Here is a 144,179-nt window from a genome sequence, read left to right as displayed (position 1 = left end):
CTCGTGTGCCTACACCACCAGGGCCCTGGGTTTCAAGCTCAAAACTAGGTGGCTGTTTGGGCAGACACCAACCTAGCTGCAGGTTTTTTTTTGTACCCTGGCAGTGCCCGGAACCCCAGCGAGACAGAACTGTTCACTCCCCTGGAAAGGGGGCTGAAGCCAGGGAGCCAAGTGGTCTCACTCAACAGGTCCCACTCCCATGGAACCCAGCAAGCTAAAAACCACTGGCTTGAAATTCTTGCGGCCAGCACAGCAGTCTGAAGTCCACCTGGGACGTTCAAGCTTGGTTGGGGGAGGGATGTCCACCATTACTGAGGCTTGGGTAGGTGGCTTTCCCCTGACAGTGCTAAGGATGCCAGGAAGTTTGGACTGGGTGGAACTCACCACAGCACTGCAAAGCGGCTGTGGCCAGACTGCCTCTCTAGAGTCCTCCTCACTGGGCAGGGCATCTCTGAAAGAAAGGGAGCAACCCAGTCAGGGTCTTACAGATAAAACTCCCATCTACCTGGGACAGAGCACCTGGGGGAAGGGGCAGCTGTGGGCGCAGCTTCAGCAGACTTAAACGTTCCTGCCTGCCGGCTCTGAAGAGAGCACAGATTTCCCAGCATAGAGCTCGAGCTCTGCTAAGGGACAGACTGCCTCAAGTGGGTCCCTGACCTCGGTGCCTCCTGACTGGGAGAGACCACCCAACAGGGGTCGACAGACACCTCATACAGGAGAGCTCTGGTTGGCATCAGGCTAGTGCCCCTCTGGGATGAAGCTTCCAGAGGAAGGGCCAGGCAGCAATCTTTCTGTTCTGCAGCCTCCGCTGGTGATACCCAGGCAAACAGGGCCTGGAGTGGACCTCCAGCAAGCTGCAGCAGACCTGCAGAAGACAGTCCTGTTAGAAGAGAAACTGACAAAAAGCAGTAACATCAACATCAACAAAAAGGATCCCCACACAAAAACCCCATCCAAAGGTCACCAGCCTCAAAGATTGAGGGTAGATAAATCCACAAAGATGAGGAAAAAGCAGCGCAAAAATGCTGAAACTTCCAAAAACCAGAATGCCTCTTCTCCTCCAAATGATTGCAACTCCTCTCCAGCAAGGGCACAAAACTGGATGGAGAGTGAGTTTGACCAATTAACAGAAGTAGGTTACAGAAGGTGGGTAATCAACTCCTCTGAGCTAAAGGATCATGTTCTAACCAAATGCAAAGAAGCTAAGAACCTTGATAAAATGTTACAGAGACTGCTAACTAGAATAACCAGTTTAGAAAAGAACATAAATGACCTGATGGAGCTGAGAAACATAGCACAAGAACTTCGTGAAGTGTACACAAGTATCAATAGCCAAATCAATCAAGTGGAAAAAAGGATCAGAGATTGAAGATCAACTTACCGAAATACGTTATGAAGACAAGATTAGAGAAGAAAGAATGAAAAGGAACGAACAAAGCCTCCAAGATATATGGGACTATGTGAAAAGACCTACAACTGATTGGTGTACCCGAAAGTGAAAGGGAGAAAGGAATCAAGTTGGAAAACACATTTCAGGATATTATCCAGGAGAACTTCCACAACCTAGTAAGACAGGCCAACATTCAAATTCAGGAAATACAGAGAATACCACTAAGATACTCAAGAAGAGCAACCCCAAGACACATAATTCTCAGATTCTTCAAGGTTGAAACGAAGGAAAAAATGTTAAGGGCAGCCAGAGAGAAAGGTCAGGTTACCCACAAAGGGAAGCCCATCAGTCTAACAGCAGATCTCTCTACAGAAACCCTACAAGTCAGAAGAGAGTGGGGGCCAATATTCAACATTCTTAAAGAATTTTCAACCCAGAATTTCGTATCCAGCCAAACTAAGCTTCATAAGCAAAAGAGAATTAAAATCCTTTACATACAAGCAAATGCTGAGGGATTCTGTCACCACCAGGCCTGCCTTACAAGAGCTCCTGAAGGAAGCACTAAATATGGAAGAGAAAAACTGGTACCATCCACTGCAAAAACACATCAAAATGTAAAGACCAATGACACTATGAAGAAATTGCATCAATTAATGTGCAAAATAACCAGCTAGCATCATGATGACAGGATCAAATTCACATATAACAATATTAACCTTAAATGTAGATGGCCTAAATGCCCCAGTTAAAAGACACAGACTGGCAAATTGGATAAAGAGACCCATCGGTGTGCTGTATTCAGGAGCTAAGACCCATTGGTGTGCTGTATTCAGGAGACACATCACACGTGCAAAGACGCACATAGGCTCAAAATAAAGGGATGGAGGAATATTTACCAAGCAAATGAAAAGCAAAAAAAAAAAGCAGAGGTTGCAATCCTAGTCTCTGACAAGACAGACTTTAAACCAACAAAGCTCAAAAAAGACAAAGAAGGGCACTACATAACGGTAAAGGGATCAATGCAAGAAGAGCTAACTACCCTAAATACATATGCACCCAATACAGGAGCATCCAGATTCATAAAGCAAGTTCTTAGAGACCTACAAAGAGACTTAGACTCCCACACAATAATAGTGGGAGACTTTAATACCCCACTGTCAATATTAGATCAACGAGACAGAAAATTAACAAGGATATTCAGGACTTGAACTCAGCTCTGGAACAAGTAGACCTAATAGAATCCTACAGAACTCTCCACCCCAAATCAACAGAATATACATTCTTCTCAGTACCACATCTCACTTTTTCTAAAATTGACCACATAACTGGAAGTAAGACACTCCTCAGCAAATGCAAAAGAACGGAAATCATAACAAACAGTCTCTCAGTCCACGGTGCAATCAAATTAGAACTCAGGATTAAGAAACTCACTAAAAACCACACAACTACATGGAAATTGAACAACTTGCTCCTGAATGACTACTGGGCAAATAACAAAATTAAGGCAGAAATAAGTTCTTTGAAATCAATGAAAACAAAGACACAATGTGCCAGAATCTCTGGGACACAGCTAAAGCAGTGTTATGAGGGAAATTTATAGCACTAAATGCCCACATCAGAAAGCGGCAAAGATCTGAAATTGACACCCTAACATTACAATTAAAAGAACTAGAGAAGCAAGAGCAAACAAATTCAAAAGCTAGCAGAAGACAAGAAATAACTAAGATCAGATTAGAACTGAATGAGCAAGACATGAAAAACCCTTTGAAAAAAATCAATGAATCCAGGAGCTGTTTTTATGAAAAGATTAACAAAATAGATAAACCGCTAGCCAGACTAATACAGAAGAAAATAGAGAAGAATCAAATAGACACAATAAAAAATGATAAAGGGAATATCACCACTAATCCCACAGAAATACAAACTACTATCAGAGAATACTATAAACACCTCTACACAAATAAACTAGAAAATCTAGAAGAAATGGACAAATTCCCAGGCACATACACCCAAGACTAAACCAAGAAGTTTAATCCCTGAATAGACCAATAACAAGTTCTGAAATTGAGGCAGTAATTAATAGCCTACCAACCATAAAAAGCCCAAGAACAGATGGATTCACAGCCAAATTCTACCAGAGGTACAAAGATAAGCTGGTACATTCCTTCTGAAACTACTCCAAACAATAGAAAAAAAGGGACTCCTCCCTAACTCATTTTATGAGGCCAGCATCATCCTGATACCAAAACCTGGCAGAGACACAACAAAAAAAGAAAATTTCAGGCCAATAGCCCTGATGAACATCAATGCAAAAATCCTCAAAATACTGGCAAACCAAATCCAGCAGAACATCAAAAAGCTTATCTACCACGATCAAGTTGGCTTCATCCCCGGGATGCAAGGCTGGTTCAACATATGCAAATCAATAAACATAATCCATCACATAAACAGAACCAATGACAAAAACCACAATTATCTCAATAGACACAGAAAATGCCTTCGATAAAATTGAACACTGCTTCATGCTACAAACTCAAACTAGGTATTGATGGAACATCTCAAAATAATAAGAGCTATTAATGAAAAATCCATAGCCAATATCATACTGAATGGCCAAAAGCAGGAAGCATTCCCTTTGAAAACCAGCACAAGACAGGGATGTCCTCTCTCACCACTCCTATTCAGCGTAGTATTGGAAGTTCTGGCCAGGACAATCAGGCAAGAGAAAGAGATATAGAGTGTTCAAATAGGAAGCCAAATTGTCTCTGTTTGTAGATGACATGATTGTATATTTAGAAACCCCATTGTCTCAGCCCCAAAACTCCTTAAGCTGATAAGGAACTTCACCAAAATCTCAGGATACAAAAATCAATGTGCAAAAATCACAAGCATTTCTATACACCAATAATAGACAAACAGAGAGCCAAATCATGAGTGAACTCCCATTCACAATTGCTATACAGAGAATAAAATACCTAGGAATACAACTTACAAGGGATGTGAATGACCTCTTCAAGAACTACAAACCACTGCTCAAGGAAATAAGAGAGGACACAAACAAATGGAAAAAAAATTCCATGCTCACGAATAGGAAGAATCAATATCGTGAAAAATGGCCATACTGCCCAAAGTAATTTATAGATTCAATGCTATCCCCATCAAGCTACCATTGACTTTCTTCACAGAATTAGAAAAAACTACTTTAAATTTCATATGGAACAAAAAAAAGAGTCCATATAGCCAAGACAATCCTAAGCAAAAAGAACAAAGCTGGAGGCATCATGCTGCCTGACTTCAAACTATACTACAAGGCTGCAGTAACCAAAACAGCACAGTACTGGTACCAAAACAGACATACAGACCAATGGAACAGAACAGAGTCCTCAGAAATAACACCACACATCTACAACCATCTGATCTTTGAGAAACCTGACAAGAACAAGCAATGGGAAAAGGATTCCCTATTTAATAAATGGTGCTGGGAAAACTGGCTAGCCATACACAGAAAACTGAAACTGGACCCTTCTTTACACCTTATACAAAAATTAACTCAAGATGGATTAAAGACTTAAACCTAAAACCTAAAACCATAAAAACCCTAGAAGAAAACCAAGACAATACCATTCAGGACATAGGCATGCACAAAGATTTCATAACTAAAACACCAAAAGCAATTGCAACAAAAGCCAAAATTGTCAAATGGTATCTAATTAAGCTAAAGAGCTTCTGCACAGCAAAACAAACTATCAGAGTGAACAAGCAACCTACAGAATGGGAGAAAATTTTTGCAATCTATGCATCTGACAAAGGTCTAATATCCAGAATCTACAAGGAACTTAAATTTGCAAGAAAGAAACAACCCCATCAAAAAGTGGGTGAAGGATATGAACAGATACTTCTCAAAAGAAGACATGTATGCAGCCAACAAACATGAAAAAAAGCCCATCATGACTGGTCATTAGAGAAATGCAAATCAAAACCACAATGAGATACCATCTCACGCCAGTTAGAATGGCGATCATTAAAATGTCAGGAAACAACAGATGCTAGAGAGGATGTGAAGAAATAGGAATGCTTTTACACTGTTGGTGGGAGTGTAAATTAGTTCAACCATTGTGGAAGACAGTGTGGCGATTCCTCAAGGATCTAGAACCAGAAATACCATTTGACCCAGCAATCCCATTACTGGGTATATATCTAAAGGATTACAAATCATTCTACTATAAAAAACACATGCACACATGTTTATTGCAGCACTATTTACAATAGCAAAGGCTTCAAACCAACCCAAATGCCCATCAATGATAGACTGGATAAAGAAAATGTGGCACATATACACCATGGAACACTATGCAGCCATAAAAATGAATGAGTTCATATCCTTTGCAGAGACATGGATGAAACTGGAAACCATCATTCTCAGCAAACTAACATAGGAACACAAAACCAACCACCACATGTTCTCACTCATAAGTGGGAGTTGAACAATGAGAACACATGGACACAGGGAGGGGAACATCACACACTGGGGCCTGTCAGGGGGTGGGGGGCAAGGGTGGGGAGAACATTAGGATAAATACCTAATGCATGCAGGGCTTAAAACCTAGATGAGTCGATGGGTGCAGCAAACCACCATGGCACATGTATACCTATGTAACAAACCTGCATGTTCTGCACATGTATCCCAGAATTCAAAGTAAAATGAAATAAAAAAGAAAAGCTGAGGATTAAGAATGCCCCTATCTATAGACTCTAGATATTGAACTTCTAGAAAGCCAAATAGTACAGATTGATTTTTTTCATCCATCTGCCTCTGAAGAGTCAACTGGTGCAAGTATCATTTTTATCCCTATCTTAAATATAAGAAAATTAGGCCGGGTGCAGTGGCTCACACCTGTAATCCCAGCACTTTGGGAGGCCGAGGCAGGTGGATCACCTGAGGTCAGGAGTTCAAGACCAGCCTGGCCAACATGGCAAAACTCTGTTTCTACTAAAAATATAAAAAACTAGCTGGGTGTGGTGGCATGTGCCTGTAATCCCAGCTGCTCGGGAGGCTGAGGCATGAGAATTGCTTGAACCCAGGAGGCAGAGGTTGCAGTGAGCCGCGACTGCGCTCCAGCCTAGGCGACAGAGTGAAACTCTATCTCAAAAAAAAAAAAAAAAAAAAAAAAGAAAGAAAAGAAAAGAAAATTAATGCCCGGAGAAGTGAACCCAGGTCCTCCACATTCTAATTTAGGTCTCCATCCATGACAGCCTCCAGAGAAAACATTTGGATTTCTAGTGACAACCCCATAAAGGCTTGATGAGAGGCATCGCCTTCTAGACATGACCCCCATTGCCAACAGTGTTTTTAATCTTTTTTTTTTTTTTTTTTTTTTTTTTTTAAGATGGAGTCTCACTCTGTCGCCCAAGCTGGAGTGCAGTGGCATGATCTCGGCTCACTGCAACCTCCGCCTCCCAGGTTCAAGCAATTCTCTCTCAGCCTCCGTAGTAGCTGGAACTACAGGAGCCCACCACCATGCCCGGCTTTTTTTGTTTGTTTTGTTCTTTTTTTTAAGTAGAGACAGGGTTTCACCATGTTGGTCAGGCTGGTCTCGAACTCTTGACCTCAGGTGGTCCACCCACCTCAACCTCCCTAAGTGCTGAGATTATTTTAATCTTTGACAAGCCTCCACCTATTTGAGGTAAGGATTCAAAAGAAAAAAAAAGAAAGCCTGTAATCCCAGCACTTTGGGAGGCTGAGGCGGGAAAATCACTTGAAGTCAGAAGTTCGAGACCAGCCTTCCCCATCTCTACTAAAAATACAAAATTAGCCGGGCATAGTGGCGTGCACCTGAAATCCCAGCTACTTGTGAGAATGAGGCAGGAGAACCACTTGAACCCAGGAGGCAGACGCTGCAGTGAACTGAGATCGCACCATTGCACTCCAGCCTGGGCAAGAAGAGCAAAACTCCATCTCAAAAAAAAAAAAAAAAAAAAAATTCGATCTTTCCTATTAGCTTTATTAAATACACTTTAACTTTAGAAGCACAATAATTAGAACTGTGCATAACTTTTAACAAATTTTTCACAAAGAAATTAGTACCTTGCAGTGTTATTTATAATCATTTTTCTGTTGATTTTTAAAGTTTTAAAACTTTAATACAACATTTTATTTATTTTTTGAGACGGAGTCTTGCTCTTGTCACCCAGGTTGGAGTGCAGTGGTACAGTTTTGGCTCACTGCAACCTCAGCCTCCCAGGTTCAAGTGATTCTCGTGCCTCAGCCTCCCGAGTAGCTGGGATTATAGGCGCTGGCCACCATCCTCATCTAGCTTTTTTTTTTTTTTTTTGAGACCAAATCTTGCTCTGTCATCCCAGCTGGAGTACGGTGGCACAACCTCAGCTCACTGCAACCTCCGCCTCCCAGGTTCAAGCCATTCTCCAGCCTCAGCCTTCTGAGTAGCTAGGATTACAGGTGCATGCCACCACGCCCCACTAATTTTTATATTTTTAGTACAGACAGAGTTTCACCATTTTGACCAGGCTGGTCTCGAACTCCTGACCTCAGGTGATCCACCCACCTCAGCCTCCCAAAGTGCTGAGATTACAGGCATGAGCCACTGAATCTGGCCCAATATTTTAAAAATAGCACATTATTACAGAAGCTAGATATGCACTTTAAATAATTAGAAAATTGGCACAGTGCAGTGGCTTATGCCTGTAATCCCAACACTTCGGGAGGCCAAGGCGGGTGGATCACCTGAGGTTGGAGTCCGTGACCATCCTGACCAACATGGAGAAACCCTGTCTCTACTAAAAATACAAAATTAGTCAGGCATGGTGATGCATGCCTGTAATCCCGGCTACTCAGGAGGTTGAAGCAGGAGAATCGCTTGAACCTGGGAGGCAGAGGTTGCAGTGAGCCAAGATCGCACCACTGAACTCCAGCCTGGCAACAAGAGCAAAACTCCATCTCAAAAAAATATATATATATATACACATATATATATATATACACACACACATATATATACACATATATATATACATATATATACACATATATATACACATATATATATACATATATATATATATATATACACATAATCAGAAAATTAGTGTGGCAGACAGATTTAATGGTTGTCCCATCATCTGGGCCTGTGACATTCACACCTATGTGATGTGCATCTCCAACTGTGGGTGGGACGTGGGACTTGCTTCAATCAAAACAATATGGCAAAGGGTGATAGAATGTCACTTGTGATATTACATAGCAGCCTTTTTTTTTTTTTTTTAAATGAGACAGTCTTGCTCTGTTGCTCAGGCTAGCAACGCTACCATTGCAGTGATGCATTCTCAGCTCACTGCCTCCTAGGTTCAAGTGATTCTCGTGCCTCAACCTCCCGAGTAGTTGGGATTACAGGCATGCACCACCACACCCGGCTAAGTTTTGTATTTTTAGTAGAGATGAGGTTTTGCCATGTTGATCAGGCTGGTCTTCAGCTCCTGGCCTCAAGTGATCTGCCCACGTTGGCCTCCCAAAGTGCCGAGACTAGAGGAGTAAGCCACCGCGCCTGGCCCATATTATGTAGCTTCTAATGCCTGTCTTGTGAAAAACATTCTTCCATGTTGGCTTTGAGGAAGACCAAAAAAAAAACTGTATTTTGACTAGAGTGATGGAGAAAGAATGCTGGAAAGTACCAGTGGAGTGGTGAAATCCCTGCAGGGCACAGAAGCTCAGGATGGCACCACAGAGAGGGAAGTGAGGCATCCTGCCTCTGACACACTGTCTCCCCAACTGGATTCAGCTCAGAGCCAGAGGAGACCTCTTCTTACGGGGAAAAAGGTAAGCTGGAGACCCTCACAGGTCCCCACCACTGCCACAAACACCAGAAATCATTGCTATAGGAGGGTCTCCCAGTCCTCACAGTCCTTAAATCCAGGAGAAACTGTTGCCAGGAGTCCACACCACTACCTTGCCCCGGAACAGGAACACTCTTGGCACTCCCAACCTCCATGATCTAAGCTGGTAGGGCACAACACCATCTTGAAACCAGACCCACAGCTGGAGTACATCCTGTCCTAGGGGCCAGTAGCCACTAACCCCCCTCCATTCCTGAGGCCCTGCCATCATCCCACTACGTTCACATGGTACTTACAGCACCAATACTTCAACTGCTCAGAGCCTAGGCCTGGAGGAATGACCAAAACCCCAATATCTGAACCCATGAGAAACCCTATTCCCCAGGGAAACAGGAGGACCTGCATAGTGGGGAAGCCGTGACAGCAGCCTGGCCTGCATGTGCCTGCCCCTGGCATGACAGCCAGCCTAGAGATGCCCCCTACTTGCCAAAGAGCTACTCATAGCTACCCAGCTCTCATGTACCTACCCTCAGCCAAACATGCAGCCAAGAGGATGCAACCCTGTTCCTCCAGAGAGAGCCCCACGCAGCTCCCTGGCATGCATGCCCGCACCCAGCCTAGTGGTGTCCCTGCCCTTCTGCAGAGCTCACTGCACAGCTTGCCAGCTCATCACACACACACACACACACACACACACACACACACACACACACCCCTCCTCTGACCTGACAACCAACCCAGTGCCCCCAGCCCCAGCAAAACTGCAACACCACTGTCACGAACCCCCATGGCCTAGGTCACTGAGACAATTGCAGACATCACAATCAAGAATTACAGTGGAAGAATCTGTACAAAGACCATGTTACTGAGTTCATCCAGAACCGAAAGCAATGCACCATTCCCAATCAACATCCTAGGACCCAATTACAGGGAAAAAACCTCTTCCTATAAAAGCCACTCCATAAAATTGGAAAAAGTGCCGGTTCCACTAGATGCATAGATCTCAATGTAGGGATATAAGAAACATGAGAAAAATCAAGGAAACATGACACCCCCAATGGAACACAATACATCTCCATAATAGATCCCAAAGAAAAGGTTATTTATGAAATGGCTGAAAAGAAAAAGAAATTCCAAGTAATGATCTTAAGGAATCACAGCAAGATACAAGAGAATACAAACAATGTAGTGAAACCAGGAAGAATTTATAATCTGAATGAGAAATTCAACAGAGATAGATACCATAAAAAGGAATCAAAAAAGAAATCTTGGAGCTGGAGAGTTCAATGAATGAAATAAAAAAAATACAACTGAGAGCTTCAACAGCAGACCAGATTAAGCAAATGAATTTCTGAACTTTAAGACAGGTGTTGACTGGGCATGGTGGCTCTTGCCTGTAATCCCAGCACTTTGGGAGGCAGAGATGGGCAGATTGTTTGAGCTCAGGAGTTCAAGATCAGCCTGGGCAACACGGCAAAACCTCGTGTCTACAAAAGACACAAAAATTAGCCAGCCATGATGGCAAGTGCCTGTGGTCCTAGCTACTCAGGAGGCTAAGGCAGGAAGATTGCTTGAGCCTCGGAGGTTGAAGTTGCAATAAGCCATGTTCACACCACTGCATTCCAGCCTGGGTGACAAAAAATAAAAATAAAAAAAATGAAAATTTAATACTTGTTTAAGCAAACAAGTATTTATAGTATAGAAATGTCAAAAGGAGAGGAAGTGGAGAAAGGAATATAAAACCTATTTAATGAAATAATAGCTGAAGACTTCCTAAATCTTGAGAGAGATGTATATCCAAATCCAGGAAGCTTAAAAGTCCCCAATGAGACCAGGCATGGTGGCTCATGTCTGCAATCTTAGCACTTTGAGAGGCTGAGGCGGGAGGATCACTTGAGTCCGGGAGTTTGAGACCAGCCTGGGCAACACAGTGATACCCTGTCTCTACAAAAACAAACAAACAAACTAATACTAACACTAACCACTAGCTACTTGGGAGGCTAAGGCAGGAGGATCACTTGAGTCCAGGAATTTGAGGTTGCAATGAGCTACAATCACACTACTACACTCAAGTCTGGACAACAGAGAGCAAGATCCTGCCTCAAAAAAAAAGTCCCCAATAAGATTCAACCCCTAGAAACCCTTTCAAGGTACATTATATCAAACTGTCAAAAGGCAAAGGCAAAGTAAGGATTCTAACAGCTGTAAGAGAAAACATCAAGTCATATACAAGGGAATCTCCATTAGACTATCAGCAGGTTTATCAGCAGAAACTTTACAGGTCAGGAGACAATGGGATTATAAACTTCAAAGTGTTGAAAGAAAAAAAAAAATTTTCCACCAAGAATAAACTATTTGGCAAAGCTATCCTTCAGAAATGAAGGCAAAATGAAGACCCTCCCAGACAAGCAAAAGCTAAGAAATCTCAGTAGGCCACAAAACAAGTTTTAACAAACTGAAATAATAAATATCTTTTTGGAATGCAATGGTATAAAACTAGAAATCAATAGGAAAACTTTAGAAACTCTATAAATAAATGGAGCATGCTTCTAAATAACCAGTGGGTCAATGAAGACAATAAGGGGGGGGAATTTAAAAATTCCTTAAGACAAATGAGACTGGAAGCACACTCCAAAACCTATGGGTCACAGCAAAACAATTCTAAGAGAGAGAAGTTCATAGCAACAAATGCCTACATCAACAAAGGAGAAAGATTTATAATAAACAAGCTAACCATGCACCTCAAGGAACTACAAGAACAAACTAAGCCCAACATTGGTAGAAGGGAGAAAAGAATAAAACTCAGAGCAGAAATAAAATACAGACTAAACATTTCAGAAGATCAACAAAATGAAGAGTTGGTTTTTTGAAAAGATAAGCAAAAATCAATAAGCCTTTAGCTAGACTAAGAAAAAAAGACCCGAATAAATGAAATCAGAGATGAAAAAGTAGACATTACAACTTATATCGTAGAAATATGAAGGATCATAAGACACCATTATGAGTAACTATATGCCAACAAATGTGAGAACACTCAAGAAATGGATAAATTCCTAGACACATACAACCTACCAAAATTGAATTATGAATAAATAGAAAATCTGAACAGACTAGTAGCAACTCAGAAAAGTTGAAGTCTTCCAAAAAAAAAAAAAAAAAAAAAAAAAAGCCCAGAACCTGATGACTTCACTGCTGAATTCTACTACACATTTAGAGAAGAACTAACACCATTCTCCTCAAACTATTTCAGAAACTTGAGAGGATGGAATACTTTCAAATTCATTTTATGAGGCCAATATTACCCTGATTCCAAAACCAGACAAGGACACAACAAAAAAGAAAACTACAGGCCAGTATCTTTGATAAACATAGATGCAAAAATTCTTAACAAGATACCAGTAAAGGAAATTCAATAGCACACTAAAAAGATAATTCATTATGATCAAATAGGATTCATCCAAGAGATACAAGGATGGTTCAATATACTCAAATCAATAAATGTGATATATCACGTTAACAAAAAGAAACAAAAATAATCATTATTTCAATCGATACAGAAAAAGTACTTGACAAAATTCATCGCTTCATGAAAAAACTCTCAACAAGTTACGTAGAGAAAGAATGTACCTCAACACAATAAAGGCCATATATGACAAACCCATAGCTAACATACTGAATGGGGTATGATCAGGAACAAGGTAAGGATGCCCACTTTTACCAATCCTATTCAACCTAGTACTGGAAGTCCTAGTCACAGCAATTAGACAATAAAAAAAGGTATCCAAATTGCAAAGAGGGGAGTCGAATGTTGCAGGAAGTCAGGGACCCCAAACGGAGGGACTGGCTGAAGCCATGACAGAAGAACATGGATTGTGAAGATTTTATGGACATTTATTAGTTCCCCAAATTAACACTTTTGTAATTTCTTATGCCTATCTTTACTGTAATCTTTAAGCATAAATTGTAAAGATTTCATGGACACTTAACCACTTCCCCAATCAACACCCTTGCAATTTCCTATGCCTGTCTTTACTTTAATCTCTTAATCCTGTCAGCCGAGAAGGATGTATATCGTTCCAGGACCCTGTAATAATTGCGTTAACTACAAAAATTGTACAGCATGTGTGTTTGAGCAATATGAAATGTGGGCACCCTGAAAAAAGAACAGGATAACAGCAATTGTTCAGGGAATAAGAGAGAGAACCTTAAACTCTGACCGCCGGTGAGCCGGGCAGAACAGAGCCATATTTCTCTTCTTTCAAAAGCAAATGGGAGAAATATTGCTGAATTCTTTTTCTCAGCATGGGATATCCCTGAGAAAGAGAATGCACACCTAGGGGTAGGTCTCTGAACTGGCCCCACTGGGGCGTACCTGTGGTTGAGACTGCAGGAGTGAAATAAACTCCAGTCTCCCATAGCACTTCCAGGCTAATTAGGAAAAGGAAATTCCCACCTAATAAATTTTGGTCAGAGCAGTTGATCTCAAAACCCTGTCTCCTGATAAGATGTTATCAATGACAATGGTGCCCAAAACTTCATTATCAATTTTAATTTCGCTTCTGTCCTGTGGTCCTGTGATCTCACCCTGCCTCCACTTGCCTTGTGATATTCTGTTACCCTGTTAAGTACTTGATGTCTGTCACCCACACCTATTCGTATACTCCCTCCCCTTTTGAAACTCCCTAATAAAAACTTGCTGGTTTTTGTGGCTTGTGGGGCATCACTGATCCTACCTATGTGTGATGTCTCCCCCGGACGCCTAGCTTTAAAATTTCTCTCTTTTGTACTCTGTCCTTTTATTTCTCAAGCCAGCCGACGCTTAGGAAAATAGAAAAGAACCTACGTGATTATCGGGGCCGGTCCCCCGATGGTCGAATTGTCCCTGTTTTCAGACTACATGATCTTACATATAGAAAACCCTAAAGACTCCACCAAAATACTGTTAGAACTAAAAAATGAATTTAAAGTCACAGGAAACAAAATCAACATACGAAAATCAAGTGTTTCTATTTGTTAATAGTTAACTATCTGAAAAAGAAATTAACAAAACAATTCTATTTACAATAGCTACAAAACCAATAAGATACCTAGGGATAAGCTTTACCAAGACAGTGAAAGATCTCTACAATTAAAACTATAAAACACTGATGAAAGATGACACAAATAAATGGAAAGCTATCCTATGTTAATGGATTAGAATAATTTTGTTAAGATGGCCATACTATCCAAAGTGATCTACAGATTCAATGCAATCCCTATCAAAATGCCAATGACATTCTTCACAGAAACAGAAAAAATACTAAAACTCATATGGAACCACAAAAGACCTCACAATAGCCAAAACAGTCCTGAGCAAAAAGAACAAATCTAGAGGTATCATACTACTTTATTTCAAATTATACTGTAGTAAACAAAACAACATGATTAAAGTTGGCATAAATACAGACACACAGAGCAATGCAACAGTATAGAGGGCCCAAAAATAAGTTCATGCACCCACAGCCAACTTTTTTTTTTTTTTTTTTTGAGACAGAGTCTCACTCTGTCACCCAAGCTGGAGTGCAATGGCACTATGTCGGCTCACTGCAGCCTCCACCTCCCAGGTTCAAGTGATTCTCCCACCTCAGCCTCCTGAATAGCTGGGACTACAGGTACGGATCACCACACCTGGCTAACATTTTTGTATTTTTAGTAGAGAGACGGTTTCACCATGTTGGCCAGGCTGGTCTCAAACTCCTGATCTCAAGTGATCCACCCACCTTGGCCTCCCAAAATGCTGGGATTATAGGCGTGAGCCACCATGTCCCACCTGATTTTCAATAAACGTATCAAGAACATACATTAGGGAAAAGGTAGTCTCTTCAATAAATGGTGTTGGGAAAATTGGATATCCACATACAGAAAAATGAAACTAGACCCCTACCTCTCACCTTATACAAAAATCAATTCAAAATGGATTAAGGACTTAAACGTAAAACCCAACAGTATAAAACTACTAGAAGAAAACATAGGGGAAATGCTTTACAACATTGGGCTCCACAAGGGTTTTTTAAAGAAGACCTCAAAAGCACAGGTAACAAAAGCAAAACTAGACAAATTGGATTACATCAAACTGAAAAGCTCTTGCATAACAAAGGAAACAACAGAGTGAAGAGAAAATCTACAGAATGGGAGAAAATATTTACAAACTCTACATCTGACAAGGGATTAATATCCAGAATATATAAGGAACTTTTTTCCCCCACCCAAGACAGAGTCTTGCTGTGCTGCCCAGGCTGGAGTGGAGTGGCCCAATCTCGACTCACTGCAACCTCTGCCTCCCAGGTTCAAGCAATTCTCCTACCTCAGCCTCCCGAGTAGCTGGGATTACAGGCATGTGCCACCACACCTGGCTAATTTTTGTATTTTTAGTAGAGACAAGGTTTCACCATGTTGGCCAGGCTGGTCTCGAACTCCTGACCCTCAGGTGATCCACCTGCCTCGCTCTCCCAAAGTGCTGGGATTATAGGCATAAGCCACCACCCCTGGCCCAGAATATATAAGAAACTTAACAGCAAATAATAACAACCTGATTTTAAAATGGGCAAAATGCCTTAAGAGACATTTCTTAAAAGAAGACATATAAATGGCTAGAGGGTACAAGAAAAAATTTTCAACATCACTAATTGTCAGGGAAATGCAAATCATAGCCACAATGAGATACCACCTCACTCCAATTACAATGACTATAATAAAAAACAAAGAAAACAAGATTTATCAAGGATGTGGAGAAAAGGGAACATACAGTGTTGATGGGACTGTATTTTAGAATAGTGGAAAATAGTACAGAGGTTCCACAAAAATTAAAAATAGAACTACCACATAATCTAGCAGTCTCACTACCAGATAGCTAAAGGAAATCCAGTATGTCGGAGAGATAGCTGTACATCCATGTTTACTGCAGGACTAGTCACAATAGCCAAACTATGGAATCAACCTAAGGGACCAGCAAGTGACAAATGGATAAAGAAAATGTAGTTATCATACACAATACTATTCCACCATAAAAAAGAATGAAGTCCTGTCATTTGTGACAATATGCATGAACCTGTAGGACATTATGTTAAGTGAAAATAAGGACTGGGGAGGGGAGAAGGAAAGGGGAAAACGGGGAGAAGCTGGACAACAGGTACCAGGTTTCAGTTAGACAGAAGTAAGTTCTGGTGTTGTGCTAGTCAGGTGACAACGATTAACGGGAAGGTACTGTATATTCTAAAACAGCTAAAATAGAGGCTTTTGCCATGTTCTCACCACAAAGAAATAAGTGCATGAGGTGACACATTAAATACCCTGGTTTGATCATTATACAATATATAATACCAAAACATCAAACTGTATTTCATAAATATCTATAATTACAAGATGTCAATTAAAAAAAAAGCACCTGAAAATGTTCTGTGCTAAGCAGGTCTATGTAAACCTACCCTCAAAGTCTGAGTAAGCTGAGGGGCTAGAGGAGGAGGCAACAAATCCAGTTTCTCAGGGGGGAAAAAAACAAAAAACAAAACAAAAATGTAATAGGCCCTTAAAAACACAAGCCATGCCTCAGGCTGCAGGCGAAGAGATGGTGTATCCCCTCTCTGTTACCCCCATCCCAGACCCAGGGCTTATATATTAGAGGGAATTTGCCTCAGGGCAGTATTTATGGTAAGTATGTGTTTACATTAACATCAAGGTAAACAATCTAATGGCAGGATTTGTGGTACATGAAAGTAGAAATCTTACAGGCATTCCCGGGACTAGCGTTGAAGAAGTCAACGTGGCAGATTAGCATCAAAGATGGAGCTGCTTTAGTCTCAGCACTGACTAGACTAAAATAGTCAAGAAGTTAACCGTGTTTTTAAAGGAATCACTAGCCTAGCCTAAAAATGTTTGTGACTGCTGGAGATTTTAAATGATCCTTGTAATGACATCTTGTAATTATAGATATTTATGGGATACAATTTGATGTTTTGATATTATATACTGTATAACGATCAAATCAGGGTTTTTAATGTGTCACCTCAGGCACTTATTTCTTTGCAGCGAGAATATCCAAAAGCCTCTATTTTAGCTGTTTTATAATATTCAGTACCTTACCATTAATCATCGTCACCTGACTAAAAGAACACCAGAATTTACTTCTATCTAATTGAAACCTGGTACCTGTTGGCCAGCTTCTCCCCATTTTCCCCTTTCCTTCTCCCCTCCCCAGTCCTTAGTTCACTTATTCCTCCCCTCCCCGCCGCCCACCATCACTGTGGAGCAGCAACCAGTCAGAGAATGCTGTTCATCCCCCAAGGAGGTTGTGAGGTCAAATCACAAACTGTCTTTCCTCTATGCTCATTCCACAATAATCAACACTGAGGGCTTCTGTGGCCAGATGTGTAGGGGTTTTTCCCTACGTGCCAAGCAAGTAAATCAACATGCAGTGACATCATCTGGGTATCCTCCAATCCAGTTCAACTCCAACACTCTCTACCTGGAGACAGTGTCAGACACCACATGCTGAGGGCTCAGTCCCACAAGACTGTCCCCAATTCTGATGCCAGTTGAAAGCCTAAGGTTGTGTTACATGCTTCTGACCAACTAGCTGTAAATTGGGGATCCCACAACCTCCTCTTTGAGTCTGATTTGCTAGGATGGCTTACAGAACTCAGGGAAACACTTAGGTTTACTGGTTTATTAGAAAGAATATTACAGGCCAGGCGCAGTGGCTCACGCCTGTAATCCCAGCACTTTGGGAGGCCAAGGTGGGTGGATCACCTGAGGTCAGGAGTTCGAGATCAACCTGGCCAACATGGTGAAACCCCGTCTCTACTAAAAATACAAAAACATTAGCCAGGCATAGCAGTGCTCCCCTGTAACCCCAGCTACTCAGGAGGCTGAGGCAGGAGAACCACTTGAGCCCAGGAGGTGGAGGTTGCAGTGAGCTGAGATCACACCACTGTACTCCAGCCTGGGTGACACAGCAAGATGCCATCTCAAAAAAAAAAAAAAAAGAATATTACAAAGGATACAGATAAAAAGATACATAGATATGTATAGAAGGGGTATGGAGATTCCATGCCCTCCCTAAGGACACTGCATTCCAGGAACCTCCACGTATTGAGCTATCCAGAAGTTCTCCATACTTTTAGAGAGGTATGGAGAATCCACCCCCTTGGGCCTTTTACAGAGACTTCGTTTGATAGGCATGACTGAAAGATGGATAGCCATGTGGAAATGGCTGAACAAAAAAGGTATGATCTAATAAATACTAATAGACTGAGTGGGGAAACCCAGCAAGGCCTGTCTGTTCAGATTCTTCTTGGCCTCTCTGTGCAGCATTCCTTCCTCCTGGGTATGGGGCAGGACCCTTTCTTGACATCTTATGGCCTATAATCAGACAAGATAGATCAGAGAATTTCTTTATAGTCAGCTCCAAGACCGAAAGGCTAGGGGACATTCCTGCCTTGGAAAGAAAACAAGCAAGTGAATGGAGGGCAAGAGAAAGAGAGATTCTGTTTTCTAAGGCCTAAAGGGCCCTAACATTATAACAAGGGCTAGGGGAGTTATGAGCCAGGAAATGTGGATGAAAACCTGTGTGTATTCTTTCAAATATGTCATATATATCATAATATATAACAGATCATCTCATTTATGCCCTCTTCAGATGATACCCAAGAAAGTAAAGAAAAAACAAAGCAGAACCAAAGGCCATGGAGAACACAGACAGGGAACAACTCGTGGGAGCTGACCCAGGGCTGCCGATTCAAGAAACATACCGTCTCTGCAAGAGTGGAGGTCTCGGAACGTCCGCCCACCCTTAGTCTACTTCAGGATTGCTATGGACCAGCAAATGCTGTATATCTCCCACTTCTCCCATTTCCACTGGGAGCATTTAATGCTGTTATCCCAGCCTTATTCAACGATTGCATTTTTAGAGAGAGAACACGAATAGCTCATTTTCCTAGTTCGCTGGTTTCACAATCAAGAGGAGCCGTACTCCACATCAGTGAGACTGTGCCTCATTCACTAAAGTAGACACCATCGTGACATCCTAAACTTTGAGCTGAATACTGAAACTGGATGGGATGCTGGGGCTCCCTGGGAAATGGGAGGGGGATGGGTATATTGCGTGGGAAGGAGGGCTGAATTGAATATTTGGTTACCAGATGGGTCAACTGTTACAGTTATCAGTGATGTTCACCAAGTATTCTAGTTCTCTCTTATTCTGGGGACAGGGTAGGGCTGCACTTCCTGTCCCCCTTGTAGTTGGTAGAGACTGAATGACTAGTTCTGACCAATGAATCATGAGCAGAAGTGACATGTGTCACCTCTGAGCCTGAGTATGTAATTGTCAGTGTGAAACCCTCGAGAGCTCCCTTTCCCTTTACAATGACTGGGAATGTTCTAGAGACTGGCTGCTCCTTTAGCCTGGGGCCTGCAGGAAGGATGCAAAGCAGAGCAAGCCAACAGTGCACTGATGGACAAGTTGGATGAGCAAAAACCCCACAGGCCAGGCTCAGTGGCTCACCCTATAATCCCGGCACTGCGGGAGGCTGAGGGGGGTGGATTGTTTGAGCTCAGAAGTTCAAGACTAGCTTGAGCAACAAAGTAAAACCTGTCTCTATGAAAACAAAACAAACATTAACCGGCTATGCACCTAGAGTCCCAGCTATTTGGGAGGCTGAGAGGGGAGGATCACTTGAACCTCAGAAGCAGACGTTGCAGTGAGCTGAGATCATGCCACTTCTCTCCAGCCTGAGCAACAGAGCAAAGCTGTCTCAAAAACAAAAAAGCAAAAATATCTTTGTCATTTTAAGCCACTGAAATTTTTAGCTTGTAGGTTTCTACAGCATAACCTAGCCCATCCTAATACTAGCGCAGAAAGGACTAAAAATCAAGCATCTTCCTAACAGCTACTCCAAAACTCTTTCTACAGTGATTTAATCCATAATAAGGGAGAGTCTGCTCAGTTTTTAGGGAATTTCAATAAAGTTGATTCCACAATACCCTTTGGGAGCTAAAAGTTTTATAAATCTTAGCGTCTTCACTGATTGTCTCACACTGTAGTTCAGGCCTTTTTGTGTGGATATCTCTAAAGACTGATTAAACCACAAAATCTCCCCACCTCCCCCAACCTTCTGGAGCCTAAAGAGTTTCCTGTTCATGTGCAAGCCACTGTATTCGGTTTCTAGGGCTGCAGGAACAAAGCGCCACAGACTGGGCGGCCTCACAACAGTGTATGCCTCACAGTTCTGCAGGATGGGTCTCAGAGCAAGGTTTCTGGAGGGTCGGTTCCTTCCAAGACCACACAAAAAAATGATCTGTTCGAGCCTCTTTAGGTTGTACATGGCCATCTTTCTCAGGTGTATTCACATCTTTCCATGTATGTTTGTATCCAAATTTTTTTTTTTTTTTTGAGACAGAGTTTCACTCATCACCCAGTGTGGAGTGCAATGGCCTCATTTCAGCTCACTGCAACCTCCTCCTCCTGGGTTCAAGCAATTCTCCTGCCTCAGCTGCCCAAGTAGCTAGGATTACAGGTGCCTACCATCACGCCTGGCTAATTTTTGTATTTTTAGTAGAGACAGGGTTTCACCATGTTGGCCAGGCTGGTCACGAACTCCTCAGGTGATCCACCCACCTTGGCCTCCCAAAGGTCTGGGATTACAGGCGTGAGCCACCGTGCCCGGCCAAATTTCCTCTTCTTAGAGGGCCACCAGTCATACTGGATCAGGGCCCACCCTATTTATCTCATGTTAATGGAAGTACTTCTTTAAAGACCCTATCTCCAAATATAGTCACATTCTAAGGTCCTGCAAGGTTAGGACTTCAACATAGGAATTTTGCTGGGGAGCACACAATTCAGCCCATAATAGCCACCCTCCAAAAGGTACTGTTTGGAGTCTTCAAGAGCTTGTGAAGATATCTGTATATAGTCAGTTGGTTTGCAGGATGCATTTGGTCGAAGAAAGATGAAAAGGATTGAGAAAATCTTAGCTCTCTTCTCATCTATGTGGTCTTATCCTATCACAAGCTTCTGTAGCAGGGGAGGCCGCCCTTTTGAGGCCCCTTTTGCCAAGTATGTAGCAGAGAGCAGGACAGAAAGGGGTGTCATGACCTTGAACCCACAAAACTGAGCTGAACGCACCTGATTCCATGACAATAAATGCACATTTGGCATCAATTAATATAAATTGTTGTCACTTCCATTCAACAGACACCTTGGAGCGCTCGGCTTATCACTCTTAAGCATCACTTTACTTACTCAGCAGTTCTAAGAAGCTGAGAGTATTAGAGTTCATATTTTATAGATGAAAAAACGAAAGCTGAGGTCTTCTGGCCAGGATCAAAGCTTTTAGGAAAAGGTGCTGGCAAGTTTCCAGATGGGCTCCTTGGAGGGTGGGATTGTATCTTACTCTAAGAGACACACAGGCCTCAGTGGTAAAGAACGTAGGCCTTGAGCTGGTCTAGCTCTTTGAACAAGTCACCTGCCAACACTGTGCCTGTTTCTTCATCTGTAAAATAGAAAATTTTCTATTATCTATTTAGTGGGGTTGTGAAGATTGGAAGGGATAATATATGCAAATCTTTCAGCACAGTGCCCAACAGAGTGCTAAGTATCTGTTATTCCCAGCTTGTCCAGCGTCCAGCACATAAATGAGCTCCATCTATCTATGCTGAATAAGGAAATGGACACTTGAATGGGGAAATGTGGTTGGCTAAATGGCAGTAACTAGGGCTGCAAGATGGAGGAAAAGATTTTTGTTGTCGCTTCAATTGATTTTGCTTAGTTTAGGAGAGATATAGATGTGTAGTAAGCAAATAAATGAACAAGATGCTGTGCGGGGCTGGAGTCCAGCTAGGATGCTATGGTAGGGTGCGGCTGCTTCTTGGGCCACTGCACATACCCTGCAGGCCAGGGCACAGGGTCTAATGAGGGAAGGCTGGTGTGGCTGGCACCTCTGCACCACACTGAGTGGTGCTGGTTTCTCACTTGTTTTCTGTTGATGAGCACTTTGCACTGTAAAATACCCTAACTGCACAGTGCTACACGGACTCTTAAAAGTCACAGGGGGCCGGGCACAGTGGCTCATACCTGTAATCCCAACACTTTGGGAGGCCAAGGTGGGCAGATCATGAGGTCAGGAGACTGAGACCATCCTGGCCAACATGGTGAAACCTCATCTCCACTAAAACTACGAAAATTAGCTGGGCATGGTGGCACACACCTGTAGTCCCAGCTACTCAGGAGGCTGAGGCATGAGAATCGCTTGAACCTGGGAGGTGGAGGTTGCAATGAGCAAGATCACGCCACTGCACTCCAGCCTAGCAACAGAGTGAGACTCCAACAAAAAAAAAGTCACAGAGACTGGGTGTGGTGGCTTACACCTGTAATCCCAGCTCCTTGGGAGGCCAAGACAGGAGGATTGCTTGATTCCAGGAGTTTGACACCAGCCTGGGCAACATAGTATGACTTCATCTCTACAAAAAATTTTAAAATTAGCCAGGCATGGTGGCACATGCCTGTAGTCCCAGCTATTTGGATGGCTGAAGTGGAACGATTGCCTGAGCCCTGGTTGAGACTGCAGTGAGCCGTGATGGTGCCACCGCACTTCAGCCTGGGCAACAGAGTGAGACCTTGGCCAAAAAAAAAAAAAAAAAAAGTCACAGGGAAAGCCTGTCAGTGCTGCTGCTGCTGCAGCAACATTTCTGAGTTCAGTAATTAATTAATGTTCTAAGTAATTAATGCATGTTCTAAGATCCTCCTCAATCTGTTCACATGCCTGACAATCTAATGAAGTATCAGCTATAGCCCATTTGTCAAAACCCTAAAGTCTTGTTCTCTTAATCTCCTTCATGCTAAAATTTCCCACTAAAGAAAGCAAGAGGCTTTAGCTGAAAGCAGGGCATAAGGCCCGCTCAATGCAGTGTGGTCTCTGCTAAATGACTATTGGTTTGCAAGGACTACTATAACAAAATTACTACAAACTGGGTGACTTAAAACAATATAAATTGTCTCACAGTTCTGGAGGCTGGAAGTCCAAAATCAAGGTGCTGGCAGCACTAAGCTCTCTTTGAAGAATATAAGAGAGCCCTTGTCTCCACTCACTTCCAGTGGTGGCTAGCAACCCTGGCGTTCCTTGGTGTGTAGATACATCACTGCAAACTCTACCTGTCTTCATCCGGTCCTCTTCCCTCTGTGTCTGGGTCTTCACATGGTGTTGTCCCCTGTGTGTCTGTGTCCACATTCTCCCTCTTCATATAAGGATACCAGGAATTGAATTAGCCCCCTCTAATCCAGTATGACATCAATTTGTTTTTTTGTTGGCTTTTTTGGACAGGGTCTCTGTCACCCAGGCTAGAGTGCAGTGGATCATGGCTCACTGCAGCCTTGACCTCCAGGGCTCAAGCAATCCTCCCACCTCAGCCCCTTGAATAGCTGAGTCTACAGGTGCACGCCACCACATCAGGATAATTTTTGTATTTTTGGTAGGGAGGAGTTTTGCCATGTTGCCCAGGCTGGTCTCCAACTCCTAGGCTCAAGCAATCTGCCCGCCTCAGCCTCCCAAAGTGCTGGGATTATAGGCATGAGCCACTGTGCCCAGCCTGACCTCACTTTAAATTGACTAATTACATCTACAAAGACCCTATTTCCAAATGAGATCACATTCTGAGGTTCCAGGTGAACATGAATTTGGGGGTGGGGGTGATATGACAATTGTCAACCCAGGACAGTGACTAAATCTTCCTGTGTGAGAGCTGGGGGCATGCTCCAAAGTGGCTGATTAGCTTACTCTCCTGAGGATACCCTTACCTTAGCCCCTGGTCTGCTCCCAGGTAATGATAGTTGAGCACTTACTCTGGGCCAGGCCGTATCTAATTTTACACGCAGTAGCTCATTATATTACCACAAAAATCTTAAGAGGCTCTCACCATACTCATTTTAAAAAAGAGGAGACTAAAGGCTCTGAGATGTTAAATGAACTACAGAGGCCCCCATAGGTGAACCAAACTACCTCTGTGCCCATGTTCTTAACCCACATGTTCTGCTGCGTATGGTGGGAAACTACGGTATCAGAGCACTTAGGTCTGAACAAAGTGTGCTTCTTTTCTGCTTATTTTGCTTTTTGTAGTTTTAGGAAATGTAAAACTAAAATATGTGGGGGAAATACTACATAAATGTTCACATTTTTATATTTATTTTTTGAGACGGAGTCTCACTCCGTCGCCCAGGCTGGAGTGCAACGGCGTGATCTTGGCTCACTGCAACCTCTGCCTCCCAGGTTCGGTTTCAAGCTATTCTCCTGCCTCAGCCTCCCAAGTAGCTGGGACTACAGGTGCACACCTCCACGCCCAGCTAGTTTTTGTATTTTTAGTAGACAGGGGTCTCACCACATTGGCCAGGCTAGTCTTGAACTCCTGACATCAAATGATCCACCCGCCTCGGCCTCCCAAAGTGCTGGGATTACAGGTGTGAGCCACTGCGCCCGGCCAATGTTCACATTTTTAAAATAAAACAAAAATATCTGAAAGGAAATTACCCAGGATAATTACAACTGTGTGGCAATGAGAAAGGAAAAGCCTACCTATGAGAAACAGTACAAATCTCTTTAAATTAGTCACACACAGCAAGTTTAAACCAAAGACCCCAGGTAAGATACCTTCATGTCTTGATGTGGGTTTCTTCCCTGAAGCCATGAGCACCACGTAAGGAAGGTGCCGCCTCTACTTTCTTTCTCCTTGATTGAGAGAGCAGCTGCTGGTTTCCAGGTTCAGGAGTAGGCTGGAGGAAACAATCCTTCTGGCACAAACACGATCCTTCCCGAGGCCGTGCCTGAGATGCCTCTTCCACGGGGTGCCTCCCTCCTGGCCGTACCCTGTGAGCCCGCTCTACCCGTCTCTAGAGGAAAGAACAAGCAGAATTTTTTTGAGACAGGGTCTCACTCTGCCGCCAGGCTGGAGTGCAGTGGCGCAATCTCAGCTCACAGCAACCCCCGCCTCCCAGGTTCAAGTGATTCTCCTGCTTCAGCCTCCTGAGTAGCTGGGATGACAGGTGTGTGCCACCATGCCTGGCTAATTTTTGTATTTTTAGTAGAGACGGGGTTTCACCACGTTGGCCAGGATGGTCTCCATCTCCTGACCTCATGATCCACCCACCTCGGCTTCCGAAAGTGCTGGGATGACAGGTGTGTGCCACCATGCCTGGCTAATTTTTGTATTTTTAGTAGAGACGGGGTTTCACCACGTTGGCCAGGATGGTCTCCATCTCCTGACCTCATGATCCACCCACCTCGGCTTCCCAAAGTGCTGGGATGACAGGTGTGAGCCACCGCACCGGCCGAGCTGAACAGGCGGATATTTTAAAGGAGCCACATCCCCCAACATCACCTCTCCCACCTGCGAGGTGAGTGATAGCTTCCCACCGCACTCTAGTGACATCAGCACCGCAGCCCTGGGGCCACCCAAACTCACTTGTTCATTCCACAATAGTCACTGCATCGTGAGCCTGTTAGACACTGGAGAAGGAAGGCATGGAGCCGCCACGGTGAACAAGATGGACCAGTCCCTCCCCCATGGAGCTTCTGTTCCGCCAGGGAAATAAACATAAACATGAGCTCATTTCAGAGTGCTAAGTACTGAGAAGCTGCCAATGCAGGGCACTGTGACCCACGGCGACCTCTGGGTGGACAACGTGAGCTGTGTGCTCAAGCAGACCCTCTTTAAGGAGATGATGTTTGAGCAGAATCACAAGGAGGTACAGCGTTGTTACGTTGAAGCGGGGCCTCAAGAGACACAATGCTGGATTTATTCAGTCTTCCTGGCCTGCCTCCACCTGGGGCAGGCAGCCCCTACCAAGTAAATGAACTTCGGCTGTTGGTAATGAGCTTTGATATACCTTCCAGTCAGTACTGTTAAAGCAATACTGCTTAAGAGGGCAAATGTAAATAAAAAAACGTATTGACAAAGATTTTGCTCTGATTATGAAATAAATGTGTGCACACAGTTGGATGTAAGCTTGTTAACTGTTCAGTATGGGAAACAATCCACTTCATCAAGGCAGGGAAGGGATGTTCCCTTGGGAACAACTTCTACCTAAATTTACTATTTTAAAAGGGAGCTAGGAAGGACGTTATTTTCTTTAAACCACAGGCCACTTCTGCCATTCTTCTGTCACGGTTACGGTAACTCATACACAGTCTGAGTTAAGGCTCCCTGAAATCTGGGAGAAGTCTTTGGATTCCACGCAGTGGCTGGGGTTCCTATGGGGTGTTGTCTGTCCTGTGTGTGGAGCCAGGACTGGGTGGCCAGTCTCAATAGCTTTCATTTTCTGTGCCCACCCTGCTGTAAAAGGCTGCCTTACATGTAGTCATGGACATCCACAAGAGGAAGGGGATATGGAGTCAATGGCTTGATGTTAGCTCTCTCAATGTCCATTCCGGTTGCTTTCTAGCTAAATTCTGAGCTGAAGATTATGGAAAGCTAAATTCCTTTTTTTTTTTTTTTTTTGAAACAGGGTCTCACTGTTGTCCAGGCTGGAATGCAGTGACACAATCTTGGCTCACTGTGGCCTTGACCTCCTGGGTTCAAGGCATCCTCCCACCTCAGCCTCCCAAGTAGCTGGGACTACAGGCACATGCCACCCTGCCTAGCTAATTTTTGTATTTTTTATAGAGATGGGGTTTTGCCATTTTGCCCAGGCTGGTCTCAAACTCCCTTTCTGCTTAAACTAGCTTAAGTGAATACTGTTGTCTGCTACTAAGAACACTGATCCACATAAGATCCTTGGTTTTATTTACTGATGCTCTAGTCACTTGCCATTTTCTACTGAATTCTCCTTTTCTCCTCATTAGGATCCCTATGTCAATGCTCTGTCCCTGCCTCTAGCAATCCACCTACCTCAGCCTCTCAAGATGCTGGGGATACAGGAATGAGCCACTGTGCCCGGCCTAAACGTGATTTCTTGTGTCCTCTGCAGCTAGGGTGCAGATACGTAACATGGTTCTGGTTCTCCCCAGAGGATGACTTCCAGGAGTCTCAGAGCTAGAAGTAACCGGTGTGATACAGCAGCCATATATAGGCAGGGGGGAATGAGTTCTTTTGGCAAACACACGGGCAGACACAGCTGATTCTTCTGCGTTAACTCTGGCAGAATCTCCAGCATCCAGTCCCTAATTTCGCAGGTGCCAAAGAGTGGGAAGCAGCAGCATTAGTGCTTGCACTAGAATCATCAGGCAGTGGTTTGCAAACTTCACTGTACATCAGAATCACCTGGAAAGCTTATTAAAACACAGATTGCTGGGCCTCAACTCCATAGTTTCTCCTTCAGGAGGTCTGAGGAGTGGCCGGAGAATTCCCACTTCTATGAAGTTCGCAGGTGATGCTGATGCTACTGGTTGGGGGACACACTTTGGAAACCACTCTTTAAAAGTGTGGTTCATTTCTTGTGGCTGCTGTATCTGTGGCTGCATTGTTCCTATGTATAACTTCCAAGGTTGTGTGGCTTTCCTGGGGATTCTGTGAATCCAGTAATACCCATTGGTAAACCCCTTTCTGCTTAAACTAGCTTGAGTGAATTCTGTTGTCTGCAACTAAGAACACTGATCCACATAAGATCCTTGGTTTTATTTATGATGCTCTAGTCACTTGCCATTTTCTACTGAATCCTCCTCTTCTCCTCATTAGGATCCCTATGTCAATGCTCTGTCCCTGCCTCTTGTTCTTAGAGGAGTCACATGACTCATGCTGACACAAGCCCTGTCCTACCAGAAGTCGTTCTACTTCCCAGTCATATCTAAGTAACTCCCTCTCATTCTGCAACATTTCCAATCTCCCCACCTTCTTCAAAAAATAATCCATGAATCCTCACTGAACAACAGGGCTGGGGTCTATTGCCGTAAAGGCAAAAATATTCTGATTTTAGCACTGAAGTAGCACCACAGAAGAAGAAGTGAAAAAAGTATTTTTATCTACTAAAGGTAAAAAAAAAGTCAGGTGCCAGATGCTTGCTTCAAAGCCATTTTTAAAGATTTGATCCTTTCTTTTTCCTTTTTTGTAAAATATCTTACTGTGAAATTTACTATTTTTTATTTGTATTTATTTATTTTTTTGAGACAGAGTTTCACTCTTGTCGCCCAGGCTGGAATGCAATGGCACAATCTCGGCCCACTGCAACCTCTGCCTCCCGGGTTCAAGCAATTCTCCTGCCACAGCCTCCCAAGTGTCTGGGATTGCAGGTGCCCACCACCACGCCTGGCTACTTTTTTTTTGTATTTTTAGTAGAGATGGGGTTTCCCCATGTGGGCCAGGCTGGTCTTGAACTCCTGACCTCAGGTGATCCACCCACCTCAGCCTCCCAAAGTGCTGGGATTACAGGCGTGAGCCACCGCACCTGGCCTTAATGTGAAATTTAAAACTAAAATGACCTAAAGGAGCCCTCTCTGAAGGGTATGAGAGATTGTAAGGGTATGTAAGATTGATAAAATGGCATCTTGCTAGACACATCTATTTAAAAATTGGTTAAAAGATATTATTTACCCAATGAAACATGAGAGCTCAAAAAAAAAAAAAAAAACCAAACACAATAACAGTCCCTCAGGTAAATGCTCCTTCAGACAGTTTTTTAAATGTGTATCATTTATTTGATAAAGCATAGCAGCCTATCAAGAGAGGAGTTATGGTCTGCTGCATAAATAGGCATTTGGACAGCTTTAAAAATGCATACTCTTTACATCCAAATGCCGAGTGAAAACCCCAGTGGAAAGTGGTTGTTATAGGCAAAGAGCAACCACTTTTTTTTTTTTTTTTGAGACAGAGTCTGACTCTGTCACCCAGGCTGGAGTGCAGTGGCACAATCTCGGCTCACTGCAACCTCCACCTCCTGGGTCAAGCAATTCTCCTGCCTCAATCTCCCGAGTAGCTGGGATTGCAGGTGTGTGCCGCCATGCCTGGCTAATTTTTGTATTTTTACTAGAGACGGGGTTTCACCATGTTGGCCAGACCGCCCCCCTTGGCCTCCCAAAGTGTTGGGATTACAGGCGTGGGCCACCGCGCACAGTCAGGAGCAACCACTTTTCAAAACTGATGGGCGATCTGGCCACATTGTGTCTTTAAAGCTCTTCTTCTTCAAGATCTGCACAAACATCTACTTATTTACTTATTTAAATGATCACTCTGGGCCTGGGCGGAGGGTGAGCCCCTCCCAGAGCTCAGGCTGGCTCAGTGTTCCCAGCCTTGTCTGCTCATCAGAATCACCTGCTGAGCCTTCCCAGGCCCCCACCTCAGAGGGGCTGGAACACTGATTGCTTTAAAGCCCCTGAGGTGATTCTGATGTGTAGTTACGTTTGAGGACCCCCAGGCTAGATGCAGAATCTGAAGCCCAGAAAGGTAGAGTGACTTGTCCCAGATCACACAGTTTAAGCCTCGGGGAGAAGCCAGGTGTCTGGATCCTGATTTTCCACTCCTACGGCTGCTCCACGTTATCTCCTTTCCTTTCAGAGTTGCCTTTTTAATTTTAATATGATTTCATTCCTTCTTTCACTGCATCTATATTTAAAGTATGTTAATAGTGTACAGTAGCTATGCAATGAAATTACCAAGCATTTAGAAAATACAAAGGAAAACAACATATTTCCATTCCCCAAACACCAGTTCAGTTAGTACTATTTTAATATTCCTTGAGATCCTGTTTTCTACTTCTACATGTAAAATTTTCTCTATTTATAAATATGAGTTTATATGTTTGCATATTTACAATGTTTATTTTAATATTATTTTTTAGAGACAGGATCTTGCTCTGTCACCCACACTGGAATGCAGTGGGGTGATCACGGCTCACTACAGCCTCAACCTCGTTGTCTCAAGGGCTCCTCCCACCTCAGCCCCTTGAGTAGCTGGGACCACAAGTATATGCCATCATGCCCAGCTAATTAAGATACAATTTTTAAATTTCATTCATTTATTTTATGTTTTGAGATGGAATCTCACTCTGTCATCCAGGCTGGAGTGCAGTGGCGCAATTTTGGCTCACTGCAAACTCTGCCTCCTGGGTTCAACCGATTCTTCTGCCTCAGCCTCCCAAGTAGCTGGGACTACAGGAATGTGCCACCACACCTGGCTAATTTTTGTATTTTTAGTAGGGACAGCATTTCACCATGTTGGCCAGGCTGGTCTCAAACTCCTGACCTCGTGATCTGCCCGCCTCAGCCTCCCAAAGTGCTGGGATTACAGGCTTGAGCCACCGCGCCTGGCCTATTTATTTATTTATTTATTTATTTATTTATTTTGGAGAGATGAGGTCTTGCTGTGTTGCCCAGACTAGTCTTAAACTCCTGGGCTCAAGTGATGCATATTTTAAAATTTTATAATCCAACCGTTCCACCTTACTATAAAGTCTCTATTGATTTTATATTAATTTTAAAAGTAACATAAGTTCACTGAAAATTTCAAGGAAATATATACAAAATAAAAAATGGGGCCCAGCGCGGTGGCTCACGCCTGTAATCCCAGCACTTTGGGAGGCTGAGGCGGGCAGATTGAGGTCAGGAGTTTGAGACCAGGATGGTCAACATGGCGAAACCCCATCTCCACAACAAATACAAAAATTAGCTGGGTGTGGTGGTGCACACCTCTAATTCCAGCTACTCTGGAGTCTGAGGCAGGAGAATCGCTTGAATCCGGGAGGCAGAAGTTGCAGTGAGCCAAGATCTCACCATTGTACTCCAGCCTGGATGACAAGAGTGAACACCATCTCAAAAAGAAAATGGAAGGCCCTAAACTCTATCCATCCCAGTTTCTTTTATTTATTTTTATTAACTTATTTATTTTTTTGAGATGGAGTCTCACTCTGTCGCCCAGGCTGGAGTGCAGTGGCGCGATCTTAGCTCACTCCAAGTTCCGCCTCCCGGGTTCACGCCATTCTCCTGCCTCAGCCTCCCCAGTAGCTGGGACTACAGGATCCCGCCACCACGCCCGGCTAATTTTTTGTATTTTTAGTAGAGACGGGGTTTCACCGTGTTAGCCAGGATGGTCTCGATCTCCTGACCTTGTGCTCTGCCCACCTTGGCCTCCCAAAGTGCTGGGATTACAGGCGTGCGCCACTGCGCCCGGCCCATTGCAGTTTCTAGAGGAAATCTTTTCTATGCATTTTCTGAAATGGGATTATATGACGGGTGCAGTTCTGTAATTTGTTCTTTGTTTCTTTTTTTACGTAAAAGAATGCCTTGGTCATCTTTCCATGTCAGTGTATACTGATCTACCTCATTCATAGTATCCCATTGAATGGATATTCCATAATTCAGTTAACTGATCTCTCATGAGACATTTAAAAGCCTTTTCTATAAAAAACAAATAGGCTGGGCGCAGTGGCTCATGCCCGTAATCCCAGCACTTTCGGAGGCCAAGGAGGGTGGATCACCTGAGGTCGGGAGTTCAAGACCAGCCTGGCTAACATGGTGAAACCCCGTCTCTACTAAAAATAAAAAAATTAGCTGGACATGGTGGTGCATGCCCGTAATCCAAGCTACTCGGGAGGCTGAGGCAGGAGAATCGCTTGAACCTAGGAGGCAGAGGTTGCAGTGGGCCAAGATCACGCCATTGCACTCCAGCCTGGGCAACAGAGTGAGACTCCATCTCCAAAAAACAAACAAACAAACAAACATACGAACAACCAACCAACCAAGTAAACCTCTGGGCTTTCTAGCTCAGGCTACTATCTGGTCCCTGCTGCCCTTCCGAGGGGCACCTCCCCCATGCCAGTGTCCTAGTGCACATACTGTGCTCTGAAGACAGAGGACTGGGGAGGAATTCTGTCATTGCCTCCCAGACATGTGGTTTAAAAAAAAAGAAAAGCCCAAAAGGAGTGACACTGATAATTCACCTCATGTCCAAGGCAACTCAAAGAACAGGGAGGCCAAGCCCGGGATGTGCCTGATCGAAATGTGCTTTTAGAAATCTCCAAAGCTGTCATAATTCAAGGACTTCAGGTCTCCTGTGCAGACAAATCTTTGTTTCTCTGGTCCCTTCTCCTGCTGCCAGCTCAGGGATGGGAGACAAAACGTAAATAGAGCTATTCAGCTACAGCAACACAGGTGTTTCGTTTTGTTTTGTTTTGAGACAGAGTCTCGCTCTGTTGCCCAGCCTGGAGTGCAGTGGCCTGATCTCAGCTCACTGCAAGCTCCATCTCCTGGGTTCACGCCATTCTCCTGCCTCAGCCTCCCGAGTAGCTGGGACTACAGGCGCCCGCCACCACGCCCGGCTAATTTTTTATATTTTTAGTAGAGACGGGGTTTCACCGTGTTAGCCAGGATGGTCTCGGTCTCCTGACCTCGTGATCTGCCTGCCTCAGCCTCCCAAAGTGCTGGGATTACAGGTGTGAGCCACCGCGCCCGGCCTCATTTTGTTTTCAAACATCAAAGAAGCAAATGAAGTGGAAACGCATTGCCAAATGAGTAAATTTTACAGAGAGCAATTTAGCAATATTTCAAGAGCCTTAAATATGCTCTTGAACTTTGGACCCAGAGATGCTATCTTAGGGAAAATAGCCTCAGAAAACAATTTGTGCAGAAACATTAAGAGCCCAAGCCCTGGAGACAAACTGCCAGGGTATGAATCTTGAATTCACTGTTGTCTAGCGTGTGGCTCTGGACAGCTTATCCCCCACTGCCTGTTTCCTCATCTCTAAAGTGAGAATAATACCTGTACCTCCTCACTGGGCTGCTTTAAAGATTGAGTGAATTAACTGACACCAGCCATTTAGAAAAGAGCCTAGAAGGCTTTGTAAAAGTTAGCTATTATCACTTGTAATAGCAAAAATTGATGGGGAATTGGTAAAATAAATGACGGGATATTATGGGGCCATGAAACATCACCATGGAAAATTATTAGATATCTCTGGCCTGTAAAGATTATGGGCATTTTTAATATTTTACAAATTTTATAAAGTTTTCTATCATAAGTATCAATTACTTCTATAATCAGGAATTGTTTTTAATAAAGAAGCATCTTAGGGTATATATGTACAGTCAGCTGTCCATATCTGTGGGTACCCTCATCAGTGGATTTGACCAACAGCAGATGGAGAATATTTGGGGCAAAAAATGGATGGCTGATTCTGTACCTAAAATGTACAGATTTTTTTTTCTGTTATTATTCCTTTCCAATACAGTATAACAACTATTTACATAGCATTTACATTGTTTTAGGTATTATAAGTAATCCAGAGATGATTTAAGGTACATGGAAGAGTCTATGTAAATTATACGCAAACATTACGCCATGGAACTTGAGCATCTGTGGATTTTGGTATCTGAAAGGTGTCCCGGGCCGGGCACAGTGGCTCACGCCTGCAATACCAGCACTTTGGGAGGCCGAGGCAGGAGGATCACTTGAGGTCAGGAGTTCAAGATGAGCCTGGCCAATATGGTGAAACCCCGTCTCTACTAAAAATTAAAAAAAAAAAAATTAGCTGGGCGTGGTGGCGCACATCTGTAATCCCAGCTACTGGGGAGGCTGAGGCAGGAGAATCACTTGAACCTGGGAGGTGGAGGTTTCAGTGAGCTGAGATCACGCTGCAGCACTCCAGCCTGGGCGACAGAGTGATACTCCACCTCAAAAAAAAAAAAAAGAAAGGGGTCCTGGAACCCATTCCCCGTGGAGACCGAGGGGCGATTGTGCTGCACCCTCCATGGTAATGCTTTTCTTCCACATCAGTGCTCCCTCAATGCAGTTTCCTGCTCTCTGGGTATCTCCAGACGTGTGGCCCTTCTCCCATCACAACTGTCCCACTCTTCACTTCCCTCCTCTCCTCCCCCTTACATGGCCTCCTCTCAGCATGGGATTCTGTGAACTCAAGCTCAACTGTAAAAAGGCATAAAGCATTATGCTTGCCACAAGAATGTACGTTTTACTAGGAAACAAAGGATGAAATTCCTAAGAGTGGCATTTTAGGCAACACCAAGACAATGGAGGAAGCTGTGGAATAAGCAGGAAGGAAAACGGCTTCCTGGTGCTCCTGAAATCAAAGCCTGTTAATTCATTTGGTTGAGTTATTCATTCTGGCTCAGCTCAAAACCACTGACAGCTCAAAGTGAGAAAAACCTTATTTCCTAAGAGGTACAAAACTTGCTAAAATAAACATGAATGTTGGGAGGCCAAGGAGGGCGGATCACTTGAGGTCAAGAGTTTGAGATCAGCATAACCAACATGGTGAAACCCGCCTCTCTACTAAAATACAAAAATTAGCTGGGCATAATGCCATGCACCTATAATCCCAGATACTTTGGAAGCTGAGGCAGGAGAATCACTTGAACTCGGGAGGTGGAGGTCGCAGTGAGCTCAGATCTCGCCACTGCATTCTAGCCTGAGTGATGGAGTGAGACTCCATCTCAAAAAAAACAACAACAAAAAATGAACATGAATGAAGAAGCAAAGTGAGAGGCAGGGTGGAAGAGGGTTGGAGAAAGAGCTAGTTCACCCAGGAGAGTTTTATTATTTGTAATATCAGATAGGGTTTAAATGAGCCTTTAGGGTGTCAAAAAGGAGTCTCAGGGGAATATGCCAATTCCTTAGTGAGGGCAAGAAAAACAACAATGACCTCTAAGAACTAGACATGCCTGGCTTGCTGCCCGCTACGGGTAGAAGGAGGAAAAGGATGAACGCCCTTTTGAGTTCAGAGGGCACTGTCCTGGGAAAAGGAAATGATTAGAATTTACATCTGAGCCCAGGTTTGTAACAAAGAAATTGCTTCATAATTTAAAAATTATTCATCCCTGCCTATGCTGTGGCCTCATCCCAGGAAGTAGCAAGTCAACTGTATCCAATGAGGGATTAAAGATAATAAATAAAAGAGTAGCAATTAATTGTGCATCCTGATTTAACAGGCTGGGTTGCCTGGGTCATGCTTGAGTGGTTTATCAAATTTAGCTCTATTACGACTGTCTTGTATTTCAACTGATGTCTGTGCTCACATCTGAAGGCACTTGTACCACAAGGCGCTTTCAAATAGAAAAGAATTTAAACATATAGATTGTTATAGGATTCTATCATTCTTACAGCACGAGCCAAAAGTGTTGGAAATGGCAGTTTAATGAGTCATGCAAAGCGGCTCAGTATTCAAAGTCAGTGATTCAATTATGTTTCCCCTTCCAAAGGCCATTGGAGGCAGAGCGATAAAGTTGTTTTTGAAATGCCTTGGTTCTGACTTGCCTTTTTGTAATTCTTGCCCATTTTCTTGCACTTTAAAAAGCAAAGGCATCCCAGTGGCCCAAACCCCAGGCCACCTGATAATCAAAATCATTATCAGAGCCAAACAAGAAAAATAAATACATCATAACGGTGAGGAGATTGGCAAGGGGACTTTAAATGCAGTGCCCACAATGAATCCACCCCTTCCTGTACTCTTCTTGCCAGAGCAGAATTGGGAGGTGAGTGTGGGAAAGGGCTCTTGCTGAAATGTGGGTACAAATGTGCTCCTCTCTGGCCCTGTCAGCGTCCTTGGCCCAAGACCTTTGAAGGTGCCCTCGACAGCCCCAACAGGTAAAGATTTCTCTGCTTGAATGACAAATCGCATTTTAACAGTGCACTAATTCTTTCATTTGCTGCCCTACATGTTTTTATCCTCAGGCCGTAATTTTACCTGCCAACTCAGGTAAATAGCCTTTAATAGGACAAAGGCTTTAAAAGGTTATACTGTACTGGATTTTGTGCTGAGACTGTGTACTTTCACTGCTGAGTCCTCAGAAGAGAGATTTTGTCATCTAAACCAAGTGTGAGTCGCCCCAAAAGGCCCCCTTCTTGTAGCGCTTTGGGAAGGGAAGGGTGGCTCTGTCGCCCATCAGACGGCTTGGCCACTGCTGCTTCAGCAAATGCTTTCCTCCCCTTGGTGTGAGTGAGCCGGGAGGCTGGAGACTGTCCCCACTGTGTCCACTCGTCAGCTTCCTCCATAACATCACTGCACACTGTTATGCATGAATATTAGACGTGATGGGCTGGAGACAGCTAAAGGAAATCACAACTTAGAAGAGAAGAATTTAAAATTGAACAGGAACGTGACTTTTCCCCTTTTCAAAGGTATAGCTCTCAAGAAAGAAAAGGAACAAAATGTAAAATAACTGCCATGTATTATACCACCTAGAAATCAAAGAAAAACATGAAAACCTGCTAAAAATACAAAGAATTAATCAAGATGCTTACATTCAGTTCCTAGCAACTCCCTCCAACAGCATTAATATGGGGTAGCATAATTTGTCGATAACACACCATAGTTGGGCAAAGCCAGACCATTCAGAGTCTCCAGAAACCACATGGGCTTTAATTTGAATTTTGTGAAATCTTTGTAATTTGTAGTTTGGCAATTTGTGGCACTCAAGCCCACAGCCACAAATTGGCTTCAGATGAATATCACCTATTGATGGGCTTTATTTCTTCTATATTTTCCAAGACACAGTCACATATTTTTGGACTCTCTAATTCATTAGCTATCTAGCAGGCACAGATATTATATTAGCTTGCTAGGGTTTCGTACAAACTGAGTGGCTTACACAATAGAAACTTGCTGTCTCACAGTTCCAGAGGCTAGAAGTCCAAGATGAAGGTGTCAGCAGGGTTGGTTCCTTGTGAGATGTAAGGAAAGGATCTATTCCGGCCCACTCCCCTGGGTTCTGATGTCTGCTGGCAATCTTTGCTGTTCCTTGGCTTGCAGAAGCATCACCCTCATCTTTGCTTTCATCTTCATGTGTTCTCCCTGTGCGCATGTCTGTGTCCCAACTATTTCCTTGTTTTGCTTTGTTGTTGTTGTTTTTGATTTTTGTTTTTGCTTTTTTGAGATGGAGCCTCGCTCTGTCACCAAGGCTGGAAGTGCAGTGGTGTGATCTCGGCTCACTGCAATCTCCACCTCCCAGGTTCAAGAGATTCTTATGCCTCAACCTCCTGAGTAGCTGGGACTACAGGCAACCGCCACCACGCCTGGCTATTTTTTTTTGTATTTTTAGTAGAGATGGGGTTTCACCAGGTTGGCCAGGCTGGTCTTGAACTCCTGACCTCAGATGATCCGCCTGCCTCAGCCTCCCAAAGTGCTGGAATTACAGGCATGAGCCACTGTGCCTGGCCTACATATTGCCACTCAGGGATATTTGTTAAGAGGACATGCTTTTCACGGGGAAAATGGTTAAGTAAATTATTATCCACTTGATGGAATTGTATGTATTGATTTTAAATGATGGCTTTGAGCTCTATGTAATGACATGGAGAAAGTGTATTAATAATGTCAAAGGGAAAAAGGCAGAAGGATAAATGTGTTCTTACAAACTCATATACAATGATTAACAGTTATAATAAAGTCCCACACCTTTGTCCAGGCCTGCATGATTCAGCCCTCTGTCCAGCTCTCTGACCACATCTCCTCCCTCTCTCCTGGTCTCTTGCTGTGCTCCAGCTACTCAGGACCTCTTTTGGTGCCTCATACACACCCAGCTTGTTTGCACCCTGGGATCTCTGCACAGCTCTTCCCTCTGCCTGGAATGCCCTTCTCCCTCTCTTCACATGCTACATCCTTCCTAGCAATTCAAGTCAAGTGTGGCTCAACATCATGCCCTAATGAGGCTTTCCCTGAAAGCCCGATCTAAAGAAGAGAACACAAACCTCCTTATCACCTTGTTCAATTTTCTTCTCCAGTGAATGTGAAATTATCCTTATTTCAGCTTATTCATTCATTGTCTTGTTTACTTTATGACAACAGGAGCTTTGCCAATTGTTTGCTATTAGATCCCCATATCCCAGAATAACATTTGATCAGTTACTATCTGTTCCATGAATAAATGAAAATATGTGGCCGGGTGCGGTGGCTTACGCCTGTAATCCCAGCACTTTGGGAGGCCGAGGCAAGTGGATCACTTGAGGTCAGGAGTTGGAGACCAGCCTGCCAACATGGTGAAACCCTGTCTCTACTAAAACACAAAAAATTAGCCGGGCATGGTGGCAGGCACCTGTAATCCCAGCTACTTGGGAGGCTGAGGCAGGAGAATTGCTTGAACCTGGGAGGCAGAGGTTGCAGTGAGCCAAGATCACGCCACTGTACTCCAGCCTGGGCAACAAATCGAGACAAAATCTCAAAACAAACAAAAAAAAAAAAAAAAGAAAAGAAAAAGAAAATATGCAAAGGAAAAGAAAGGCAATAGCTGCTCCAAATAAGACATGTTTTAGACAAATGCTCATGTGTATGGGCAAAACACTCAAGGACTGTATTTGTGACTAATTGTATAACAGGTAATTTTAGTTTCTGCTCTGTGGAAAGTGAAGAGCATTCCAACAAAGGGTTTTAATGTAGTTTTTTTTTTGCACCCATGCTGTTGATTGCTAAATGTAATACTCTGATCATGATGCTGAATAAATGTCTTTCTGAAAAATGTGCTGTGTAAAGTTAGTCTATTCTGAAGCCATCTTGGTAAATTTCCCCAACAGTGTGAAGTTAGAATTCCTTCAGGGTGATGACAGGTTCTATTCGGAATTTATTTACAACCCGCTTGGGTGGAGATGCCATTGTCTTCAGAAATCTTGGTGTAGTTGATCTGATAGTTACTGTTGTGACCTGAAGTTCACCATTAAAAGGGATCAAGCAAAATCATGTGGTTATAAAAATGGTTGTTAGCACATCCTATGCAATGTATCTAAATTGAATAATGCTACCAGATAAAATTATAGATTGGAATGAAGCTTGTATCATCTATTATCATGTGTAATCAATAAGTGATTTAATTTTCTTAAAAAAAGAAAAAGGAAGGCAATACCTCAAATTGCTAGCATTTTCTACAAAGATACCTGAGTTGATTGTTTTTTTCTCTTTCTTAATATTTTTATATGCTTTCTATAATATTATTTCCCTCCCTCCCTTCCTTTTTTTTTTTTTTTTTTTTTTTGACAGCATCTCGCTCTGTTGCCTAGGCTGGAGTGCAGTGGGGTGATCTTGGCTTGCTGCAACATCCACCTCCTGGGCTCAATCAGTTCTCCTACCTTAGCCTCCCAAGTAGCTGGGATTACAGGTGTGAGCCACCATGCCAAGCTTGGGAGTATTTTAATTTTTAATCTATTTTCTAGAAAACAATATAACGAAAATTGGGTTTAGATGGTTCACCTCAACGTGAATCAGCCTTTCTTTAAATATGGTACTACGGTCGGAATGTCCTGCAAAATTCATGTGTTCAAACTTAATCACCAATATGATGTATTAAGAGGTGGCCTTAGGCCGGGCACGGTGGCTCACACTTGTAATCCCAGCACTTTGGGAGGCCGAGGCGGGCGGATTATCTGAGGACAGGAGTTCGAGACCAGCCTGGCTAACATGGTGAAACCCCATTTCTACTAAACATACAAAAAAATTAGCCAGGCATGGTGGCATGTGCCTGTAATCTCAGCTACTCGGGAGGCTGAGGCCGGAGAATCACTTGAACCTGGGAGGCAGAGGTTGTAGTGAGCCGAGATTGCCCCATTGCATTCCAGCTTGGGCAACAAGAGTGAAACTCCAACACACACACACAAAAAAGAGGTGAAGAGGTGGCCTTAGCACCTCGGGCATAGTGGCTCATGGCTGTAAATTACCCAGTCTGTGATATTTCGTTACAGCAGCACACATGGACTAAGACAATGGGCTCATACTTGCAAAGCAGTCAACCTTCTTTCTGGAGAGGTGCTTAGTTATTTTATCAATTGTAAATAGTTTGCTTTGATCTAAAGACAAATCTAATCACATTAAATAAAGATCACGTAAAACTGCTAACAACAGTGTTGGTGAAATGGGCAGCTTAGGGAAGAGAAGAAGAAAAAAAGAAAGTTCCCAAATCCAAAACAAAAAAAAACCCCAAAAACCAAAACAAAAAAACGACAAATGGAACTCCAAATGAATGGCGTATTTATGCCACCTACTGGATTCTTGTTGCACTGCTTAGTTGTGCCCTAATTTCCAGGGTTCTTTCTTGTCCTCTGACAATCCACAAATCTACCAGTCTTTTTAATACCCAACTGGACTTCCTTCCTTCCTTAAAATTCCAGAACTGTTAATTGATGTGTACTGGGCACATCTGTAAATCAACTCATTCTGCAAGTCCTTGCTCAAGGCTCCTCCTCTGCAAAACCCTACCTGACCCACTGAGGTGCAGGTTCAACCCCTCCTTCGGCCAAGTCTTTCTCCTCAGTTGCCAGCTCACCTAACCTTGTGTCGTGAGGGCTGGTGTGTGTGTCTCCCCCTTAGCGTGTAAGTACCTAAGGGCACATTGCTTCTTCCTACCTGCTTTGTACCTGGAGTGTCATAAGGATGGTGTTAATTCAGTCAGACCTTGTTCAAGTGCTACAATTAATTCTATCCTCACAATCCTATGAGTAGAGATTATCATGCCTGTTTCACAGATAAGGAAACCAAGGCACAGAAGCGTTAAGGAACTTCACCAAAGTCACCAATGTAGAAATGGCAGGGCAGTCTTCAAGCCAGGCAGTCCAGCTCCCTGTGTCCTTCGTTGCTATGCTCCCAGCCACTTGATGAAAACTGAGGTATCCTCTGTGCTTCATTTATGAAACTGGCCCTATGTTCACCTGTCACAGATGGCCACCATCCTAGGCTGTAACGCTGCCCTCCAGGTCCCCTGTGCCCTCTTCTCCACACTGCTCTGTGTCCCAAAATCTGGCCTCTATGGACTGCATCAGCAGGCCCCTTGTCCTCTGGCTTTAGTTTGCGTGTGGTCATAAGAGGTACCCTTAAAAGTAGGAGGGTAGGACAAGGGCAAGGAAGGAGTCTTTCTTTCCCTGTTTTTCTCCCTGCTGGGTGACCAGAGGTTGGCTGCAGGTCTCTGCTGAAGCCAAGGTCTCTGCCAGATGGCATTCTCCAAAGCTTCAGCCCCTTTCTTGGGTTCCTATGACTATTCCTTGTCCCTTCAGGTGTCGGATGGTTGTGTCTCCCTTTGTTGCCATCCCCGGGGAGGCCTGTTGCTATCCCATGTTGGTTTCCCTTAACCTTCCTCAAACCTCTGTAAATTATCTCTTTATTAAATTCTCCTCCATTCCCCACCTAAGGGTACCACCCTCCTCCTGTCAGTAGCCTAACTCACATAGCCTCCAAATACTTTACCCACCTGCTGAAATTCCTCCCCCCTGCTCAAATCCCACCACTCAGTTTTTGGGAGTTACAGATATCCTTTGCTGAAAGGCAAATGCTAGGAATCCCAAGCCAATAATAACTATTTATCAGATTGCTTTCCAACCCTGATTCAGGAGGAATAAGTTTTACACTGGGTAATAGGAACCAGGGAGCAGGCCAGGAGTGGAAGAGAAGGGGAAGGAGAGGTGAGATGGCCGCAAGGACAAAATTCACATAGATACTAAGAACACTTCCAGAGGATGCTATCCTCTGCAGTGGCTGCAGCCTGGGAGCTGTGTGGGGAACAGAGATGAGTAGGATTCACAGCTCTGCTACTTAAAAGCTGACAGCTGTTAACTTCTCAGAGCCTCTCTTAATTTATAAAAGGTGAACAACAGTAGTATATGCTTCATAGGGTTGTTCTGAGGATTAAACAAATAATGCAGGCAAAATGCTTACTGCAGTGACCATCCTAGCCAACATGGTGAAACCCTGTCTCTACTAAAAATACAAAAAAATTAGCTGGGCGTGGTGGCTTGTGCCTGTCGTCCCAGCTGCTAGGGAGGCTGAGACAGAAGGATCACTTGAACCGGGGAGCAGAGGTTGCAGTGAGCTGAGATTGTGCCACTGCACTCCAGCCTGGTGACAGAGAGATTCCGTCTCAAAAACAAACAAACAAACAAAATAACCATCACAATGACCATTTAGTTCCCATTTAGTACAATCCTTTACAGATCATAAGATAATGCTGCTCTGCAACGTGTGTGTGTGTGTGTGTGTGTGTGTGTTTTCTTTGTTTCTCCTTTAGGCCATGAATTCTCAGAAGTTAAAACTGGTTCTTGGGAGGCCAAGAAATCCTAGATATTACAATGGTGTGTAGCCCTCCAAAGTCAAATCCTACCTGACAAATTCTTCTTCTTTAATATTTCTCTCACTAGCGAGGAATTAAATTATATATATGTTATAATTTCCTATTATGGAACTTAATTTAACTTTAATTAGTTTAAATTTATTAAATTATCATAAATTTTCTGCTTAGAAAGGGTGTTATAGACCGAATGTTTGTATTCCCTCAAAATCCATATATTGAAATCCTAATCCTGGCCGGGCATGGTGGCTCACGCCTGTAATCCCAGCACTTTGGGAGGCCGAGGCAGGCGGATCACGAGGTCGGAGTTCGAGACCAGCCTGACCAACATGATGAAACCCCGTCTCTACTAAAAATACAAAAAATTAGCCAGGCGTGGTGGTGCAAGCCTGTAATCCCAGCTACTCTGGAGGCTGAGGCAGGAGAATCGCTTAAACCCGGGAGGCAGAGGTTGCAGTGAGCTGAGATTGTGCCACTGCACTCCAGCCTGGGTGACAGTGAAACTCCGTCTCAAAAAGAAAGAAAGAAAGAAAGAAATCCTAACCCCAAATGTAATGGTATTAGGAGGTGGGGCCTTTGGAAAATGATTAGGTCATGGGGGATGGAATCCTCATGAGTGGGATTGGTGCTTTTATAAGAGACCCCAGAGAGGCTGGGCGCGGTGGCTCACATCTGTAATCCCAGCACTTTGGGAGGCCAAGGTGGGTGGATCACGAGGTCAGGAGTTCAAGACCAGCCTGGCCAAGATGTTGAAACCCCGTCTCTACTAAAAATACAAAAATTAGCTGGGTATGGTGGTGCACCCCTGTAATCCCAGCTACTCGGGAGGCTGAGGCAGAAGAATCGCTTGAACCTGGGAGGCGGAGGTTGCAGTGAGCCGAGATCGCGCCACTGCACTCCAGCCTGGGCGACAGAGCAAGACTCCGTCTCAAAAAAAAAAAAAAAAAAAAGAGAGACCCCAGAGAGCTCTCATTGTCTTCCTACCAGGTGAGGATAAAGAAGTCACCGGTCTGCAACCCAGGAGAGGGCCCTCACCTGAATCTCACTGTGCTAGACCCACATATTGGATTTCCAGTCACCAAAATTGTAAGAAAATAAATGTCTATTGTTTAAACTATTCAATCTATGGCATTTTGTTACAGCAGCCTGAGCTAAGACAGAGTAAAAATTAGTAATATCAAAAAACATGAGAAACACTGCTTTAGGCCCTTTTGCAGAACATATTAGAACTATCTCTAGCAATAAAAGGAAAGGTGTCTCACGCCTGTAATCCCAGCACTTTGGGAGGCTGAGGCAGGAGGATTCCTTGAGCCTAGGAGTTTGAGATCAGCCTAGGCATGTAGTGAGACCACGCCTCTACAAAAAATTTTTTTTAATTAGCTGGGTATGGTGGTGTGCACTTGTAGCTGCAGCTATTCAGGAGGCTTAGATGGGAGGATCACTTGAGCCTAGGAAGTCGAGGCTGCAGTGAGCCACAGTTGCAGCACTGCACTCCAGCCTGGTCAACAGAGCGAGACCCTGTCTCTCAAAAATAAATAAATACACGCATAAAAATAAAGGGAAAGGTACGGCACAGTGTTTTCATTGACTAGGTAGGTTTTTCAACTCTGTTTGCTGTTTCACCTTTAATTTTATGAATGATGAGAGGAGTCAGTGTTCTTTGATTTAGCCAATCTTTAAAAAAATTGTGGCCATTAAATTGTAGTAACTCAATATTAAAAGTAATTTCCATAGAAATTTGTTTTGCTGTCAATAGCTGTAGCACTAACACTGCATTACTCAATTTCTGACAGCAAAACCAGCACACTCCACCCACAAGAACCTTATCACAGCTCTGATGAAACCAGTTATATTTATGATGATGACCTGCAGTTAAATCTACTGCTAGGACCTCTAAACCAGCACACTCCACCCACAAGAACCTTATCACAGCTCTGATGAAACCAGTTATATTTATGATGATGACCTGCAGTTAAATCTACTGCTAGGACCTCTAAACCAGCACACGCCACCCACAAGAACCTTATCACAGCTCTGATGAAACCAGTTATATTTATGATGATGACCTGCAGTTAAATCTACCGCTATGACCTCTTCCTCCTGAGCCTCTGTCCTATTCAAAATGCCATTTATTTGTTTCGAGAGACTGCTAGTCATTTCTGTTGGGCATCCAATAAGCTGCCAGGCTGCTGTCTAAAACAAAACCACTTGTTTCTGGGGGCCTTTCTAAGTTTCCCTTTAAACACAAGCTACTTAAACAACCAGAGCACAACCTCCAGCTCCATGACTCTTTTTTTTTTTTTTTTTTTTAAGACAGAGTCTTGCACTGTTGCTGAGGCTGGAGTGCAGTGGAGTGATCTCAGCTCACTGCAACCTCCACTTCCCAGGTTCAAGCAATTCTCCTGCCTCAGTCTCCCAAGCAGAAGCAGCTGGGACTACAGGTGCATACGACCACACCCAGCTAGTTTTTGTATTTTATTAGAGACTTAGTCTACAGTGAAACTTTTTTGCACCCTTAGATGCTTACTTCCACTACAACTTGCAGGTGGGCCTTGAAAAGTTCTTGGAATAAGTTTGAGCTTTGATCTTGTCCGGTTCATTTAGCATAGATTCTGAAAATGTGGTCCCTGGACCCACAGCATTAGCATCGCCTGGAGATTGTTAGAAATGCAAATCATCGGGCCTCATTCCAGACCCTCAGCTGGAAACTCTAGGGGCATGGCCAGACCCTCTGTAGCTGAACAAGCCATCCAGGTGGTTTTGATGCAGCTAAAGTTCTGGAACAACTAATGTAGCCCCATTTGGAAAACTTGGCTGTACAGGCCTCCCTAGCTGGTAAGCTGGTAGCATTTTTTGTTTGTTTGTTTGTTTGTTTTGATACAGGGTCTTGCTCTGTTGACCAGACCGTGACCTCCTGGGTTCAAGCGAGGACTCAGCCTCCTGAGTAGCTGGGACTACAGGTATGTGCCACCACCATGCCCAACTACTTTTTGTATTTTTTTTTGTAGGGATGGGGTTTTAGCCCAGGCTAGTCTCAAACTCCTGGACTCAAGCAATCTGCCCATTTTGGCCTCACGAAGTGCTGGGATTATAGGCATGAGCCACTGTGCCCGGCCCTGCCAGCTTTGTATAAGCTGAGGAGTTTTTAAAAATACCTAGACTCAGGGCAAACCCCAGACACTTAAATCAATTCTCTGGGAGGTGAAGCCCAGGCACTGGTATTTTTAAAGTCTCTACAGATGGTTCTAATGTGCTGCTAAGTTAGAGAACCGCTGATCTAGACCAGGCCTTTTCAAAGTTAATGTGCACGTGAATTACCTGGACCTTGTTAAAATGCAGATTCAGTCTGCATAGGCCTGGGGTGGAGCCTGAGCTTCTGCATTTTTAACAAGTCTCTAGAGGATGCTGCTGCATGTGGGCTGCTAACTACACTTGGAGATAGGAGGTTCTGGAGAGCAGAGGAAAGAGCATGAACCATAACCTAGGGGCTGGTAGTCCTGACTTCCGAGCCAAGGTTTGCCTTTATGTGGCTGGCAACTTGCTTGGACTCCTACCTCAATTCTTTGGGCCCAAGGTTTGTCCTGACTCAGAAGGATGTCAAGAAAATTGAGTGAGTAATGCAGAATTGTTTCTTAAAGTGTATGCAGATGCTCCATGAATTTAGAGAGTATGTGGATGCACATTACTAAATTTTAATAGTTGTGAACATGTTGTTATGAGTACTTAGAACAAGTAATAATGGCTTTTGATGTATAGTAGTAAGAAAGCTTCCTTTTAAAAGGCATGTATTTAAGTTTCAAAAGTGGGGCTATTTAAAAATATATGAAATAAATAATAGTAGAGGTAATTGACAGAGCAAAATTAGGAAGGCAGGATGAGAATGACTCAAGTTTGGGAAATGCTGAGAAAGCAGATGCCCAAGGGCTATGAAAACTTAAAAAAATAGGTAGCACTTGATTTTGATTGGCTGAATGAGATGATGTGTTTGATCATTTATGGGGTTGGCATTTGGCAACATGCACTGGGTGGCTGGGATCACTGTTTATTAAAACATATTTGAGTCTCTACTTTGCACTAGATACTCTTTTAGTCTCTTGGAAAAGGGATTGGGGGGGCAGGCAGGATAAAAACAAATCATTTATGGCCACAAGAAAATTGCAGGAAGATAAAAGTCATGAAATAAACTCTGTGCTTCTAATTTAATATTTTTTATAGATTATGAGAAAAAAGTTTTGCTCACTATCAGCTAGGAAAGCTGTCTTAGCACAACCATTCATTCTTGCACAAATCAAAATCAAGACGAGCCAGATTTAATTTAATATTTTTTTACAGATTATGAGAAAAAAGTTCTAATTTAATTTTTTTATAGATTATGAGAAAAAAGTTTTGCTCACTATCAGCTAGGAAAGCTGTCTTAGCACAACCATTCATTCTTCCACAAATTAAAATCAAGATGAGCCAGAAGGCTCCATTCTGACAGCTTCTATTGGAGAAGCTACATTTACTGGACATGGGGAAAGTTGCTGGGCTCTAAGGACTGTGCTCATTTCTTGAACTAGATAAATGGTCTTGGTGTAGCATAATACCAAAACTTCTTGTCGCAGCCCGTAAGGACAGAACTCAATCAGCCTGAAAAGGAAGTCAGTGACTCCGACTCAACACAGGAATGTTCTGTGATTCCTAAAGAAGGATGTAGGAGTGTGGCACAATTCAACCACAGTCTGTGGCCCTGTGCCTCTGCCTTGACATGAGTGGGATTTCCCAGCTGGTCATTTTCTTCTTATCTAAGACATTGGGAACAAATTACTTGACCTCCTCTGGGCTTCAGTACTCCCACTCATCAAATTAGAGGACTGGGCAGTCGCTAGGCTCTCTTTAGGCATCATAGTTTAGTTTCTGTGATTTTAAATTTGAGAAGGGTGTCTAAGGGAGAATACACAGGGGAGGGGGAAAGGGCTTATTAAAAGTGTAGTTAGACACTGAATTTTTAAGAATTGCATTTTGTAATAATACCTTTACCTAATCAGGACTGACAATCTTACCTGATGATAGCACCTGGAGGAATGGCTGCATTCAAAAATAAAAATGAAATAAAACAAGACCTTATTTGAACTTAGCAATAATGCTGATTCCTCTTTTTGATTTGAGGAGGTTATAGCTGTTGTAAATGCTTGAATTGGGTCTGCCCAGGCAAAACGGAGTCAAGAGTCCATGTCTGATGAATTTTAACAATGTAGACAATAAAAAGGGTTGCTTAAACTGCCCCTCTTTTACCAAAACACATTTACAAATGAAAGAACAACACTTCCATTTTTTAAAAACATTTTTTGAGATGAAGTCTTGCTTTGTCACCCAGAGTGGAGTGCAGTGGTGCGATCTTGGCTCACTGCAAACTTTGCCTCCCGGGTTCAAGTGATTCTCCTGCCTCATCCTCCCGAGTAGCTGGGACTACAGGCGCCCACCACCATTCCTAGCTAATTTTTGTATTTTTAGTAGAGACAGGGTTTCACCATGTTGGCCAGGCTGGTCTCGAACTCCTGACCCCAGGTGATCCGCCAACCTCGGCCTCTGAAAGTGCTGGGATTACAGGTGTGAGCCAACATGCGTGGCCAAGAAATTTCCATTTTTAATTGCAGGGTCTGGGGAATTAAAATGCATCCATAATTTCTTGCATCTCTCCGCTCGGGCTTGCATGAATGCAGAGGGATGGGGAGGAGTTCTTGAGGCAAGCATCCCCCTCTTGTCGCCTGCCATCTGGAGACAGAGGGCTGTGATTTATCTCACTTTAATCAGGAAGGACCCGATGGGTGGATGGAGAGGTCTGATGGCTTTGTTGCTCCATGTGGGAAAGAAACGGACAGAGTGAATTTGTGTATGATCCCTAAGGAGAAAGCGTCTTTGTGCTCTATTTCTTTTTGACCTGGAGCCCCTGAAAGCAAGCTAGTTACAAGTTGAAATAGGCCGTTTCTAAAGTGTGATTTTGTTTGTGTATGAGCCTTGATTACAAAGGGGAAAAAACCCTGCTTAATTTACATACACCACATGTAGTGCAGGATCCCCTGGGCTGTCTTTTCAGGTATCAGGAAACTTTGATGAAAGTCGCTTGTCTCATCTAGGAGTCATTTCATATTGTTTAGCAGAGCCTGGTATTAACATTTCCTTCCAACTGTTTACTGGAATCTGTGTGTTCCCTTCAAGTGATGCATACTAGGTGCACAGGCTTCCTGCCACTGTCATCCTAATCTTTCCGTGCAGACAGGAGCAGAGGGGAGAGCGCTGAGCCAGGCCCCAGCTTGCTTTTCTTTCCTGACACAGCCCGGCTCCGCTGCACTTCTCAGCTCTTGCTGTAGGTGGTGCTGTTTGACCATTTTCTTCATGTGACCCTCCTCTCGGTAATATAAATTCATTCGGAGGATGACCTGATATCAAAAAAAATTCCTTTTGATTAGTAGAATCAACTTGTTTCTTCACACGATACTCTTCCCACTGAGACACATGGAGACAATTCTGACTCCAGGTTTGCAACCTTGAGATTTCTCTCAGATGCAATAAAAAAAACAAAAAAGCATTTTGAGTGGCACAGTGATGCCTAGTGCATGATCATGTTTGTCTGCTCAAACATTAAAGGGAAACTGGTGGGTTTGAGGATGCCCAGCAGCACGACAGCTGCCAATGTAAATGAGCCGTATAGAGAGAGAGGGGGCGGGAGGGGACTACAAACTTCAGAATATGAGCTGATCGTTTATAAGTTAAAAAAACAAACAAACAAACAAAAAAAAACAAGTCAAAAGGGAGCCCAGGATGGTGCAGGAAAAAGGAGAAAGGAAGATTTTCCTTGCAGCTAATCAGGAGAGTTCATAAGGGCTGATTACATGTGTGGAAGCCTTAAGTTCTTTTTTTAAAAAATGTGAAAGTTTGCATGTACGTATGTATGTATGTATGTATAGCTTCGTGTATTACCATTATTATTGCAATCAGCAAATGGATTTACTTCCTTTATCTCATGGGCTCCTTCCCACTCACTTCTGGCAGCACATTTTCCTTTCTCTTTCATCCCAGAACACCAAAGAACAGATGCGCTTCCTAACCCTGGCTCCAGGGGACTTTATACAATGTAAACAGTGCACCTCTAACGTGGTTCACCGCTTAGAGAACGTGTGTCCCATTTTAAAACTGTGACTCCTTTATATTTTGCAGTGCTTATTTTAATAAGAGACATTGGACTTGTGACATTTTTCATGGAGGAGTGAGCTTAATGGTTGAAAGAAATCGATAAACTTGTTTTTCCTCTGATGCCATCAGCCAAGATCCTATGGCAATAGTAAGAGGATGACACTGGGCTGGCACCCCCTCCATAACATATTTGGACCATGTTTTCCCCCCAGAATGCACATGCAATAGCTTTGGTTTGGTAAGAGAGAGATGGTGTACTTGGTTTCCTTCTGTCACACTTTTGGTGAAATGAATTAGACTTTTAAATCAGGAAATTCAGCGAGATGAGTTAGATTTTTACACAAGAGCAGTGGAGGACTTCCAGCTGGTTGGGGGAATGATACGGAAATATCTTGCTAAATCAGGGTCTGGTGGAATGCTGCTCCCCTGGCAGGCTCCTCTTCACAGGGAGCAATCTGTGGGTTGCTTATAGAACAGAGCGAGCAGGAGGCATAGCATGGTCTTGCTCGTGGGAAGACCCGGTGTTCAGATGTTTGTCATTAGGAACTGGGTGTGGGCTTTTTCAAGCTAAACTGAAGCAGCAGTTCTATTAGGAAGAGCCTCCCAGATCAGCATCTTCTGTTTCTGGATACTCTCCCTTTGAAAAGCCAGATTTCAGCAAAAAGCTTTGCTAATGGTGAAATTGCACAACTGAAACCCTATGGGAGCAATGGGAAAGATGGAGAAAGAGGTGGTTATATCATGTACTTCAACAGTTTATTTAGAGGCTGTTGACATTAGAATAACAAGCCAAGACAAACAAAAATACTCATTTTGGATGAAAATATTGTCTTTTCATGTTATTATAGATAGCTGAGTCCTAAGACTTATACAGAAACACATTTTCCTAATGAGTGGCTGATTTTTCTGGTCGTGCAAGTAATATCCAAATTATTGTACAAATTTTTGGCTCAGCATATTGAGCTAATCACTTGCCCTTTCTAAGGTAAGCCCTTACCTCTGCTTTCCCTTCATCTTGTCATTTCTGTTTGTTGGGTACAGGTTTCCTGTTGGTTCTTTCTGTTGGCTCTGATGTAACATGAATGCAGTTCTTAACATCCTTTCAGACATAAACACAACTTAGCTCATTGTTTCTGAGTTCATATAGAGGTTTTCTTGCCCCTGAGACTTTCATGTCAGACAGCTGGATGTTGCTGTGTTCAAGGCTCTATATGTTGATTTTGTATCCTACAACTTTACTGATTTCACCTATCAGTTCAGTTCTAACAGTTTTCAAATTTTATTTGTTTTTGTTTTTTAAATATTGTGTGTTTCATTTTAGAGTCAGGAGGGTAGACGTACAGGTTTCTTACACAGGTATATAGCACGGTGCTGAGGTTTGGGCTTCTAATGATCCCACCACCCAAGCAGTGAGCATAGTAATCGATAGGTAGTTTTTCAACCCTTGCTCCCCATCCTTCCCTCCCACCTTTGGAGTCCCCCAGTGTCTATTGTTCCCTTCTTTGTGTTGAGTTCCAACCTTTTTTTAGTGAAGTTTGTAGGGTTTTCTATATATAACAAGATCATGCCGTCAGTAGAGACAGTTTCACTTCTTCCTTTCCTATTAGGATGCCTTTTATTTCTTTCTTTTGCCTAATTACCCTGAGAAGTGGTGTCTGTGGGCATCCTTGTCTTGTTCCTGATGGTAGAAGAAAAGTTTCAACTTTTCACCACTGATTATGGTGTTAGCTATGGGTTTGTCATATATGGCCTTTATTTTATTGGGATACAGTCCCTCAATACGTGATCTGTTGGGTGTTGTTTTTTTTTTTTAACCATGAAAGGGTTTCGAATTTTGTCAAAAGCTTTTTCTATATCTATTGAGATGGCCAAATAGTTTCTATCCTTTATTTTTCTAATATGGTATATTATATGTATTGATTTGCTTATGTTGAACCATGACATGATCATGGTGAATGATTCTTTCAATGTGCTATTGAATTTGGTTTGCTAGGATTTTGTTGAGGATTTTTGCATCTATGTAGATCAAGGATATCGGCCTGTCATTTTCCTTTCTTGTAGTGTTCTTGTCTGGCTTTGGAATCAGGGTAATGCTGGCCCTGTAAGATGAGTTTGGAAGTATTCCCTCCACTTCAGCTTTTTGCAAGAGTTTGAGAAGGACTGGTATTAGTTCTTCTTAAAACATTTGGTAGAATTAATCTGGGAAGCCATCTGGTTTTGGGTTTTTCATTGATAGGAGACATTTTCTTACTGATTCAACCTCCTTGCTTGCTATTAGTCTGTTCAGATTTTTAAATTTCTTCATGAGTCAATCTTGGTAGGTTTTATGTGTCTGGGAATTTATCCATTTCTTCTAGATGATCCAATTAGTTAGTGTGTAATTATACCTAGCAGTTTCTAAGGATCCTTTGTTTTTCTGTGATATTGGCTATGATGTTTCATCTTTCATTTCTGATTTTATGCTCTATTGAAAACATGAGGCATAGCAGGTAGGGGGCACTGGTCAGGACTTGGGGTATAAACTGGCAGATGTTAAGGTGGGTGATTCTGGTTAACTCAGAAACTCCGAAGTCCCGTGTGGAAGAATTAACTGCCTGTACTCACCTAGTAATGTATATCCTTGGTCAAAAAAGATCCAGCTGAGAATGTTGGATGAAGGGACCAAATCAATATTCATCATTATATTGAAAACAAGTCAGATTGGCTGTGGTCTTTTGACAGCAGGTCAGTGGCTGAGTCTATTTGAACAAAGTTAGGGCAGGTTCAAGGGAGAATCCTGAGATCGGTATTCTTTGTTCCATACAAACTTGCCTTTCAGTTTCTTCTCCCCATGCCTCCAGGATGTCCCTGCACAGCCCGTAGGGCTCCCTCCTTCAGTACCTTGCCTTATGAAGGGGAGAAAATGAGTTTTCCAATGTTAGCATATATTTAGCCTTCCAAAATTTTCTATTTCTATTTTAGGGGAGCTCTAGGAAAACAGCAGATTACTCTAAATCCCCAGGTAAAAATCTGAAATGGTGGAATTTCATATGACCAGGAGACATATTTTGGGGCAAGTGGGCTTTTCACAATCACTTGGACATGAAGGCATCTGCTTCTTCTATGCCTAAAATAGTCCTTCAATGTAGTAGTTTAATTCCTCTTCCACTTTTTCAAATTTCAAGACAATACATGTGGTGACTGAACAATTTGGATCCAAGTTTCACTATTTAACTGCCAGTGTGACCTTGGGCGAGTCACTTAATCTTTTCAAGGCTCAATTTCATCATGTAAAGTAGAAGTACAAACAATCCCTGACTTAGAATATTTTGACTTACGATTTTTCAACTTTAAGATAGTTTGAAAGCAATACACATTCAGCAGAAGCTGTACTTTGAGTACTCATACAACCATTCTGTTTTCCACTTTCAGTACAGTATTCATTATATTACATGAGATATTCAAAGCCCACTTTATTATAAAATGGGCTTTCTGTTAGATGATTTTGCCTAACTGTAGGTTAATGTGAGTGTTTAAGGTAGGCCGAGCTAAGCTATGATGTTTAGTAGGTTAAGTGTATTAAATGCATTTTCAGCTTACAATATTTTCATAAGTTTATTGGAATATAACCCTATTGTAAATTGAGGGGTATTTGTAATAATGATATCTCTTCAAGGAGACTTTGTGAGCCTCTCATAGGAAAATGCATACACAGATGCATATAAATATATAATCTTTCTTTTCCATACATATGATATTCTTTAAGGATATTCAAAAATCTGGAAACAGTTGCCTCCAGGGAGATAAATGGTAGTGGGTTGGGAAACTTTTAACTGTATACGCTTTTGTACCTTTTGCATTTTGAATCAGATGAATGTATAATCTACATAAAATATTAAGATTAAAACATCACCGAATAACTTATCAGGAGTTTGGTGAACATAAGGGAAGGCCACCTATGGTGGCTGTATTTTATTCAGTGTTGGTCACTGTTGGGCACTTCATAGAGCTTATTTCATTTCATCCTCACAAGCGCCGTAGGAGGAAGGGGCCCCAGAGGGATTCATGGTTAGAATAGCAGAGTAGGAGCATTTGGCAGCTATATTCTGTGTAGGTGATAACTTTAAAGATATTTTTGTTATAAAATGTTTCAAACATACAAAAAATATAGAGAAGCAGTTTTCTATAGTTATTAAATATTGTTAATGGGTAGTCACAGAAATTATCATCCAAAGTGGGATATTCTTGAGAGAAAAAGGAGGTTCTATTTATAATTATGGTGGGATAACAAACTTAAGATGAACAGCTCTGGACAAACTGGGTTGTACGGTCCCTGGAAAACAAGGATTACTGTAAATGTGAGTCCCGCCTTGTGCTTCTCTCTGTCCCACCAAGAAAATATGATCTTGATACAGATGTTCATTGTGTCAAGGCAACCATGGCAACCATGATCTAGATACACTGTTCAAGTTTTATGCTGATCCTACCTAGGTAGGTCTCAGGAACTTTCCAGAGTTTCCTTTGAGTGCTTCTAAATTTTGCATAAATGGTATGTTGTCCCTTGTCTCTTTTTAAAACCAATAAGCCATTTTCCCTTCTTTTTCTGGAAAATTAAAGGAACAAAGACCAGGAAATAACAACGTATTAGCTAAGGTTCTGTTGATTGAAAGCAACAGAACCTAATTCTGGCTAGCTTAAACCATGCTAGGATTTAATGAAGAATACTGCAGAATCTTAGATATCTTATGACTGGGAAAGAGGAGGTTCAGGCAGTTCCTGGGATGTCAGCAACAGGTAGCTGTCAATTAACTGCCCCCACACCACCCACTGCTGCCGTCATCAATATAGCACACCACGATGGCTCCCAGCCTCTGTACGTCTGGGTTCCAGTGTTCAAATTCTAGAGACAGCAAGAGAAATCCCATTGAGTCAGGGATCCTTCCCTGGGTCACACTCCCTGCATATGGTCAGAAATGCAGGATTATGTACTAAAGACACAGCTAAAGAGGACCCACTTCACTGTTTTGGGACCATTTGCAGGGGAGGCAAAATTATGAGCTACTCACTTAAAGAGGTGATAACCATAAGTTTGCAGGAAAAAAAAAATTGGAGAAGAGAAGGATAACACTATCCTACGGTTTCTTCTGAAAATGGACTTAGGGAACAGCATTTCCATTTGGAAATTCTCTCCTGGCATTTCAATATTTATGGATTCTGAATTCTGAGAAAAATCAGTTGAGAAATTAGGAAAATGGGAAGGAACATTCTAATTTTCCTGTGAAAATTACAGCTTAATAGTCAGTATAGAGAACTTACTGGCTTGAAGAAATGCACTGACTTCAAGTCAAGCAAGATGAGGAAGCACTGACATGTGGAGATGAAAGTTAAGGTGAACAGGACAGGAGCAGTAAAGGAGCCTCAGTCAGACTTTCTTGTATCTGTTGCTGTGTTACAAGTGTGTGTTCATGGCCTTGTCCACTGCTAACAGTGAACCATTTCTGCAAATAAATATTAATGTGTTCATAGGCATAGTATATGTTTTACAAATCCTATGAGAGGTTTTCTAAGAAATGCCAAGTTTTAGAAACAAAATATGCCCTTAAATCGGCCATTTTGACAGTTGCTTCTTTCTAGTGCTATTCATCTTGCCAGGAGATCAGAATGTTATGTTATTTAAATGGTATTGGAGGGGATGATTGATGCCTTGTTTAACAATGTCATGTAAACAACGATTAAAGCATTAAGTATTTGTGGTGTTACCTTTCAATCTTTAAAGGACTTTTCTTTAGCATTTATTTTGTGATAATATTCATTTCTTTTTAATGTTTTCTCTATTAATGCTATTGGATTTTATAATCTTGTTACAATATGTTGGCTCCTAATAATAAGAAATCATCATTTGTTATCATATCTTTTAAAAACAGAAGACTACTAAAACTTTTCATATAATCCTGTTACAGAAAAAAACGACTATTTGCTTGTTATTATAGTCACTTATTATTTTTCAAAAACTTGTAAGTGAAGTGTTATGAAAATCATATGAATTTGGGAATTCCCAAGCATTCTCAGAAATTCTATTTCCTTGTTCCCAAATCCCAATGATTAATATCTGCCAGGAGTCGGAAAACAGTGAAAGGAAGTAACATCCTATGTTGGATACCTGGTAGGGTTAGTGAAGAAACGTTATTGCTGAGCTCTGTGTTACGCTCACGAATGATGCCATTGAGGAAGTCACGCTTGTTGAAAGGAACGCAGATACACAAAGAGTTTTGCTGCTGTCTGTTGGATAAGAACCCCCTGGTCGATTTCAGCTCCTACTGCAAGTTACAAAAATCAATCCAATGATAAATGAAAAGTGCCCAGTGTGCTGGGAAATAACTTATTTTTTGGCTTCAGAGGAAATTTTAGAAACAGTGCCAAGTGAAACGTAAAAACAAACTACGAAGACGTTCATGAATTTCCCTCTGAAGCTGACAGCCGTATTTTAGCAGATGGAACTCCTACTATTAGCCCAACTCTTGGGTTGAAACAGTGTGTCCAGGAAACCCTATGTTAAAATGCAATGTGTTGGGGATATTGTTCCTCTATTTGCTTGAGTTAATTTTCAAATTAGTGTACTCTTGCTTAGCTGTGCTCTGAGGGAATGAACAAAAGATTGGTAAACTCTGATGGAGAACACTGGTCAGGCAGGGCACATAGAATCCCTGGGGATGGTGGTTCCTGGCAAATGGGGGAGGAGGCCCTGAGCCAGGCTTGGGCTGGGCTGGAGGAACATGAAGATGGGATCTACTCACAACCCCCAAAACTGAGGGGTCCTGGTAACACATTATTTCACCCTCAGCCATGCAAATTTATTATTTTTATGGATAAAATAGCTTTAAAAAACTAATTTACATTGAAATGTTAAAATATTTATATAGAGATTAGAAATATTTATGTAGAGATTATTGGGAATCCCCTCCTAAAGCCCAAACATAAAAACTACCAAAAAAAGAAATTCCGTGTAGGCTAAGATTGCAAATGACTGATGGAATGTAATTTAAATTAAACATGGAAAATATATTTCCTCTTTAATAAAGATCTAAATTCTATTCTTTTTAGGAGCCTTCAGAAATGAAATTCAACTATTAAAAAAAGTATAGAGAAGCCTTTAGAAAAGAAACTTTTCTTTTGCTGTATTATATATTAAAGAACTTTGATGAGAATAGTTCTAAAGTGTTTAATACTCGATTCCACTGATGTTTCTAGGTATTGTGGGGAACACCTAGAAATTAAATCTTCATCTTTGGCAGATCAGAGGCCTATTATTTTTAGGTAAAACAATTAAAATCTGCTTTTAATAAATCACAAATTTTGCAAGTTAGCCATTAATAGTAAGTGCTTTTCAAAGTTTGGCCCAATACATGAAAAAGCCAGAAAAACATACCTGCATTAGTTTTGCCCATCACCTTCTTATGCTGGCCTCAGGAGATTTATTAACAGCATTCAATATTTGAGGTAGGCTGGATGTGGTGGCTCATGCATGTAATCCCAGCACTTTGGGAGGCTGAGGTGGGAGGATGGCTTGAGACCAGGAGTTCAAGACCAGCCTGGTCAACCTAGTGAGCCCCTCGGTCTCTCTGAAAAGAAAAAAAAATTAGGTATCCTGTGGCTACCTCCAAAAACAAACTCCAGAGGAACTGAATTTTTTTTTTTTTATTTCATGTGTTGGGATAATGGCTTCTTTTGCAGTTACTTACGAAGAATTTAAGGGTCAGTAAAAATATTTTTTCATCCTTAATAACATGAATTCTCTAATTTGTGTGTGATATAATGCTAGATATTGTGCCAAAAGTGTTACATAGACATAATCCATGCCCATTTTCAAAGATAATACTAATATAGAGAATAAGAATCATTATTATTGTAGTAATTATTATTTTAGTAATAGTAGTAATAATCAAAACAATTACATCAAACACTTATTAAACCCTTATTATGTGATAGGTACTGTGTAAGCAATTTCCACATATTAGCTCCTTAAATGTGATCACTAACCCCATGAGGTAGGTAGCATTATGTCCATTTTATAGATGCAGAAACTGAGCTTTGAAGAGGGAAACAACTTGCCCAAGGCCATGCAGGCAGTCATTGATAAGGATGGGGAGCGAGAAGTTGAAGTCTGAGATGTAAGTTCACAGACACGAGTACACAAACACGTACAAGATACTCGTATGACATGTGGGGTTGCTTGAAATATGTAATTGACTTTCCCCAGCACAAGAAAGTGTTTGGACAGATTTCAAAGGGATCTAACACTTCCTCAGAGGACTGCCCTACGACATTTTTCCGTGTGCTTTTCTGCCTCTTGTCCTATACTTTTGGCATTTCTTCTGCTCTTAGAGGCAATGAGTCAACAGCATATTTTTAGCACCTCCTGTGTGCATAGAAGTGGCCCCTGACTCAATGGGAGTGTATAACTACCATGGGCCAAATCAGTGTGCTTTCCTGTTAGCCAGGGGATTATAGAAGAACACGCTCCCCTGATTCCAACAGAACTTGCTGCCACTCTGATGTCTTCATTGTAAGGCCTCTAAATGAATGTTCAAGAAATTCATGTTAAAGGCACGTGTCATATGTGTAACTTGTAAACATTTGTGTACTTGTCTCTGTGTCCTTACACCTCAGGCTTCAACTCTTGTTTTTACCTTTATCAATGACTACCTGTGTGCTGTGTGGCTTTGGACCAATTGCTCACCCCCTCTAAAGCTCAGTTTCTGCATCTGTAAAATGGATATAATGCCATATATACATAGATATAGATATACATACACCAATATATATACACACATATATATGTGTGTATACATATGTATACACACATATATATGTGTGTATACATATATATACACACATATATATGTGTGTATACATATATACACACATATATATGTGTGTATATACATACATATATATGTGTGTATATACATATATATAATATACAAACTGATATATATAGTTTTATAAATATTTCAGTTTAAGTTTCAAAAATCACTGGAGGGTATTTTTATAATACCCTTCAGCAATTTTACCTGCTGCCTTTGCACATTCTGGTGAATTTCTAAATGGAAGTCTGATAGAGATTAATCTTTTAATGCATCATAAATAAAAAAGAAAATCACAGAATGATGTAGCTGGAGAGGACCCTGGGGATCTAGTGTTTCATGAAAGATTAATGTCCTTGATCTGTTTGTAAGTGTTTTGGAAAAATCTTCCATGGTCAAATAAAACTTGGCAATGTTGGATTAAAGTTAAATAGGTTTTTTTTTTTTTCCTGCAGAACTTCATAGTCTTTAATATGCTAATATGTTTTGTGAATCTACAAGGAATGAAGTGTTTCAATGCTTATTTTACCCAGATTCTCATTTTGGGACAGGCTGGTCAAGCTGAGTCAGATAGTATATTCTCTAGATGGAGATGATGGCTGATTCCTTTTTGAGAGCAAGAGAGTCCCCAGGGGAAGCAAGGGTATATCAGTTGCTCCATTTCATGCCAAGGATCCTCAGTCTTTAGAGGCTCAGAGAAGGCTGAAAGGCTACTCTAGGCTATCAGGGCTACCATTCATTGTGACCCATGCTACAGAGAAGCTTTGAGCTCAGTGCAAAGGAGTGACCAGCCCTTGAGAATCAGGAAAATTTATTTATTCCTGACCTAGTCCACTGAGGACATACAAGGAATGGGGCAGGGGAGTGTCACCAGCTATGGTTACAAGCTAGTCTGATTCTCTTTCATTAAGAAAACTGGTCCCTGTGAGTTTAGTTTGGGAAGCACCAGGTTAAAAAAATTTTAGGCCAGGAGTGGTGGCCACTGTACTCCAGCCTGGGTGACAGAGTGAGAATCTGTCTTAAAAAAAAAAAAAAAAAGTTAAGTGATGTCTTCTGTTGAGGACCTCTCAGAACTTTTAATATGAAAGTGTGCATTGTGAAGAATGGGAGTAGAGTGTACAGGAGTTTTAAAAGCTACTTGGTCATGAAACTCTTGCTTTGTGCAGGATTCGAGGGGCACTAACATTCTGAGGAAAATATTTTGGGAAACATTGATCTAATCCAAACTTCTCATTTTACCAGCAAACAACTGTGGGGCCCTCTAAGTTTCCTTTCTCCATCATTGTGACAAATTCATTGGAATTAATTCAATTAAACCTGGGGTCAGCTTTGAAGAGATTTATTTAGCAGGTAAATCTGTTTTGTACATTTTGAGGGAGTTCTGAGTTTCCATAGTCAAAAACCACAGATCAATTTAACCAACCTTTATGGAATATCACCTATGGCCCAAAGACCCTTTAGCTACAGTGATGGTCTACAAAAATATAAACTGTAATTCTTGCAATACAGGAGATTAGTAATAATGGTAAATATAATGATGATGACACCATGAATAGCTAACATTTATTGAATGCCTTTCTATTAGTCAGGCACTTTACTAAGTATTTTAATCCTCCCAACAATTTATGAGGTAGGGATTATAATAATTCCCATCTTATAGTGAGGACACTGAGGTTAGGAAATTATCCTAGCCTAAATGTTAAGTATAAGCATGAATAGAAAGGTGTTATTAGCCTATAAGACATTCCTTTATGAGTGATACAAAGTCCTATGTAAATTCAGAGAAAAGAAAAGTGGTTTTAGAAATCCTTGATCAGTGAGTGTGAAGCATGTGGTGGCCCGGTTACTGTTTGGTTGCCCATCTGTCCTCCCTCTGGGATCAGCACCCCCTTACTTTGGAAGAATTGTTTTCCTTTTCACTGTAAGGTTCTTTCTGGCTATGCGATGGGGCACATTGCCTCAAACTAGCCCTGCTCCAGTCTTTGAGAACCTTGAAATTGGAACCAAGGGAAGAGGATTGCCTCTTGAATGGTAATTCTCTAAAATCTAGTCTGAGGTGCTGGTGCCTAATCCCTGGGTCTGTGGAAGGAGCTGGGCTGTGAGAGGGGAGAATGATGTTGATGTCAAGAGAGAGGCAGGTGCTAGGAGCAGAGAAATGGAGGCCTGGAGGGTTTCTGGGCTTCTCTGAGGCTTAGGGTTTGGATCATTGTCTTCGTTACTGGAACAAAGGATTTACCATACCTGCTCTTCTGGGAATGAAACTGTCCTGCTTTGCAAAATAAAGTGTCATTAGAAAGAGATCTTAAAAACCCCACACCATAGACAGGTGCACAGATCCGTAGAAGTGTTAAAGTTCTGTCTGTTGGATGCTAAGCCAAGACTCTTAAGTATGTTCTAAAGAGAAACTGGTGTGTGTAGGCTGTGCACTCCCAGGGAGATAAAAAGTTAGGAACTTTATGGGTTGGGCTTGGTGGCTCCCACCTGTAATCCCAGCACTGTGGGAGGCTAAAGTGGGCAGATTGATTGAGCTGAGGACTTCGAGACCAGCCTAGGCAACATGGTGAAACCCCATGTCTACAAAAACTACAAAAATTAGCTGGGCGTGGTGGCATGTACCTGTAGGTGGGAGGATAGCTTGAGCCCAAGAGGGAGAGGGTGCAGTGAGCCATGATTGTGCCACTGCACTCCACCTGGGTGACAGGAACTTTATGGGGAATGGGATCTTGGAGACTGAGTAGAGACTAGAGGAAAAAAAAAAAAACTACCTCCCCAACTGGCCACACTATTCTTTTAAAAAAATGTTAATTGACAAATTAAAATTGTATGTATTTACGGAGGTATAATGTGATGTTATGATATATGTATACATTGTGGAATAATTAAATCCAGAGAATTAATAGATTCATCACCTCAAAATCTACCTTTTTTGTGGTGAGAACATTTGAAATTTATAGTCTTAGCAATTTTGAAATACACAATACTTCATTGTTAACTACAGTCACCATGCTGTGCTGTAGATCTCAACAAAATGTATTCTTCCTGTCTCATCTAAAACATTGTACTCTTTGACAACATTTCCCCATTCCTCTCACCCCCTCCAAAAACACCCATTCTTTATGTTGAAGAGAATGGCTAAAAATTCCCAGCAGGTTTCAACTGATGGCTTCAGTGGTTGTCCCATCACACTTCAATGTTATTAATAGAAAGGGGAGGGGCAATACATAATTCGGACAGGCGGAAAGTACCATTGTAACCACTTTCCTGACTTCGCAGAAAAAGTCCTCTTGTTTTCATCTGTAAAATGGGAACTGCGTGAATACCATTCTTCTTTTCTTCAGCCTCCAAAGAAAAAACAGATGCAAAGCCTTTTATCAATTGCAAAACAGTATACAATGTGTGTTATTACTCACAGTTGTCTTACTGTGACCAAACACTTTATAAGCCTGTGGCAAGTCAGCCTTACTCTCAGGAAGTGGACAATATTTGGGGAAGGAGAAGCAGCAGGATATTTCAGGACAGTAGCCTTGGTGGGTCCAAAAATTCCTTGAGAGAAATGGGAGACAGAACTTTCTTCCTGCTTTGGGGTTTATCCTGTTAGTCTTTTCTCTCTTCACTCCTATTTTCTATGGAGAATTTCCTGGTTTTGGAGTTTGGGTGCGTTTTATGGAGAGGAGGCAGAACATCTTTAGCTCCAGCAGAATGAAAGGATACATGCAAAGGAACCTAGCACAGTATCTGGTACCCAGTTCCCCTTTAACTTGGTTTTATTCATTCACTCCTGGTAGGGCATTAATCAGGGATTTAGCCCCCTCCTATTGAAAACGATTAATTCAGGGAAGAGTTCAGGCAGTGTGGACAGATACAGTGTAGGCCAAGCCTCTTTCTAAGGCAGGAGCTGGGTAGGGAGGGTGAGAAGGGCGAGAAGAATAGGGAAATATGTGTCGTCTGTGTTGCTGCTGTTGCAACCACCACAACAAACAAACAAGTGAAAAAAAAAAAAAAAGAATCGTCCATACCGGAAAGTGTGCTGTTTTGGAGGAGACTGGGGAAAGTGTAGATGGCTCGAGTGGGTCCTGTTGGATTGAAGTCTGACAGTGGTGATTCCCTTCAACAAATGGTCGGGGTGGGAGGGTACACACACACACACACACACACACACACACACACACACACACACACACACACACACACACCCCACACGCAGCACCAAGCCTCCGATTTCAGCGCTGGCAGGAGAGAACCATTCTTAGCTCGCCTTTCCAGGGTTATTTTTGGCTGAGGCTGTTCGCTGATGGCAAAAGGTTTCAGCCCCCTCCCAAATCCCTCCCCGTGCTTGTTCTAAAGAGAAACTGGTGCGTGTAGGCTGCGCACTCCCAGGGAGACAGGGAGACGGGCCTGGCGCCGGAGAGGAACCCGGACTCTGCCCAAAGTCTCGCCGCTCGCCGGCTGTTTTCTGGCGGAGGGTGTGCCCCGGAGGGCGGCGATCGCGGGTGAAGGCTGGGGCCAGGCGCGGGTGCAGGCGTCACCGGGGTCGGGCTAGCAGGCCCTGGAATCAGGCTTTTGGGACACCCCGAAAGTGAGTCCAACTTGGGGAGAAACTGAGGACACCTCGGGCGGTCTGGCAGCGGAGAAGGTGGGCGGGAGAAAACTTTACAGGAAGGCAGAAGCCATCTCCGCCGAGGGAGTCAGCGAGCAGCCGCACGGAGAGGAGGGGCGGGCAGTCCCCAGGCGGGCACAGGGCGCAGGGTGCCGACCTGCCGGAGAGGGGGCCCGGGCGCGAGGCGGAGTCGCGGCGCACGGCCAGGCTGGTGGAGGCCCCCGGCAGGCTGCAGATTCCCTCCGGCCCCGGGAGCCGCAGCAGGACCGGCCAGGAGGCGCCACGGAGGGGAGCCCCATCCCGGTGCTGACAGCGCCCACCGCGCCCTACGAGGACCGGCGGCCGGCCGGCGGCGGGGGTCTACGGCGACCCACCGGCCTCTTCGAGGGCCAGCGCAACTACCTGCCCAAATTCATCCAGAGCGTGCTATCGTCCATCGACCTGCGCGACGGTCAGGGCTGCACCATGGTGGTGGGCAGCGACGGCAGGTACTTTAGCAGGACGGCCATCGAGATCGTGGTGCAGATGGCCGCGGCCAACGGGGTGAGTGTCCAGATGCCCCTCGCTTCCCGCCGCGCCGCCGCCATGCCCTCTCCTAGCCCTTGTCCCCCTGCTGCCTCCGGGCCCAGCTGGGAGGCCCCTGCCCGGCCCAGGCTTTGCTTCCTCACTCCCGCGTCCTCACCCTCCAGCGCCCCACTCCCGCCGCGCTCGCAGCCTCCCCGGCGCACCCCGGACACTGGGTTCTATTAGTACCCACCGCCCCCAAAAGCCTTGAGGGGTTTCCGTCGTTCCTGGAGCCACTCCGGGCGCCCTGGACTCTTCTCCGACTCTGCACACATCCCGCACCTGCTCATTTTTCTTTCGGACATTCTCTTACCCGGCCCTGTAGATTCCAAGGCAGCTCCCAGTTTTCCATATTGTTCCCAACGCGTTCACTGCCCACAGTCCCTACACAAGCTTCTTTCCCAGGCTCACAACATAGTCCCTCTGCCCCGTGCCCTTTTTGCAATAATCTGCCAGTCCCCTAAGTCTTAGCTCTGCCTATTTAACAGTAGTGGTGTCTCAGAACACACACACACACACACACACACACACACACACACACACACACACACACACGATCCCTGACATATTTGGCAAGAGTAGGCCCTGAAGGTTTTTAATATTTTGGTTCTTTAACCCAGTGGAATTACTGAATGATTTATTTAATTAGGGTAGGGATGGAGTGGATCCATTTGTTTGATGCTAACCAGCCTGAGCTCGCAGTTCCCGGGGGGGCATATCTCTAAATGGTCTGAAATGAGATTTGCAGTGGTTTTCTTAATGCAATTCCCAACTTCTCTCCAAATGCCTTTTGACATTTGACAACATTTCATGCCTCTTCCCCTTTCGGTTTTCATCCTTGTTTTCTCTCCCTTCTCCCACGACCTCGGTAGTCTTCTGCAATCCAGATTCTCAGACTTCGGGTTTTTCTCCCTCTGCCCCTTTCCTCTCTGTCCTATAACTAGAAGCACCTTTTGGCACAGACCCGTATCCCAGTTTCCTCTTTCCCAGGTCCAGCAGCATCTCAAGGACATCTACAAGAGGGATACCTAATTTCAGGGGTCTCTGAATGATATGTGGGAAACATCGTCTAAAAAAGTAATTTTATCCTTATTCATGCAACCAGACCCACACTCATAGAACTTTTCTTTAAGGGGAGTGTCTTGCAGATGTATAAATGAGTGTTAACATCTTTAAAAGCGAAACTGAAGAATTCCCTGGCATTTGAATTCCCTCCTTCCTTCCCAACCCTCTCCTTTTCATTTTCTCATTTATTATTAAAAACATTTTTAAAGGATCTCCATACTTCATATTTATCTACTATAATTCCTCCTTCTCGGTGTTGCAGGGATGGGGAAAGAGGATTTTTTAAAAAACACAATAAAAAGCAATTGGGAGAAACAGGGCCAGTGGTGTTGGGGTGGGTAGTGGAATTGTGATTTTTGACTCCAGTAGACAATGATGCTGGATATATGGGGTTTGATTTCTCTCTGGCTCCTCACTTGGGATTGATGAAGTTTGGCTAGAATCAGGGAGTTGAAGAGAGGTTGACAAATGGTCTTTCACTCTTCTCTGACAGACTGTTCCTGTGGAGTGATGGAGAATAATGAGCCTTGGGAGAGCTATGGGAGCTCTCATACTCCTTCCCGAGCCAATTTTTTAGGGAGTGAGAGAAACATGGCCTGTCCAATACTTGTTGTGGGTCAGGATATTTTTGAAGCTACGGTTGTTGATTTGCATGGGAAAATTATTATGTCTTATTATTTCTTGTCCCACTTTACCATAAGGGCTCCTCAGCTTCTTACTTCAATGGGTCTTCCATGACAAACACACTTTATTAACTCTAAGAGTGGAATTTATTTTAACAGATAATTAGCATAGGTCAATATATGCTTAAAATAGAGTCAAATTAAACCTACTAGCTGTTATAAAGGACAGATGACAAATTAAAATCCACATAGAAGCATCGACTCTTAAATAATCTGAAAGTACTACTTCTAAGAGGGGTGGGCATGGGTGAAGGGAATGGTGGACATGTTTCAGAATTTCAAAAGCCAACTTTAACCAATCTTTTCCTCATTTTGTTCACCTTCTTGGGGGCTTATGCTAAAGTGAAGTGAATAGCCATAAGGCTGGCTTCAGGAGAAAGGTGGTCTAAAAGAACTGGATAATTATAAGCAAAATTGGTCTTGAATGATTGAAAATTGATGAGAATGTGCTTGTCTCCTGATTTGGCATCCTGAGTTAGACTCAGGAATACTGAACTTGGATCCCAAAGGCTTTGGTCTTTTTTGATATCCTATTGGATAATCATAAGCAGGCTAGAAAAATAGGAAACTAGAATTTATTCTCTTTGAACTGACAAATCTGACCAGTGGGCTGCATTCTCTATATCTGAAAAATCTTGGTTTTGATGGAAAAAGTTAATTTTACAAAGCAATTTTCATTTTTTAAATTAAATTTCATTTTTTTTTGAGACAGGGTCTCACTTTGTTGCCCAGGCTGGAGTGCAATGGCACAGTCTTGGCTCACTGTAGCCTTGACCTCCCCAGATTCAGGTGATCTTCCCACCTCAGCCTCCTGAGTAGCTGGGGCTATAGGTGCACGCCACTACGCACAGCTGATTTTTGTGTTTTTACTACTCATAGGGTTTCTCTGTGTTGCCCAGTCTAGTCTAAAACTCCTGATCTCAAGAGATCTGCCTGCCTTGGCCTCCTAAAGTGTCATGAACCACCATGCCCAGCCTACAAAGCAATGTTCTAGGAAAAACTATAGTTACTCTTTGATTATGTAATTGCTGGAGAAGAAAAACATGGCATTTCTAAAATGATGAACTATATTATTTATATTTTAATATCTCATAAAGTTTGAAATAGACATTTCAAACATAAACATGTATAAAAATTTCTATAAATTAAAAATATAAAATCAAAAACATTTTACAATTATTTTATTATAAAATTATTATAGAATCAAAAACATTATAAATTTAAACAACTTTTTAAAAATTTTATTTTGGGATTTCCCATGGAGTGATGGAGAATAATGAGCCTTGGGAGAGCTATGGCAGCTCTCATACTCCTTCCTGGGCCAACTTATTTAGGAAATGGGAGAAATATACCCTGTTCAATGTTTATTGTGGGTCAGGATATTTTTGAAGCTATAGTTGTTGATTTGCTTCAAACTTTAAAAAATTTATTATAAAATTATGGGATGTAAAAAAATTTATTATAAAACTTTGAAATTTTCAAACTTTCAGAAAAGCAGAGAGATGAGATTAATGGCACTCATAGGCAAACATAGAACATAGATTGTAAACATTTTGCTATATTTGTGTCGTGATTATTTTTTGCTTGTGTTTGAAAGTATATTAAAGAAAATGATATTTTACCCCTAAATTCTTTAGTACAGATTTCTAAAAAAATAAGAACATTTTCCTGTATAGTTACAAAATCATCTTTTCAAACAAAATAAAAAATGGCTTTTTAATATCATTTATTACCCAGTCCACATTCAGATTTCCTCAATTATTATGAAATGTCCTTTTATTTTTTGAGACAAAGTCTTGCTCTTTCACACAGCCTGAAGTGCAGTGAAACAATCTTAGCTTATTGCAGCCTCAAACTCGTGGGCTCAAGTGATCTTCCTGCCTCAGCTTCCTGAGTAGCTAGGACTATAGGTGCACACCACCATGCCCAGCTAATTAATTTTTTTGTAGAGATGGAGGTCTTACTACGTTGCCCAGGCTGGTCTCAAACTCCTGGCCTCAAGTGATCCTTCCAGCTTGGTCTCCCTGAAATATCTTTTGGGGCTGGTTTGTTCAAATTAGTTTCTTCTAATCAAGGGACACACATTGCATTTGATTATTTAGCTCAAGACTTTTTTAACGTGGAAAATACCCATACTCTTTGTTTATGTATTTATTTAGTGAAATTGACTTGTTGAAAAACTAGTCAGTTGTCCTGTAGAATATTTCCCCTTCTGGAATTTTCTGGTTGCTTTTTATGGTGTCATTTAACTTTTCACTCTGTTTTTTCCTGGTTAACTGGAAGTTAGTTCTAAAGGCTTTTAGGCCTGCTATAACAAAATACCAAAAACTGGATGACTTATAAAGAACAGAAATTTATTTCTCACAGTCCTAGAGGCTAGCAAGTTTAAGATCAAGGAGCATGTGGTTTTGATATCTGGTTAGGACCAACTTTCTGGTTCATAGATTGGCCTTCTTGCTGGGCCCTCACATAGTGGGAGAGACTAGCTAGCTCTCTGGGGCCTCTTTTATAAGGGCACTAATTCCAATCATGAAGCCTCTGTCCTTATGATCTAATGACCCCCTAAAGGCCCCACCTTTTAATACCAGCACCTTTGGGGTTAGGATGTCAACATATTAATTTTGGGAAGACATACACGTTCAGCCCATTGCAAGGTTTAGTTAGATTCAGGTTCAACTTCTTTTTTTAAAGACTATTTCATAGGCAATAATGTGTATTCACATCCCATCATTAGTGATGGTGAGATGATCGCAAGGTTAGGGTGATCACTGCCTATCTCCTCTGCTATATTCCCCCTTGGGTCAAGCCAGTAGTCTGTGACGTGAACTTTGTACCATGTGTATATTCAGTTATATTCTGTATCAATAGTTACTTGATTGTTTTAGCATTTATTAATGATCCTTGCTTGAGTTGATTATTTCATTAGGGGTTTCAAAATGGTGAATTTCTAATTCTCTAATTCTATCTACATGTTTTAGCTGGCATTTTTCTATAAGCAGACCATTTTCTTCACAACTGGGTTATTTGGCTACCCTGAAACATAGTTCCTTCCGGGAAGGCAGAACATATGTTTATTTCTGTCTTTTAAAAATTACTGGTGTTTGGAGTGAAGATTAGGTGAGTTAACTACCTCCACAGGTGACAAATGAATTTTGTTTTGTCTCACTTTTGCTTTTTTGAGTATCACTGTGGATGCTTGGATTTTTATATTTAATTTGAATGGATTAGGGAATAAATGAGAAGATAGGTTTTATCTGTTTCTGTAGTTTTTATGTGGCTGTGTGAACTTACTTTTAAAAATTCCCAGAAATATTTTAATTCCCCTTTAAAGCTATAAACTATGTCATACTATAAAGCAAAAGAAAAACCAATCATGTGAAGAGTAAATAGTATCGTTTAAACGAATTGTGGTTAAGCTTAGTTTGTAACTAATTAGTTTTGTATTTTCTTTCTACTTTTATCTACTTCAGAGCCTCTTCAGTGGTTTAGATCTTCTATGTGTCAAATTATTCTAATCTCTTAAAAAGTTTAAGAGCTAAAATACAACACAATGACTACAGGAATGCCTTTGTCCTTTTCTGGGTGGGTACACCTAAGGCAATTTCTTTTTCTCTTCTTTGTTCTCTTCTTCTTTCTTATTCTTAAATCATCTTCAATATTGGACAGATGACAGCACTGTGCCTGCCTCAAGATGTTTCTGACTTTTTCTTTTTCTTTTCTTTTTTTTTTTGAGATGGAGTCTTGCTCTGTCACCCAGGCTAGAGTGCAATGGCACAATCTTGGCTCACTACAACTTCCACCTCCTGGGTTCCAGTGATTCTCCCAACTCAGCCTCCTGAGTAGCTGGGGTTACAGTCATGCACCACCACGCCTAGCTAATTTTTTGTATTTTTACTAGAGACGGGGTTTCACCATGTCGGCCAGGCTGGTCTTGAACTCCTGACCTCAAGGGGTCTGCCTGCCTTGGCCTCCCAAAATGCTGGGATTACACGTGTGCGCCACTGCGCCCGGCCGTTTCTGACTTTTTCTAAAGTCTTCTTTCTCTGGAGATGACATTATATAATAGCACTGTTCAATAGAAGTTTCTTTGATGATGGAACTGTTCTATAATCTGCATTGTCCCAGCCACTAGCCATATGTGACTACTGTAACACTTGAAATGTGGCTAGAGCAACTGAAGAACTGAATTTTGCATTTTACTGAATTTTAATTAATTAAAATAGAAATGCAAATAACCATAAGTGGTTAGTAGCTACCATACTGGACAGCAAAGATCTATAATTCAGCATTTAAAATCAATTTTGTTTTGTTTTCAAAAATGGAGTCAGACTGTTACAACCCAAAAGAACTGCATGTTAAATTAAGGTAAATCACCAAATACTGCATACACATTTGGGAAATCCAAACCAGATTTTTTCATGTGATAACCACACCCTCTTTTGACTTTAGCCTTGGAGGTAATGGAGTATGGCAGAAAAAACCCTGTATCAGCAGCTGGAAGACTCACCTTCTTTTCCTAGCTCTGCCATATATTGACCAAAAGAGTCAAAGTCCATTCAGATGGTTGAGGGGCCTTGGAATTTTGTTTTTGGTTTTCACATACAAGTTGGAGGGCAGATGCGTTAGCCTCTTGAAATACCCAGAGACCACTTGTTTCCTCATCTAAAAATCAGGTATGACAGGATCATTTAATTATCCTGGAAATCAGATGAAGCACTGCATATGAAAGCACTTTGTAACATCGATAGCACTGGGAAATGTAAAGACCTTTTACTGAAATATAAAGGTGTATGGTCAACTGAATATATCTCAGATGATTATGATTTGACTGTATATATTGAATATAACCTGTAGTGGGCCCCTTGGTAAACAGCTTACAGTTTTGTTGCAAGTTTTAGCCAAGAGAAAATTTATTTGTTGACTAGTCATGCCCTTTATTGGCCACATGATGAGCAGCAATGATATTAACACACAGTGCACCTTGCAGAATTCAAGAATGTCTCAGTGTCTTGTGAACTAGGAAGCTGAAATGCAGTGGTATGCAGAAGGCTGGCTCAGTAGGAACCTTGGGAGTGTCCTCCAGATAGATGTTTGTGCAGGTTGTATTTGATTCCAGTTGGCCATGAAAAGCTGGTTGCTCTAAAGAATGAGAATATACTTGGTTTTGCATTTACTAGAACTATCTGGGGAACAAATCTTGGGGTGGAAGAAAGGAGGGAGGGAGGGAAAGCTGTGCTTCAATACCTAGGGCTTCTTTCCTGGAATGGATCTGAGAATCTGGGATTGGGTGGCTAATATCTCATCTCTAGAAGGGAGAAAGAACTGGGTGTTGAAGGCTTTGTATTTTCTACTGGACTTCACTACAGAATAGGTGAATGGAATGGGCTGCTATGATCCAGACATTAGGGAGGACAGGTTTGTGATACATTAGAAAACTTGAATGAGCCCTTCTATGATTCTCTCTTCCCTCTTTCTGCTTCCCTTTCTGAATCACCATCCGCAGGTTGTGGAATTAGCAAATCTATTATGTGAGCAATAGCAAACTTACAGGAGCCCTTGGCTCCATCTATCTCCCTGTTTGTGTCAGTTCCTTCTGGATGCTTTTAGTCTGTGGTCTTCATTCACTCTTTTTCTGGGGAAGTAAAAGGAGTGGGACAGATTATGAGAACAGCTGGGTCCTCCCAGTTGCTGGGGTGGTTATTTTAAGCTTTGTTTAATGTGTCCAGAGACCCAGATGGCATTTTTAACTAAGCTGCTTTATTGAATCTTGTGATAAAGCATAGTGATGTTTATTGAAAAGGCAGACACACATCAGCAACATTATGCGTGAAACTTGCTCTAAGAATTTTCTATAAAACATCTGTTCTCTTTGAGCCTTTTGTGAACTCTGGAAGTTTGCTAATTTCTATACAGACTTGAGGACAAGAAGTTGGAACCCACTTTTGGAGATGTCCAAGCATAGGTATTGGAATCATTAATCCTAACCCTCTCAGTTTTAAGGCCCCGGATACCCTTCTGTTAGACAACAGCAACATGAGCAAGCATTGTAATAACATTTAAACAAGATTATTTGGAAATAATGGACAAGAAAAATTAGTATAAATTGTTTGGGGATTTTAAAATTAAAGATAAAAAGCTAGGGCTTCAATGACCTGTGCCAGCCTATAGCCTTAAGAGTCAATTTGCAAACACTCAAGATTTGGCCAGTATGCCTCTACTACTTCTACTTAACACAGTCAAAGGGAAATTTTTAGATTCTTTCATCTGATTTGACTCTCTTAGTTACGAATAAGAGGATATCTAGAATATATATGTGACTTGTTAAAATGAAAACCCACCTTCTCTGAGTCTTCAAATATCTTTCATATCTTACATTTTTAGTAACATCAACTTTTGAAGTCATGTCCGTAGTTGTATGAAAAGAAAAATTTCAGGAACATTCAACCTCAAAAGTTCTTTTTCTTAGTCTGAAGTCGTAGAAGCATTTGACTTTTACTTTCTCTTTTTAAATTAGTACTAGTAGGTATTTTGTATAAATATAATATTTAGTTATTGCCTTTGTATTCTTTTTCTCTAGTAAACATCCTGGTTTTTAGCTATCAATATGTAGTTTTACATTTAGGGATTTCTAATGGAAAGACAAAGGAATCTGAAATCAGAGGACAAGAGTTTATTCTACTTGACCAAACACATACAAAATACTGGAAGGAGAGTTTTACAACAAATATTTAATATATATGACATGTAAAAAGGTTTTCCAAATCAAGAAAATTCAAACAATTCAATACAAATGTCATCAATAATAACACATGAACAGGTGGCCAACCTTATTAATAACAAGAGAAATATAAATTAAAACAATCCATCAACTTGTAAAACAGATGAAATTACCCAGAGTTGGTGTAGGTGATGGAAAATTGTCATGTTTGTATACTGTTCATAGAAGTCAAATTGACATAACTTTTTGGTCAGGCAATTTGGAAGTATATATCTAAATTAATAGAGTAGTTTTCTAATAATCTGGGAATCTCTTAATCTAAGAATCTTTACTGTAGATTTTTCTAGAACAAATGTACAAACATCTATGTACAAGGGTACTCACTGCAGCATTTTGCTAAGGAAAAACTCAGAAAAAAATCCATATGTTCAACAGAGAACAGGTACATAATTTATGACACAACCGCACAATATACACCACTAAAATAAAGAATATAAATTTATATGTAGTATGAAAAAGATGTGAATGATAGCTTGTTTGTGAAAAACAGCAATGACTGGAATATTGTGTGTAACATAATCCTGCTTTTCTGTATATAATGTAGGCATAGAAAATAGGATTGAAAGGACATACTCTAGTCAACAGTGTATATAGCTTGGGTGGAGGGGGTGTATAATGGGGAAGGAGAGTCCCTATACATCTCTGGATTTAAAAGATCATACATGCATATGCATTACCTTCAAAATTAAAATGATAAAGACAAAAGGAGAAGCTTTGGATTTGAATCATGATACTACTGTTTGCAACTTATATGACCGTGGGGAAGTCGCCTAGCTTCCTGGGGTTTATTTCCTCATTTGTAAAAATAGGGAAAGTAATAATACTTGTCTACATGTCTTCTAGGGTTGTTGGGAGGATTGAATGTGATAATGGGTTACAGCATTATGAATTATTTATTCATATAACACAATTATTATAAAAATATTTTGCTCTGATTAAAATAAAAGAAGGACGAGATCGTGTGTGTTTTTCAGTCCCAGTAGCTTTACTAACCAGAAAGCACCTGCTGATGTGGTGATCACAGTTGCTTTGGTGCAGCTTCCTCTTGACTTTTGGCATTTGTCCATGCTGCTAGCTAAGGCTGAGGTGGCGACTGTGGAAGTTGTGAGCTCCTCCCCCTCCCAGCACACATTTGTGTGCGTACTCACACTCATGCACACACAAACACACACACGCACACTCTATCACAGTACATGAGGTGGCAGCAGCTGCTCCGGCATAGACTTTCACACAACATAAAGGACTTTTTTAGTGTGGTCTGTGCATTATTTCCTGTTAAGCATGAGCTGAGTCAGTGCCATGCTTTTCCATCTGAAACCTTTCTGAGGCTCAGGCTGTGTTAAGAGCAAACCCTGTCCCCTCCATGCCCACCCCATGGCCCTCTACTGAAGCCAGATCTTAATCTGCTCATTTCATGAGGATTTTCAAACCGAATGGACTGGGCCATGTGAGAGATCACTGAAAGGAACAGACCAAGCAGAGGCTAAGAGACTCCACGCTAATCTGTTGAGTCGTCTGAAAATGCACAGCTGTGGGAGCTCACAGTGCTTTAAAGTACTTTGGCAGGATGTTTGTTCAGGGGGCCTGTTCCTGCAGCCCTGCTGAATGTTTGGTTAGGAGGCATAATCTTTTTTTGGACAGGATCTCCCAAATGTAAAGTGATAGATGCTAATGTGGAATATAATACAGAAGATCCAGCTTGGATGTCATAAATAACAATAAATTGTTTAATCTTGCTGAGCTGTATGTAAATCTATGATTGCCAGAGGTCTTTAGTTCACTGGAACATAGTATGGGGGCAGGGGCACTTAGCAAATAGGCAGTTATTATTTTCCAACCAGACAGAAACTGGTCTGATGGAATTTATCTAAAAAGGCATACACATGGATTTTAATTAATTGTGACAATTACTCAGAGAAAACACATGGCCCTAAAGAGGCTGAGGGGTTTTTTTGTTCTACCTATAAATGTATATGTATATTCACCTATATTCTACCTATGTATAAGTAAGAGAATGAGTTTTTGTTTTGGGGATATATATTTATACGTATCTATACAGATAGATATACACATACTTAATTTCTGTCTACCTATTAAGGTGCGGTGCCAGATGGAAAGTATTTTTAAGCATTTAGATAGTTTATTCTATAGCATATGTGTGCATATAGCCCCCCCATAAAGCTTTGTCTCTTTTCTGGATATATTTAACAAGAGGCTAGAACAGAGTCCAAAATGTCAGAAATGTTTGAACATTCCATAGAAATGAAGGAGGTGTTTCCAAATGACCTATGTTTCTATGGCAATAAATAGAACTTGTGCTGCGTTGGATGGGTCAGGAGTAAGGAATATAAACAGTGTAAGTATGACTATTCCAGGCAGAAATCTACCTTGTAAGAACAGCTTTGTGCAGTGAGCTCAACAACATTGATCAGTTAGCAGTCCGGTTCAGTACAACATTGATCAGGTAGCAAGCCGGTTCGGCAGTGCCAGTCGGAGACACAGATGGGGACAATCAAAGAAGATGCAGGTCAGGACAAGGATGCAGACATGTACCTGTCACTACCATGGACTTCAGCAGCTTCTTAGTGAGCAGGTTTATGATTAAAGAAGAAAGACATCGTTGATATGTAAGCATGTTACAATTAATTTGCTGTTTAGTTATTAGCAAACTACAACCAGTTTTTAGTTTTTAGGGCTTTTTTTCTTTTTTCTTTTTTGAAACACGTTCTTATTCTGTCATCCAGGCTGGAGTGCAGTCGTTATCCAAGCTCACCGCAGCCTTAAACTCCTGGGCTCCGTGGATCCTCCCACCTCAGCTTCCCAAGAAGCTGGGACTACAGGCGCACGCCACCATGGCCAGCTAATTTTTCTTATTTTTTTGTAGAGATGAGGTCTTGCTGTATTGCCCAGGCTGCTCTTGAGCTCCTGGCTTCAAGCCATCCTCTTGTCTTGGTTTCCCAAAGTGCTGGGACTATAGGTGTGACTCACCATGCCTGGCTTACATCCAGTTTAATTTATACTACAGTGTGGGTTTAGTCCTCAAACATGTTTTTGTTTTACATATAAAAATTTGAGGTAAAAGAACATTTTTACATTGGTCAATAATGGTACATTTAAACAATGGACGACTATATCCATTAAAATCGTGTTGTGGAAGAATATTCAGTGACATGGAAAGATTGACTCAAGGGCAAGTGAAACGTGTCAAGAGTCTGTTAGGTACTAGACACTGTAAACTGGGTCTTGGCTGTGTTACCTGCTTACATCCTCCATCATGTGATCTTTTAGATAACAAAATCGAGATACATAGGGATAATGGGTGGGCCGATTGAAGAACAGAACTTGGGCCACACTTCTAGATGCCTGTGACTTTTCTGCATTTATTCAGATATTAGGAATTGATTATGAAATCCATGGTGGTTTGATGCTAATGAACTCTCATCTATCTCTCCAGCATGTGTGTAAAGACTTCCAGAGGTACAGGAAGTTGAGGATGAACTCTCTTACTTCCATCTGGTCTCCATGTAACAAATCATATAACTGCACAATTATCCAAATGCAAATGAAGGAGTCCCTTGATGTTTGGATAACCACATTCATGCCTTGAGTTTGTTATTTCTTGAAATTGCCCTTATCCGTCTCTTGTTTACCCATGGACAACACTACTTAAGGGCTGGCACTCTGCAACCCGTGGCAGCTTGGCTTTGGAGTTCCTTCCAGTGTTTTGTTTTTGTTTTTAACCAAGAAGACAGGAAACAGGCATCTTTGTGTATATGGCTTGCCACAGCCCTTCGTAGATGGACATGGTGGAGGCTGTGTGGTCCCGGAGAACACTTCCTCTGTGAAGCATCAGGGAAGTTTCTGTTCATTGTGTCTTCACTCTCTCCAATTCACTTGGGGAGTGATAGGGATTATAACACAGTGAGCAGAGGATATTGGGGAATGTCATGCTTAATTTTCTTTTCTTTTTTTTTCTTAAACGACATTTAAAGCTAAAAGAGAATCACAAAGGGTAAGTCTGATTTAAGACATTTCACACATGAAAGAAATCCTGCTTTCATGCGTGTTATGTCACAGGAAAAACTCATTTAGAGTCAACATTCTGCACCTACTCCGAAATTTTAGCCTGAGGGTTTAAATATTACCTCGCTGCTCTCTAGGACTTTAATTTGAGCTAATTAGAAATGGAACTCATACTAAAACTAATTTAGGAAAGAAGCTGTTGATGTTCTGAAGAAAAACAGCTGTCAGAAATAAGATCATTAAAAAACCATAGTTGTATATGGCACAAAATGTAAAGGAATAGAAATGCTGGGAGAAAGCTTTTATAGAATAACATTTTATCTTTCTTTGGACACTAGTCTAAGGCATGTGAAAGGGCATATTGATTCCCTTGGCACCTGGTATGTTCATTTATGGATGAAAAAGCCCAATGACATAATTTAGGTGAGGTTTAAGGCTTGATGGGAGGCATTGGTGCCATTAGAAGGACGGACACAAAGAGTTCTTAAGTAACGGCATCATGGGAAATGATAATTGCACACTCCTTTCTACTATGTCTTGGTTTCCCCAAGCATTTAGAAGTCACGGCTGGGTAGGAACAAATTTATCATGAGTCTGTCTGTGTGTTTGGGAATGCATATGCCTCACAGATGTGTCTGCAGGGGTCTGTGTGATAATGTTCATATATGTGATAGATGTGGACCCTGGGATCTGTATCTGTGTGGACCCTAGGATCTGTACATGTGTGTGAGTGACAGTGGACTAGGGTCCACTTTGCCCCCTTTTCCACGTGGGAGTTGAAGGAAATGCCCCTTAATGGCAGTAGCATCCACTTGGGTGTGTGCACCTTTTGGAGGACTGGGTGAGGTTGCCCTTCTTCCAGCCAAAGCCAGACCCTATGGTGTGGGACGTTCAGCGGGGAGCAACAGAATGCCATGGCTTGGTCCTCCCTGGGCTGTGGTCTGGATTTCACTCAGGAATGAAAGTCAGATATTGCCTGCTTCAATGCTGTAAACATAACTAAGGATAATTATGTAAGTAGACCATCTTTTCCTTGCAAGGTAGCGGTCTGCTGCATTGACAGAGGGTAGTATTTCTAGGACTTTTTCAGAGAGTAAAATGGTACTTTAAGGGATAATCTGCTATCTAAAGATGAATTTTAAATGTTGGAGGGGGTTGTGGGATTCGGGGAAGACAATAGAATAATTTGTGTCATGGTTAATTTAACAAACAGTTTTTGTTTATAGAATCTGATCTTCGGTGGATTTTAACAACCCTCTTCTTCCTTGGCTTTTCAGATAAAGACGCAGAGCCTCAGAGATGTTAAATGATTGATCCTATGTCAGGGGGTAGAGTCAAGACTAATACCTATGCCTTTTAACTTCAAGTTGAGTGCTTTTTCTTTATACAAAAGGGCTTCCAAAAGTTATATTTCTTTTTATCAATGACTAGATCTTGAAAGCCATACCTTTTCTGATGGCATTTATCCTGGGCTAATTGGTAGAGAGAGGGTGAACAGAAGAGAAGACAGACACGCAGAGAAGAAAGTGACATGAAAACAGAGGCAGAGATTGGAGTGATGTGAACACAAGCTCGGAAATATGTGGAGGCAACAGAAACTGGAAGAGGCAAGGGAGGATCCTCCCCTAGAGCCTTTCGATGAGGCAGACCCCCACTGACACCTTGATTTTGAACTTCTGGCCTCCAGAACTGTAAGGGAATAAATTTTAATTGCTTTTAGCCACCAAGTTTATGGCAATTTGTTATAGCAGCCTTGTGAAGCTAATACAAACTTCGTATTAGATTACAAACTTTGTATTCATTTCCTAGGACTCCCATAACAAATTACCACATATTTGGTGGTTTAAAATCACAGAAATTTATTCTCTCACAGTTCTGGAGGCCAGAAGTCAAAATCAAGGTATCAGCGTGGCCACACTCTGTAGATGCTCTAGGGAGAATCTGCTCCCTGCCTCTTCTAGCTTCTGGCAGCAGAATACATTCCTTGGCTTCCCGGGTGTGGCTGCATCACTCCAATCTTTGCATCTGTCTTCATATCTCCTCTTCTTTGTGTCTATTCTAGTAAGTACAAAGTGCTGCATCTTCCATGATGGAAGTGGCCCAAATTAACCAATCTACCACCAGGTAGCTGGCTGATCATTTGGGGAATGGTACCATAAGGAGACTCAGTGTTGGTCCCTGCTGCTGGTAGAGTAGGCACTCTGCAGTGGCCATAGCCAGGTCAGCCTTGGTGAGTGAATGTCCATGTTGTTGAGCCCATGCATAGCCTTCATCCCTGCCATCACGGCCATGGTATTACAGCATTCTTGCATTGCTATAAAGAAATGCCTGAGGCTGGGTAATTTACAAAGAAAAGAAGTTTCCTTAGCTCATGGTACTGAAAGCTGTACAAGCCTGGTGCCAGCATCTCCTTGGCTTCTGGTGAGGCCTCAGGAGCTTTTACATATGGCGGATGACAAAGTGGGAGCAGGCATATCACACAGCAAGAGTGGGAGCAAGAGAACAAAAGAGAAGGTGCCACATACTTTTAAACAAGCAGATCTCATGTAAACTCAGAGCGAGAACACACTTATCATCAAGGGCATGGTGCTAAACCTTTCATGAGGGACTAGCCCCCATGATCCAAACACCTCTCACTGGGCCCCACCGCTAACACTGAGGATTACATTTCAATATGAGATTTGGAGGAGACAAACATGTAAACCATAACAGCCACTTGGCTCATGAGCCCATTGGACAATGACAGGAATGGCTGGGGGAAAGCCACTCATTGACATCCACAGAACTGGTCATCCTGTTATTAAAATCCTCCTCTGCCTAGGTCACCATTTGGTGAGTGTCCATAAGGGACACAAATATCTTCACAATTTTCCATGTCTTACCTCAGAAGCCCCATCACCCTCTCTTTCACATCTCCTCCAGTACTTATCCCCCAGATGATAGGAACATGTCCAGCAATACCTCTTCTCTCTGGTATTGATGGGTTAATGAGCAGATCTCACATAGGTAAAATTTCCAGATATCTAGAATTTAATCTTCTGTTAATTCTCCAATTATAACTAAAGTATTTCAGGTTGAAACTTTATTCAAGTGTAATTACTCACTTTAACCTTCTTAAACAGAATGTATATTACCTTTTCAAAAATAACTGAAATTTAATAAGATAAAAATGTATCTATAATCGTTCCTACTTAATAACTTTACATGTTTATTTCTGCATTTTTCTAAGTCCTTGCCCCAAAGTGGACATAATTTTATACTGTAATAGCATGAAATAATTTTGCATTTGACATTTTTGATTTGGCATTAAACTATTGTTTATGTTTCTTTCGCTACTGCTTAAGAAAATGTGGGTGGTTGTAATAAATAAACCTGAAATGTAGGCAATTTTTATTGCCTTAAAAACAATAGAATGTTATTTCTCACTCACACAATAGTCCAATGAGGATGTCCCTGGTGGGCAAAGACTCTTGTCTACCAAATGGGATGGGGACTAAGTTTCCTTCCCTCTTGTGACTCTGGCATTGCCTAGAGCCACATGATTACCTGTACTGAATCTGTAGAAAGAGAAATAAGCAGTTTAGAGATGATATGTCTGTTTTCTGATATCCTCAGCCTAGAAGAAACACACATTACTTCTGTTCTTATTCTCATACTAGTTTATCACCCATTGTCCAAATGCACCATGTGGCCACACCTAGATGCAAGGGTGGGTTGGAAAATGTAGCCCCTGGCTGGGCAGTTGTTCCTCAGCATTGACTCTGTGCTATGGAAGGGCTTCCTAAGTTTTTGTGGACTGCTATCCCAGTCTGTCACCACTATACAATCTTCATAATTTTCCCTTTAAATGGCTGAGAGAAAATTTTGAACAAAAGCTACAAACATTTTTCAGATTCTTGATTCTCCAGACTTATTACTTGAGGGCAGTGACTAAATTATATTCAGTTCTATATCAGAAGGTTCTTCCATATTGCCGGTTTCATGGTAGATACTCAATAAAATGAGTTGAATGACTACATAAATTTTAGCAAGAGCATGTGGAAAATAATTTATCATGACTTTGGGTAATACTATAGGTGTAATTATTGTCCTTTCTCTTTCCTGACTTGATTAATAGCACCACTATCCATTAAGTTATTAAAGGTAGAAAGCTGAGATTATTCTTGACTCCTTTTCTCACTGGTCCAGTATTAGTTATTTATTGCAGTGTAAGAAATTACCATGAAACTTAGTGGCTTAGTTGGGGCTTGATGGGGGCTGGAGGATCCACTGCAAGATGGCTCAGTCACTTGGCTGGCAAGGTGGTGCTGGCTGTTAGCCTCCCATCTGATCCTCCTCTTTCCGCTCCTGCCACTCTTCAAGGTATTTTTTCCAGAGCAGCCATTCATCATTCATTTATTTTTTCCCATTAATTAATTCAACAGATATTTATTGTATACTTACCATATGCCAGATTTGTTCTAGGTTCTTGGAATATAGCAGTGAAAAAAAAAAAACAGTCCTTGGATCTTATATACAGTGGGGAAATAAACATATAATGTAGAAAATTAGATGGTAATATGTGTGAGCACATATATTTATTATTTCTCATCATTTCTGAGACAGGAGATGGATATTCTGGCTTGGGGACTCACATGAGGTCACAGTTACATGTTGGTATTGGTTTGGTCATATGAAGGCTTGGTGGGGGCTGGAGGATCCACTGTGAGATGGCTCAATCCCTTGGCTGGAAAGCTGGTGCTGGCTGCTGTTGGCAGGCCTTGCTTCCTCTTCACAGGGCTTCTTGAGTGTCTTCATGACATGGCGGCTGGCCTCTCCCAAAATAAGCTGTCCAAGAGAGCAGGGCAGAAGTGTCCATGCCATTTACGGCCTCACCATGGAAGTCACACACAATCACTTCTGCAATATATACTGATTACCCAGATCTGCATCGTTCAGTGTGGGAGGGGACCACAAAAAGGCAAAAATGCCAAAAGGCAAGGACCATTGGGGCCATTTTGGAGGCTATTTACCACAGCCCCTCTCTTCCATATTCCAGTCCACCTGCATATTCTGTTCATCCTCCTTCCAAAAATGTATCTCAAACCAAATGACTAATTTTCATTTCTGTTGGCTCTAGCCTAGTCCAAGACTCTATCAACACTCGACTTTAAGAGTCTCCCATCTGATATTCCTCTTTCTGCTCTTGCCCCCCTTCAAGGTATTTCTCCCAGAGAAGCCATTCATCATGCATTCATTATTCTCCATTCATTAATTCAACAAATATTTATTGTACGCTTACCACATGCCAGATTTATTTTAGGTTCTTGGGATATAGCAGTGAAAAGTCCTTGGGCTTTACATACAGTGGGAAGATAAATAATATGGAAAATGTTAAAGGCAACATATGTGATCCAGAAAATTATAGCAGGGTGAAGGAAATAGGAAACAATAGAAAAGTTAGGGACTTCTGGCTATAGTATTATATAGGGCTGTCAAGGATGTTATCTCTGATTAGCTTACATTGAAACAGAAACCCAAAAGACAGTAGAGGGCAGGTATGTTAATATCTGGGAAAGTATTGTAAGCAGAGGAAAAAGAAAATGCAAGGGCCCTGAGGCAGGATCATGTTTGGTATGTTTGAGGAATAGCTGTTCTGTTCCGTTGTGGCTGGAACAGAAGAAGGAGGGCGGGAGGGCGATGGAGAATGGTACATGATGGAGGTCAGATTATGTAGGGCCTTGTAGACTACAATGAAGACTTTGGCTTTGTTTTGGGTTGGTGGGGGACAAGGAAAGCTATTGGAATGTTTTAGTGACTTGATGTGACTTACTTTTTAATAGGACCATTTGGGCTGCTCAGCCCATGATGTTTAAAAATGCAATCAGGTCACTTCCACTGTTTAAAACCTTTCAATGGATTCTGGTTGTACTTAGAATAAAATCTAAGCTCCCTTAGCTATTATTATTATATTATTATTAAAATTGACGTCCTTTATAACAGCAGTCTAATTCCTTCCTAATATGTACCTCACTAGTAACTATTATTATTATTGCTTATTTGTTTATAATCTGTCTCCTCTACTTGAAAATATGTAGCCTGGGGATCTTGTGGATTTCCATACTAAATCATCCCAAGGCCACTTTGCTTTTGAGCTCTCTCTCTCTCTCTCTCTCTCTGTGTGTGTGTGTGTGTGTGTGTGTGTGTGTGTGTGTGTGTTTTGATCTCTTCTGTAATTTTTTTCCCCCTGATCTCGCTGATTGTTATATTTGGTCAGTGACTGACCTCTAGCAATGATGGTGCCAGGGCAACTTTGTTGTTGAACTGTATGTTAAGGTTTGTTTTGGCTTGTTGGTTATATCAGTACTTATCAAATGAATTATCTGGGAAGAGAGGAGAGGATCTTATTAAAATACAGGTTCTTATTCGGTAGGCCTTGGGTGGGCCTTGAGGTTCTGCATTTCTTTCTTTCTCTTTCTTTCTTTTTCTTTCTATTTCTTTCTTTCTCTTTCTTTTTTCTTTCTCTTTCTTTCTTTCTCTTTCTTTTTCTTTCTCTTTCTTTCTTTCCCTTTCTTTCCTTTCTTTCCTTCCTTCCTTTCTTTCCTTCCTTCCTTCCTTTCCTTCCTTCCTTCCTTCCTTCCTTCCGACAGAGTCTCACTCTGTAGCCAAGGCTGGAGTGCCGTGATGCCATCTTAGCTCACTGCACCCTCTGCCTCCCAGGTTCAAGCAATTCTCCCACCTCAGCCTCCGGAGTAGCTGGGACTACAGGCGTGCACCACCATGCTCAGTTAATTTTTGTATTTTTAGTAGAAATAGGGTTTCACCACATTGGCCAGGCTGGTCTCGAACTCTGGAGCTCAAGTGATCTGCCCACCTCAGCCTCCCAAAGTGCTGGGATTTTAGGTGGAGCCACCATGCCCAGCTGAGGTTCTGCATTTCTATCAAGCTTGCAGGTGATGCCCATGCTGCCAGCCCTTTGAGTAACAAGGGGGCTTTATTACCGAGCTTGGCTGAACATTGGGATCATCTGTGGAGCTTTAAAACTACTAATGCTGGGCTCTCAACCCCAGAGATTGCAATATCATCAGTCTAGAATGCAGTTTGAGTACTAGGATTTTAAAAAGCTTCATAAGTGATTCTATTTTGTAGAAATATTGAGAACTACTAGATTGGATGATATTGAATCCAATTTTAAACCAAGGTGTAGCAATAAATGTTCTTCAGCGCTGTGTTGCTGACTTTTTAGAAAGTCAGTTTTGTAGCTCTAGAAAGAATCTGGCTGCATCCATGGATGACCTCCAGATCTCTGCTTAGCATGACTGGGTAATTTCTCCAATGTCTCCAGCACATGCTGTCACTTAACAGCAGAAAGAGAATTCCTACTTTCAGGAGAAAAGTCATTCCTGAAGATTACAGTTAAAATATGCCTACAGATGATGAGGTTGTAGTAAATCAGTCCCCTTGCTCTCTGAGCTTGTTCTAAGTTACAGGAAGCAGAAGAAGCAGAGAAGCACTCCATTTCTTTTTTCTTGTAATCTCTAGCATGTTCATATGCATAGTTTCTGAGTCAGTAGCAAACTAAGAACTTCTTGTGTGATTCAAGCTAACCCCTCGATTATCAGAAGCAGATGTTTCAAACGACTGAAGATCAGTGAGGCATATCCTATTTACAGGTTAATAATTGACTACTAGATGCAGGTGCACCAAATGGTCTTAGAGACATTAGATAGGAGAGACAATGTCAGTGCTCCCCCTACCCTGCCTCCCCTAATCTAAAGCCTACTCTGTTTCTTTTATCAAGTGATTGGCTGTATGCTAACAGAGCCTGGGGCACTTTCCTGTTGAAATGCCTTTAATCCCAAGCAACTGGATTGATTTTTTATTTTTGGATGGTTTAGATTGGACGACTGATTATTGGACAGAATGGCATCTTGTCTACACCTGCGGTCTCCTGCATTATCAGGAAGATCAAGGCAGCTGGTGGAATCATTCTAACAGCCAGCCACTGCCCTGGAGGAGCAGGGGGAGAGTTTGGAGTGAAGTTTAATGTTGCCAATGGAGGTATGTGGTTCAGCATATGCCTTAATAATCACGATTTCTTTCCTCTTATATTATTATAGTCTCACAGTGACCCTTTGATGATAGACAAGCAAGGTGCAGAGGACCTAGCTCAGAAAAATTTAGTGAGGTGCCCAAAGTGACCCAACAAAGAAGTGGCATGAAGGGCTCATGAACCCATTTGGGTGGTCTCTTGGTCCCCTGTGCTCTTCAGCATAAACTATTGAATAGTTGATGCTTATCTGATATGGAAGGACTCTGAATTTTAACATTAAAACATACCCTGAAGGTCATTGTCTAAATGACAATGACCCTCATTTTACACATGAACAAATCAAAGGCCTGAGAGGCTGAGTTACTGCTGAAGGCCACAGGGTTGATCAGGGTCAGATTAATGATTTTTAGCCCAAATCCTGGGCTCTCTTTTTCCTACAGTGTTGACTTTCTCTCAGAATCATAGAATTCTTTCACTTTTTCTTATATTCACAGCACTTTATAGTTGGGGGTCCTTAGTGGAGGGGGTGGGATATATGTATGGAGTAAATTTCTTTTAAAAATTGAACACACAAAAAAATAGGGAGAATACGAAATAGATAACATGTACCCATTATCTTGTTTTTCTATTTTGCTTATCTTTTTTTTTCTGAAGAATTTTAAAGCAAATTATAGCACAAGAACATTTCACACCCAAATATTTTTGTATGCATCTCTAAGAAAGAAAGACACATTGCTGCATGACCGTGCTAACATACCTAACAATAATAACATTAATTCTCCAATATCACCTGAAAACTAATCTATAGTCAAAATTTTCAATAATCCCCAAAATATTATTATTTATAGCTGTTTTATTCAAATCAGGATACATCTAAGGATGCCATGCATTTGCTTGGCAAGTCTCTTAAATCTCTTTTAATCTAGAACGCTGAGTTTGCATGAATGTGGGTAGGAGCCAAATTTTAACCAGCAACAGTTACCATTATAAATTATTCCTCATCCCAGACAAAGCAGTGCAGTCTGAAGGGAAAACTTATTATCTATCCCTCCTTGCAGACGTTTTACACGTTATCCAAACAAGGAAGTGTATTTATGTTGAATATTTAAAAAACAATATTGTAACCACAAAGCAGAAAACTAAACCACCAAACCACAAAGGTAGACAGCAATAGAGGAAGAAGAGAACAAATTATCTACAAAGTAACCAGAAAACAATTAGCAAAATGGCAGGAGTAAGTCTTTTACTATCAATAATAACCTTGCTGGTACATGGGTTAAACTGTCCAATCAAAAGATGTAGAATGGCTGAGTGGATCAACAACAAGATCCAACTAGATGCTGCCTACAAGAGACCCATTTTTAAACTTTAAGAATAGGCATATACTGAAAGTAAAGGGATAGAAGGAGATATTCCATGAAAACAGTTACCAAAAGAGAGCAGGGATGCCTATACTTATATCAGATAAAACAGACTTCCAGTAAAAAGCTGCTCCAAGAGACAAAGAAGGTCATGATTTAATGATAAAGAGGTCATCTTATCAAGAGGACATAACAATTGTAAACATATATGCATCCAACATTGAAGCACTTAAATATGTAAAGCAAATATTAGTGGACATGAAGGAAGAAATATACAGCAATATAACACTAATAGGGGACTTCAGTACTCCACTTGCAACAATGGAGAGATCAACCAGACAAAAAATTAACAAGACAACACTAAATTTGAACTATACTTCAGACCAAATGGACCTACCAGACCTACATTCATCCAACAACAGCAGAACATACATTCTTCTCTAGCATACATAGAACATTCTCCAGGATAGACCATATGTTAGGCCACAAAATAAACCTTAACAAATTCAAAAAGATTGAAATCATGTCTAGTATTGTTTCCAACCACAATGGTGTGAAGCTAAAAATCAATAACAGGAGGAATCTTGGAAAATTTACCAATATGTGGAAATTAAACAACATGCTTATGATGAACTAATGGGTCAAAGAAGAAATCAAGAGGGAAATTAAAAAATATTTTGAGATTAATGACAATGGAAACACAATGTATCAAAACCTACAGTATGCGGCAAAGTCAGTTCTAAGAGAGAAGTTTATAGCAATAAATGCCTAGATTAAAAAAGGAAAAAGATCTAAATAAGTAGACTAACATTATGCCCCAAGGAGCTAAAGAAAGAACAAACTAAACCCAAAGTGAGCAAAAGGAAGGAAATAATGAAGATCAGAACAGAAGCAAATAAAATGTAGTATAGAAAAACTATAGAAAATATAAATAAAATCAAAAGTTGGTTCTTTGAAAAAATAAAATCTACAAACTCTTAGCTAGATTCACTAAAAAAAGCAGACTCAAATAAATAAAATCAGAAATGAAAGTGGAGACATTGCAATAGACACCTTGAAATAAAAATGGTCATAAGGGATTATTATGAACAATTTTATGCCAACAAATTGGAGGACCTAGAAGAAATGGATAAATTTCTAGAAAAACTAACCCAACAAGATTGAATTGGGAAGAAACAAAAAGTTTGAACACTCCAACAACAAATAAAGAAATTGAAGAAGTGATTAAAAACTTTCCAAAATAGAAAAGCCTAGGACCAAATGGCTTCATGGCTGAATTTTATCAAACATTCAAAGAATAATTACTACCAACACTTCTTAGACTCTTCCAAAAATTAGAGCTACAGGGAATACTTCCAAACACATTTTGTGAGGCCAGCATCACCTTGATACCTAAAGCCAGACAAACATATTGTAAGAAAATAAAACCACAGGCCAATATCTCTGATAAATATTGACAAAAACCAAATTCAACAACACATTAAAGAAATTATGAATCATGGCCAAGTGGGATTTATCCCTGACATGCAAGACTGGCTAAACAGAATGAAAGATAAAAACCACATGATCATCTCAACTGGTGCAGGAAAGGCATTTTACAAAGTTCAGCATTCTTTCTTAACAAAAACTCTTAACACTTTAGGTATAGAAGGAAAGTTTCTCAACATAATAAAGGTCGTTTATAAGAAACCCACAGCTAACATCATAATCCATTGGGGACAACTGAAAACTTTTCCACAATTTAGTACATGGCAGGGATGCCCACTCTTGCTATTTCTATTCAACATAGTTTTGGAAGTACTAGCAAGAGCAATCAGACAAGAAAAATAAATAAAAGTCATCCAAATTGGAAAGGAGAAAGTAAAATAATCTCTATTTACAGATGATATGATCCTATATAGAGAGAATTCTAAAGATTCTACACATGCACACACACAAACACACAAACACACACACAAATTTTAAGAACTAATAAATGAATTCATTAAGTTGCAGGATACAAAATCAACATACAAACATCAGTAGCATTTCTATACATAAATAATGACCCGGCTGAAAATAATCAAGAAAACAATGCCATTTATGATAGCATCAAAAAAATACTTAGGAATAAATTTAACCAAGGGGTGAAAGTATACTGAAAACTATAAAACATTGATTGAATAAGACACAAATAAATAGATATCCTGTGCTCACTGATCATGGATCAAAAACATTAATATTATTAAAACATTCATACTACCAAAAACAATATACAGATTTAACACAACCCCTATCAAAATTTCAATAACATTCTTCATGGAAATAGAAAAGCAATACTAAAATTGGTATGGAGCCCCAAAAAACCAAGGCAATGTTGAGGAAAAAAAAGTTGGAGGTACCACACTTGCTGATTTAAAATTATGTTACAAAGCTAAAGTAAAACCAAAACAGTATGATACTGGCATAAAAACAGAAACATAGACCAATGGAACAGAATAGAGAGCCCAGAAATAAATCAAGACATATGTAGTCAACTAATTTTGGAGCAGGGCACCAAGAGGACATAATGGAGAAAGAAAAAAACCTCTTCAATAAATGGTGCCTGGGAAAACAAAAATGTAAAAGAATGAAATTGGACCCTTATCTTACACTATACACAGAAATAAAATGAATAGAGAACTAAATATAAGATCTGAAACCATAAAAATCCTAGAAGAGAACATAGGGAAAAAGTTATTTGACATTGGCCTTGGCAATGATTTCTTGGGTATCACATCAAAAGCTCAGGCTACAAAAGCAAAAACAAATAAATGGGACTACCTCAAATTAAAAAGCTTTTTAGCTTTCCCATTTTTCATTTATTTATTTTATGCACTTTAAAATCTCTGGGTATTCTTTTTTAGCATTTTAAAATTTATTTTTATATGAGTGCCTGTAGATTTGCCGTATCCTTTAAAAAACAATTATTTTACTATATATTATAATTGTACATATTTTTGGTGTGCATATGGTGAAAGTCATTGGAGTGGAAGATATCAAGGAGCTTGGAAATTGGAAAGGAATTCAGAAGTTGTTGATGAACTCTGAAGTTATCAGCATGGATGGTTCAATGGCATCATAGACAACTATCTAGAGAGACAGTACTTGCTTTACTTTTGGAAATCAGTGTGCTTTGGCATTAAAACTCAGGGACTTGAAAATGATGGACACAGCCAAAGAATATAGTATGGTGCCTGGGGTGTAGGGAGTGGAGGGAGATATTCATGCATTCTATAATCTGGCAAGCATAAAATAATGCAAAAACGAAACAAGACTACCTATTCTTTAAGTTTTATGAAGGGTAAAAAATGATAAGGAGTGAAGCAAAGGGCTATGTTTATTTCTTTGAGGACTTCACTTTTCCCACACAACAAGAAAATTGTTGGTAAAATCTTCTGGGCTGTCTTCTCTCCCACTTACTAGAATAGGACTATTGCTATTCTTTTTTATGAGCATGTATTGGAATACGGTGATGGTGCTACACTCTAAGGCAGCGTTGTCCAACAGAAAAATATTGTGAGTCACATACATACTTTACATTTTTAGTAGCCACATTAAAAAAGTGAAAAGAAACAAGTGAAATTCACATTGTGTTTTATTTAAACTACTATATCTAAAATATTATTATACCATGTCATCAATATAAAAATTATTAATGCAATCGATTGCATTTTCTACTAACTCTTCAAAATTTGGTGTGCGTTTACAATTGCAGCACACCTCAACTTGACTAGCCACATTTTAAGTGCTCAACAGCTAAATGTGACAAGTAACTATTGTATTGGACAATGCAGTTCTAAGGATTGAGATATTTTAAAAATCAAGAAACAATTTTTGTTCAGTAGAAAGTTACAGTATAGTTGACAAGTAAGATTCATACAGAAAGCTATCTATACATCTAGCGATCATTTATACTTTAGATCTTTCAATCTACTTATTTGTTTCTCAACGTTGTTGCAAAAAAAAAAAATCTGAAATGGCTTGCATTAAGATATACAAGGTAAAAAAAAAAAAAAAAAAAAAGCAAAACCCCAAAAGGCGAACAAGTATTGATTTCATGTTCAATTTATTTAAAGTCTAATACTACTTGTCAATTTGGTCTTCCGAGGAAATGCATCATATATTTTTAGTTGAGCTTCATTTTGGAAGTGACTAGAGATTGTGAGTTGGGGAAAATAATTAACTTACCCTGCTAAGCTCACACATCAATTAGGTAGCAGAGCTGGGAATAGAAAGCATAGTTTCCTCTTCTAGATGCACTGGGGAAGCTGCATGGAAATCTGGAATCCCTCACTTCTGTCAAATGCATATCCTGTTTGTGTCTCATAACCTGAATAAAGCTGATTATGTAACCAGGTTTCCCTGGCAGGTGTGAAACTATTTTTAGGAAAGATGTGTCATTGCTTAGAAGTAGATTAAAACAAACAAACAAACATATGGGTTGTTAGTCTACATAGAACAGGTGAGGCTGATCAAATTTCCCCCGCAGTGGATGAGTACAGTATAAGAAATATCAAGGCTAATTGAACTGTGAACCATTGATCATTGTTTAGAGAACAAATGAATCTTTCTCTGCCTGGTGGAGGAGGATGGTAACATTTCACTGCTTGAAACTCACGAGACTTTCAAAAACATGTATTTTTGGTGTTCAAATTTTAGGTCCTGCACCCAATATTGTCTCAGACAAAATCTACCAAATCAGCAAAACGATTGAGGAATATGCTATATGTGCTGATCTCCGAATCGACCTATCTCGACTAGGAAGACAAGAATTTGACCTAGAGAACAAATTCAAACCATTTAGAGGTAACAGAGATTTTATTTTGAAGAAGTCAGAGTAACTATGTGGATGGGGCTGACTGGTTTCTGTAGGGAAGTAAACTCATGAAAATTATTGCATTGTTAATCTCAGGGGTGACTCGATAAATGTGTGTAAACTTAATATGGTGTAGAGAGAAGACATGAGAGCAGCCAAGATATTCAGAACTGGAAACTTTCAAAAACCACTTCCCAAACTCGATATCATTTTCAACATAGGAAAAGTTTTATGGTTGACTTCATTATAGCATTCCAAAAATAGGCTGTGAATTGCCAAAACTTGTCTAAACAATTAAGGTGAAGATGCTGGAATGCCTTAGTTAAGAAGAAACCTAACAAGTCAATGGGTTATTAAATTTCTCATGAAAGGTAGGAGTTTCTTTTCCAAGCCATAACCAAGCTTGGAATAATTACGCATCAGCTTATTGAATGCATAATTATTGATCACCTGCCCTATACCAAGCACTGTGTTAGGAGATTTTACAAAGGAATTCAGTAACTATCAAATATATTTAGGCAAGTGATTCAAAAATTAAGGAACCAAAATGAGATTGTCAAAAATATTATCTTATATTGTAAAGCAAATATAACTTCTACAGTATTCAGAAGATAGCTTTTTGTTTTATAGATTAATTTTAGACCATATGACAACAACATTAATAACATGTATATATACAACATTTTCCCCCGTATTTTATCATATTGCTTTTTCCTAGAAGGCATAGAATAGCAATAGATCTAACATGTTTTACTTTTTTAGTGCTTCTATAAGCTTGAATGCAGTTTGTGTTAAGATGGTATCCTCATTTTAGAAGTAATTTAACTTAGCCCAAAAGAGGAAATACCTGGTTTGTGTTCATGTGATATTTTAGGGATAGAGAAGATTAAAATGGATTGTGTGGGGGTCACAGTATTTGCCCAATGTTACCAAATCTTTCTTGAGAAGTTTTGAGTCAGTTGTTTGCTTAGGTAATGAGCAGAAATTTACAGAGAGCCATGATACTCACTGGAAGCAACAGTGCCTGCTTTTGCTAATCTAGCTGGGAGAATGCATAGGCATATGTGTGCACACGCATGGGATGGCCGGACAATTAAAGGCAAGGGGTACATTATATTAAGCAAAATGATTTCAATATGTTGAATACATATGGTTGGAAGGACTAGGCTTATTTTTGGCATCTTCACAATTTTTATAGTTGTCCAAGAGACCCGAATCTTCGTGGGCTCTCATTCAGGCTCATTGCTGCAGCCACATTGCTAGTTGAATGAGTTTTCTAAAAATGTTACTGATACCAGGAGATAGGTAGAGGGATTCCCTGGCTTCCAAGAATTTGGAGATAATCGTTTGGGATAATTTATGTGCTGTATTCTTGCTGGTTCAAGTGTTGAGCAAAGCTAGAGTTAATTAGGAACAAATAATTCCTCTGCATTTCACTTTAAAGTGTCAAGAGCATGAACTATATGATGTGAACTTTCAATTTTTACTGACTTCTTGTTCCCTCGTTTTTCACATTTGTTTGGTACTGTGTGTTACCTATTGTAAATACCAAATGTATTTAGGCAAGTGGTTCAAGAATTGAAGAGCCAGAATGAAATTGTCAAAAACATTATCCTATAATGTAGAGTGAGTAAAACTTCCAAAGTACTCAGGGCATAACCTTTTGTCTTACAGATTAATTTTTTTATGGCGGTAAAATATACATAACAAAATTTACCATTTTAACCATTGTCAGGTGTACACTTTATACAGGTTAATTTTTAATTACTTCGTAGATTATTATGCTCCTCATGTAAAAAGATAATTTAAAAGTATCCATGTTACAAATATAATTATATTTGAATGAACACATAGATTATATTGACTTAAGTATAAGAAAAAATATGTTTAGATATGTATTTGATCAGATGAAGGGATAATATTATATGGCATATTAAGATCTCATCCATGAAATATCACACCTGGATTTACTAAAAATTATTGAAAGTGGGTTGGTAATATCTTCAGTGCAAGTTTAAAAGTATTTCAGGGTTTCAAAGTAGTATGTATTTGAAAAAGCTGAAAACAATATACATAAGTTTCAAAATTTAGCTAAGAATTTAAAAAAGCAGGGCTCCTGGACAAATTTTAGCACCTAAAGAATTGATTTACTACTTCTTGGAAAAGTACTTTCTGAGCATTAATTATACACTGATTGACAAGTATGAAAAATGTATTCTGAGCTTTTTGGTATGTCACATAAATGAATAAAACTTTTTGGATTCTTGGTTACTGGGTGGTGCTAGATACTGGAAAGCATTTGTGTTTAATGAGAACTTCTAGATATTTGCCATTCACTTGGAAATTGGGTGCTAGATTGGGCATGAATGAGATTTCACGCAAACCCAGGAATATATTCATCCCCAATTCTGCACTCGAATCTGGTAGGCACAATGGCATTTGGAAAATAGGGGTCACTACTGAGGTCACTTGCTGATTGGTTTCATACCAGCTGAGTCAGTCTTTGGCCAGCCCCCACAAGAAAGGCAACCGGATATGCCAAAATGCCTCTACACATTGAGATGTGGGCTGTGTGCATTGTTTTGGGAGGGGAAGTGGGAGCAGGAGTCACAGGGCACATTTTTATCTTAATTTATTCTTGTGGTTGATATTTTCCTTGCAAAGAAGAATTTATAACTTGGTATCATTTATACCCATTGAGCACCTGAAAAGCTTGTAGTATCTTGATTGTGCCCTGATTTGTGATTTTTGTCAACAAATGGGCACTTTGCTTCCCACATCATGTGTAGGGATATGATGGGCTTGTGACCAGAATTTCATGCTGTTAAGGTAGTGATTCTTTTTATGCTTCCAAGTATCTTTCATGGGTACAGTCAATGACATTTTCCTTTGTTTTTCTATCTTTAGTGGAAATAGTGGACCCAGTGGATATCTATCTTAACCTCCTTCGGACCATCTTTGACTTTCATGCCATCAAGAGTTTGCTGACTGGGCCCAGCCAACTGAAGATTCGCGTTGACACAATGCATGGAGGTAAGCTTGTGATTTTCTCCAAATCAGTGGGCAGGAAATATTGAGACCTCTACACCTGTTGGGTTTCAGAGGTTAAGAGGAAAGTTGGATTCATAGATATTCACACAACATGTGTATGTTCAGATATTTGGAATGCTCTGGAAAACTTCAGGACCCTTATTTCTGTCTTTGGAGGTAAATGAAAACAAAAGTTGAACAAATGAGTTTGAGGCTATGCATGTTCAAGTGTGGAGTATAGTAAAACTGTTATTTATTTGATCATATGCATGACATAGTTTAAACAGTCAAATAAATAGTTCAAGATTTATTGTGAAAAAAATCTGTACCCAATTCCTATCTTCCCCCAATTTGTTACCTTCCAGAGTTAAATTTTTCCATTTTTTCAGCTGTTTCTTTTTTGTATTTATCTCCCTATCATTAAATATTATGAATATACAGACCCTTGTTGATTTTTCAGTTTTGAGCATTACTGAATTCATACTACAGGAACTGGAGCTGCAGCTCTTTTTCACCCTCTCCACCCACCACCCACCTCTCCCCCCACCCTTTCCACCCACCAGTTAGGGAATCCTAGCATGCTTCCCTAATTATATCATCAGTTTGGTAAGATCATTGTCTAGTGTTTACATTACCACAACACTGCTGAGCCATGCAATATGCTATAATTATATTTCCTTTACAGTACAACTTTTTGATTTCCTTGGAAACAGCAATTATCTTGTTTTCTCATTGCTTGCTTTTAATCAAGTATGTTTACCACTCTTAATCCTCAAGCTCTCCCCTAGTGTCTAAATCTTCCTTCACTTCATTTTCCTGGAGACTTTGATCTGCCCCACTCTGCCCTGGTTGCTCTCTGAGCATGCTGTCATCATGAAATCTCCCTTTATCACCACGGTAGTAATTCTTTTTACACATCTCCTATGTTAAATGTCCTGTCCCCTGGTTTCTTTGTCTGACACCTTGATTTACTCGCACATTTTGGAGGAACACATTCTCCAGGAGCTCAGTGAGAGAAAGCTCATGGTAGGTAAATATTTTGTGTATTGTGTATCTGAAAAGGCCTTTTATTCTACACTTGCCCTTGATTAATATTTGACTGATATGGAAATCTATGTTGGATGTTATTTTTCTTTAGAAGTTTGAGGGCATTGCTCTACTGTGTTATAGCTATTATATTAAACTTGAGAAATCCAGTGCTATTTTGATTTTTAATCCATTGTCTTTCCTTTTTCTTCTCTGGAAGCTTTTAGGACATTTGACTTATCTTCAGTGTTCCTCTGTTTTACAATAATGGATCTTAGTGTGGGACTCTATCTTTATTATATCGGACACCTGATGGACCCTTTCAGTCTGAACACTTGTGTCCTTTAATTCTGGAAAAGTTTTTGAATTACTATTTAGTAACCATTCTGGTTATTTTTACTACTGAATCGATCCTTTAATTATTCTATTTCCACTTCTCCTCCCCAGTTTTTCATCTCTTTATTTTGTTCTACTTTCTGGGAAATTTCCTTGACTTTATCTTCCAGTCCTTTAGTTCTACCATTATATTTTTAATTTCCCAAAACTTTTGTTTGTATTTTCCAAAGATTCTCTCTTGTAAAAACACATCCTAGTTATGTTTCATGGATACCATATCTTTTTAAACTTAGGTTTACTGAGGTATAATTTATACACAGTAAAACTCACTCCTGGTAGGTATACAGTTTGATAAGATTTGACGAACATTTACAGTCATGTAACCACTATCACAATCAAGATTGAATATTTCCATCACCCCAAAGAGTTTTTTGCAGCCCTTTGTAGTCAAACCTCTCCCCTTATCCCCAGCCCCTGGCAACCACTCATCTGCTTTCTGCTCCCATAGTTTTGCATTTTCCAGAAAGTTATATAAATGGAAGCATACAATATGTCACCTTTTGCTTCAAGCTTCTTTCACTCAGCATAATAATTTTGATATACATTCTTGGTGTTGCATGTATCAGTAGTTGTTCCTTTTACTGCTGAATACAATTTTATTGTGTTGTCGATATACCACCATTTGTTTATCCATTCACTGGTTAATGAAAATTAGATTTCTTTTTCTTCTAGTTGTTGGCTATTGTAAAGAAAGATACTGTGAACATTTGTGAACAAGTCTGTATGTTTTCATTTGTCTTGGGTAAACAGCTAGGAATGGGATTGCTGAGTCACATGATACGTGTATGTTTCCCTTTATAAGAAATGGCCAAATCATTTTCCAAAATGCCTGTTCCATTTGCACCACTGGCAATGCATGAGGGCTCCAGTTTATCTGTATCTTCACCAATACTTGGTACTGTCAGTCTTTTCCATTTTAGCCATTCTACTCTATCTTGTTAATCTCTATTAGGATATTACTGATATATTTTAAAAAGTTTTCTTCTCCCTGTATAATTTTTGTTTCTTCCAGGTTTCTCTTTTTGTTTATTTTCACCTCATCTCAAATACATTTCTCAAAATTTTGGTGATCCTTGGCTTTCTGGCATATTTAAGAATGAGGCACTAAAAATCTGCTGGGAGCTCTGAGCCTGCTGTGGGTCTTCTCCATGGGCCTTACTCTAAGGGCTTCTGGCTAGGCTGTTCTGTTCTTTCTTGTTGGGCTGATCATATTCCTCAGGAAAAGAACTTTCAGGTTCTTGCCTTAGCATTATCTGGCCTACAGGGAAGACAGCTTTGCTTTTTTTCCAAATAGTATGAGCAATGTTTCTGGGTTTCAGCCTCATTGCCTGGTTTATACTGTATGTCCATCTTTGAATCAATTGCTCTGGCTGGAAGATGGAGGACGCTGATTGTGCAGACCTAGGTCACCTCCTTAGCCTTGGGGAGGTGGGATTTAGCCATACCCAGACCCCATGAACTGAGATGGGGAAGGGAGTTTTTCTCCAATAGAAATCCCAAATGCTGTATCCAGAGGAAGAGGAAGTGTGTGCTGGGCAGGCAGAATCAAGAGATGTGCACTATTGGAGGATTGTGTGTTGTATTGGTGGAAAATAAGTGGAAAGCAATATCTTTCAGATATTTCAGCTAGGAGGATTACATGCTGTTCCACAAATGTGCCTTATGTTCTACCTCAGGCTCTGTTCCCTTGCTCATAATGTTCCTTCAATTTAGATGGGCTTCCCACTCCAAACCCAAACACTTGCCAACTTTATATTATTCCGTCAAGTTCCACCAGAAATGCTGCTTCTTCCTTGAAGCCTTATGTGTGGTTATTGCTTCTCTGAAGCCGTTGGATATAATTATTTCATCAATGTGCATTGTTTAGTCTTACCACTGCAGTCATTCATTTGCAGCTTTGACTCATCCCACTACTAGATTACAAGCCCAGGAATGTAGAAACTATGTGCTTTGCATCCCTTCAATATGATCTCTTCATTTCCTAGCAGAGCAGCTCCATATTGCATACTCCATAATGTTCATTGAACTGGAAAATACTATTCCTTGGCATGTATTTTGGTAAAATGTGCTTGTTTTTATATGCTTCAGTGGTTTATAGTGTTTAATTATATACTTGGCAGAGTCCAAATGATTGCAGAGACAAAGAACATTGCCAGAGCCCTTTAATGCTTTTGCATATATTCAGCTAAAGCTTTTAATACATGAAAAGCAACAGGCAATGAATCATTATTATGTAGCTGATTTCTTTCTGGCAACCTTTTAGAAAAATTTCAGGTGAAAAAATGTATGTAACTAGATGATTGAATACGTCTTCTGTATTCCTACCACAGTAACTGGCACATAGTAGATGCTCAATAAATAGTAGTTCAAGCAAATATTGTTCTATATTGTATCTTTAAAACGATTGTAAATTTATATTTTTCTTCTGGGTTATTAAATGGTGTTTCCTGTACTATTCAGAACAAAATACTCTGGGGAGAAGGTTCTGCAAATATTTAATATTGCTGTGTATCTATTTTTAGTTATGGAACCTTATGTGAGAAAAGTTCTGTGTGATGAGCTGGGGGCCGCAGCCAATTCTGCAATAAACTGTGTTCCCCTGGAAGACTTTGGGGGGCAGCACCCTGACCCAAACCTGACATATGCAACGACTCTTCTGGAAGCAATGAAAGGAGGAGAATATGGATTTGGAGCTGCATTTGATGCTGATGGGGTAAGTAGGAAAGCTCTCTGTCTGCTGACCCTTTGATCATATAATGAGCCATGCACTGGAAAGCAGAGAATTAATGAACACATCTGGAGCTAACATGTATGGGACATGTGTGCCCTAACTGGCTCTGCATCTGCCCTTCTGTTTAATGACTAAGTATTGCAATTAAATAGCGATTACTTTTCTTAGTTCCAGATTTACATTATGGCATACAAAGGTTGTTTATTTAAAAATATATATTATTCAATAAATCTTTATTTATGGCTGGTGTTGTTGAAAGCACCAAGTTAAGAAATCAGCTATTTCTGCAAGAAGCAGTGTTCTCTATTATGTTTGGGAGAAAGAAAGAGTTAGGTATTTGGGGGCTTCTAAAGCTTGAGCCACATTTCAACAGGTGGAACATGTTCCTGGTGTGTCAAGATTCTGGGCCCTTGGTACTCAGAGGTTTCGAAGAATGTTTCCCATGTTCTCTTTGGCCTCATTCAAGTTGTTAGATTGTTAAATATAAGACGGCAGTAAAGTGGATTGTGATGATTATGGGAATGGGCTGCTAGCAGATGCTTCTCTCCGATCATTTTTACGCATTCCTTCCTACAGGACCGTTACATGATCCTAGGCCAAAATGGCTTCTTTGTGAGCCCTTCTGACTCCCTGGCCATCATTGCTGCCAACCTCTCTTGCATTCCATGTTTCCGTCAGATGAGGGTCCGCGGGTTTGGGAGGAGTATGCCAACCAGCATGGCCCTGGACAGGTAAGCAAGGATGTCACCGTGAAAAACTTTATGGTAGACCTTTGGCGTCGATGTCTCCTTTGTTGGTTGCTGGCGCTTATTCTCCCCTGCTCCATTTGGGAATGCGTTGAAAGCATGGGAACACGGTATAGTGTACTGGGTAGAAGCTGGAGAATCAGGTGGCCTGAGCTTAATTCTTGGTTCTGCCACTTACTAGTTGTGGGAATTTAGACTTATTTAGTCTCTGTGCCTCAGTTTTCTTATCTGTAAAATGTGGATAATAATAGTGATATCTTTATATGGATTGTCATGAAGTACAAATGAGGTGCTTCATGTAGAACATTTAACATGGTGCCTGGTACATAGTAAATACTACATAAATGTTTAGCAACAGAACTTATTAACCTGAAAGTATGTATGTATAAGTGAGGGGAAAAAAGCATGGGTTTTGAGGTCAGATTATATTATGTTCAAATGCTAACTTATAGCCTTATTAGCGCTGTACAAATAGAAAAATGATACTTCATAGGTTTATTGTAAGAATGAAACGAGACAGTGCATAGAAAATACCCAACAAGAGGTTCACTCAGTAGGGCTCTAACTAACCCTATTAGGTTTCATTCTTATTGCTCTATCCATCCCTCTTGTCTATCACCCTATATTATATAAAACATTGAATTTCAGAGTCTGACATTTTCAACCAGCACGTGTTATTATAGAAACAGTGTATGTGCCTGGTGGAAAGTTAGAAAACACAAATAAGAGAATGTAAACATCATATCCCCTACCTTGGGTTACGTATGTTAATAGAAAAACTTATATTCCTTACTGTATCTCTTTCTATACATATATGTTATACACATATAATTAAAATACATAATATAATATACATAATATATATACATATATAATTTATTTGCCTGTGATAATACCAAAGACATCAAAAAGTACATTGCTTGTAACCTGCTTTTTCTTTTCCATCAACAATTGCCAACTACGAATTAATAAATTTTGGCCAGGCGTGGCGACTCACACCTGTAATCCTAGAGCTTTGAGTGGCTGAGGTGGGAGGATCACTTGAGGCCAGGAATTCAAGACCAGCCTGGGCAATAGAGCAAAACCCTGTCTCTACAAAAAATTTTCTTTAATCAACCAGGTGTAGTGGCATGTTCCTGTAGTCCCACACCAAATGTTGATTAGGATAGGAAGCAACCGGAACTTTCATACATTGCAAACAAAAGTGTAGAATGGAAGACAGTTTGGCAGTTTCTTGTAAAATGGAGCCTACAGCTGACCAACATTCCATTCCTAAATATTTACCCAAAAATAATGGAGATGTGTCCAGAAAAGACCTGTGTAGTAATATACATAGTTGCATGATTCATAATAGCTAATAACTGGAAACAATACAAATGTCCATCAACAGGAGATTGCAAAAATAAATTGTGATATATTTATATATTCATATACTACACAATAACAAGGAATGAAATTCTGACACATGCAGTGGGTGTGGATGAATAAAAAAAATTAAATGATAAAAAGCCAGTAACAAACAAATACATAATATATAATTCCATTTATGTGAAGTTTCAGAACAGGTAAACATATATGTGGCAATAGAAATTATTACAATGTTACTGTATGAGGGGTAGGAAGAAGGCACCGGGAAACATTCTGAGGTGACGGGAATGTTCTGTGTCTTAATCTGGGTGGTGGTTACATGGATGTGCACACTTTTCAAAACTCATTGAATTGTACCCATAAGATGCATTTCACTGTATATAAAATTTACCTTATGAATGAATCAACACCATGAAAAAATAGCCACGAAATCCAGAAGATGAGATTCTATGGGACAAATTAGCTAGGTGTGATGACGCACGCCTGTAATCCCAGCTACTTGGGAGGCTGAGGCAGGAAAATCGCTTGAACCCAGGAGACAGAGGTGGCAGTGAGCCGATACCATGCCATTGCACTCCAGCCTGGGCAACAAGAGAACAAGAGTGAAACTCTGTCTCAACAACAACAACAACAACAACAAAAATACTGAAGGGCCATAACATGTGGTTCTAAATGAGATACTACATTGGGCAAACCATTCAAAAAAGACATTCTGGAGACACTGAGGGAAAATTTCAGTATGATCTTAGTTTCAGATGACATAAAAATTATTTATTTGTTTATTTTAGAGAAAGGGTCTCACTCTGTTGCCCAGGCTGGAGTGCAGTGGTACGATCATAGTTCACTGTAACCTTCAACTGCTAGGCTCAAGCAATCCTCCCAACTCAGCCTCCTGAGTAGCTAGGACTACACATGCGCCATCATACCCAGTTAATTTTAAAAACATTTTTTGTAGAAATGAGATCTTGCTATGTTGCCTAGGCTGGTCTCAAACTCCTGGCCTCAAGTGATCCCCCTGCTTCAGCCTCCCAAAGTGCTGGGATTATGGGCATGAGCCACTGAACCTGGCTACTTTTAATCTTCTTATTAGTATCTTTTGATGAGCAGAAGTTTTAAATTTTGATGAAGTCTAGTTTATTTTTCTTATAATTAATGGATTATATGATTATTATATATGTCTTTGTCAACTACAAGAAATTTTTGCTTCCTCCAAGGTCAGAGAGATATTTTCTCTATATTTTCTTCTAGAGTCATTGCAGTTTCAACTTTTACATTTATGTCTAGAATGATTTTGAATTAATTTTTGAGCACGGTATAAGGTAGGGGTCGAGGTTCACTTATTTCCCTTATCCAGTTTTTCCAATCCCATTTTTAAAAAAGAATTTTCTTTCCCCTGAATAGCCTTGGCACCATTATTAAAAATCTGTTGACCATATATATGTAGATCTATTTCAGGATTCTCTATTCTATACCCCTGATCCATTTGTTGATTCGTATGTAAATATTACACTGAAATTAGGTGAGCTTCCCAACATGTTTTTCTTCTTTGTCAAATTAAAGGGAAATTATATATTCTAGGTCCTCTGCATTTTATTTCATTTTAGAACCAACATCTCAATTTCTACCAAAGCCTACTGGGATTTTGATTGGGATTATGTTGAATCTATAGAGCCATTTGGGGAGAATAGTATTTTAATAATCTTGAATCTTCCAATCCATGAATGTGGTATATCTCTCTATTTAGGTTTTCTTTAATTTCTCTTACATGTATTTCAAAATTTTTAATGTAGAGATCCTATACAATTTTTGTTAAATTTATTTCTGAGTATTTTCTTTATTTTGATGCTATTATAAATGTTTTATGAATTTAATTTTCCAATTATTTGCTGCTGGTGCTTTTTTGTAAATTGACCTTGTATTCTTCACTAGAGGGGAGAAGAATCACCTACCTTTTGGATGTCTCCCACTCTACTTGTCTCCCTGAGGTGATATGGACCTTAAGTCCACGATGGTGAACTAAACTCAGTTTAAAATTCTTGCCTAGCAGCACCAAAGAGTGGTATGTGATTCCATGTTTTCTCCCATTTACATTTGCCTACACCCTTCCTTTAAAAAAAAAAAAGACTCCGTAGAATTGTAGGGAACAAAGCAAAAATGGGACCATTTCTAGAAATTGAGAACTCAGAGTCATATAGGATCCTGAGTGATATGTAGGGTATTTAATAATATGGGAGTATATTTAACCCTTCCACTTATACAGAATCTTATAATTTAGAAATAATTTGTAACATATCAACTCACTTGATCTTTGCAATAATTTTATGAGGTAATTGAGATAGGCATTACTCTCCTCATTAAAGATGTTGAACCAATGATCAGAGAGCTTAAGTGACTTGTACAAGGTCACACAGTGAATTAGAAATTGACTCAGGATTTGAAACTAGGTCTTCTGATAATAGGGTACTACTGTATCTGCCCAATAACTATAATTGGATCAAAAGGGTCCCTGATAAACCAGCTGAGAATATTGTCCCCTGTGGGCTAGCAAATAACTTTCCAAACCATGGCTAGGGGAGGCTGGTTTTACTCTGACAACAAAAACCATTTGTCCTTGTTTCTTGTGGAAATTTCCCAGCAGTTCTTGATTTCACTTTACCCCTCCTTCTCAATAAATCTCTGTTTCAGTCAGAAACCAGAGGCCTTGCTTAGAAATTTCACAAAGGACCTGTTCTGATATGTAAGTGACCATTTAAAAGGATTATTCATGCTTGCTGGTTGGGAATCAGAATTCTGTGGGGCTCTGACGTGGTGATTTGTTCTGGGTATTTGATCTGTTGTGTAGGTCCCAGGTGGATTCTCATGATGGACACTTTATAAGCTTCTTTCTTCCTGGGTAAAATCAATGCAGCTTCAAAATTTCGACCTTGACAGTGGTTTCCCATATAGCTTATTTTTTTTAATTAGTAAAATTATAGGAATGTGCCCATAAATGCCAGGCCCTGGAATAATAACAACTGAGGACACAGTAGAGACCCATTAAATGACACACTTGCCTAAACTCCTGGGATTCCAGAATAAGGGGAGGCCTGTACCCTTGAGGCTGATGAATTATTCAGACAAACTTTCATTGTTCACAGATAATTGTGGTTCCCCAAGGGAAGATTTTCAGTGTCTTTAATTTCTACTCTTACAGTGTCACTAAAACAAGGATTCCATTTAGCCCAGAATAATACAGTTTCAGCCTTGAAAATGGCATTCTTTTGGGGCTTTGTCATTCTAAATGTGTCTGATTTGTGGTCGCAGATGAATCTGTGTTGCTGAAATATTTTGGTTCAAATGATTTCAGAAGTAAAACACATTGAAAGTATGTTTGTGGCCTGAGGTCCGTCTCCACCCCATGTAGAGGTATTAAATAATCCTTTGTGTCATCATCCTTCAACAATATTTATGAAGCACCCATCTGTGCTTGGGGCTGTGCCGAATTCTGTGCAAAACAAGGCAAACACACACAGCCTGAAGCCCTATTCACTAGACATATTTACAGTCTCAAACGCGGCTAGCATCCTTGCATACATCCCAAGAAGCCAGATCTAAAAAGTATGTTTTGACTATGAAAAAGGCCATCCAAGGTCCACCACCCATAAACAGGGTGGTGAATGGATTAGTGCTCATCTACCCTCTATTTGCTCTTATGCCACCCCTATGGTTCACCATTTATCCACTCAAGAAATATTTATTAAGGACCTCCTATGTCCTAGACATGGTCCCCGTGGCGGTGCTTTCAGTCTAATGGGGAAGAGAAAGAATAACAAGTAAGGGAAACATACAGAAACACAAATTGTAACACAGGCTAGTGGAAATGAACTTGGTGCAGTACTCATTGGTGGGCATCGAGCATCTTGCTTAGATAGGAGATCCAGGGGAGGACTCTTGGAGGAGATTAAGCATAGGACCAAAGATCAGAAACAGGTATCTGGACCTGACTGTGATGCTGGGATTAGAAATGACACCCACACATGTGAAAACACTTATTCCTCAGAAGGTAGTCTACAGCTATTTGTTGCCAATCCCCAATCTAAAATATGTACTATAGCTTTATCTTGAACATACTCAGCTGATCGTTGGAATCCAGACAGTGTTAATCCTGCAAGTATGCAAGTATCTACTGATCTCTGGTGATCTCAATTCTTACCACGTCCTTTAGATCTGTGCTGTTTCATCTCCCAGATCAGTCATGATGGATGACAGTGGTGGAAGAGATAGTGATGTGAGCTCATATGTAATTACTCAGTCTCCCATACATTGCTTCTGCTATAGAATGATGGGAATTATTTTGCTTTAGCAGATAAATATGTTGAAATGTAACCTATATTAACATAAAAGAAAAAAAGAAGAAAGCCCTTTATCCTGTAAGTTATTGCCCTGAAACTCTGTATAGCTGATTCAGTTAGGATCAAGGCAGGAAAGAGATGGCACCCTCAAAAAGGTCTTACTAAAGAGAATTTAGTAATTGTAACTTAATAACCTGGTCTAAGGAACGGATGAGGTTAAGGAAACCAAAAAACACAAGAAGGAATGGGGAGGTAGCTTAGCATCAGCCAAAGCGTGAAGCTGTTAACACCCCTAGGACTAAGAAGGGTCCAGGGGAGAGGTCAGGGTGACCACAGCCTAGTGAGGTCTGGAGTTGTGAAAAGTGCGTGGTCAGAAAAGAGCTGAACTTGGCAGGGGGGAGAAATGCCCCAACTTGTCTCTTCTCACCCTCCAACCTCCTGCTGGTGCCTCCTATAACCAAACCGCACTGGAAGCCAGAGAGCAGCCTATGGAGTTCTGCCTCCTGGGGAAGAGAACAGGGCATTTGATGAAGTGGGGATTTTGGGGTAGAAGGGGACAAAAAGCCACCAGCATAAATGGCACAATGGCCCATCTTTTTGCTTATTTCTACTTGCTTATCTCCTAGTCTCACCTTCTTCCCTCTTTTTTGGACTTCAGGCATAGAGAGTCGAGTTAATCATACTCATCATTGAACAATCCTTTAATAATTGGTCTGATTGAAGGCTCATTTCTTATTACTTTAAAAATGATAATGCACTTCTTTTCTGTCTGTTTGACTGCCCCACCATAGACAACCACAAAAAATGTGTTTATTGGGTTTTGTGTATATATTTTTTGCATATATTTTTACTTAATATGACTAGTACTATATAAGAGATTGTATTTGATTTCTTACCTTTTTTTCCACTAAAGACCACACTTTAAGATCCTCTTGATGGCTGTACATCCATCTAGGGTGTTGCTTCAAACTGCTGCTTATTTGTCCATGAGTGCATCCATGATATTTTGCCCTTGATTCCCTCAGCAATGAACACTCTGACTGCTTCTCACTTCCTATCACAGTGAATACTGCTGCACAGGCACCCTGTGGATATGTGTGAGAATCTCTTCAACACGTGTATTCAGAAGCAGAATTATTGGGCCAGAGGGGGTGTCTATACTTAATGTAGTCAATTTTAACCAAATACTGTCAGATTGCACTCCAGAATGCCCATCTCTTGCCTGCTTCTCCAACCAGTCTCTAAGTTCCTGCATCTTCAAATCCAGGCCAACACTTCATGTTGTCTAACTTTCTAATTTTTATCCAGTAGACTAGATAGAGAGTAACATACCATTGCAATTTTAATTTTTCATGTCTCACATTACTAATGAGTTTAAGCATCTCTTCATATGCTTGAGAAATTTGGGAGTTTCCTTTTCTATTAATTGCCTGTTCCTGTCCTTTGACCATTTTTTTTTTCTATTTAGGGTTCTTCTTTTTAGTCTGATGAATTTGCAGAAGTTCCTTGGATGATCTAGATACTAGAACCTTTGTCAGTTTTAGGCACTTCTAATTTTCATCTTTTACCTTTAGACAAAATTTTACTCCTGAGTTCGATAGCCAAATTGATATCAGTAGACAGATCTGTTATAGACAACTCAAATTTAACATGTATAAATAGCAACTTTTCTAATTTTTCCTGAAAATTGTTTTTCCTGTGTTTAGTCTCTGCATGAGTCACCTATTATCTAAATAATAAACCTTGGAATAATCCCTCATTCCAGATGTACCACTAATCACTGGGTTTTGTTAGAAGGATCCCTTAAATGTTTTTAAATCGTTATTTCTTCTCCATTCCTACTTTTCCTTTCCTACTTTACGTTCTCATTATCTTTTGCTTGGACTATTGTAATAGTCAATAAACTGTTCCCACTTCCTCTAGACTTCCTCTTCTTCATTTCCTCTTCTGTACTGTCCCAAGGGCAGTTGTTCTAAAGCAGAAAGTTGTGCATTTTCTTCCCTTGTTTAAAATGGGCTGGTGGGCTTTGAATGCCTGCAGGAGATTCCGTCTCCTGATTATACAACATGCATAATCTCCTGATTATAGAACATGCATAATCTCCTGATTATGAACACTTCACTCCTGCAGACATTCTTATCCTATACTCTAAACATGTCATGCTGCTTACAGTTCCCCAAATTCGGTGCCCTCACATTTCTGTGCCTTTGCATGCACTTCTGTCCCTGAAATGTATTCCCTTTGCCCCACCTCATTCCACTTTGTTCTTCTTTATCTTTTATGGCTTGAGTCAAGCATCCCCTTCTCAGTAAGTCCTTTGATACCATGTTCCCTCCACCCCAACAGATATTTCAAAAAGTTAACTACTATGAGCTATCAACATGCTTCTTTTGACTTTGGTACAGAGAGACATCTGCTGATACTATCTGTTGATTGCAAAGAAAAATATACCCGACTAATAAGAAGAAAATGAATGGTGCATAATGACCCAATCTCCTTTGGATATAATAAAACTATGCCTGATTTGTGGTTTTCATTTACATTTAGGTGAGTTTGTAATGAGTTGGATTTTTAGTAATGATATGTGGGTACTGACGCTCTTAGCAAATACAGCTTAATCAATGTGAGATGAAAGGAAGCAACTGCATTGTAGTTATTTCCTAGTCGATAATGAAAAACTCCCCACAGCCTGAACTTAAGCGCAAGGTTGTTTATTCCCTGCCCTGGCAAATTGAATGAGGACTGGATTCACTACCAAGGCATTTACAAGACGCATAAGGTGGCCTTCCTTTATGGTTTGTGTGTTGACCTACTGGAAAGGATGCTGAGACTGGTTCAAGTCTGTAATTGTGTGTTTCTAAGAGTTGGTGTCTAATGGGAAAGTGATCTCAGGCCTGTAGGTAGTAAAAAGCATTTATGTATTAACTGGCTAGAGTGAGAGGAATAAATTGTTAACACTTAAGACTATAAACTGTAGGAGATTTGGAGATAGTGGCTAAATCCTCTTGGAAATGCTGGATGCATCATCTTTTATTCAATTTTTCTGACCCATCTTGGGTTTCTGCTATCTGAGTTAGTCAGAAAAACACTTAGATGAATGTTAAGTAACCCAAGTGCTAAAATATATGGTCGTCATCACTCTCCCATGAGAACTGAAAGACGAACCTTTTTTGGAAGTCAGCTCTCTTTTATCTGCTGTATTTGTGAGGACTCTTTCATACTCAGATTCTGTCTCGGGAAGGGCATTGTCATTATTTAGGGTGTCCAGCAGCCTATTTTCAGCCCTCCCACCGATGTGGCCCTTCTTGGTCTAAACAAGTCACTTTGACCAGTGGTGGATGGATCCAATACTGAAAGAAGCTCCTTAGAATCGCCCTGTCTGATTAGGGATTCAAGGCTACTTTAAACTGGGGTTTCAATGCCATCCAGTCTCAGTGCCACCCAGTCTCGAACATGTGGCGTGCTGTTGTTCTCCAACGGGAACATTAACTTCATGGCCTGCCTTTGTAATCTCAATTTTGGTCTTCCGAGGCTACATTTGGTTAAATAACCTCTCTCTTTTATTCCTTGTGACTTAAAATATTTATTCAATTTAAAAATCAATCCCATTGATTACTGCAAAGAGGCATGAGGTATATGTTTTGAGCTGATAAAAATGTTCCCTATCTTGATTACAGTGGTAGTTACACAGCTATATATATATATGTATGTGTGTGTGTGTGTGTGTGTATATATTTGTCAAGGCTCATGAAACTGTACACTTAGAAGTGATGAATTTTGGCTGGGCGCAGTGGCTCACACCTGTAATCCCAGCACTTTGGGAGGCTGAGGCAGGAGGATCACTTGAGGTCAGGAGTTCAAGACCAGCCTGGCTAACATGGCGAAGCCCCTGTCTCTACTAAAAATGCAAAAATTAGCTGGGTGTGGTGGCGCAGGCTTGTAATCCCAGCTACTTGGGAGGCTGAGGCATGAGAATCGCTTAAACCTGGGAGGCAGAGCTTGCAGTGAGCTGAGATCCTGCCACTGCACTCCAGCCTGGGTGACAGAGTGAGACTCCTTCTCAAAAAAAAAAAAAAAAAAGAAGTAATGAATTTTATTTTATATAAACTATACCTTGATAAAGGTGATAAAAATAATCAAACTCTTTATTTAAAAATAAAACAAAGCATCTCTCTTGGAACTTCTTTTCTGACTAGGGGCAAGAATCATTGCTCTCTTTGAATGACTCTAGTTCCCAGCATAGAGGTTTGTATTTACTAGACCACCAGTAAACATTGGTTAGGTTCAGGTGAGTTGAATTGTCTCTGGACTCACTGTTTACTGCTTTCCTTTTTGTTTGAACCAGGACATAAATATATGGCCTGCAATCTTGTCTTTGGAAAAGACATAACTTACAGAGTTGGAGGTTCTCAGATATCAGTCATTAGTCAAATTTACTGGTGATATAAAAGATATAAGGAAGGTAGTTTAGCCCGGCCTAACTCTCAATCATATGCTCTGTCAAGCCACCAGAGAAGTTTGGTGCTTGACAACGTTTTAAAATGAAGGAGGATAATGTTAAGTCATCTTAGGCCTGAAGGTACTTCTGGAGTGAAAGAGCATTGCAGTTCTTGTGTGTGCTTTATATTTCAAAATGTATTTTGTAGCTCTCCCCACCAAAAAAGTTTTAAAATGGATTTCAGCTTCAACTTTCTAGGGTAGTGTTGAGCTGGGTCTATTGAAATACTGCTTAAATGCTTGCTAAATATCACTGATTTCACTTTACCTGTCATGCTGAGGGAAAGATAGTATCTAAGATAGATGTGCAGGGTGAATCAAGATGCTGCCTGAAAGTTTTGTGTGCTCAGGAAAGCATTTTTATTTACAAGTGAACTCTATTACAGCAGAGATCCCCAACCCCAGGCCACATAGCAGGTGAGTGAGCATTACTGCATGAGTGCCACCTACTGTCAGATCGGTGGCAGCATTAGATTCTCATAGGAGAGCAAATCCTACTGTGAACTGTGCATGTGAGGAGTCTAGGTTGCATGCTCCTTATGAGAATCTAATGCCTGATGATCTGTCACTGTCTCCCATCATCTCCAGATGGGAACCATCTAGTTTCAGGAAAACAAGCTCAGGGCTCCCACTGATTCTACATTATGGTGTGTTGTATAATTATTTCAGTATATATTACAACGTAATAATAATAGAAATAAAGTGCACAATAAATGGAATGTTCTCGAATCATCCCCAAATCATCCCCCTCCCCCAGTCTGTGGAAAAATTGTCTTCCACGAAACTGGTCCCTGGTGCCAAAAAGGTTGGGGACCACTATGTTATATAGTATGTTGTTTGATTGTCATACAAACCTTCAGAAGTATTTGAGGCAGGCACTATTATTGACATTGTATTTACAGAAAAATATGATGATGAGACGTTAAATAATTGCCCAAGGTCACACAGAATAAATTAGTCAATATTGGTACCAGATTATCTGGCTCAAGCCTCATAATCTCTTCACTATTCCTTATTTGTGAGGGCAGGAAAAGTTCTGATTATACTCCGAGTGAAAGTCATTCGTGTGGGTTGGTGTGGGGGTAGGGGTGGGGGTAGGGAGAGAGACATGTATTACCCCCAAGGTGGTAGATAACATCAGATAAGCAGAATTAATTTCAACCCCATACGTCTGTAATTTTGACGTTGAATATCACTACTGTTTAGTAAAACTCTGAAAGAAGCAGTCCTGGCTTTAACTTAAGACTTCCAGGAAAATGTTGACCGTAGTTCAAGGTAAGGTTGGAAATTTACATCTTTGCCTCAGGATCTGCTTGAAGATCATCAGCAGCAGCTGCATTAAAAAGTATTTATTAGGCTTCAGCAGCTTTTCTCCCTTATATTCTGGGTAAAGTGGGTTAAGCAGGTATGATTCCTTCTAGAGGTTGTTTTGTTTTGTTTTGTTTTGTTTTGGAGATGAAGTCTTGCTGTGTTGCCCAGGCTGGAGTGCAGTGGTGCAGTCTCGGCTCACTGCAACCTCTGCCTCCTAGATTCAAGCAATTCTCATGCCTCAGCCTCCCGAGTAGCTGGGATTACAGGCATGTGACAAAATGCCTGGCTAATTTTTTTGTATTTTTACTAGAGACAGGGTTTTGCCATGTTGGCCAGGCTGGTTTTTAACTCCTGGCCTCAAGTGATCCACCCACCTTGGCCTCCCAAAGTGCTGGGATTAGAGGTGTGAGCTACTGCACCCAGCCTAAGTTTTAAATCTGAGATAGACAACACTGATGACCAGAAACATAAAAGATATCGATTAAGTACAATGAGATCCTCTAGTAAATAATGTGTTAGCAGTTGGATATGAGATGCCCGAGCCTAGGAAAAAATGAAAACAAATCTTGTCAGCCCTATCTATATGCCCTACACAGGTGAGGGCGGAATCCAGACCTGGGAATCCAGTCATCTCATCTCTGATCAAGTTGCTGCCTGACGATTAAATTTGTCATTTGGAGTTCCAAGTTCTTTTAGAGTCCCTGATGGCATTGGTGGTTTATATTCTGGCATGAGGGAAAACTCCTTGTAAGTTGATGCCTGTATTTAAGAATGCAAGATCCACCAGGACTCACAGAGAGATCATATCACTTGGGATCTTTGTGCAGCAAATTAGAGAAAACTAGCTGAAATGGGGCCTAAATAGCAAAAGGAATGTGTTGGCCCACATAACTGAAGTAGATTGGCCTCAGGTGAACCGTGATCCAGCAGCTCACGTGATACTACCATTTGACCTGGTATTCCCTCTTGTCTGCTTTGCCTTAGATGGTATCACTCTTATCCCTAGGCTCTGAGCCTCTGACTGTCTGGTCCAGATAGCAAGTGTCTGCAGGATTTCTAGACCCCATGCTCTTACACCAGCTTGTCTATGAAGATGGAAGACAAAGCTTTTCTTTCCAAGAAGAAACTGAAAACATCAACTCAAGTCTTGACTTTGGTTGGGGTTTGTACTTTCTCTGGCTCATTGATTCTCTGGGGCTATAGACGATGGGATAGACTGACAGTCTTAAGCCTCCTTCCCCTCATTAGGTAGAGCTAGGAGGAGGGTCATTCCTTCCCAAACTAAATGACTAAGAATGGATATATTTGTCCTCCAAAGCAAGATCTTTCTTTTTTCCTTCCAGAAAGAGTAACTGCAGTAATTAGGACCCAATTGATGGCAAAGGGGTATGATCTAGGTGAGTCCATTGGGGTGCAGTTCTGGAGGGGGAATTCAGGACCTTCTTCTTACCTCCTCCTACCCCTGCAAATACTCTGAGACTCACTAATAACTGACAGTGGTATTCAAATTGGAACAGTGGTTCTTGCCTCTGACCTTTGCATGTGCTCAAGTAGTCATCTGTCCTTCTTTCTCATCCTCTCCTCTTTATCCCTTTCTTCCTTCTTCCCACCCTTTCCCTCCATCTCTGTTCCTCCCTCCTTCCCTTCGCTTCTCCTTCCCTTCTCCCTCCTTCCTTCCTTCCTTCTTTTCTTATCTTCCCTTCCTCCCCACCTTGCCTACCTCTAACATTTCCATTTTCCAAAAAACCTTTTTTAGCCCCTTTTGTGTGCCAAGCACACTGCATGGTACTGGATATCCCTGATGGAGCTCATCTTCCCTTCCATGTTCCCTTTTCCTTTAGCAAACTTCAGTGCCAACAAAATGTGTTAATATTCTCTGTGTAAGGTGTTCTGCTAGATTCAGGGAGGTCCGTGGCTTCAGCGTGAATCTCAAGGATAGAGCTGGGGAGTGTTTTAATATCATGATGACATTGTTCATAAAGATTGTCTCACACAGATTCTACTACCTATATTTTGGGGTGGGAGGGAGAGACAGGGAATGTAGTTTAAGAAAAGCAAGCATTTATGTCTGCCAGTGTACTCAAATGAGCTCATGTACGAAGTGGGACATGGAACTCGCTGACCTTTATTGGCCTCTGCATTCAGACTACCTGGGGTTGAATTCTAACTCCTCTGCCTTCTGACTTTATGACCTTGGGCTGTTTACCTAACTTCCCAGGGTGTCTTAGTCTATTTTTGGTTTCTTATAACAGAATACCTGAAACTTGGTAATTTATGAAGAAAAGGAATTCATTTCTTACAGTTATGGAGGCTGAGAAGTCCAAGGTCCAGGGGCATAACAGGTGAGAGCCTTCTTACTGTTGAGGACTCTGCAGAGTCCCAAGGTAGTACAGGGGGTGAGGGGGCTGAGCATGCTAGCTCAGGTCTCTCTTCCTCCTCTTATAAAGCCACCAGACCCACTCCCATGGTAACTCATTAATCCACTAATCCATGAATGAGTTAATCCATTCATGAGGTCAGAGTCCTCATGACCAAATCCCTTCTTAAAGCCCCCACCTCTAGATACTGCCACACTAGGGATGAAGTTTCAACAGAAATTTTGAAGGGGATATACATTCAAACCATAGCATGGGGTCTCATACTGAGGATTAAATTAGGTTATATATATATATATATATATAGTGCTTAGAGCAGTGCCAGTCCACAGTATGCGTTCAATGAAGTTAGCTATTACTGTCATGGCGATGGGGCTTTATGGATAAGAGAGTGAAGCATAGGCAGTGGATTCTCATGAGTAGTCTCCTGTGCTTCCACATTAAGGGCTAAATGTTGGGCAGTGGCTGTGCTCAGGCCCCGTCTTCCACATGTGGATGCTAGTGAGGCAGGGGTGCTTTCTTGCTGTGTATATTCACATTTCAGAGTCCCTCAGAGCTTCCAGAGGACTCTGCTGTGTGAACCTCACATATCTCTATTTTATAGTTTTTCAGATTACTTTGTAAATAATTATTGTTAATTTTCTTTAGCTTTTTAAAAATATGTATTAATATATTGAGCCTTTCAGTTATGACCTAGGAATAGACCTACTTTTTTTGGGGTGGGGAAGGGGTCCGTCTGTTGCCTAGGCTGGAGGGCAGTGGCACAATCACAGCTCACTACAATGAACTTCCAGGCTCAAGTGATCCTCCCATCTCAGCCTCCCAAGTAGCTGGGAAAACAGACATGCACCACCCTACCTGGCTAATTTTTTATTTTTATTTTTTGTAGAGACAAGGTCTCATTTTGCTGCCTAGGCTGGTCTCAAACTCCAGGACTCAAGCAATCCTCCTGCCTCAGCCTCTCAAAGTGCTGGGATTATAGGCGTGAGCCACCATGCCCAGCCCCTATTGCCTTTTGATCCGTACTTTTTGATTAATACCCTCTAAAACACATGAAAATTCATTGTTCCCTCTGTTAGGTGCTTCCATAGAACACATATAGGACCCTAGAAGTCCCATCTCTTTAGAAAAATTATCTTTCTGGGAAAATACAGAGTTTCTTTTATAACACATCTGTGTCTCTGTATGCTGGCCAAAAGCCTCAAACCCCCGAACAGACCTGAAATGTTTATCCCTACCACTACTTCTGATAATAGGGGTTTGACTTTGTATTGCCCACACATCCCATTAAAACATATAATGTGATTTGTGCGCATATTGTGAGCATTTGTTCATTTTATAACCTGTTTAGTAGTTCAGCCAAAAGCAACAAAAGTGAAATAAGAGAAACATCCTGAGCAAAAAGAATTGCTCTTTGATATACCTGTGCACTGGCATGAGAGGACAGAGGAGAGATTTGTGAAAGTGGACTCCTTTGTTACTAATATAACACCGGCTACTTTCTTTAACAATTAACATCTCAACCCCAATTTATCATTATTGTGGCTGTTTTTTTGCTTTCATAATGACTTCAGAAAAATTCATAACATCATCTGGAGTCCCTTTATCTGCAAAGCCATTAGTCAATTTCACTGGTACTCTAGGGAGAGACTTGGGAAGTGAAAGGTGGACATTTCCCCCCAGATGTGGTTTCTTTACATGACTCTTATCAAATCAGGTGGGTGTTAGGAGCCTGAGAAATGTGAGCGTGAAGAAATGTGAAATGTGAGATTTGGATAAGGTCGTTTGGATTTAAAGAGGAAATTTCCATCAAGGGCCAACTCCTAGAGGAGATCACAGAGCAGAGGCTGGGGTGTGGCTGCAGGTAGGCATGCCATTGAGCCAAGGTGGGCTGACTCGAGGAAGAGCTCAAGCAGATGCTTTAGAACAAAGCATAAATGTCTTCTTTTGAGAAGTGTCTGTTCATATCATTTGCCCACTTTTTGATGGGGTTGTTTGATTTTTTCTTGTAAATTTGTTTAAGTTCTTTGTAGAATCTGGATATTAGCCCTTTGTCAGATGGGTAGAAGCCAAATCATGAGTGAACTCCCATTCACAATTGCTTCAAAGAGAATAAAATACCTAGGAATCCAACTTACAAGGGATGTGAAGGACCTCTTCAAGGAGAAGTACAAACCACTGCTCAACAAAATAAAAGAGGACACAGACAAATGGAAGAACATTCCATGCTTATGAATAGGAAGAATCAATATTGTGAAAATGACCATACTGCCCAAGGTAATTTATAGATTCAGTGCCATCCCCATCAAGCTACCAATGACTTTCTTCACAGAATTGGGAAAAACTACTTTAAAGTTCATATGGAACCAAAAAAGAGCCCGCATTGCCAAGACAGTCCTAAGCAAAAAGAACAAAGCTGGAGGCATCATGCTACCTGACTTTAAACTATGCTACAAGGCTTCAGTAACCAAAACAGCATGGTACTGGTAGCAAAACAGAGATAGACACTAATGGAATGGAACAGAGGCCTCAGAAATAACACCACACATCTACAACCATCTGATCTTTGACAAACCTGACAAACACAAGAAATGAAGAAAGCATTCCCTGTTTAATAAGTGGGGCTGGGAAAACTGGCTAGCTATATTTAGAAAGCTGAAACTGCATCCCTTCCTTACACCTTATACAAAAATTAATTTTTTTTTTTTTTTTTTTTGAGACAGGGTCTTGCTCTGTCGCCCAGGCTGGAGTGCAGTGGCGCGATCTCAGCTCACTGCAATCTCTGCCTCCTGGGTTCAAGTGATTCTCCTGCCTCAGTCTCCCGAGTAGCTGGGATTACAGGCACCCGCCACCACGCCTGGCTAATTTTTGTATTTTTAGTAGAGATGGGGTTTCACCTTGTTGGCCAGGTTGGTCTCAAACTCCTGACCTCAGGTGATCCACCCACCTTGGCCTCCCAAAGTCCTAGGATTACAGGCGCGAGCCACCACGCCAGGCCTAAACCCTTATTTAAGTAAAACTTATTTTCAGAAAAAAATGAATCTGAGGATGTGTTACATGTCCCCCTTTTACTTAGTGACAGTCCCAGGCACACTTGAGCTTGTCATTTACAATATTCATCAATTTAAGAGTTGATCAGAGAAGGTCATACAAGAATCCAATCTCAGTGGAATTAAAGGAAAAATTTTTGCTAAGCAGAAAATAAATGAGAACTGTACATTTAAAATAAATAAATGAACAGAAAGCCTTTCAAATCATACTAAACTAACTTATATCTGTGGCTACTACATTGTTGTTCTTTAATGCTTAAATAGGTAAAAGCACTGATGTTTTAGTTGAAACTACCAGCAGTAGGAATGCTTGCTCAGTAAGAGCAAGACCCCACTAACACAGTCATATTTATAAAGTCAAGGTTTAGGTGTCTGCCAGGGTCTGTTTTCCCTAAATCTATTACAAACAAATGAAAGCAAATCAGTAAATACTGTTTTAATGTACCTATACCGAGTCATAAAATTATTTTCCTCCCAAGTCAGGAAGAAACATAAAGTTGGTTAACTGAAAAAGAGAAAGTTTAATCATTCTGATTTTCATTCTGATGCTCTTCTTTAGACTATCTATTGCTGCTTTCTTTTGTAGCAGAACAGCTGATTTTTGGCCTAGGTTTTCATGATCTGATAAACCTTCACCATAGACAGTTTCTTGGAAAGAAACTTTGCAAGTGTCAGTTATCTGTAAATGTTCAGGAAGCTGTGTGGGTCTCAGACCCAGCTGGAGCAGAGCCAGCACGGGATTCTGAAAGCATTTGCAGGCTCTGAGATGGTTTTAACCTGTTCCTTGGCAGTGCAGCCCTTGTGTACACTCTTGGAAAGATACTAATGTTTACTTTCATGATGTAGAATGGATGAGCAGTGAAGGTTTCTAGGAAGGTTGAACACACTCATGCCCACTTTGGGACACAAGGAGGCAGATGCTGTCATGGGAACTCTTCAAATAAGGTCGTATGGTTTGGCTGTATCCTCACCCAGATCTCATCTTGAATTGTAGTTCCCATAATCTCGTGTGTTGTGGGAGGGACTCGATGGGAGGTAATTGAATCATGGGGGCAGTTAACCTGATTCTGTTCTTGTAATAGTGAGTTTTCATGAGATCTTTACACTTGATTAATGTTAACTGTAGTTGTCCTACTGATCTATCGAACACCAAGTCTTATTTCTTCTAAGTGTATTTGTACCCATTAATCTACTGCTCTTCATTCCCCATCCCCGCTACCCTTCCCAGCCTCCGGTAACCACTAGTCTACTCTCTATCTTCATGAGATTCACTTTTGTAGCTCCCACATATGAGTGAGAACATGCAACATTGTCTTTCTGTGCTTTGCTTGTTTCACTGAACATAATGACCCCCAGTTTCATCCATCTTGCTCCAAATGACAGGATTTAATTCTTTTTATGGCTGGATAATATTCTATTGTGTATTTTTACCACACTTTCTTTTTAAATATTTATTATTATTTTGTAGAGACAGAGTCCTGCTATGTTGTCCAGGCTAGTCTCAAACTCCTGGACTCAAGCGATCCACCTGCCTTGGCCTCCACATTTTCTTTATTCATCCATTGATGGACACTTAGGTTGATTCCATATTTTGTCTATTATGAATAGTGCTGCAATAAACATGCAAGTACAAATCTCTCTTCAATATATTGGTTTTCTTTCTTTTAGATAAATACTCAGTAGTGGAATTGCTGGATCATATAGTATTCTACTTTTACATTTTTGAGGAACCTCTGAACTGTTTTCTATAGTGGCTGTACTAATTTACATTCCCCCCAACAATGTGTGAGGATTTTTCTTTCTCTGCATCCTCACCAGCATGTTATTCCCTGTCTTTTTTGATAAAAGCTATTCTAATTGGGGTGAGATTATATCTCATTGTGGTTTTGATTTGCATTTTCTGGATAATTACTGATGTTGAGCATTTCTTATACCCTTTGTTCATTTGTTCTCTGTTGAGAAATACCTGTTCAGGCCTTTTGCCCTTTTTAAAATCAGATTAATGACTTTTTGCTATTGAGTTGTTTGAGCTCCTTATATATTCTGGTTATTTATCTTGTCAGATGGGTAGTTTGCAAATACTTTCTCTTATTCTATGGGTTGTTTCTTCACCTTGTTTGACTGTTTCCTTTGCTGTGCAGAAGCTTTTCAGCTTGATGTAATCCCATTTGTCCATTTTTGTTTTTGTTGCCTATGCTTTTGAGAACTTCAACAAAAAATTTTTGCCCAGACCAATGTCCTGGAGCATTTCCCCAATGTTTTCTTTTAGTAGTTTTATAATTTCAGGTGTTAGATTTAAGTCTAAATCCATTTGTATTTGATATTTGTACATGGTGAGAGATAGAGGTCTAGTTTCATTCTTCTACATATAGTTGTCCAGTTTTCCCAGTGCCATTTATTGAAGAGACTGTCCTTTCCCTGTTGCATATTGTTGGCACCTCTGCCAAAAATTAGTTGGCTGCAAATGGCATGGATTTATATCTGGGTTCACTATTCTGTTCAGTCGGTGTCTGTGTCTGTTTTTTATGCCAGTACCGTGCTGATCTGGCTACTATAGCCTTGTAGTATATTTTTAAGTCAAGTAGTGTGAGGCCTCCAGCTTTGCTCTTTTTGCTCAAGATTGCTTTGGTTATTTGTGGTTCCATATAAAATTTAGGATTGTCTGCTCTATTTCTATGGGGAATATTGTTGGTATTTTGATAGGGATTACATTGAATCAGTAAACTGCTTTGGGTAGGATTGTCATTTTAACAATATTCTTTCAATCCATGAGCATGGAATAATATCTTTTCCATTTTTTGATTCATCTTCTATTTATTTAATCAGTTTTTTATAGTGATCCTTGTAAAGATCTTTCACAGCTTTGGTTAAATTGATTCTCAGGGGCCAGGCACAGTGGCTGACACCTGCAATCCCAACACTTCGAGAGGCCAAAGCGGGAGAATTGCTTGAGTCCAGGAGTTTGAGGCCAGCCTGGGCAGCATAGTGTGACCTCATCTCTAAAACAAAATCAAAATATTAGCCAGACGTGGTGGCATGTGCCTGTGGTTGCAGCTACTTGGGAGGCTGAAGTCAGAGGATCGCTTGAGACCAAGAAATCAAGACTGCAGTGCTCACTGCACTGGTGACAGACTGCAAACCTGGGTGACAGAGCAAAACCCTGTCTCAAAAAAAAAACAAAATATTCCTGGGTATTTTACATTCTGTGTAGATACGATAAATTAGATTGCTTTCTTTCTTTTTCAGATTGTTCACTATTGGTATATATAAATGCTACTGAATTTTGTATGTTGGCTTTGTATCCTGCAACTTTACTGAATTCACTTATTACTTCTAATAGTTTTTTGGTTTTTAAAAATAGAAGATCCTGTCATCTACATTCAAAGCGAATTTGACTTCTTTCTTTCCAGTATGAACACCTTTATTTATTTTTCTTGACTAACTGGCCAGGACTTCCACTTTATGTTGAATGAAAGTAGTGAAAGTGCACACCCTTGTCTTGTTCCAGATCTTAGTGGAAAGCCTTTTAGGTTTTCCCTGTTTGGTATGATGTCGGCTGTGGATTTGTCATATATGGCCTTTATTATTTTGAGGTATGTTTCCTCTGTACCCGGTTTGTTGAGGGTTTTTATCAAAAGGGATATTGAATTTTATTGAATACTTTTCAGCACTTACTGAAATGATCATATGGTTTTTGTTCTTGGTTCTGTTAATGTGTATCACATTTATTGATTTGCATATGCTGAACCATCTTTTCATCCCTGGGATGAATCCCACTTGATAATGTTGAATGATCTTTTTAATATCTTGCTGAATTCAGTTTGTTAATATTTTTTGTTGAGGATTTTTCTATCTGTGTTCCTCAGTGAAATTAGCCTATTGTTGTCTTTTTTTTTTTTTTTTTTGTGGCCTTATCTCGTTTTGGTATCAGGGTAATGCCCGCCTTGCAGGATGAGTTTGAGCATTCCTTCCTCTTCAATTTTTTTTTTTTGAAGAGTTTGAGTAGAATTATTATAGTTTTTCTTGAAATGTTTAATAGAATTCATCAGATCCTGGACTTTTCTTTGATAGGAGACTTTTAATTATAGCTTTGATCTTATTACTTGCTATTGGTTTGTCGAGGTTTTCTCTTTCTTCGTGGTTCAATTTTGGTTGTATATTTCCAGGAATGTATCTTCTAGATTTTTCAATTTGTTGGCAATTGTCTCTAATGATTCTTTGTACTCCCATGGTCTCTGTTGTTTTGTATCTTTTTTGTTTCTGATTTTATTTATTTGGGTCCTCTCTTTTTAGTTAGTCCTGCTAAAGTTTTGTCAGTTTTTTTTTTAACTAAACTTGTTTTGTTGATCTTCAGTAATGTTTTAATCTCAATTTCATTTATTTTTGCTCTGATCTTTATTATTTCCTTTCTCCTAGTAAATTTGGGTTTGGCTTGGTCTTGCTTTTCTAGTTCCTTGAGATGCTCCATTATTAGGTTGTCTTTTGGAAGTCTTTCAACTTTTTTGATGTAGATGTTTATTGCTATAAACCTCCCTCTTAGTACTGTGTTTACTGTATCCCATAGATTTTGATATGTTGTGTTTCCATTTTTATTTGTTTTGAGAAATTTTTAAATGTTCTTATTTCTTCATCAACTCATTGTTTATTCAGGAGCATGTTGTTTAATTTCCATGTTTTTGTTTAATTTCCAAAGGTGTTTTTTTTTTTTTTTTTTGAGATGGAGTCTCCCTCTGTCATCCAGGCTGGAGTGCAGTGGTGCAATCTGCAACCTCCACCTCCTGGGTTCAAGTGATTCTCCTGCCTCAGCCTCCCAAGTAGCTGGGATTACAGGTGTACACCACCACATCCAGCTAATTTTTGCATTTTTAATGAGACAGGGTTTTGCCATGTTGGTCAGGCTGGTCCCGAACTCCTGACATCAGATGATCCACCCACCTCAGCCTCCCAAAGTACTGGGATTACAGGCATGAGCCACCACACCCAGCCCAAAATTCCTCTTGTTATTGATATCTAGTTTTATTCCATTGTGGTCAGAAAGGATACTTGATATGATTTCTACTTTTAAAAATTTGTTGAGACTTGTTTTGTGGCCTAAAATATGGTTTATTTTGGGGAATGTTCCATGTACTGATGAAACGTGTATTCTGAATAGTTGAGTGAAGTGTTTTATAAATATCAGTTGGACCTATTTGATCCGATGTGTAGTTTGATACAGTGGTTTCTTTGTTAATTTTCTGTCTAGATGATCTGTTCATTGGTGAAAGTGGGGTATTTGATGTCCTCCACTATTATTGTATTACAATCTCTCTCTCTCTCTTTGTATCTATTAATGTTTGCTTTATATACTTGGGAGCTGAATTTCAGTCCATCAAATGTATTAATCAGTTCTAAGATTTCTGTTTGATTTTTTGAATAATGTCTCTTTGTTAAATTTCTCTGATAAATTTCTGAATGGAGAATTACCGTTTTGTTTCTTGTATTCTGGTTGTTTTGTAACTCTTCTCCTCCTTTCTTCCTGTCATCCTTTATGGTTCAGTGTCTTTCTCTGGAACTATGTTTTAATTTGTTGGGGTTTTTTTTAGTGTGTTTATTATAGGTTTTTACATTGTGGTTACCATGAGGCTTATAGAAAACATCTTATAGATATAACAAGTTATTTTAAAGAGATGACAGCTTATCTTAGATAAGCAGTCCCCAGTCTGTTTTGGCACCAGGGACCAGTTTCATGGAAGACAATTTTTCCATAGATCGGGCAGTGGGGATGGTTTTAGGATGAAACTGTTCTACCTCAGATCATCAGGCATTAGATCCTCATAAGGAACGCTCAACCTAGATCCTTCGCACTTGCAGTTCACAATAGGGTTTGCACTCTTATGAGAATCTATGATGCTAATGATCTGACAGGAGGTGGAGCAGGCAGTGCTGTGTGACCTGGTTCCTAACATGCCACGGACCAGTACTGGTCCATGGCTCAGGAGTTGGAGATCCCTGTCTTAGATCACAAAAAAAAAGAATAAATAAAAAACTTTAAAACAACCCTCCATCTTTAATTCCATGCCCTGACATTTTGACTTTTGTTGGTCTGAATTTACGTATTTTGATATTGCCTATCTCTTAACAGGTTGCTGTAGCTGTTAGGATTTTTGATAGATTTGTCTTCTAGGTGTCATACTAGAATTATGGGTAACTTATGGGTGGACTGCACATGACAATTACAGTATTTGAATATTCTGGAGGTTTCTATACTTGAGGTTACCCGTAGGTTTTATACCTTCAAATGTTTTCTTTTTGCACATTAATGTTTTTTCATTTCAGATTGAAGAACCATCTTTAACATTTCTTGTAAGACAGATCTAGTAGTGGTAAATTCTCTTAGCTTTTTCTGTCAGAAAAAGACTATCTCTCCTTCATACTTGAAGGATATTTCTGCTGTTTGCTGGATAAAGTATTTGAGGATAGCAGGGTTTTTTGGGGTTTTTTCTTTCAGCACTTTGAAAATATCATTCCACTTCCTCCTGACTTATGGTTTCCATTGAGAAGTGTGTTGCCAACTGAAGTGGAGTTTCTTTGTATGTTATATCCTCCTTTTTTCTTGCTGCTTTTAGTATCCTCTTTTTGTCCTTGACCTTTGAGAGTTTTATTATTATATGCCTTGGGTGTAGTTTTATTTGGGTCAAATCTGTTTAGTGTTTTCTGACCTTCCTCTGCCTGGATATTTTTCTCATATTTTGGAAAGTTTTCTGTTATTATTTATTGAGTAAGCTTTTTTCTACCCCTCACTCTTGCTCAACTTTCTCTTGAACACCAATAATTCTTAGATTTGGTCTTTTAAGGTAATTTTCTGTATCTTGTAGGCAATCTTTGTATAATATATTTCCATTCATTTTACTTTTTCTCCTCTATGTAATTTCAAAGAGCCTGTCTTTGGGCTGACTGATTCTTTCCTCTGCTTGATGCATTCTGCTGTTGAGAGCCTCCAATAAATTTTTCAGTTAGCAAATATATTTTTCAATTTCAAGATTCGTTTGATTTTTTATCACTTCGATCTCTGTTAAATTCCTCTGATAAGTTTCTGAATTGCTTTTCTTTGTTGTCTTGGAGATCCCTGAGTTTCTGTAAAACTGCTATTTTGAATTCTTGGTCAGAGAGCTCATGAATCACCATCTCATTAGGGTCAGTCACTGGTTCCTTGCTTTATACATTTGGGGAGGTCATGGTTCCATGTTCTTATGGATATATGTCTGTGTCTTTGCATTAAAGGATTTATTATTTATTCCAATCTTCTCTGTCTAGTCTGTTTTGGTTTTTACTGGTATGTTTGCTTAGAGATTATTTGTAATTTAGCTGTTGAATTTCTTACACATTTTTCCTGCTAGGTCACTGCCTCTTTTTCAGCACTAAATGGTACTTAAAACCCAGGTTTGCCTCTGTTCTTCTAGCAAAGGATCAGAGGATTGCCTGGCTGGAATGGGGGAGGTTCCAAAGGAGCTATCCCTGTGGTATGGAAAGGCTGGCTAGGAGTTCATGCCCAAGAGACCTGTGGAATCTACCTCCTACAGCGTAGTGCTGCCGAACAGCCACTCTGATTTGGCATCTCCTTTGGTTGAGTTACAGAGCGGAGCTTCCAGGGCTGGAGATGGTAATCCTGCCTCCTTCCTTTGTGTCCGGCTGTCCACAGGGTGGTATCTCCCTTCAGGCACTCCTGATGCTTCTCATGGGTTGAGGCATGGATAGGTCTCCTGCCAAAGAAGCCAAGATGGTAGGCAAGTTGTGTGTCCAACTTAATCTCACTTTTTCCAGTGTAGAATCTGAGTTGGGGGAAGTTTTACATGTGCTTGATACCAAGCAGACTGGGGGAAGGGTGTCACAGATATGAAAATCTGATTCTCTTACTGTCTGCTGGAGTTTTGTTTTGTTTTTTTGTTTTGTTTTGTTTTTACTTCTCAGTGGCCCCAGGAACTGACCGATTCTCTTTCATGAGTTCTGGGAGATTGCTGGTGATAGTCTCGTTGATGTATATTTATTTTGGTTATTCTGTGGGGAGAAGTGAAGCCAGCTTTCATCTACATTTTTAAAGTATAATTCTTATTTTGAGTGGCAAGAATCTGATTCCAGTATCCTGCCTTAGTTTTTATGCATTTTTGAAACTCCTACCATTGCATTTAGAACCTTCTACCTGGTGGAGTTTTTTTTTTTGTTTTTCAGTTCTGGAAGTATTTGATTTTTTGAAACAGTTGACATTCATATAAAGAACAAGGTTGATAATCAAGCCTGCTCTACTAATTCTGTGCAGTCTAGAAAAGAGTGTACTGGGACCGGGCGCGGTGGCTCACACCTGTAATCCCAGCACTTTGGGAGGCCGAGGCATGCAGATCACAAGGTCAGGAGATCAAGACCATCCTGGCTAACACGGTGAAACCGCGTCTCTACTGAAAATACAAAAAATTAGCTGGATGTGGTGGTCTGTGCCTGTAGTCCCAGCTAATCGGGAGGCTGAGGCAGGAGAATGGCGTGAACCCGGGAGGCGGAGCTTGCAGTGTGCCGAGATGGCGCCACTGTGCTCCAGCCTGGGTGACAGAGCAAAACTCCGTCTCAAAAAAAAAAAAAAAAAAAAAGAAGAAGAAAAGAGTGTACTGGTTAAGTACTGAGAAGCATTTCCTGTGTGTCATGTAAGTACTTCAGGCTCTTAAATGTGTTACTCCAAGGAATAAGGTTGCAAATACAGTTGCTCTAAAAACATATTATACCAGCCTGGACAACATGGTGAAACCCCATCTCTACTAAAAATGCAAAAATTAGCTGGGCATGGTGGTACACACCTGTAATCCCAGCTGCTTGGGAGGCTGAGGCAGGAGAATCACCTGAACCTGGGAGGCAGAGGTTGCAGTGAGCTGAGATTGCGCCACTGCACTCCAGCCTGGGCGACAGAGCGAGACTCCGTCTCAAAAAAGAAAAAAAATTACATAAAATTCCGAGATGCAGCTTTCTTATCTAAAAAGGATTTGCGCAAAGCCTCCTTGCAGTAAGCATATAGGTAACTAAGGTGACCACCTTACGTATATGCATCACTCATTTATGCCCTAAGTTCTCATTTGTTGAAACAATAGTGCCCTTACTCTAAATCACATAATCACAAGAGCCCTAGGGCTGAATTGCTCAGCTTTAAATGTCAGCGCTGTCATACTAGCTGTGTGATGTGAGCAAGTTCTAAAACTCCCTGTGCTTGTTTCTTATGTATACAATGGAGAGAAGGGGTAGTACTTTGTAGGGTTGTTGTGAAGTTTAAACAAGGTAATAACTGTTAAGTGTTTTTAAAAGTCCCTTGAATGTAACAATTGCATCAGTGGTAAGGTATGCATTTTTCTCATATGGCCTCTGAAATGAGGATGTGTCTTATAATGAATGTAATTTCTTAATAAGCATTTTATCATTTAGTGACATCTTTTCTTATTAGTAGTACTTAATGTTACACTTTGGGTGACATTTTATATTTCAATAACTAATAGTAAGAGGTCTGTTAACATTAGCTGCCATCAACATTACCATCAATATTATCATCAGCATTATCTTGTTTCTAACTGAGATAGTGGCATTTGATAGTTTAGCAGTGCTAGAGTATATATCAAATCTCAATTTTATCTAACTACTTGTTTGCATTGGTGTATTTTTATCAAAGTTCTAGTGTGCTGTTTTTCATATTTGTATCATTTTAGCTAATGTAAAGTATTTATGGGGTCAGCTCATGCAATGTTTCCGTCATTCATTGTACCTTACTTGGCGATCTACTAAAACATGCATCAGCATCCTTCAGTCTCCCGAAATAAATAGAGACAAAGACAAATTCTTTATTTTCTCTGTTGATGTATTTTCCTAAATCCTTTCGCAGGAGTGGTTTCTTTCTTAGCTAGGAGAACTAAGCCACCATTGTACCACTTAAGATTTACTGGTTTGCGCTGTCCTCTGAGGGAGAAAAGAAGCAATTTATTGATCTGTAACACAGGAATGGACTGTGGCCAAACATTTTCTGGTTTATACAATGCACCGACATAAGAATCTGCATAGCATTAAGAAGAATGAGCACTCACAATTTGAGGCCGCCTGTCAGCATGAATAATAACTGAGAAAAATCAATACACAATATACAACTGTTCTCTTTGCACAGACACTGCCAGGATTCACACCCAGTGACAGTGTCTTCTTTTTTTTTTTTTTTTTGAGACAGGGTCTCTCACTCTGCTGTGCAGGCTGGAATGCAGTGGCGTGATCTCGACTCACCGCAATCTCTGCCTCCCTGTTCAAGTGATTCTTGTGCCTCAGCCTCCCAAGTAGCTGGGATCACAGGCGTGTACCACCCTACCCAGCTAATTTTTGTAGTTGTAGTAGAGATGGGATTTTGCCATGTTGGCCAGCCTGGTCTTGAACTCCTGGCCTCAAGTGATCCACCCACCTCGGCCTCCCAAAGTGCTGGGATTATAGGCATGAGCCACCGTGCCCGGCCAACAGTGTCTTGTTATTTTACCAGTGATATGCTTATAGTTCCTAATTTTAGGCTTCCTCCTTATTTTGGTTTTATTGTTCAGTTTGGGGAAGGGTGGGAGGCACCAATTTGGATCTGAGAAAAAGATCTTCTGCCAGATGAAAGAGTTTCAATAACAGGAGAGGACCTTGGGCCAAAGTTTATTAAGCTTGACTAGGAAGATTCTGGGCACATCTCCATCCAAATACCTTGACACATACTTCATTCACCCCTAGCACATGCAGCTTGTCCCTTCTTGTCTTCTGTTTGCCTTCAAGGTTTTACATGGTGGTATTTACAAGCCGTTATGGAGCAAGAGTGCAAACACACAAGGCTAGCAAGGGGCCAGTAAACAGGGTTTGGCTTAGGGTTTTGTGGTTGTTAGCTTTTAAAAGCATACTTAGTTGAATAATTCCAGAAACTGGGCTTCTTTCCTTTGCCCCTTCATTTGCCCCTCCCTCTCTGGTCTTCCCAGTCTCCACTTTTTTTTTTTTTTAAAATAAAACTGCGTTTGTCAGAAATGTATAGACATTCACTCCTATTCTTAAAAGACAGTGTTTATCCCTAATGCCTGCCTTTTGATTCAGCCAGCAATGACTGTGCACACAGAGGTTATTGCTCTCCAAGTTCAATGTTGTGGACCTGAACCAGTGCCTCTGTTTCCAAGAGAAAGTCAGGTGATTACCCCTTCATCAGGGAGATTGGAGCCATCCTATCCTTCTGGTGTGTCACCAGCCAGAAACTAAGGATCAGCAGGGAGTGGATGGTTTAGAATCTCCTCTCTCCAGGTGAACACAATGCTAGTCAGTGTAGCTGGAAAAGCCACGCAGCGGGCAGGCTTGTCAGAAGCAATCTGTTTAAAAAAAAAAAAGAAAAAAAAAAAAGAAAAAAGGGTCCTTTTGAGTTTACACTGAGTTGCTTTCACAGTAGTTAGCTTTGAACTGTCGTGCAAACCCATTTAAACAATGAGGGAAATTTCACTAAGTGGCAAGAAATTCTCACCCTATGTGATCAAAGCAATCAGCCATTTCCTTTTCCTTCCTTTTTATTTACTTATATTTCTGACCCCTTATAATCTTCATGATTGTAGCCTGATAGTTTCCTTTTTTGAATAGCATTAAAAAAAATACCTTTTCTTTTCCCTGAGGGTTTTAAAGCAAATAAGACAGAAGGGGTCTAAATTTTTAGTTTTATTTTTTGAGACAGTCTCGTTCTGTCGCCCAGGCTGGGGTGCAGTGGTGCAATCTCAGCTCACTGCAATCTCCGTCTCCCAGGTTCAAGTGGTTCTGGTGCCTCAGCCTCCCGAGTAGCTGGGATTACAGGCGTGCACCACCAGCCCTGGCTAATTTTTGTATTTTTTAGTAGAGACGAGGTTTTGCCATGTTGGCCAGGCTGGTCTCAAACTCCTGACCTCAGGTGATCTGCCCGCCTCAGCCTCCCACAGTGCTGGGATTACAGGTGTGAGCCACCGCACCTGGCCTAAATATTTATTTTTAATAATTATTATTACAAAAGTAAGAAAAGAGCTAAAATCCATGATTTCATCACCCAGAGGCAACCACCACAGTGAACATTTTGGTATATTTACTTCTCATCGTTTAAATGTGTACATATACACATACATATTTTTAATAAAATTAGGTTTAGGATAGTATACAGTTTTGTTTTTCTTTTAGCCAACATACTTTGAATATTTTGCCTTATTAAAAACTTATATGATTTCAATGGCTGCATTAGAATTAGTGTATACAGATATTATTTTGGCATTCTGTTGTTAAGAGGTCATGTGGGTTTCTGAATTGACACTTTAATTGTCAACTTAGAATTTATTTCTCCCAACTTCTTCTGATTTCATGGGTCTAGAGTCAGAGTTTGGGCACAATGGAAATGGAATTTCTATATGTACTGTTGTTTACTGTTTGCTAGTATTTTTCGGAAGGTATTTGCAAAAACCAAAGGGGAAACGGTGTACTTTTTTGTATTTTTTTTCTTTTTTTGTTTTAAATTTTGTGATTGAAATATAAGTCTTATTATGGTAATCTCAGGTAACTTTTAAATAGAAATATCAATGTAAAATGAATATATTGCCCAATGTGGACCCCGGTGTTTCAGAACTATGTGCCATGCTCTATCATTTTGTTACTGGAAAGGGGTCTTAATCCAGACCCCAAGATCTTGGATCTCTCACAAGAAGGAATTAGAGGTGAATCCATAGAGTAAAGTAAAAGCAAGTTTATTAAGAAAATAAAGGAATAAAGAATGGCTACTCCATAGGCAGAGCAGGAGCGTGGGCTGCTCAACTGATTGTACACACAGTTACTTCTTGATGCTAAACAAGAGGTGGATTATTCTTGTGTTTTGCAGGAAAGGGGTGGGCAGTTCCTGGAAGTGAGGGGTCCTCCCCTTTTTAGACCATATAGGATAACTTCCTGACATTGCCATGGCATTTGTAAACTGTCCTGCTGCTGGTGGGAATGTTTTTTAGCATGCTAATGCATTATAATTAGCATATACTGAGCAGTGAGAATGACCAGAGATCACTTTCATCTCCATCTTGGTTTTGGTGGGTTTTGGACGGCTTCTTTACCACCACCTGTTTTATCAGCAAGGTCTTTGTGACCTGTATCTTGTGCTGACCTGTCTCATCCTGTGACTAAGAATGCCTAACCTCCTGGGAATTTAGACTTAAAATAAAGGTCTCAGCCTTATTTTATCTAGCCCCTATTCAAGATGGAGTTGCTCTGGTCCGAATGCCTCTAATAATTTGAAGTTTATCCAGCGGCACAGTGGGAGATAATGAATTTTTGTTTAAGAGGAGGAGGACTGACTGGATCAGATTTGTGCTTTAGAAAGGTGGTTGCATGTAAGAAAGAGGCGTTGGTAGAAAGACTTCGGATATCTCAAAAGAATTTCCATGAAGTTAATCTTTTTAAAAATGTAAACATTTGGTGCAATAATTGCTTTGAAATTGCAGTTGAATAAATGAACTTTTTGAACCAGAATTTGGAAAGGAAGATATGCTTAAAAACCAAAAATATTCTGTAGAGTGCTACACATTAGGAAGTCATTTGTATTTGGTGACCACTTTCCTAAAATAGTCTCATTTCTAGAGAACCAATTTTGTTTCCCATAGATTATTATGTGTAGAGACCCCTTTCAGTATGTAGCCACTGGTACATCCGTGGGTGTTATCTCCATACTGCCAAGTCCAATGCAGTCACCTCCTGGATCTATAGTCTTTCTCCCCCCATTCCAATTTCCTTTCTCTGTTAGCAGTCATCTTTGTAAACGGAAGTCTAAGATTTAGTGTTGTACATTTTTTAAATGATCCATTTTGATGGGGCTCTCTTTATTGTTTCAGGTTGAATGCCTTTGAGAACTTGATGCATAAAATTTGCATGACTCCTCACTCCTTTCTGAATCTCTCATTGGACTCAAGCCAGCATGGCTCACACCACAAAGGTTAACGGCAGTGCCTCAGGTAACCCTGTGCTCTGGAGTTTGTGTGTTAAATGTATGTCTTTTCTCAAACTAATTTTTTATTCTCTTTAATAATGAACGGATAATAGCAAGTTGCCTAGATAACTAGGATTTCAAAGCAATTTTCTGTCCATTGAAGTTTGGGTTTGTTTTGTTTTACTCTCAGAAAATTTGCTTTTATCTTAGGGTCTTGCACTGAAATCAGTTGAGTAAATTATTACCTAAGTCAATTCTGTTGAAGTGTTGAAAGACAAATGTAAATGCTGAATGCTGATGCAAATGTAATGTATACTCCTCTTGCACTTCTTTCTGAGGGATTGAATGAGGAGAGAGGAAATTAGTTTGTATGCTTAAAACCAATTCCTAGTAGCCACTCCCAAGCAGCTTTTGTTTGATGTTGCTAAACAAAGAGAAAGGAGGGAAGAGAAGTATATATTCTGTAAAATGATTCTCTTAGGAATATGCAACAAGCCATATTATGAATCATAAAGACCTGTATTTGTATTCTTATTTTGGTTATATTAGAGACTTACATAGTTTCACTTTCTGTTCCAATATTGCTTCTGTGAGATTCGGGAGAAATCTGTACACGAAATGCAGAGAGGATCCTCCTAAGAGACACATCACCATGGGGACAACCTGCCCAAAATGGCATGCCAAGTGTTCATTTCTTTTTTGAGTTATGTGCCAAATAGCTGAATTAGTGAGAATAGTAATTGTCTATGCAGAAATTTTTTCTGAGCGTCTGAGTCCAGAGTCCTACGTCTGCTGGCTCTGAACACCTTCAAATGACAACATTATATACTGGAGCAAGTGTAGAATTGGAGCCAGGAAACCTGAATTTGAGTCCTAGTTCCAGCACTAACCGTGAAATATTGGGCAGGGCTATTTCTCCACATGTAAACCATCGGTAAGTATATCCACCTGCCGGTTTAGGACCAGTGAGCGCACCAGAAACATACTTACAGGAGCTATGTAAGCCGTAAAGCACTTTTGAAGACAACAGCAGGAAGTGACCTCTAAAGTGGGCATTCCCAGCCCATGAATGTGACTTTTTATTCTAGCAGTCTCAGCTGCAAGCATCTCCTCTGGGTAGAACACTATAACCCAAACCCAGATAAACTCAGTTATTTGTTCTGGGATGACTGATCTTTCCCTGTCCATTCCATTTTTGACCTTTTTACTGCCCAGCTTCTTGAGACTTTTATAGATTCTGCTGTGGGACTGCTATCAATAATAAAGACATGAATGAGAATATCTAACATTCACTGAACACTTAAATGCACCATGGTGCCTAAAATGCTTTGCCTGCATTTTCATACTTAATCCTCACAATAATCTAATGAGATTAAGCTATTATTTTACTGTCATCATCATCCCTATGTAATGTCACAGAGAAGTTCGGGGACTTACTGTAAATGAAGTAAGAAAAATCAGAATTATGGGCAGTGGCTCACACCTGTAATCCCGGCATTTTGGGAGGCCAAGGGGGATGGATCACCCAAGGTCGGTAGTTCAAGACCAGCCTGGCCAACATGACGAAACCCCATCTCTACAAAAATACAAAAATTAGCCAGGCATGGTGGCGCATGCCTGTAATCCCAGCTACTTAGGAGGCTAAGACAGGAATGGCTGGAACCTGGGAGGCAGAGGTTGCAGTGGGCCCAGATTGCACTACTGCCCTCCAGCCTGAGTGACAGAGTGAGACTCCATATCAAAAAATAAAATAAATCAGAATTATGATGACTTTCTCCAGTAAAATATTTGATGAGAGAGGAGATTGAAACATTATGAAATTTCAAGTGTAGTGGGTGGGTTTTAATTCCCTCTGATGATGTGGTTTCCTCCCTTGCCCTCCATTTGCTTCCATTCACATGCTCAGGGGAAGGGGTGTTTAAGATTGTTGGTGCCTCAAGACCTCAACCTTCTTCCGGTGCCTTGGGCAAAATCCTTTCTTCATGGGTTTAGATACCTACCCCACTAATTCCTTTCCAACTTGGTTTGTTTTGTACTTACCTTTTTTCTTTGTTCCTGAGATCTAATAAGCAAGCTGTAACTTTTCCTTCCCACCTGGTATCCTGCCTAACAGGTCTGGGCATTGAGGTTGAAAGCAAAAGAAAGCTCTCTGATTTGTGACTTTCAGGGTGTCAGAGTATGAATTGTTACTGCAGACAGTTATCTGGACTGTGCAGGGGAAGATTTTTTACTTATTCTAGTCACCATGACCCATGTACATCTATAAGCAAATCTAATTAGAGACTCAACCATAAACAGTAATATATATACAAACATACATATATGTGTATGTGTCTGTATATGTATATACACACATAGTAATATATACATACATATATGTATATACAAACACAAATGTGTGTACACCATATATATGACACTCATAGAAAAAAAAATTTTTTTTTGAGATAGAGTCTTGCTCTGTCACCCAGGCTGGAGTGCAGTGGCGTGATATCGGCTCACTGCAACCTCTGCCTCCTGGGTTCAAGTGATTCTTGTGCCTCAGCCTCCCACGTAGCTGGGATTACAGGCCCATGCCATCACGCCCGGCCAATTTTTGTATTTTTAGTAGAGATGAGGTTTCACCATGTTAACCAGGCTGGGGTTGAACTCATGACTTCAGGTGATCTGCCTACCTCGGCACTTTGGGATTACAGGCATGAGCCACCGCACCCAGCTGAAAATTTAAAAGTATAGATGCGTGTTGTATTGTCTGAAAACCAAAACAAAAGCAAGAATTACTGGTGATAATACCACCTAGAAATAAATGTCTTCCTTTTTTTTATATAGTCGTCAAATGTTATATATTTCACATGGTTGAGAATATGTTAATAAAAATCATTCCTTTACCTTTTCCCACTTTGTATTACAAAAGAAACACCTCTCCAATGTTTAAAAAAATACTCAATGTAAGAGATGCGGGTTATAAATACACTTCTATGCATGTAAATAACATTTAGAGAACCTAGATGAAGATGAGATAAAGAGGGCTGCATGGCAGCTAGTGAGGGCCAATTACTGGTCTCCTATGAGAAAAGGATAAGCTATTTGGGTTTAGTAGGAGTTTCAGATGTGGAGTAAATTATATGTTTCTTCAATTTCCAAAAATTGCTGCTTGGGCTTCGTAGAGCATGAGGGGAAATTTCATGTGACGATGGAGTCAGGGCAGTGGCAGAAGAAGCACTTTCCATAGTCTTAGTAATAAAACAAGCAAAAGAGGAGCCTCTGGGAAAGGGCAAACCATGCCCTTGGCACAAAATACACCCGACAACTGATCATCTCAAGTTGACATCCCCATGTAACATTTAAATGGGATAAGGGGTGATTCACAACCTTTTATACTCTGACTTCCCCCTTGGAGTCCCTCACGGAGGCTGGGTAAAAGAAACTGCTTTTAAAATGAGCTATTCATTAATGCTGTAATTTGTAAAATGTATTATGCCACACTTCAGACATACAAAATGTGTGAAAGTTATATAACAAGCACCTTTGTACACACTAGTTAGCTTAAGAAATAAACCTTATTAATATAGGCCAGATATACATGAGCACCTACTATGTGCTGTTTTAGGTACTGGGGATACAGCAGTGAACCAAAGAGGCAAAAATTTCTGCCCTCAAGGATTGTACATTCTAGGGAAAGTTAAAGTCTCCTGTGTACACGGTTGCCAGAAAAAAAAATACTAAAAAAGTGTTCATTGTTTATCTAAAATTCAGTTTAATGGTGCTCTACTTTTGTGTGCAGCCCTACCTGTGTACCCCTTCCAGATTGCACCCCCTGCCCTTCCTTACCACCAGCCCATCAAAATCAATCATTCCTCGTAGTGTTATCTCTTTTTCACCAGATCCTCCATCCTACTTCTCTTGATTGGTACAGTATTGTTTTCATTAATTCAAAACATTTTAGGCCAGATGGGGTGGCTCAGACCTGTAATCCCAACACTTTGGAAGGCCGAGGAGGGAGGATTGCTTGAGGCCAGGAGTTCAAGACCGGTGTGGGCAACATAGCCAGACTCCATCGCTACAAAAAAATTTTTTTTTAAATTAGCCAGGCATAGTGGTATGCACCTGTAGTCCCAGCTACTCAGGAGGCTGAGGTGGGAGGATTGCTTGAGCCCAGTAGTTTGAGGCTGCAGTGAGTTATGATGGTACCACTGCACTCCAGCCTGGGTGACAGAGCCAGACCCTATCTCTAAAGCAAAAAACCAAAAACATTTTATTATGGTACTGCTAACAGTACTGCAGTGTCTTTTGTTAAGGAGGTAAGAGCATCATAAATTGCTCTTGACTGTTCTCTCATAGCCAGCTAGGAAGTAAATGGTGATTGTTGGTTAGGAAAATAGCTGTGTTTCTTTGGGGTATAGGGATGAGGCAGTCTGCTTTTCCCCCAAGTTTCTGAATCATGTTGTAAACTGAATGCACTGATTGATAACTCTCTAAACACTAATGTTGTGAAACTTTAATTAGAGCTTAGATATGCTTTAGAAGCCAAATAACAAGTGGCTTATTTGTGAAAGAAAGATAATAATAGCTATCCTACCTTCTTCACAAGGTGGTTGTGCGGGGAAAAAAATAATAGCTGTAAAAACACTTTTTAAAACATAAAGTGCTGATCATATATCAGGGGGATAGCACCATTCCCCTTGTTCTCTTGTCCTTGTCATGAGCCGCTGATCAGGAAACATCCCAGGTACCCTCATGTCAGGCCCTGCTGGACGCCATGATATTGGGGCCAGAGTTGTATTAACATCCTCATTAAACCCAGTTAAATGATATAAATGGATGAGCACTGGGAGGTGACTTTTTATGCCTGCTCTTATCATCTTTATTTTTGCTAATAGTTGCCTTCCCCAATTGATTATAGCTTTTCCCTCATGCTATTTCTTTTTTTGCAGCCTGGATATATATTTTTTGAGACAGATACATATTTATTTATTAAAGATGCTTATTGAATTGCATTAAAACGTTATTTAGGCTGGGCACGGTGGCTTACGCCTGTAATTCCAGCACTTTGGGAGGCCGATGCAGGTGGATCACCTGAGGTGAGGAGCTCGAGACCAGCCTGGCCAACATGGTGAAAACCCGTCTCTACTAAAAATATAAAAACTAGCTGGGTGTGGTGGTGGGCGCCTGTAATTCCAGCTACTCAGGAGGCTGAGGCAGGAGAATTGCTTGAACCCAGGAGACGAAGGTTGCAGTGAGCCGACACAGTGCTACTGCACTCCAGCCTCCATGACAAAGTGAGACTCCGTCTGAAAAAAAAAAAAAAAGAAAAGTTATTTAAATTAATGATAACATAAAATTTGATAGGAAACCAGAAGAGAAGAATTACTCAAAATTCCACACTAGGTCTTATTTTTAGTATTGATTTTTCATCCTTTTCAGGCTAACAAACTTAAACACAGTTTCAATAAGCTTTTATAATTTGGATATCAGCTCTTGACTTTAACATTCTTTGCATTTTTCCAAGTCTTCATGGAAAATAGTTTTCAAATTATTATTTTCGATGACTGTATAATATTCCTTATGGTGTTTCTAGCAGTTGAATTATTCTTTTTTTGTTTGGATGTTTGGACTGCTTCCACATTTTCCCTATGGTAGATGATGTTGCAGAGAACATCTTACCTGGTCATTTTTCTCCTCCTTTTTTATTATTTCCCAACAATTTCAAAGAAGCAGGATGACTGGGTTAAAGAGCACAATGTTTTCATGGCTTTAGTAACTGTTGTGGGGCTTGAATCTTGTTATCTTGGTCAGTTATTTGGCTCCAGCTTTTGTCTCTATGCTGATCTTAAATGAGTACAAAGGCCACTGATAAGACCGGGTCAGCCAGACAGAGCCAGACTCATGGCAGGGTAGGCAGAATGCTGCAGTGCGGGGCACCCCACTCTCGCTTGTGTAAATATTTTTCTGGGCAGGAGCGTTTCTCAAACAGAACTCTGAGCCCACTGTGGTGAACCTGATAGCAGGAATTACGTGCTATTTGTCAAGTATAAGACTAGTTTGCAGTGACTGGTCTGGCTAGAACCCATCTGGTGTTTTCTGAGATCATCTGTGAGGAAACACACAGCACAGCAGAGGCAGTGTGCCCGTGGTGGTGAGTCTTAGACCTGTCAACTGTGTTAGCATTACCCCGAAGGCAGAGAGTTTGCTGATTAGAAACTATGGCTGCTTTAATTCATGGGTACCCTCCGTGACTTTTCAGGGTCTCCTGGTTGAATGAATTTGCAGAAGGATTAAAATGTGTGTTCTTATTTGTGCTTTGTATTCTCCCATAAGTAGTGTGTTGGAGACTATTAGAATAGCTGAGAGGGTAAAACATAAACACATAGGTAGGAGCCTGACATAAACACATAGGTAGGAGCCTGCCATAAGCACGTAGGTAAGAACTAAAAGGGCGTGTTTTCATTTCAGTTGTCCAGCCTTCCTTCCATACTCTCAGATGACAAAACACAAGTTGCTGAGCTCACGCAGCTAATGACCAAGCCAGAAGTTGGACATGGAGAACATTTTTCCTTTGTTCAAGGTTATTTATTATGTTGACATTTAAAATCAGAAGTGTGATATCTGTGAAGTTCTGATTAAACAGATCAAGTGAAAAGGATGTATTTCAGAAAACTGCATAAAACCCTAAAGTACAGTGTTGAAAAATAAAACATCCTCCCTGATAGGGATTATGTTGGTAAGTTACTTTTTTTCTTAGTATGGATTATTTCAAATTAATAAACATATTCTTATTCCTTTATTTATTGCATCATACAGCTTCTTCCTAGTATTAGTGTGTTTAATAATTGCATTTAATTAGATTATGCATTTCAACTTTCAATGAAACTGTAGTTGTTAGTCTTTTGAAGGCTAATTTCACGCTGAAATTTATAGATGAAATAATTTTCTTATAGTGGTGGTGTTTGAGAAGATAATGTAACTGCTTCTTAGATTTCAATTTCATAACCCTTAAAATGTTGGGACCACCTACAAATGGGGGACACCCTGGGTTTTGAAGTCTTGCCTGTGTGGTTAATCAGAACCTCAGAATTCACCCAGCCCCCGGAGAGGTTTTGAAAAGCCCCTCGCTCATCAGAGCTTGCTTGTTTCATAAACTCTTAAGGCTTTGTTTTAACCTGTAGCCAGCTTCACCTTATAAGCTTTCTTGCTCCAAGCCTTGAGCCAGTCATAATGGCTTAAGCATCAGATTTCAGACAGGCGATTAGCTCTCCAGCTAAGCCAAGAAAGGATGATTTATCTTCCAGTGAGTACCAGCCTATTTGAGTGTAGGAAGGAGAAAAATCTGTGCTCCTGCTCCTGGGTACTGGGCAAAGAAACCCTTTGGTTGGGGATTTTGCCTAGTACCAACTTTATAGGTGCCAACAAGAAAGAAAGAAAAAAACACATACAAAATAAACACCCAACAGGGAGATTCGCTGTGTTAAGAACTCGAGCTGTTGCTATTATTCTAAGAGACTGGGTAGCCAAAGGATTAAAACAGCCCTTCCTACAAGGATTTGAAAACTCTGTGCTCTGCTCTTCCTCAGCAGACTTCTCGTTGTGAGTATTGGCATTTATTTCTGATTATGCACTTCCCCTCTTTCTTGAATGAGTTGGGTGGGCTAGCTGAGCCCATCAAAGGTATAGCTCATTTGCTTCCTTTTCCAGGGTTTGCCTTCTTCCTGTGTCTGGGATAATTTCAGTTCATCTCCTTTGTGCAGTTTCTGAGAAAGGTTTGTATGGGCTTGGAGGAAAATGATCGTGACTAAAGCTCACCGTCACCGCTTTGGCTCCTTTTCTATAAAAGGTGGTTTGATTTGATCTGGCATGAAAAATATTATCATAATCCTCAAATTCACAGAAACGATAAGTTCTTGCTCTTTCCTGACAAAAAAAAAAAAATTAATTGCATTGGGTAGACATCTCTAATAAAACCTTTAAGAAGACCCATCCAGGAAATCAGATTATAAGATTCATTCAAACAGTTGTAGAAATTCTAAGTTCAAAAACCAAAAGCAGACTGTTTTCTTTTTCCTTCCTTGGCTTCTCTGTTGGGTATTTTTGGAGTGAGCCTTAACTGAGTTACTCATTTCCACATGCTTTAGGAAAAGTATGCTCATGTTTTACAGGCTAAGCCTGGTTCTGCTTTTGAGCTGCAGTTCATTATGAATCTGGAAAACACAGGTTTTTGAAATGCAGCCCATTTGTACATATAGCATTAGTCATCTCAGCTGGTAGTTTCTATACGATGAGTTATCTCACCACTTAAAAATAAGTACGCTGCTATTTTGAGATTTAAAAATATATATAGTGACCAGATTTCTTATCCTAGTTAAAGCAAGCCATGGCTGAAACTCAGATTAAACAATATTCTATAAAAATGAGAAGGCCACTCTAATCAACAGATAGAAAAAGAGAACTATAGACATAAGGGAGAGCTGTGCTAAGGGACAAATTGTTGGATTTGTAGGATTTGTTCTTATCCTGAAAGTTAAATCTTTGTACTCTTACCTTGTTTATGGCCAGATTTGCCTGATCCCTGATTTCCCTCCCAACTGGATCAGAGGTTGTGGAATTGGAATTTCACCATACAAACCTTTACTTAAAGGAGGTAGTACTAGAGTAACCATTTATGGAAACAGTTTGCTACTAATAGTTACTAGTACTGAGTTTATTTTAGTTCCTTTTTCATGATTTTATTCCATTGGAAAAGTTTTCTCTCAGGGATCTTTTATACTTTGGACATGATCTCTGTTAGGCAGAATCAAAAGATAGCTGTGTGGCTTTCTGAATTTAGTCTCACAATATTTGGTTTAGTTGATAAATCCCATCCATCAGCTTTGCAAATAATTTTGTGAAAACATTGATTCAGCTTGTCCTGCCCAATTTTCCCATCCCTGCCCAGTTTACTGAGTGCCTTTTCCATTTGCATCCACTGTCCATTAGGCCAAGGCGTTTGAAGTGTTTCTGTACAGCAGGTACATTTAAGACTCTCCAGGAAGAAAGGGGGAAGAATATTCCAAACTGAAAACATCAAAGAGAGAGATGGGGTATTTCCAGTAACTTATATGCCCAGTGCTTAATATCTTAAAAACCCTACTCATGTGCATCAGCTCTTACTTTTTTCTAACTAAAACCAGAAAAAAGTTCTCTCTTCCTCTGTTCTCAGTATCCCCCTCATGTAAGTCTATCTACCCAACATGGTGCAGCCGATTTATTTATTTTTCCCTCAGCATTTTTAGGTGGATTGACTGGGATGCTTTATTCAACTCAGGGATGCACCATGAATATGTTTTTTGGGGCAACCTGTTTGGCATGTTCCCCCTCAGCTGTGAGGACAAAGACTGGTTTGTCTTCTTGTGACCTGGCAGAGGAAGCAGAAGTACCTGCTGAGCTTATGCAGCATGTACCCCAACCGGGGCCCCACCTCTTCAAGTGGTGAATCAGCCTGATGATACACTGATTTTTAGAACACGCTAGGGTGGAGACCTGGAAGTCTGTACACTGGTCGGGGAGGGAGGGATGGTTTGCATGTCAAACCATTTCAACAATGCAGCTTACAGGAAAAAAAAATTAATTGCAAAACACTGTGATGCCCTTTGCCACCAGATTTTTCCATTAGCACCACACTTTATACAGCTTCCAAGTCTGCCCCAGGGACAACTGTTTGGCAGTGTGAGGGGAAGTGGCAGCATCACATCATAAGTGCAATGATTGTTACCTATGAGCCTATCCGGTAAGGGATCTGAGTGGGCCCAAGCATCTCACACGTGCTGGAGCTGAGTGTTCTCTGAGGAACATGCTAGGATGTTACTTGGGTGCTAGAAAACAGCAGCTGGAATTCACAACACCTCAGGACGCTGATTGTAAATGAAGAATCCTGAGACTAAACATCTTCTAGAAAGGTAAAGGGGGCTTAGGGCTGGGGGCTTTTCCTCTGGGCTCTTATCCTTTGGCATGTTGTCCCTGGATGCTTTGAGATGAGACTTTGCAGATACTGCTGAATTTCTTTTCTTTTCTTTTCTTTTTTTTTTTTTTTTAATACTGCTGCGTTTCAATTGGGGTGTTGTTTGGGGACTACTGGAAGGAATGTTATGAAACTCCATAGAAATACTTCAATTCAGTGAGTTCATTCATTCAGTGGCTCACTTTTAAATGACCATACAGATGTATTTGGCAAATTACGTCTTTGCCATTTTCCTTCTTTGTGTGATGGACCAGACCCGAGGCTGCGAGCATTGGTCCTTTGCCTTTTTCTCCCTGCTTTGTGGTTTTGTGTATGTAAGGATGGCTGGCAAGATTAAGGATCATTGAGCTTTGTATTTTCTGTTATTTTTCTGTCTCCCCAAACATTTTCACTTTCACAAACTTTAATCTCTAACTATTATTCCCTTATCTTAACTCTGAACTTTTGTTTTGGACCTTATTTTGTCTGAAATCATGGTCTATTTCTGTTTCTTCAGTTCTTGTGCCTGTAAAAATCACAGTAGGCCTTACCGGAGGTCCATGACTACAGGTACTCAGAGACCAGCTGTATCCAAAGAGTTGTGTAAGATAGGGGCATCTGCTCCCTCCCAGTGCTGTTTCCCAGCCCCACCCTGCCCTGTTCCCCAGTTAGTGTCTTTGCTTTTTTGACCTGGATATCTTTCCCATATCTATTAATATAAGCCCTTCTTATCCTTCAAGTCTTGCTACCTCTCTTACCTCTCCCAACAGGCATTCTCAGATACTCCCAATGGGAGTTCCTCTCTTCCTCTTCTTTATTCCTTTTATTCTGTTATTATTCTATTATTATTTCTATTAAATAATTGCCATCAGTTGCTTTTAATTAAGAGTTACGGTTGTGTGCCTCACTAATGTTATAAACTTGAGTGTTTTAAGAGGCAAGAATCATGTCATCTTCTTCATATGCCCAACAATGCCTTGCTTAGTAGTCCTTGTAGAGTCAACAGATTCAATGTTCAACCAGCAAATATTTGCAGAGCACCTACTTTGTGCTGGCATGATGCTGGGCATATAATACAGGTCAAAAATCAGGCCCAGCACCTGCCTAAGAATTTGTGGGCCTGAGCCCTGCCAGTTGCCAATCTGATGTGCTATATTCTTTGCAGTTTTCTTCCAGCCTTTTCCCCTAAGTTCCCAGTTGGTCGCTCTGTGAATTCATGTGTGACACTTCACCTGGGTGTGTTTCCTGGGTGAACAGATGGCTTTTACTGTGTCACACACACACTCTTGCGTTCTGCCTCCTCTCGTGAAAGTTGTAGTTATCTGCTTTCTCTCCCTCACTTGCTCTAAGGCAGGCTTAAGATGGTGTTGTTGCTGGGTGTGGTGGCTCATGCTTGTAATCCCAACACTTTGGGAGGCCAAGGCAGGCAGATCAGTTGAAGTCAGGAGTTTGAGATCTACCTGGCCAACAGGGTGAAACCCCGTCTCTACTAAAAATACAAAAATTAGCTGGGCGTCGCAGCGGGCACCTGTAATCCCAACTACTTGGGAGGCTGAGGCAGGAGAATAGCTTGAACCCGAGAGGTGGAGGTCGCAGTGAGCCGAGATCTGCGCTTCAGCCTGAGCGACAGAGCGAGACTCTGTCTCAAAAAAAAAGTGAGTGAGAAAGAAAGATGGTATTGTCTGTTAAGTGCCTTGGGTTCCAGAGAGAGGTGACCAGGTACGTTGTGGCTGTCTTGAGGGGAAGATTATTGTCAGGGGCCATTTGGAAAGTTCTTTCTGGCTGCCATGGCCTTTCATTGCTTTTTGTGGCATGTTAGCAGCACAACCAGATAGGGAGGAGGTGGGACTCCAGTTGGTTCCTTTTGTCTCAGGCTTATTCTCTGGTGCAGCTTGGTGAGCTGGTTGCAACTGTAGGTAAGAACCTGAGCTGGTAGCCCCTGGGGGTATGGCTGGCTGGCCTGCTTTCCTTCTTTCCCACTGTTTTCTTGGGAAGGTCTCTACAGACCTCACCTCTTTTAGGTGTGAGGAGATAAATAGTCCTTATTATCCCTTATTTACAGCCTTCATAGAGTCTTTGTAGTAATCTAAGTTAAGGTCTTAATGTTCTTATTTAGTTCTGTGTCCCCCCAATTCATTTGGTATTGGCTTTTCTTAATGCTGATATCAAATCTTGGATGAAAATATATTATGAGACCATCTCTTCTTTAGATGTGACAAAGGTAATAACCATGGGGCAATCCAGACTGTAAAGAAAGCCTAAGGTGTAGAAAGCCCATGCGACACTAGTTTTAAGCCTTCACATGTGTTTGGGGAAATGCATTTGTTGAATAAAGGATCAGAAGACAGAAGGCTTTTTATTTTTCTTGTCTTTTAAGGTAGGACCATCAGATAGCATCGTCTTCCTAAAGTCACTCTCGTGACAAGAATCAGACCCCTCTGCCGGGGCACACCCTCCTCATGTGGAAGGCAGGGTGGCCTCTCCTTGGAAAATCTCCCCTCCTGTTAAGTCTTCTGAGCGGATCCTGCTAATCCAGGCATGTAAAGGAGGAGTCCTCTTCCAAGACCCAACATGGTGCACACCTCCCAGGAGGAGGAATGGAAAAGCAGGCGCCTTTGCTGGACTTTCCTTTTAATCCCCTAAATCCTGTCACACCCTAAGACTATGAAAGAGATGGGTGGAGAAGAGCCTTGGTGCTGTGGAAAGGGCCATACCCACTTTCTCCCTCATTGCAGCTCACAGTGTGGGTCTCACACCCATCCCAAGCACCTCAGGGGAGGGGTGGTTAAAGCAGCACAATACAGTATTTGAACTCTTTAGGGGTTTGGGGAAGTCCAGTATAACAGAAATAACCCAGGCCCTCAGCGTGGGGTAGCAGAGCATCCTCCTTTCACTCTATCTCTTTCTAAGGCAAATACTCATAGGTAGTTTTTGCAAGGTAAGCTTACCTGAGCCAGAAAGGGTGGGAGGAATGTGAGATTGTTTTGATTGTTGTCCTTGGGTTTTGTTGTTGCTGTTGTTATTGTTGTTTATAAGAGCTACAAGAGGCTGGGCACGGTGGCTCACGCCTGTAATCCCAGCACTTTGGGAGGCTGAGGTGGGTGGATCACCTGAGGTCAGGAGTTTGAGACCAGGCTGGCCAACATGGTGAAACCCCATCTCTTCTAAAAATACAAAAAAAAAAAAAAAGAAAAAAAACTAGCTGGGTGTGGTGGCAGGCCCCTGTAATCCCAGCTATTTAGGAGACTGAGGCAGGAGAATTGGTTGAACCCGGGAGGCAGAGGTTGCAGTGAGCCGAGATCCCGCCATTGTACTCCAGCCTGGGTGACGGAGTGAGACTCTGTCTCAAAAAAAAAAGAAAAAAAAAAAAAAAAAGGCTACAAGAGAGAATGTCCCTAGTTTATGGCTTTTCAGTACCAAAATAGTATGCATTCAGCAGTAGAGTAAGCAGTAGCAGTAGAATAGCAGCATGCTTATGCATGACATAATCTTCATCTGTAAAAGGCCGAAGTAATCATACCTTGCTGTAGGGTTGTTGTGAGGATTAAATGAGTTTGTGTATGTATAAGGCACCTGCAGCAGTGGAGTCCAGAAGAATTGTGCACAGTGGGTGGTGGGGAAAGATGGGGGCAGGGAACATTGGGGGAGGAAAGTAAATTCAATGGATGTCAGGAAATAGGCATCTTGACCTGTCCACAGTGTAATTCAGGCCACCACTCACTACTTAATTTAACCTTGTTCTTATCTCTAGACTAAGGGAGCAGGCTCTCTGGGGGAAAAGTCTTGCTGCAGTAATCCTGTTAAGTGTAAGAACTGAAGGTTCAGGTTGAAGTCTCAAAGTTCCGAAGCCACCATCCCAGGGATAAAGACTGTGCTGGTATACTCTCAGCCAGCCGGGTACCACAGAAGGCTTTTGTCTCCAGCAGGTTCCTTTTCTCACTGGGCGTCACCTTTTCTGGCTACTCTCCACCTGTCAGAGGCCAAGCCTTGAGTATATCTTCATCTTCCCACATCTTACTTGGCTTCTTTCTTTGTATGTATATTGAAAGAGTAAAGGCAGATAGGTGTGTGTTTCTGTCTTCAGTGGGAACCTTTGTGACTGATGGTTTCCAGGCAGAAGGGGTTCATATTTTTAATTGTTTCCCTTCCCAACCCTTGTCATCGTCTGATAAAGGACTAGGCATTTATTTGCATACAATGACTTTTTCTGGTGGACCTCACCTTCACGGAAGCACAGAGGCAAACACCCATAGGGTCAGATACAAGCTACTTTAGCAAAATGATTGACTTCGACTGCTTTATGTAATCTAAACTCTTACCAGAACACAATATTTATGAATGTAGCAGATTTTTTTTTTGCAGGATCAAGAAACACTACATTCAGTACTTTATTCGTTTAACTTTTAAGAACAAGTCTTTTGATAGTTTTAAAATTTTATGTGTGTGTGTGTGTATATATATATATATATATATTTTTTTTTTAATAGAGACAAGGTCTCACTATTTTGCTTAGGCTGGTCTCAAACTCCTGAGCTCAAGTGATCCTCCTTCCTTGGCCTCCCAAAGTGCTAGGATTGCGGGCATGAGCCACTGCACCCAGCCGATATTAAATCTTAGTTTGGAATATAATAATGTAACTAAATAATACCAGAATTTTTTTTTTTTTTTTTTTTTTTTTTTTTTTTTTGAGACCAGAGTCTCACTGTGTCACCCAGGCTGGAGTACAGTAGCATGATCATAGCTCACTGCAGCCTCAACCTCCCAGGCTCAAGAAATCCTCCCAGTCTCAGCTCCCGAGAAACTGAGACTACAGGGGCAAGCCAGCACACCTAGCTAATTTTTTTTTTTTTTTTTTGGTAGAGACAGAGTGTCACTGTGTCATCCAGGCTAGTCTCAAACTCCTGGGCTCAAGTAATCCTCCTTCCTCAGCTTGCCAAAGAATTGGGATTACACGCATGAGCCACCATGCCCCCCAAAAAGGGTTATTTTAAATGCCTTCTTCACCTTTGTCTAAGTACATTGGGTAAATGTGGCACTAGTTGAACAAGATTTACTGAATTTTATCACAGGGCAGGCAGGCAAAGCCAGTTCTAAACAATAAAACAGAGATCAACAAAGATGAGGGATGACTCTAAATAGCCTGCTTTGTAAAATTCAAAACAGGGGACAGCTGTGTAGAGAGAGGCACA

The 144,179-nt window shown here is 40.7% G+C and overlaps 1 protein-coding gene across 8 annotated transcripts; it reads left to right on the top strand.

The window, feature by feature from the left end:
* Positions 1–62,621: 62,621 nt before the first annotated feature.
* Positions 62,622–135,492, top strand: LOC129394899 (phosphoglucomutase-like protein 5). 8 transcript variants are annotated; one of them, XR_008622282.2, is made up of 10 exons: positions 62,622–63,387; positions 83,835–83,997; positions 90,031–90,177; positions 93,095–93,220; positions 97,162–97,352; positions 97,947–98,101; positions 110,608–110,785; positions 110,967–111,020; positions 111,876–111,965; positions 128,926–129,056. XR_008622282.2 is itself a non-coding variant. In XM_063601013.1 (8 exons), exons 1-7 carry the CDS (start codon positions 63,310–63,312, stop codon positions 129,029–129,031), a joined length of 966 nt encoding a protein of 321 aa, XP_063457083.1. In that variant the 5' UTR covers positions 62,630–63,309; the 3' UTR covers positions 129,032–129,045; positions 135,474–135,492. The 8 variants fall into 8 exon arrangements, 4 of the variants coding, with proteins under 4 accessions (XP_063457083.1, XP_054960737.1, XP_054960738.1 ...); XR_008622284.2 differs by having other exon boundaries at positions 62,623–63,387; positions 110,630–110,785; XR_008622283.2 differs by lacking the exon at positions 110,608–110,785.
* The last annotated feature ends 8,687 nt before the right edge of the window (positions 135,493–144,179 follow it).

Source organism: Pan paniscus, chromosome 21 (assembly GCF_029289425.2).
Source record: "Pan paniscus chromosome 21, NHGRI_mPanPan1-v2.0_pri, whole genome shotgun sequence".
In the NCBI taxonomy this organism is placed as follows: domain Eukaryota; kingdom Metazoa; phylum Chordata; class Mammalia; order Primates; family Hominidae; genus Pan; species Pan paniscus.
The sequence above is the reverse complement of the archived record's forward strand: the minus strand, read 5'-3'. Positions and strand labels throughout refer to the sequence as shown.

What these genes read in the sequence shown, in the direction of transcription:
- LOC129394899 (XM_063601013.1), top strand. Translation starts at nt 63,310, where the DNA reads ATGGTGGTGGGCAGCGACGGCAGGTACTTTAGCAGGACGGCCATCGAG. An exon ending in AGATGGCCGCGGCCAACGGG is followed by an intron (nt 63,388 to 83,834) that starts GTGAGTGTCCAG and finishes TGGATGGTTTAG; the next exon opens with ATTGGACGACTGATTATTGG. An exon ending in GTTTAATGTTGCCAATGGAG is followed by an intron (nt 83,998 to 90,030) that starts GTATGTGGTTCA and finishes TTCAAATTTTAG; the next exon opens with GTCCTGCACCCAATATTGTC.